A 105,833-nucleotide genomic window follows, 5' to 3' on the forward strand; every position below is an offset into this window, starting at 1 on the left:
CTAGGTAGGAAGGTGATAATAATCAGTGAAATTGAGGAGCTATCTAGCAAATTAAGGAAAATTGAGGGACGCGCAAGTTGTTCAGTGATAGTCTATATAACTGACGTAATTTGAAAAATTATGGAAAAGGACCAGTTTCTCTGACTTTTTCCAGCTTTCTATAATGGCTGCGCGGGCTCAACTGAGTCTGTCGCCGGTCGCGTCCGGTCGATCGCCGTCATAACGTATTGCAATCGGATTATAATCACACCGTTGAAGCGAAAGTTACACAAAAACGCCCTGAAAATTCCATTCGCCCATTTAAAAAAAACCTAGAAGGTAGGTGTTCATTTTTACTAAAAGGGTAACACTTAAAACTTAAAAAAAAAAAAAAAAAACGTCATATGTCAGTTGTCAGTGATAATTATAACCTTTGTAATGTAAACTTCACTTTTAATTTTTCACCTTGAGGAATACACGTTTATGTTTAAAGATTTGCACGAGAATTTTATTCTAATTCCAAGTTCCATCATATCTAAACATATTTCGGTCCTTCGAGCCGGATCTGATCCAGCGATTTGATAATTAATTGGAACTAAGGATTTTACAAGAGGATAAAGGATTCCACGTGATGCTGATGGACCCGGCACCCGCACCCGCACGGTGAAGTTAATCCATGGAACACTAAGATATTCGTTTCTCATACATTAATCACCTTTCAGACACATCAGTTTCCCAGAATGACGGACAAAGAAGAAAAGGAATTGATCAAAAAACGAGCGAGTTACAAGGGACGCCTAACTGCCTTTTCCAACTACCTTAACAGCCTATGTGACTCATTAAACCAGTACCAGAGTAATGAATTGCAATTGCGACTAGGTAAGGTAGAAATTATTTACCAACATTATGATGAAATTCAAACCAAGTTGGAATGTTTAGTAGATGATATGACAATTCAATTATAAGAAAGAAATGAATTTGAAACGTTGTACTTTTCTTTAATGTCTAAAGCGCAACAGAGACTAAGTGACTATTCAAAACATAATGATAATAATAGTGATCATAATTCTTCTTGTTCTTCTTATACAAAGAAGCATCACCTGGTTAAGTTTCCAACTATTCCATTACCTAAGTTTAGCGGTATTCATGAGAATTGGTTGGAATTTCATGATAGCTTTGTTAGCCTTATTCATACTGATGACAGTATAGATAATATTAATAAATTTCATTACTTAAAAGGGTGTTTAGAAGGGACAGCATCACTTCTAATACAATCAGTTCCACTTTCAGCCGACAACTATTCTGTTGCTTGGAGTCTACTTTGCAAACGATTTGACAACAAGCAAATATTAATTCAAAACCATGTTGCGGCCCTGTTTGACATTGAGTCTATTAGTAAAGAGTCATCACATGCATTAAAATTTCTCATTGATCAGGTTACTAAAAACTTAAAGGCTTTGGAGTCATTAGGTCAGCCAGTCGACAACTGGGATACCTTATTAATTTATATGTTGACTCACAAGTTAGATTCAAAGACATTCCGTGAATGGGAGGAATATAAAGGTCGGCTGGATAAGAATCTGCCTATTACATTAGAAATGTTTACTGAATTTATTCTTAATCGTGCAAATTTGTGTCAACAGTTAGAATTGTTGTGTAACCAACATTTGTCTATGAAACAAAGTCATAAAAATAATAAAATTATGAATAGTAATGCCAAAGTTAATAAAAGTATAGTATGTGCTTCACTTTCGTCGAGTGATTCATCCCCAACTGGTTCACCCTCAAAGTTGTGCCCGAAATGTACAGGAAACCACTTGTTATCAAGTTGTCCTCAATTTTTGGATCTAAGTGTGGATAAACGATTAAAGTTATTACCCAGCTATAAAGTCTGTTTTAACTGTTTTTCTCCCACTCATTTTTCAAATCGGTGCCATAAAAAACGCGGTTGTACCTTTTGTCCTGGTAAACATAATTTTTTGATTCATAGAACAGCAAAGCGAGATTCCAACACTCCTGTTGAAACACAATCCCCACATGGTGAGTCAAATACTAGCGTTGCGTTATCAGCTTGCATCCCTTCACATCAACATGATGTACTACTGTCTACTGCTTTAATAAAAGTGTATGATGCACATAATCGTGAGCACACTGTGCGTGTTGTATTGGACAGTGGGAGCACATCTTGTCTAATGACAAGTAAGCTATGCAATAAGTTGAATTTACCACGCTTTCAAATAAGTAGATCTGTACTCGGAATTAATAATGCCACTTCACATGTTAGTGAATCGTGCCGAGTACCTATTAAATCATTAATAGATAACTTTAAAAGTTGTGTTCATTGTTTTGTGTTACCGTCGCTTACGGATCAAACTCCTAGTGCTTGTGTTAACATTTTGGAATTAAATATTCCAAGTGAAATTAAATTAGCTGATCCTACGTTTCACACACCGTCTGAAATTGATATGATTATTGGTGCTGATATTTATTGGGACATTTTAGGTTCTCAAAAAATTATTCTTGGTCCAGGTAAGCCGGTGTTGTGGGAAACTAGGTTAGGTGGGATTGTAGCTGGTCCGATCAATAGCAGCTTCATGTCACACCATGTGTTACCTTCAATTAAATGTAATTTTAGTACAACTGTTTCTTCTAAGGCTCATGGATTATGTAATGATGATCTCCAAACGACTTTAATGCGTTTTTGGCAACTAGAAGAGGTTAGCCGTAAGTCATCATTCTCCGAAGAGGAACAGGCGTGTGAGGAACATTTTGTTAAGAATACAACACGATTACCAGATGGTAAATTTTGTGTGAGGTTGCCTTTAAAACAATCTTCTAATGTTTTAGGTGATTCATTGCAGCGTGCAAAACGTTGTCTTTTTTTTCTAGAAAAGAAATTTAATAAGGATACCTTGTATTCCCAACGGTATCGTGAATTTATGTCTGAGTATTTAAAATTAGGTCACATGTCGGAGTGCGATAATCATTTACGAAATTTGGGATATTTTATCCCACACTTTGGGGTCGTGCGCGAAAGTAGCTCAACTACAAAGTTGCGTGTGGTTTATAATGCCAGCAGCGGTTCCAAAGATAAAAATTTATCTCTAAATAATATACTTATGGTCGGCCCTACTATTCAGGATGACTTATTATCTATCCTATTGCGTTTTCGATTTCATAGGTTCATTTTGGCCGGTGATGTTGAAAAGATGTATCGAAACGTCATAGTTCATCCAGATGACCGGCATCTGCAGCAGATTCTCTGGCGTGATGACCCGTCACAACCGGTGAAGTGTTATCAACTCAACACGGTTACATACGGTACGGCTAGTGCTCCCTTTCTCGCAACTAGGTGCTTAAAACAAATAGGCCAAGATTGTAAAAATAAAAAGATGAGCGAGATAATCATTCATGATTTCTACGTGGATGATTTGTTAACCGGTGCAGACACTATCGAGGAGGTTTTAGATATTAAAAATAATGTAAATAGTGAGCTAGCCTCCGCTTGTATGCCACTACGAAAATGGAAATCAAATAACACACTATTAATGTCTGATGAATTAAATCAGTCTTCAGTTGACTTAAACATTGGCTCTTTGGAATGTAATAAAACCTTAGGTTTATACTGGGATAATTTAGTTGATAATTTATTATTTAAAATTACTAGTAATATTCCTACTGAGATTACTAAAAGATCCATACTTTCTGTTATTTCACAAATTTTTGACCCTTTGGGATTACTTGCTCCCTGCATAATAACATTGAAAATTATGTTGCAGAAGCTATGGCTTCATAAGTTGTTATGGGATGAGAAATTGCCACATGATTTATTTAAGGCTTGGGCAGAGATAGCAAAAAGTTTATCTATTCTAAACGATTTGCGTATACCTCGTTGTGTCGTTTGTAATGATTTCGAGCACATCGATTTACATATTTTTTCAGACGCTTCTCAACTCGCCTACGGTAGCTGCGTATATGTTAGAAGCACAAACGCTCACGGTGAAATTTTCTCTAGCTTACTGATAGCCAAAAGCAGAGTGAGCCCCCTCAAACCTACCACCATTCCACGACTCGAACTGTGCGGTGCGTTAACCAGCGTGCGATTATACGAAAAGGTGGCGAAATCACTGCGGATTCAAGTACGGTATACATATTTTTGGACAGATTCGACGATAGTGTTAAGCTGGCTTAAGATGTTGCCAATTAAACTGCAACCATTTGTTAGGAATCGTGTCGCAGAAATTCGCGAAATTTCCGGTAATGCTACTTGGCGGTATGTACCGACTGATTCAAATCCAGCTGATCTAATATCGCGTGGTACAAACCCAGACTCAATGGAGGTTTGTACTTTATGGTGGTCTGGCCCAGAATTCTTAAGGCATGATGAAAATCATTGGCCAATGAATCTCGCATGTACTGATGAAAGTTTACTTCCTGAAACCAGAGAAATTATACTGCATGTTGATGCTCAACCCGATAAATGCGTAATTGATATAAGTCGTTTTTCAAACTTGTTCCGCTTAAATCGTGTCGTTGCTTACTGTCTTAGATTTATTAATAAGTGTAAGAAACATAAAATCAGAGAAGGTTTTTTAACTACTAGTGAACTGCAAGACGCTATGAATTTAATCATTAAAATTTCTCAAAAGGAGTCATTTATTGAATATAATTTATTGTTAAACAATAAAAATTTACCGAAGAATACCCTTTAAATAAATTAAATGTTTTTATGGATAAAAACCTATTGATGCGCGTGGGTGGTCGCTTAAAGAATTCCAGTTTTTCTTATGATAAAAAATACCCAATCATCTTACAGTCCACACATAATTTTACAAAGGTATTATTTAATTTTGAGCATAAGAGACTAATGCATGCAGGGCCGCAACTTTTGTTGGCATCCATTCGCGAACATTATTGGCCGATAGGCGGTCGTAATTTGGCTAAAGCATGCTACCGAAATTGCATCCGATGCACTCGTATGCGAGGCAAAGTAGGTGCTCCTCTAATGGGTAACCTGCCTTCAAAACGGTTGCAGCCTGGTGGGTTTCCTTTTGAAAACTCCGTAGGTGTCGACTATGCTGGGCCAATTTTGTCTGCTAGTCGTCAAGGTAGAGGATGTAGGTTAGTAAAGGTGTATGTAGTTATTTTCGTTTGTTTTGCCACCAAAGCAGTACATATCGAATTAGTGGGAGACTTAACCAGTAATAATTTTATCGCTGCGCTTAAGAGACAAATTAGTCGCCGCGGAAAAATGAAAACTTTATTTTCTGATAACGGAACGTCCATGGTAGGTGCATTTAATGAAATAAGTAAATTTATAAAAAGCAATTGCAATTCATTGTCTGAGACTGTAGCTAATGAGGGCATCAATTTTCGTTTCATTCCTGCATATGCTCCTCACTTCGGTGGTCTCTGGGAGGCTGGTGTTAAGTCTGTCAAATTTCATTTGCAACGAGTGTTGGGAAATTGTAATCTGACATATGAAGAACTCTACACTGTGTTGGTACAAATCGAATCTATCCTCAACTCGCGCCCGCTTACTCCACTATCTACAGAACCTGATGATCTCATGCCACTGACGCCTGGTCATTTTCTTATTGGTCGACCACTGACGGCACTCCCAGCTCCTGACCATACTGAAAGTTCGGTATCTTATTTAACGCGATTCCAAAGAATAGAACAGCTTCGCCAGCACTTCTGGACTCGTTGGAGCAAAGAATACATCGCTGAGTTACAACAACGAGGCAAATGGAGGTCTAACCGAGAAGTTTTTAAGGTGGGCAGTCTCGTAATAATCAAAGAAGACCATTTACCACCTCTAAAATGGAAATTAGGCCGCGTGGTTGCTGTTTACCCCGGCACAGATGGCATTAACAGAGTGGCGGATATAAAAACGTCAACTGGAGTTGTTCGTCGAGCTTTCAGCAAGATTTGTCCATTGATAAACGAAGAAGAGTCTGGTTGAAAGGCAAGCTTCCAACGTGCGGGGGCATGTTCATTTTTACTAAAAGGGTAACACTTAAAACTTAAAAAAAAAAAAATAAACGTCATATGTCAGTTGTCAGTGATAATTATAACCTTTGTAATGTAAACTTCACTTTTAATTTTTCACCTTGAGGAATACACGTTTATGTTTAAAGATTTGCACGAGAATTTTATTCTAATTCCAAGTTCCATCATATCTAAACAGTAGGTAGGAAGGTGTTAATAATCAGTGAAATTGAGGAGCTATCTAGCAAATTAAGGAAAAGTCAGGGACGCGCAAGTTGTTCAGTGATAGTCTATTTAACTGAAGTCATTTGGAAAAATATGGAATAGGACGAGTTTCTCTGACTTTTTAGCTTTGTTTAATGGCTGCGCGGGCTCATCTGAGTCTGTCGCCGGTCGCGTCCGGTCGATCGCCGTCATAACGTATTGCAATCGAATTATAATCACACCGTTGAAGCGAAAGTTACACAAAAACGACCTGCAAATTCCATTCGCCCATTTCAAAAAAATCTAGAAGGTAGGTAGGAAGGTGTTATTAATCAGTGAAATTGAGGAGCTATCTAGCAAACTAAGGAAAAGTCAGGGACGCGCAAGTTGTTTAGTGATAATCTATGTAACTGAAATCATTTGGAATATTATGGAATAGGACGAGTTTCTTTGACTTTAACCAGCTTTCCATAATGGCAGCGCGGGCTCATTTGAGTCTGTCGCCGGTCGCGTCCGGTCGATCGCCGTCATAACGTATTGCAATCGGATTATAATCACACTGCTGAAGCGAAAGTTGCACAATAATGTCCTAATTACCTGCAATTACGACCGAAGCTTGGTCAAAAGCCAGGGAAGCTCAAGGTGTCCAATCATATAGTTGGTGAATATACTTAGTGAAATTAAGAAGCCACTTGGTATGGTAATTCTGAACAGACTTTCATAGAGACTGAGAGATTCACGACAATAGCCCAACATGCGCGAATCGAACCATAGACCCGACTTCGAACCCGGCCCTTTTTAAACTTCGACGCAAAAATAGGGGTGTTACAAGTTTGACGTGTCCGTTTATCTGTCTGTGCCAGCTTCCGAGCGGATGAAGCGTGAATTTAGTTTGTTTTGTATGAAAAGTGACTTATGTGCGAGTGTTCTTAGACATGTTTGATGAAAATAGGTTGACCACCAATACGAGCCACTTGGTGAGTGGCTCGTATCGGTGTGAGTGTCGGCCGCAGGCTCGACAGTCGACAGTGACCCCGCTCGCGCAGCCTCGCCAGAGTACCGTAATATGTCCGCAGTAGCTTGCCGGTGCCGCTCTCCGGTTCATATGATGTATGATCATATATTAGCTTATGTCACGCAACATTACGCACAAATAATACTTACGAAATAATATATTATTTATTTACAAAGACTAACTACCTTCATCTAGGTATTAATATTATAGTATACGAGTAACTATATAAAAGGATATCCAATTGATAAAATACTATACGCACTACTAGTGCGATCTCTTTTAAACAATAGGTTAGCAACGGAGGAAGGATTATCAAAAGTTTAATGCCAAAACTGTATTGTGTAAATAAGAGATAATAAGAATTTGGCTGGTGGGAGGCTTTGGCCGTGGCTAGTTACCACCCTACCGGCAAAGACGTACCGCCAAGCGATTTAGCGTTCCGGTATGATGTCGTGTAGAAACCGAAAGGAGTGTGGATTTTCATCCTCCTCCTAACAAGTTAGCCCGTTTCCATCTTAGACTGCATCATCATATACCATCAGGTGAGATTATAGTCAAGGGCTAACGTGTAAAGAATAAAAAAAAAGATGAAATGCGGTCGTCCGAAAGTATTAGTAGATAAAAGTATCATACCTTATCTACATACGATTAGGTACCTGGGTGTATAAAATTTAAATTTTTGATAGATGCCTTTCTTGCCGAAATCCTTACATTCATGTCTTTCGAAAAACAGCGTTTATTTAAAACCAATAATAATAGCGTCAAACCAGCATTTAAGTTAACAAGAAATTATGAAGTGCGGCGATATCGCCGCAATTATTTGGTAAGCATGAATGCTAGCTTCTCTAATACGCAGCACATAGTAACTCAATGGGTATAGCAAGTAATGTAATGTAAGTAAGTTACTATGTAATGATCCAGTTGGCTAAACTAGTTTTACTCGTTATAGAGACAGATAGGTCAGTGCTCGTAACATCTCCTTAGCCTTGATACTAATATTCCCATTTGTTTCACTACAGGTGTTATAGTTAAATAGGTACATTATTATTTTCCAAATTATAATTTTTTAACCAAGATTTTGAGTAACTTTATTAGTTTTCTTCTTCAAGGAGATGAATAAAATATAATTGATCCACCGTTTTTAGTCGTCATATTTAATACTAGCGGACGCCCGCGACTTCGTTCGCCCTTAGACCTCTTTAATCCAACCTTTACAGTAGTATCGCTGTAAAAATGAAGTAACTACTCTCGTTTTCCAAACTTTTCCCTTCACTGCTCTGCTCCTATTGATCGTAGCGTAATGAAAATTATACTATAACCTGTCCAGGAGTATGAAGAATTGTTGTACCAAGTTTCGTTAAAATCCGTAGAGTAGTTTTTGTTTCTATAATGAACATACAGACAGACAAACATTTTACTGATTGCATCTTTAGCATCAGTATCGATCACTAATCACCCGCGGGGATACTTATTTTGGAAATATATTTCATGTACAGAATTGACCTGTCTACAGATTTATTTCATGTAGGTATAGATTAAATGACGTCTCCTGAAATAACCATGCATAGTTGTAATAGAATCTTAAAAGATAGATATATAAATAGTAGGTACTACCTACTTAGGTATTGATATAATCATCTATATATATAAGTTGCAAGAGTAAAATGTTAATAAAATAGAAAAAAAAACACAAGACCCAATAAAACAATTTATTCTTTCCTTTACCATAAACCAAACAGTTTAATTCATTTTCAGTGGGCAAATCGTCGCAATAACTTTTTTTTTTTAATTTCCACGAAATATGTGATCCTTACCGCTAGCACCCGCGCGATTCAGTCAGATTTTTCATGAAATAATAATACATTAATGTCAAATGTCATCTGTCATTTAAAAGAAAAAATATCACATTTAATAGATAAAAAATATTTGTGCCTATTAAATTATATAATTAAATTAAAATTGTATATTACAATTATTATTGTAATCAAATCTTTGAGTGAAATTGCAGTTTTTGTGTGGAATCTTGTTTTTAAAGGAAGTCGATAGATTCGTAATTCGTTTCGAAACCTAAACATAAAATTACAACGCTCGGTATTTTAATGTTTTCACGGTTTTCACACTTTTATTCCTATCGAAACACACAGCATACATTTTTTTAAATAAATATGTTTTTTTATAATATATTTATTTAGAAGGAAGACAATATCATGCGAAGAAACAGTAAATCATGGCTTTAAAATGAAATTGGAAACTTAAAAATATGTCAACATTGTAAAAAATATTATATTTAGTTTGGCAACATTAAGCCTAAATAAGTCTACGTATAATTTACTATTTACTAATTACATCAAAACCTCAAAATTCAAATAATCTTAAGTAAATTTTTTTTTGTGCAATAGAAATTAAATTACCTAAAAAGATGAGGTGTTTTCCTACACCTAATAGTTTTAGGTAATTTTCTTTTTAAAAAATACAAGCGCTTTTTAAGTGTTATTCAGATGTTTATTTTGCGAGATTTTGAAATTGAACCTACCCAATATTGTCAAAAATATGGGTTTACCCCAAAAAGTTAATTAGTAAATTATAGGTAACTCAGCATAATAACACATAAATTACAATTTATTTAATTTGTCAATACAATAAAGGTTTGTTGCTCCAGTTTTCTAACAACTAATAATACGCTCATAGGAAAAGGTTTTTAGCCAATGAGATGTTATCACCTCTAGAGTACCACAAAAGCTTTTCAACCATCACCATCATCTCACTGGTATCCGCTATCAAATGATAGACCCAAAAACTCGGGATGTAAAAACCACACAGATATAACATAGAAACAATCACCGTATACTTATAAAAACCTAAAGTTTATGACTAGTCAAACTTAAAAACTTAAATTAATACAATTCTACCCGAACTTTGGTCGTTGTGCCATTTTTTTTTAAATTTACAAGGATTTTTCTATTTTTTTTTATGTTCATTTTTATATATTTTTTTCGTCTAAGGAAAAACGTCGCAGATGTTGTCGGTGTCAGTAGATGAAAAATATGCGACCTGGAAAAGGAAAATATAAATTCAATCGGTTTGTAATTTGTATGCAAGATTAGCGGAAACTAATTAAATTTTTCACAAAGCCCGCGAGAACCATGAATTTTTCTGGGATAAAAGTAGCCTACACGTTGCTATATGTATAGATTCCTCTATCTTCCAGTGAAAGTCCCATCGAATACGGTTCAGACGCTCCAAAAAATTAGTCCGGACAAACAGAAAAACAGACAGACAGACATTTTTTTTTTAATTTTAAATACCTATAAGCACATGAGAAAGCACCATTATCTTGAAATCACAGACAGACAGATCAATTTTACTTATATGTATTGATGATGACGATGATAGGGATAGCATTCCATCAGCCAGTATACATGTAAGCCAGTGGCGTAGCGAGATGGGGCAAAGGGGCAATTGCCCCGGGTGGCATAGGGAAAGGGGTGGCATGGGCCACGATTTTGTTGAGCAGGAAGATCTAAACTCTATATCTCTAAGGAGAGAAGGTGGTCTGACTCTATAGTGCTTGATAATATACAAAATAGTCCCCATAGCTCAACGGTAAAGCGGTTGGAATCATCACCGAGGGGTGGTGATTCCATCCCCGCCCCATTGGTCTATTGTCGTACCCACTCCTAATATATTTTTCCCGACTAGTTGGAGGGGAATGAGAATAGTGGTCATATAAAAAGATATGGCAAATATTCTTTAAAAAAATAAATGTTACTGAGTATACGAGTAAAGGCATAAATCAAGAAATAAGTTCAAAGAAAAACATGTCTGCCTCGTTGGTAAGACTATGTGATTTCGGATCACAAGGTCCTGGGTCCGAATCCCGCCAACCCGTATGGCAGCATTGTGGGTCCAACCTCCATATCCTTGCAGTGGGCCGTGAAAATAAGTTGATAATGACATACAAATTGTTTGAAAACACTTACGTATGTTATATCTAATTAGTTTTCTTAGCATCCTTAGTCTCCTCCTTGGGCTGCCCCTTGCCCATCAGCTTGGCCAGCGAGTCCCAAATGCCGCCCATGAACAGCGCACAGAACAGATTCTCGAAAGGCACGAACGGGTCGTGGATGCCCAGCAGGATGGAAGACAACTGGAAATTAAGCAAACCCTCAGCAATGGCACGTGCCCCTAACTTGCTACATACATCTGGAGTCCACTGCAGGACATAGGCCATTTGTAGGGACTTCCAAACATCACGATCCTGAGCCGCCTGCATCCTGCGAATACCTGCGGCTCGCTTGATGTCGTCAGTCCACCTGGTGGAGTGTCAACCAAAATTGCGATTTCTAATGCGGGGTCGCCATTCCAGCACCTTGGGACCCCAACGTCCATCGGCTCTTCGAACTATGTACCCCGTCCATTGCCATTACAGCTTCGCGATTCGTTTGAGCTATGACTTTGGTTCTTCTGCGGATCTCCTCATTTCTGATTCGATCACGCAGAGATACTCCTAGCAGTGCTCGTTCCATCGCCCGCTGTGTGACTCTGAGCCTTCTGATGAGGCCCATAGTTAGTGAATAATATAATATACATCTAATGAAGATCTCTAAGGAATAATTTACCTTAAAGTAGACGAAGAAGATGACAATGCCGAAGTAGACGAGCGCATGCGGCGCGGAGATGATATCGGTCTTCTTGTCCAGCACGAAGATCACGGACGCCACCAGCGACGCCTTCGTGTAGCTGGAGAGCATAAATTAAAATATTTAAAAAATGTCTATATGGTTCACACTGTAAGTAGGTATGGTACAATGATTAAGAAACGTAACTTCAAGTGAACCTGAAAACTCCAAGTCAACTAAATTTTGCCCACCGGTGGTGCGACAATTTTGTCATCTAAATTATATTCAACGCCAAATTCCGTCCAATCTTCGTTCAATTTAATTTTAGATAAAATTGTAACATTATTGAGTTAATTTTTCATATAGTAGGTAGTTAGTTACCTAGTACAATTATTATGGGAGTCTTTTTTTAGCCTAGATAATATTTTAAGGCCTGTGCACACCACGTTTTATAAACACGCCGTCGTCGCCCGTTTGTAGCGATACAGTCGCGATACGCACGCGAGACAGACGCAGCCTGTATAGTGTAAACCTTTGCACATCTGTATAAATTCTAACACGCATTTGAATCGATACAGCGACGTACCCCTTCTATGTCGATACAAACGCGATGTTAACGCGCGTGTGTATCGATACAAACTGTCCTGTAGGATAAAAGCGCGCCGTCACCGCACGTTTTATAAAATTCATTTGCCTACTTCCTTTTTGTGACTGTGGCATCCCAATGCTCCCTAACTTTCTCTTCTTCCTTTCTCCCTTTGAGAACCGATGCATAAACTAACCCGTAACAAGAAAACGCGGCGGTTTTGTAACTTACTATAGTATTATGATAATAAATAAATAAATAAATAAAAAAGGCTTTTTTTATAGTATTATGATATGAGTTAGATAACTAGTTAAACTTGTACCTACCTGTCTTTCTATTGACCAACTGCAATACATTAATGGTTGAATGAACATTCAGGGCGCACAGTTTATTTTTATTGTAGAGTAAAAAACGCTATGAGTACCCAGACTGGCGACAAAAGGTAAGTAATATAGGTACCTATTTTGTATTTAGGTAAACGTGAAACTTTGAACATAGGTAACGTTCTCTAATACAAAATGCTGAGTAATAGATCACTTGGCATTTTGTAAGTCGCGTAGAACTTCTAGGCTAGACGAGTTAGACTTTCGACCATAGAGTTTTGAGACAGGTAACGATTAAGAAAGAAAGAAAGAGAGAAAGAAGGATGTACCTAGATTTTTTTATCTCTATTTTCAGAATGACTATTTAGGACAATCTGTGTCCTAAATATGATTGATTTAAAAGATGTTTCTGTTACCGTTAAGCACTGTAGCGTTTCGGTATGAATCCGTATGAATCTGTCAAAGGAATATACTTGTAGGTAGCTACCTCTTTCAAGTTAACCCGCTTCATCCTGAGACTGCATTGTCACTTCAGGTGAGATCGCAGCCAAGTCAATAAAAAGGAGCGCTTTTTGATCTATTTTTCAAAGGTCATGTTGTATTTTTGCTGAGCTTTGGCCATTTTCTGGGTTATGCCCAAGTCATGCCACACGTCGCAGGGTATTGTTCTGAGAGAATATATTGGAGATATTGTGATGTGTGTCACAATATTGGACTAAAGGCATTTTTCTTTTTTCTTCTTTCTTACAAACATAAAAAACACGCGTCCATTTATTTGAAGTCCGTTAAAAATATATAGATAAACAACGCTACGACGACACAACGTAACGCGTCTACGCACTAATGGAGCAGAAGTCTAAGATGATAAAGAAGATGTGGTACTCACAAGCTGGGCTGCATAGTTTCCATGGCGGTGGGTGTCCACGCGCCGCGAATGAGTCGCTCTAGCAGCTTGGTGAACCCGGCGCCGTTACCTTTCAGCGTACCTGGAAACATTTGAAAAATATCTTCAGTTTTGTGTTTTAATGCGGCTAGTTGCCTCGACTGGAGACAGAAGAGGGCAGGCTATAGGCGTATAAAGCGGGTGGGCCGGGTGGTCCGGGCCCACCCTAGATTGGTTCAGTGCCAACTCTAGAATTCTGGGCTACCGATTTGAAATTCTATGATGGACGCCAAAATACAAAATATACAAAGAAAAATCAATAAAATCAGTCGACCCGTTTCAAAAGCCAACGTCCACAATCATTGTAAACGACATTTCTATAATGATTCTCAATTTTGTTCAGCGGTATGTCAGGGGCTGGCCTCATAAGGTGGGCCTGGGCCAACTTCTAGGTAATAGTCCTAGATACGCCAATAGGGCTGGTTAATTTTTAACCGACTTCCAAAAAGGAGGAGGTTCTACGTTCGGCTGTATGTATGTTTTTTTTTTTTGCGCGAAGAATCAGCCTGGCGATCCAACGCAGAAATGTAGCCACTATATATATAGTCATTATGATAAGTTAGCTTAAGTTCTTTCCCAATTTAATAAGAGATTCTATTTTATATGGTAAAATTATGGCCCTGGTTATAGAAGTGAAGAGATGACAAGCGTGTTAGCGCGTGAAACTGGAGGAATGTGAGCAAAACAGAAACGGATGTGTAAATTACATATTTCATTTTTTATAAATAATACAAATCTTTTAAATATGCCCAATATTCCAGTTACCTTACAGCTATTCGGATTATTATTAAGATTACTTTCGAAGTTTGATTATTAGGATGATAACAATACATTCCTATTCCTGTGTACCTATTCCATGTTAAAGTTCCTGCTGACCACTATCTGTATCACTGATGATGACCATGACTATATTATAATCGTTGTGATAGAGCTTGGCGGCTAGATGACCCACTAGATCTTCTTCATGGCAGAGGCACCTTTACTTCATCTTCACATGGTCTAAAGGTCCAGATCTCTTATGTGCAAGTATGTCAGTCTATTGACTCACCGATTATGACCGTAATGATTGATATAAGCGTGCCAGCGTGCATTTTTCTAGCGTGCGAGACTCTGTTGTACACCTTCTTGGAACAGTAGATCACTTTCATGGCAAAGTCTATCACCTTGACAGACAAGAACTGGACCTAAAGCTTATGACCTCTTACATAGGTATGAGTAACTATTGAGACTCACCGATGATGACCATGATGATATAAGCGTTGGGGTAGAGCTTGGCGGCGTGCGAGACTCCATCGTACACTTTCTTGGCGCGGTAGATTTCTTTCATGGCAGCGGCTACCACCTTGACTGGCAAGAACTTGGCCACTTTATACCCCACGTCGAACGGCGTGTAAAATACCACGTACCTGGAAATATGATTTTAAAAAATAAAAATCCTTTTCCACGTTTTAATATTTGTGCTGAATTCATCAGATAGCATTTACTTATTTGTACATAAGTGAGACGTTTCCGAAGAAAGGACGCATCTAAAAGACTAACTCTGCCTGAGTCTAGAGGATTAGAAGAATATGGGGAGACGGAAGACTCTCAAAGTGTTCGATACCTGGGTCGGGATTCTCCTTCCTCCGCAAAATCATCAGTAAAAATTCTCAGCGGAGTAAGGTTTGTTACTGTTAGATAAACCTCCGTGGCAATAGAAGCGTGTCAAGCTTCCGGTTTCGGTCATTATTATTAACACCCGATCCAATATACTGTTTTACAATATCACCTATTATCGTCATCGTCCTCATCATCAAGCGATGGACGTCCAGTGCTAGACATAAGCCTCTGGCATGGACTTCCAAACACCAAGGTCTGGAGCCGCTAGCATCGAGCGGCTCCCTGTAACCCGCTTGCTGTCGTCGGTTCACCTAGTGGGGGTCAACCACACTGCACTTTCGAGCTCATTGAGACCTCTACGTCCATCGGCTCTATGAGCTGTGTCCCGCTAATTGTCACTTTAGCTTCGCGATGCGCTCAGCTATGTCGGTGACTTTAGTTATTTTGTACCCTAAGCGCGCCAACTCTCATTAGAGCAGTATGGTATGTCTTAAGTCCAAATCTACTATCCTTTAGGAAAGGACAACCTATAAGGAGGGAGAAATAGTTCAAATAGACATTGTTGATGAGTCGTAGCACCGGTTTGGGCTAACACATCACTTCGGTTTCGCAAATGAAAAAAAATGGTTTCATTAACTTACCATGAAGAAGAAGCGAAGCTGAAGTGGCAATGGGCGGGACACATAGTCCGAAGAGCCGATGGACGTTGGGGTCCCAAAGTGAAGAAATGGCGACACTAGTAAGCGCAGTGTTAGCCGACCCCCCACCAGGTGGACTGACGACATCAAGCGAGTCGTAGGGATTCGCTGGATGCAGGTGGCTCGGTATCGTGATGTTTGGAAGTCCCTACAAAAGGCTTATTTCTTGCAGTGGACGTCCATCGGGTGATATGATGATGATGATGAACTTACCATGTGACAGTGCCTATAACTAACTGCGGTGTGTTCTTCAGCGGCGCGAGTATGGGCTCCCCCAGCAGGCCGTTGGCGACCATCCCGCCCGCGAATATCACCAGCATCGTCGACAACCAGCATGACAGCGGGTGTTTCCTCGAGAACGCTTGTGCGCCTGTAAGTTAACATACGAGTAAGTAAACTATTAGTAGATAAGTAGCCGTGATAGCCCAATGGATATACCTATACCTTTATACCTCTGCCTCCGATTCTGGAGGGTGTGGGTTCGAATCCGGTCCGGGGCATGCACCTCCAACTTTTGAATTGTGTGCATTTTAAGAAATTAAATATCACGTGTCTCAATCGGTGAAGGAAATCGTAAGGAAACCTGCATACCAGAGCATTATCTTAATTCTCTGCGTGTGTGAAGTCTGCCAATCCGCATTGGGCCAGCGTGGTGGACTATTGTCTTTACCCCTCTCATTCTGAGAGGAGACTCGAGCTCAGCTGTGAGCCGAATATGGGTTGATGACGACGAAGTAAACTATGGATCAATGATATAACAGTATATTTTTTAAAATACACTAATTATGCATACTAATACTTTAAATGCGAAAGTTGTATGTCTGTCTATCTAGCGTCTGATACTTTTCCACTCAACCACTGAATCGATTTGGTTGAAATTTGGTAGGTATTGAGATAAATTGGACCCTGAAGCAGAACGTAGACTACTTTTCATTCCGGAAAATCAATGCAATCTTTATGACGTCTCGGACATAAGCTGCGGTTGTCGTCGCTACACGCAGATCATACTTAAAGTTGAGGTACAAGATGAGGCTACTGCGCGTGGGAGGGTGCCGCGCGGGGTGATTGCCCCCCCCCCCCCCCCCCACGTTACCGCTGATATCTAAAATATTCCGAAAAGTCTAGATTGCATCCGACTATATATACACCAGCTGAACAATAAACTTCCAATCGATAACACACATTTACCTATTTTGCCTTAAATACTTGCTATGCACGGCAAACTGTCATGCGTTATCAACATTTGATGATAAAGGTTTCTGTATTCTGAGGATAAAAGTAGGTACCTACTAACATTATAACCCTAAGCCCGCCAACCCACATTGGAGCAGTGGAGTGGTTCTAAGCTCCAAATCCTAAGGTTCTAACTTCTAAGTATAAGGATTGGAGGCGGCCCTGCTGTAGGCCAATGAAATAATGATGATGACTAATTAGGTTATTAATAGTGGCATATTGGTGGAGAACACTCCAAGATGCTATAATTTATCTCTATACTAAAATAGACAAACTGAATTCAGCATTAGTATGGACTTTCGAACCGCCCACAAATCTGTTCGCATGAAATTCTGTTGTTTACAAAACTTAAGACTTAGGAACCTTGCACACTACGTGGCCACGACTACGACCAGTGGCCACAACGACCAGTTTAACTGAAGAAACCATATGAACATCGCGCACTTGGCAATGGTCAATTGACAGTAGATCGTCGGCACGACTGTTCGTTGCTAATGCTAAGCTACTTACGTATAGTTTACCGTATGAGCGTTCGCGTCCAGTCGTGGATTAACCAGTAAGCTATTTAAACATTGATAAGGGCATTCCGTTTAGATGGACACCAGAGACAAACGAGAAAAAAAAACGTGCACCGAAAGTATAAGTTTTTTTATTCAAACGTTCTTTTATATTAATTACTAGCCGACGCCCGCGACTTCGTCCGCGTTAAACTCGATGTAAACTTTCAACTAACCCTATGCTACCCTTACCCTGTCCCTACCCTACCCCTACCCTACTCCTACCTACACATAGGAGAAGATTGCTTAGGACATCAAGTTTCCTTAATCCGGCATTGTAACGCATTCGTTCTGTGATAGCGATGTCTGTGTCTGTGATGAGACCCGGCAAACATCTGGGCCATATCTATTAATCTGTGATCTGGGCATCCCACAACTTAGCAGTTGTGGGTTCTGTGTTTCCAGACTCGTATCTATAATAATTTCATCACCTACAAGGCAAGAGTGAATAGGCATCTTCTAGGCAAGCGCTTCAACTCGCTTCGCTTTTTATCCGGCGTGATTGAGTCAAGCGCATGCCTATACATATTTAACATGTAAAAAAAAACTGAAACTTGGTTGCTTTACGTCCGGTCGTGGTAGTGGCCGCAAATCTGGCTGCAGACAAAAGACAGCCAACGACCAACGGTCATGGTCATGAGTCATGACCACATAGTGAGCGAGATCCCTTATTTTTATAAAATCAATTTATTCTACTTCGTATCGTGAATTTGTTAAGAGTAGGTATATACCTGTAGATACTCATCAAACCATAGTCTTAAGGCGATAAAAAAAACCCTAATAAAAATAATACAAGGTTTGCTTTCAATCTAATTAGGTAACTGCCCTAAAAATAAAGTTTAAACAGCAGTTTTAATTTTGTGAAGATCACGGATCGAAATTTAGAATCAATAACGACATGCAAATATTTTTACTATGCCATTACGGTTTCCCTTGTACGTTTCTAACAATGGCATCCCCATTTGAATTTGTAAAGAAAAAAATAGCAATTGAAAAAACAGACGTAGAAATAGATTTATAATTTCGTCCCATTGCAATGTGGCTCGTTGGTCTAGGGGTATGATTCTCGCTTCGGGTGCGAGAGGTCCCGGGTTCAAATCCCGGACGAGCCCGAGGAAACCTTTTTTTGTATAAAAACCCATATGAAAACTTCGTCGTGGAATTTATATATGCTCAAAAAAAAAAAATTTAAACTTTATAGTACAGTCGATTTGTTTGACCTATTTTTTTAGATATACGCGCCATCTAGCTCTACATTTCTAAATCGCGGTGCGGCGATTTAGCCGCTCCCGAGATCTCATCCCGAGTTGCAGCTTCCATGTAGCATAACCTCTAATTGGAATTATTTACATGTCTATTTAGTAAATATTTGTTTATGTAAGCTTGCAATCACATTGGACCACGTCAGAGGCGATAAAAATAATGCAACGGGGACGACAGATAATGTTTCACATGACTATCGATATGAAACAAATATTTATACGTATTTCACTATGAAAATAAAGAGTTACTTTGTTTTATTAAGTACTGTAACAGAAATATAAAACGTCCTGAATTACTGATACTAAAAACAATCTCGTTGTATCTGCTACGAAAGATCTATTTATATCTCTATCGGTGGCTTTATTTTTGTACATTAAATTCAGGACGATTTTAACCATTTCCGCTATGGAACTTTTAATGGTTTATAAAACGATTTATGAGCGTTTAATTGGCGGGTTTTATTTGAATTATGGTCTATATATTACTTACCAGCTCCTAAATCCTCCCGCACCGCCAAAGCGCATAATAATGAATGCGCTATGTCGAAGTATGGATACATTTTCAGCTTTATGACCTGGTTGGCCAGGTCTAAAAAGGCTTCGGGATCCATGGTGGTAGATTATTGTTTAACTTACTAATAAATAATATATTTCTTAACTTAACACCGACGATAAAATGTCACGGTGACGTAGCCGCGACCGACCGCGGGTAAAGTAGCCGCGAGACTAGCGGCTGGCGCAGCTATTGGCTATACGATGCGGAAGTGAACGTAGATTGGCTTATTTTTTTTATCATTTTGGTTGCCATTCCACGCTACGGATTGGAATCTTGATAGCTGATGGTAATAGACAGATGTCACATTTCTTTTTTTTTTCTAAATGTAATTTAAATTAGGTTCAGCAATTTCATCACTCGCATTCAAGTTTCCGTAGTGTAGCGGTTATCACGTGTGCTTCACACGCACAAGGTCCCCGGTTCGATCCCGGGCGGAAACAGTATCTTTTTCGTTTTTTTTTTTATTTTTTACTTTAATGCTTTTGAAATATTTGTAGAAATCTAGTTTTAAAAGTATCCAAAAAATACATTAAGTTTTGTAAATTGTACAAAACGAAAGAACTTGTACAAAACGAAAAAACTTGTACATGCGAAAGAAACTTACATTTTCGCGCCTAAACTGTTGATCCAATTTTGATGAATTTTCGTACAGAATATGATTGAACCTTGAAGAGCACCTTTAATTGAAAAAAAAAGGTAAAGGACAAGTAAGGTTGTCAATAAAAAAACAGTTCACGGTTAATTAAATAAATATATTTAGCTTAGCAAAGGTAAATTCATCACTTCAAAAAAAACATTAATAAAAAACGCCTTACACAGTATGTTACGTATAAAAGATTAAAAAACATTACGTTAATTCGAGAAAAAGCATGATTTAGGAACAATTTCAATAGTTTTCTCGTTCAGTCTTTGTTCATCAGTTGTTACACAGCCAAAACTTTGGAATTATACTCGTGGAGCGTTTACAATATCATTGAAACAAGGATTAGACTCCGCGCCACGAAAGAAGTCCCGCGACTAACACCTGAACTAAAATTGACAGCGTCATAGACAGATGACAGTAAGACCGCCATTACCAAATGACAATGTGCGCCATAATGACATTAGTGCCGCGTCTAAGGGACTTGTTACGTGGCGCAGAGTATACGTTTACCGTAAGCGTTGCATTGGATAGTTTTACACCAAATAGCCCTGCAGGGTTATTATGTATCTCTGTGTACCATTCCAATAATGAGACACTACAATGTTTTTCATCATATTATTTTCGTTTGTGCAATCATCTGACTTCGTATTTTTAAGGTAATGACATGAAATAAGTAGGTATCTACATTTTATGTAAAGTGGCAGTAATAACGAAGTAGCAGTAGCAAGTAATAAGACTATTTCAACAAAAAAACAAATTTCGTCGAAATCATGTTAGATGTCAGTAAAACAAAATAATCACTGCCATTTGATGTAAAATGACGTAGTCAAGATCATTTCGTTGAAATAACTACGAGTACTTAAGATGATCACAATTACGAAAATAAGTTGTTCTAGTGACTTATTGTTTAAATGGAATAATCCTACATTAGGCCTAAGATACGCGCACCAAGACATATCTAAAGACAATAGAAAGACAAATGTAGACCAATAGCGGCGGATTCGATACTATCGCTCTTTCGTTGCTTTAAGACGAAAGAGAGCGGTATTTTAACTCGGTCGCAATTGGTCGACAACAATGTCTTTTTTTCTCATCGTCGTTTATGTTGACGTTAGGCTTACAGTAGATGTAAAACGGAAAAATCTATAAATTATATTATAATTTAAAAGACCTATTAAAACCCTACAAAACAAAAAAAGAATTTTCAAAATCGGTCCATAATTGACGGAATTATCGCTGGACATGCATAAAAAAAAAACATACATACAGCCGAACGTAGAACCTCCTCCTTTTTGGAAGTCGGTTAAAAAGAGATTAGAAACCAAAATATGTTATTTTAGAAAAAAAAAGAAAACCAGCATAACACAAACTAATTTTCTTTGGTATGTCTGTTTGTCTCAGAAACTACTCAACAGTTTTTTGAAAAATAGATTTTTACACGCGAGCCACTGGTATTTATTTATCTGACCTTTTTAAAGTATTTAATATATCCTTAATGTAGAATAATTTATTTGTGTAAAATCATCCAAATTCCACAACTATTGTTATGAGACGCTATTAACCCATCAACATTTTTCTTTTCTTTCACTAAACTTCACAAAAAGAACGTCATATGACATTGAACATAATGCACTAACCCATCAAAATAAGGAAATAATATAAAAAATTTAATTTAAAAATTAGCTTCATTAGTGTTTTCTTAAAACTATTTATTTACGGACGAAACTTATGTAAAAATATTACAAAATATTCTTATCAACTAGTTAAAAGTTATGTTGGTCAGAAGCAATGTGTTATTCTTATATAGCACCACGTAACTGACCCATTACCCACTTGGACATAAAAGGTCCAGACTTCGATTCCCGCCCGGTGAGACTTAGGACGATATAGTTTACAATATCATTGAACCAAGGACGATATAGTACTTAATTTGTACATTTAGCTTAGTTTGTACATTGGAAGGAAATGGGAATGTTGGTTATGTTCGAAACTATATAAATATATAAATTAACCACAGTAAAAAAAGCCAACCAACTGTGGTTATGTTGCATTATGGTTAGGCTTAATTTAATTATGTATTGAGAATAATTAATAAATAGGTAAAATGAAATAATATTCTATAAAAAATTATGCATAATTTCATATACCAAGAGAGTGTAGACATTTTTCGAGGGGTGTTTATTTTAAAATAATTTAAATATCAAAATTATTCTTTAAACTGTACTACCTAATTCAATATATAAATTTTGGATTCTCCAAAAACTACACATATGAAAATAATTGTTTGACATATCAAACGCTCCTTGAAAATTCTCATCTCATTTTAGAACACTTGGAACTTCATTTTTACCCAAACACCACAAACACCAAAAAAAATATTATGATTACAAATCTAAATGTCATAATCATTGTGAGCAAAAATGGTATCTGATTACAACTTCATACGACTATTAGATACTTAAAGAATAATATAAATAAAATATTGAGGCTCCCTGCTCTTTATGAATATAAATCTTAGTATTTTTTTGTCCTTAAGACGAATGTTATTAAAACATTATAAATAGATGTACCTAGGAGCATTGGACAAACATTCAGCTGATATGATACAGATTTATATTACACACAGGCTGTGTAATATAAATCTGGATAAATAAGTAACTTCATAATAAGAATCTTCTAAAAGATAATATACTCACGAACGTACATAAGCGGAAACTAAAGAATTATTTTTTGGGACAGCCTGTGTAGCGTCGTAGCATCGGTTCACTCACACATTTACGATATTTATTTAACTACCCTATAAAGATTATTCTTGGTATTTCTTCTCTTTTGTTTGTTAATAATTTTTGTTCTCAAATATTGTATTATGTAATAATAACCAGTCTACAGTAAAACCAACTGTGGTTTGTGTTGCACTATGGTTAGGCTTAATTGAAATGTGTTTTTTTGTTGAATAATAAATAAATAAATAAAGTATATCGTCGGTACAAGTTTCGTGTAAATGTGTTTCTACCCTTACTTTCTTACTTACTAGATACCTTTAAAAGCATTAGGAACTCAGTATTTATAAATAGCTGCCAAGCAAACATAGATAAAAATAAATGTATATAAATATAACTCTTTGAAAACACATTACTAAAGTAATATACTTATTAGAATTTACGCCATAATGAAAAACACAGTTGCACAAATCTAATCTTTTAAATAGATTGATAATTTATCAGGCAAAATATTTTTGCTAAATATATACCCACCTGTATTATCAGTTAAATCGGTTAGCAAAATCTATTATGTACAAATATACTTCTCATCAAAAAAATCGAAACAGTCCGCAAGTACTGTTCAGGCAGACTGTTTCGATTTTTTTGATGAGAAATACATTTTTATGTCAGTTATTTGATTTGTTACTTAACCAAATATTCGTTGAACAAATAATTAATTATTTGAGTAATTTACGAATGTCAACTCTATAATTCCACATTAAATGTCAGAAAACTATGTTGTATTTTAACAATTGACGTAATTCCTGAAAAGGCTCACCCATCATAACAACTACCTCTGCCCGCACTCGAGACTCTAGAATAGGGTAGTTGACTCATATAAAATTCAATTTAAACATTAATTTTATCATAATAAGGGTCTAAAATATACCGATTAATTAAGTTATAACTTATCATAAAACTTTAATGTATTTTTAAAAATTTTCTGAATGTCAAAAACGCTGTTATCCATTTTGTGACGTCACGATGTTACTAGATGTCACTAAAGACATAAACGTCTAAGACGCCCAATTTTTTGCTTTTGTTTTTTTGTTCACTTGACGTCATAACACAGGCAGATAAAATATAGACCATCATGGCTGATAGCGTATTGGCTTGTATTATAAAAATAAATTAAAATTAAAATTGTTATGTATTCAAAACAACATGATATTTTTTTTAAATATAGAAGCGCTATAATGAACATTTCAAGACCTTTTAAAAAAGTGTCAACTAGCTTATTCTAGTCTAGATCCAAGTATCCAACGGTGACTGGTCTCCGTAGTTTGGAGTGAAACAGCCATTTCTACTGCTTTGTTATTAACATTTCTATGGAAGGCCCTTATTAATAGTAGATTATTAAATTTATAGCTTCTTATGGTTATTCTTAAAAGTTATAAAAATATCCAGCCATATATGTAAACATCTGTGTGTAACATATATAGGTACGCTTAAATAATAATTAATGTATAAATAAAAATTTAAAACATTTTAAAACCTTACAAACTATTATATATTTTGTTAATATAATTAGATTTTTATATAATGTACCCCAAGTTTTTCTTCAATTATTATTTTATGTGGACATATTACCTGAAAATAATCATAATACACTTAAATAAATACGTTAGAGTAAAATGCCTAATAACATACTTGTTTTATGAAAAACGAGTTTTAAACCGTTAAATATATTTTTAATTTACGTATTGTTTAACAAAACCTTTTATTTAAACCCATGGACGTGGATAAAGCGAAAGTACATATAAACATTTTTCTGATCGCCTCATTGTTCTAGTAGAAAGTCTATGCAACTTATCATATCATGATCATCAGGTTAAATCAAATTCAATGACAATGACTAATATTAAACTACGTAACTACCAAAAAAACTACTACTTAAAAAAAATACCTGTCCGTCGCTGTAAGATCTCCTGCCATACGTCCATTCGCTAAAAATAAGAAACAAAGAAACATTTATAAAAATATTTTGTAACTACAATCTAATAAAATAGTATGAACAAACAAATTTTAAGAAATTAAATATCACGTGTCTCAAACGGTGAAGGAAAAACATCGTGAGGAAACCTGCATACCAGAGAATTTTCTTAATTCTCTGCGTGTGTGAAGTCTGCCAATCCGCATTGGGCCAGCGTGGTGGACTATTGGCGTAACCCCTCTCATTCTGAGAGGAGACTCGAGCTCAGCAGTGAGCCGAATATGGGTTGATAATGATGATAATGATGAAACAAACAAGTTCTGCAAGATCTAAGTTCTAGTTTATATTTAGATGACATCTTCTAGGACATTCTTACATTGTGGTTGTGTGTGAATGAATGTAAGAAGTAATTTTCAGCAAGTTCCGTAGTTTTTCACAAATCCCTCGTGAACCAGGGATTTTTCTGGGATAAAAAGTAGCCTATGTGTTAGTCCAGAGTAAAATCTATTTACATTCCAAATTTCAGTCAAATCCGTTCAGTACCTGCCATTTTATCGTATGCAAGTCTACTTACGAATTTTATAATCGCTATATCCTAAGTCACTTCTATGGCAGCCAATCTCATTTTGTATAAAATCCAACGAAGCTTCTTTAGTATTACTGTCTATTTCTTGTTTATTATTTCTTATCCTCGTCATCGACGCATTTGATTGGTCGCTGTCAATTGTTTTATCTGTTGTTATATTATTTTTCTTAGGGGAAGTTTCTCCGTGGGATTGTTTCAATGATTTGTGTTGATTAGCTTGCGTTTTTGTATCCACTGCCTCCTGGTCTGATTCTGTGTTGTAGTCTGATCGGTCACTCCGTCCGCTTGTTATGTTTGTCAACTGTAAAGACGTACAGTAATGAATGAGAAATTACGAATTACGAATATGTTACGAGAAAAGGGCCTTTTCCGGCCCAGGCCTAACTGAAGCAGCCGCCGATTTACTTTTGTCTAAAAAAATCTTGATACTTCTACTTTATTAATGAAATCATTACTTAATAGTTTACTACAATGATTTACGATTTTTTTAATTTATGATTAATTTGTCTACAACGGGGATAAGCGGAGATCGTTGACCATACAGCCTGGGTTTTACGATATTTTTGAGGACTTAAGATTGGTTTGTTTATTCGTTTTCTTGTTTGTTAAGCTTGTTGGTAACAGAAAAAAATTAATACGAAAAAAAATACAGCTTCAAATGTTACTTAGCCGCTTTGGTACACCAGCGAACATATTGCCCTAAAAAAACGAAAAAAAAAATGTAATTTTCTTCAAGAATACTTTTATTAAGCCAATTATTTAACAAGATCCTTATTTATACACCATATTATCATGTCCATATACTTTTATACGAGGGTATACCTGGGTTTGCAGGGCCGACGTTGTATGCCCGGTGGCCATTCTCCTTTACCATATTACAATGGCCATCAAATTACATAATTCTCAGTTATGTGTGACAGTTTATTTTTTATTATATTTATTTATATACTTTATTTGTACACCACACTACAAAGAAACAAATAAGCGATATATTTTTATAGCGATCTCTTCCAGGCAATCGTAAGTTTAGGAAAATGTTAAGAGTGAAATACTGCATACAGTTTCGTATATAATTAAGAATCTTTATGATATCAGCAAATACTGACATATTTACCGTACAGTAACGCGAAAGAAACACATCACCAAATTTCATCTTCTATTTAATACCCCTTTAAAATTGTCCACACCCTCTTGGTATATGATTTTGATTATGCACATTTTTCATTAATTTTAGTTTTTTAGTGTATTCAACCATTGCCTCGTTGGTACATTAGTTACTTTTAGTGGTTAGGGTTAGCCTGATACGAAAGCACGTTTTGGACCACTAGGTCCTCGGTTCGAATCCTGAGTTGGGGCTATATGAGATACCTACTGAGTTTTTTATCTTCCAAGAAATTTTCAATTAAAAGTCTCTTCAAAAGTATATGTACGATACTAGCCAACCAGCCCCTGTACTCCAGTGGCACGTCGATTCTCTTTCTATGATCGCCGACGCTTCGAAAACTAGAAAAATGTATAGCTACAGGGACAGTAAACTCACAGTGTAGCTGGAAGACTCGTCCGAGTCCACGTCAACGTCCACCATCATCTTCTCTATGAGCCGCTCCATGCTCGTCTCGCTGGTGGACGCGACTGTGTTAGCCGCTGGGCGCGACCGCTTGCGTTTCACTATCTAGAAAGAAACAAATAAAAACAATAATGGTGAGCAATTGTTAACACAATTATACTAATCCATCCATAATTATTATTAATATACTAGCAGACGCCCGCGACTTCGTCCGGAGCTTGGCTCGCTTGGCTGAAGTGATTCCAGCACCAAACGGAATAACTAACTTTAATGGCCAAGCCCGGTAAAGGCCCAGGAAAGAAGAAGAAGAACAATCAACTTTTTCTTGTTCTTCTTCTTCTTGTCAACGGACGCGAGGTGTTGGTAAGTATTTGTTAATACTTACCAACACCTGCAGATGGGTGTCCCAGGACTATCAACCTGTGAAGAGATGTTGCTTAATACATACCAACACCTCTTCTCCGTTGATAAGCTAAGCTAAGCACATGGTGAACTCGAAGAGTATCTGTAGGTAAGTGTACCAGGACTACCGACTTGTGAAGAGGTGTAGCTAAATACTTACCAACACCTCGCCTCCGTTGATAAGTTGCGACTGTCTGTAGGTGAGTGTACCAGGACTACTGACTTATGAAGAGGTGTTACTATGTACTTGCCAACACCTCGCTAAAATAAAAATAGAGGACGGAACGACTCTCGAAGGGCGTCTCCTATGAGACTCGGACCTCGGCTTAGAGGGCCATTCGAGAGGGGATGAATGTGACCTGAGTGAATCACCCTAAAATCGTGAGTTAGAAAACCAACGTCCGGGTGACGTTAGATATCGGGGACCTCGTCTTCGCCGGCAAAGACGCTGTGCAGCTTGTGATTGTGTAGCCTGGGAAGCATTGTCGATCGTCATGATGACATGTCTGGATCGTAAAGGACATTTTGGGACAATACGGAAGAACATGGGGAACTCGAAGAGCGTCTGCAAATAGGTGGACCAGGACTACCAACTTGTGAAGAGATGTTGCTAAATACTTACGAACACCTCGTCTCCGTTGATAAGTTGCGTATTGTTGTTCCCGTAGTGCTGTCTCCGGAAGCACATGGTGAACTCGAAGAGCGTCTGCAGGTGGGTGTACCAGGACTCGCGCACGCCGCGGTTGGGGTCGGTGCGCGCTCGCATCATCCTGTTGCCCTGGTACTTCAGTGTTCGCAGGTAGCGCCGCTTGCCTTGTATATATGTTACCTATGACAACAAAAAAGCTAGTAAAAGTCTTTTTATTTTCATGAAATAATAATAACGTCGATGACGCATGCTACGCCTACAGGAGTCATTCGCCGTCATACATCGCACTGCGAGACATTCGGTGGGAACCATTAGGTGGGATCGTTAGGTGGTAGCTAAGAACTACACTGAATTAGGGTGAAAAGAAGGCATAGAGACCCTTCTTTACACCCTAATTAAGCATAGGTCTTAGCTCTAAATCCCGTCTATATGTTGATGATTTTACTTCAATTTCAACTATCATAGATCTTGATACTCACAACATCAGCCGATCTCAAAGGTGGTTTGCCGAGGGCGAGGTTCACCAGTGATATGGACTCCCTCGAGAGCCGCAGCAGTATGAGCAGAGGGAAGAATAACAACCACGGCAACGGCCGGATCAGCTCGGGCTGTGGACGTTCATCTTGGTCCACTGGAAAAAACACATATAACCTAAAATTGACTCTGTAAAGTCGGTTTACGGACGACAATTTAACGTGATAACGTGCATATAAGAAAAAAATTATCCATCATATTTCTACATAGTTTCGCGGTAGCTCGCCGCGCGCTCAGCTCCATTCTGTGCCTCCTGCGCTAACTGCTCGTAACAGAACACAACATACGCGGCGGCGGCACAGCCCAGCGCGCGCTCTTCTCGACGATCCACAGCGCGCGGTCCATGTACCGCAGCGCCGACTGCCCCGCGCGGTAGCTCGCCGCGCGCTCAGCTCCATTCTGTGCCTCCTGCGCTAACTGCTCGTAACAGAACACAACATACGCGGCGGCGGCACAGCCCAGCGCGCGCTCTTCTCGACGATCCACAGCGCGCGGTCCATGTACCGCAGCGCCGACTGCCCCGCGCGGTAGCTCGCCTCGCGCTCAGCTCCATTCTGTGCCTCCTGCGCTAACTGCTCGTAACAGAACACAACATACGCGGCGGCGGCACAGCCCAGCGCGCGCTCTTCTCGACGATCCACAGCGCGCGGTCCATGTACCGCAGCGCCGACTGCCCCGCGCGGTAGCTCGCCGCGCGCTCAGCTCCATTCTGTGCCTCCTGCGCTAACTGCTCGTAACAGAACACAACATACGCGGCGGCGGCACAGCCCAGCGCGCGCTCTTCTCGACGATCCACAGCGCGCGGTCCATGTACCGCAGCGCCGACTGCCCCGCGCGGTAGCTCGCCGCGCGCTCAGCTCCATTCTGTGCCTCCTGCGCTAACTGCTCGTAACAGAACACAACATACGCGGCGGCGGCACAGCCCAGCGCGCGCTCTTCTCGACGATCCACAGCGCGCGGTCCATGTACCGCAGCGCCGACTGCCCCGCGCGGTAGCTCGCCGCGCGCTCAGCTCCATTCTGCAATGCCTCCTTCGCTAACAGCACCAGTTCCATGCCTGAAACTAAGACGATCTACGTTATCTTATATACTTACTAACATAGTAAACCAAAAGGGGTAGTTTTTCCTTAGGGCACTAGAATTGCGATCACGACATAAGAATATATTTACACATATTTTTAATTTAATGACATGTCGGCGCGACGGGTCATTAGATCGGTGTGTCGTCATGGGCCGAGTGCGAGGTGTTCCGTGAGTTGGGTGGGGAGGGAACTCTCAGGCTAATTCAGTTGAGCACTTAACCCTACTACCTGCAGTCGCAAGAGATCCGCTCGTGGTTGACTCCCTGCCAAACGATAGTTTATCCTGGTTTCCATTTGATAGTGTCAGTAGTGTCCTAAATCAATATTGTAGTTAGAGGGTATAACTGTAGTAGTAAGTCTAGAAACCATTCTGATAGTGATTGATAGTGTTACTTTGTGTACTTTGCTATTCCTGACGTAAAGCGTAGAATCTAGCCGAGACATGCCACGATGATCGATATCCCGATATCTTAGCCCGTGAGTATTAGTATTTTCCGATATCAGTGCGTGGGATTCAGAATCTTTTCCAGATTTAGTTTTTCCGTCTAGTCCGTCACAGATAAAAATAATATTATTGTAATTTACGTTTCGTACCCAACTCCAAGAAATTGTTGTTATACTGTAGAATATTCTATTTTCTTGTAAACATCAGATAAAATACTTTTATAAGGTACTTACCTACTTATTTACGGGTATACAAATCTGTTATTACAAATTAGTAAAATAATACCTATGGATATTAAGTCTCCAGTCTAGACATATATGATAAATGTCTAATTACTTTATAAGGTCTAATGCATGACCAGACACGTAAGGTCGCGACTTCGTATATTGGACGGGCTATCAGTTTTATACAGAAACTAAATATATAAATAATTATGTCGATATATACATAACGAATAACTGGAACCAAACTAATTGAAGTTATGATCCACACCTGCAGAAAGAAATACAATCTGAACAATCTTAAGCCATGCCATACAAAATACAAGTCAAAATTCATTTATTTCAATCAGGCTTAGTTTACAAGCACTTTCGAAACGTCAGGTATATAATATCTTAATTAAATATATATAACTCAAAAGTGACTGACTGACTGACATAGTGATCTATTAACGCACAGCCCAAACCACTGGACGGATCGAGCTGAAATTTGGCATGCAGGTAGATGTTATGTCGTCGGCTAAGAAATAATTTTGATCAATTCTACTCCCAAGGTAATAAAATAGAGAAAGGAAACTTTGTCAATTTTGCGGCGATTTGGCTGAAATTTAAAGTGAAAATAGATTTTACGCTGGACTAACACATAGGCTACTTTTCATCCCGGAAAATCCATGGGTCCCGCGGGATTTGTGAAAAACTGAATTCAACGCGGACGAAGTCGCGGGCGCCCGCTAGTTATTAGATAATGGTGATAATAATTGGTCAAAAAATTTAAATTAAAGTTTCGAGGGTCCAAAGCGCCATGATTTGAGAAGAGCTCACAACAAACTCAGTCAGGGTTTATTTCTTTCTTTAACATGGATCAAGATGCCCCAAACATTCCCCTTTCAGACATTATAAATCAGCCAAGGTGTCGGCCACCGTCTTCTTAACCGTAAGCTATGACTAAATGAACCTATAACTGTCTTTAAATTTGGTTTACTTCGGATTGCGTGAACAAGCCCATAATTAAGGACCCATTATTAGTTTAATACAAATTGCTGTTTACCTATTTCAGTATATTATGTTATGGAAATCACGTTAATTAAAATTCTTAAACCTAACCTGGTTTAAGGCAATATTATAAAAAGTGATAAGAGAGTCGTGATAGCCCAGTGGACATGACCTCTGCCTCCGATTCCGGAGGGTGTGCGTTCGAATCCGGTCTGAGGCATGCACCTCCAACTTTTCAGTTGTGTGCATTTGAAGAAATTAAATATCACGTGTCTCAAAAGGAAAAACATCGTGAGGTAACCTGCATAAAAGAAAATTTTCTAAATTCTCTGTGTGTGTAAAGTCGATGATGAAGTGAAAAAATTGATGATGATAATGATGATGATGATGATGATGATGATGATGTTGATGATGATGATGATAATGATGATGATGAACGAAAGTTAAATGATTGATATTTAAGAAAATTTCGTAATTGAACATTGTAGAATCAACAACTCCTGTGGATGCTCCGTTGTGAACAGTACGATTTTTTATTGGTGCTGGAAGACGTTACTTCGTCGATTTGTCGCAGAGAAGAGCAAAATAAATCACTATTCTATTTTAAAAACAAAATTCACCTACATGATCAATATCTCAATCATACCAAATGAACATATAAACAATATTTACTAATTAATAACGTTTATCTTAGTTACAACTTAAGTACCTACTCTCCGGAATCAATAAAAGTTCGATATTTGTTAATATAATTTGGAGATAAGTTGTGTCACCTTCCCAATAAAATAATTCATATTATAAAAGCGAGCACTTGAATTTGTCGGTCTTTCGCGGAAAACATCAAAATAAATCAACTATTCACTGTTTAAAACGACATTCACATACAGAATCAATACAACAATCATTCATTTAAATATATTTTACTACTTAAGCAATTTTTACAATAACATTTATCTTAATTAACTTAGGTATACTCACGAGAATCAATAAACAGTTCCAAGGCGAGATATTTGTCAATATAATTTGGTGATAAAAAGTGTCACCTTTCCAATAAAATAATTCGTGTTACGTAAGTAACTTAAAGGCCCAAAAGCCGCATATATTTAATATTTAACTCGACAAAAAGAAAACACGCCCGATAACAACGCATTTCTCCCAGCCACGCTGATATGGTCTCGGGGACGAAGTAAACACGTCTCCTTCATGCCGTATTATGTGATAACTACTAATAATAAATCGGTTTATACGTTTGTTACTCAATATAATTCTTCTTAATCAAAAAAACATTTATTTCAAGTATAGGCTTAGTTCAATTAAATTTTTTAAGGCTTTCATTTGTGCCAACTGGACACGGCTAATCTCGCCAGTGTAGAGTAGTAGAAGGAGATTGTTCGGTGTAGGCCAGACTTAAGATCGTAGCTCATTAGAGCCACCCGGGATCCGACCCATACCGCCACCTTTTGAGTGATTAATATTCTTCGTTTGGATTTGTATGGGCATGCGCTCACTACATCAACTCCATACCATTACCGGATCGCCTCGCCGCGAGGTGTCCACGCGCGGACTGCGAATGGACCACTCAATGATAGCTCGTTCACACACGTGCTCACCTAGGGCCAAACGCTAGTAGACTACTCGGAAATTGGTTGGTTCATTGGTGACAACGCGGGGTCCACCCATGGTCCACATGTCGACTACAAGCGGACGCCTAGCGACGAGGCGGTGCGGGTCGAGTGGTTCTAATAAGCTACGACTTAGCTTTAGTTTACACACTTTTGAAACGTCAAGTTTGACTATTTGTAGAGACAAGAACCCTATAAAATTGATTACATAAAATAATTAATTATTCTACTTCTTATATGAGAGCAGATCTGATTGCCTCCAAGCATCAAGCATCAAGCAAGCAAGGCTGAATATTTACTTTTTTAAATGTATTTAAAAAAAAACTGCTATACACATTCTGATATAGTTTTCACTAATAGAAAACCCGATGAGTTAAGTCACTATTGTTACATGGACACATTTACTTAATTAATGTTTACCTTTATCCATCCAACAAGGGATACTAATGCTAAAAAATAATTACTCATAAGAGATGAATCAAGAAAGTCACATTACTTTTTTACGTGATTTTTTTAACTCTTTAAATCCAATCTACATATTATTTAGATCACATGAAACTAAAACAAAGACACTTGAAGGGTATTGTATTTACTTATCATTCCTTGATAAAAAATTTATTTTTTACATTATTTCTTTAACAATAGCTAGTTATTGTTTCTTGTATTAAAGGCAAAGTCCAACAAACATAAATATCAATTGTGAAATATACTTGTAGATAGTTGTAATCACTTATATACAATAATTAGTCAATTATATGTATTGTATAATTTAATAAGCTTTTAATAGTTAATCACTTGGAAATGTTTGTTAATTAGTCCTGCATTTTGTCGCTATTGTAATTGTTTCTCTTTGCTTAAAAGTTTTACTATCTAATACAGAAAATTAGATAAAATCGAATATGAAGAGGCACATAACTCTCATAACTTTATTCAGAAACCTCACTTCCAAGTTTTAAAACTCTATGATTTGTTCTTCTTTCTTCTGGGCCGTTTCCGCACTTAGCCATGTGATTGGCCATTGTGCGTGGGTTTGGAACTCTATGGTTTCATAATCTACTATTAATTCCAAAGTTCAATAATTTTAATTTTATTTTATATTTAGATTCATAAACTAAATGCATAGAAACATTGTGCATTCAATTTCAAGTAAAACCAAGCGCATAGCATATAGAAAGCAATTATAAACAGTGTCAAAGGGCATAGGTTACTGCAATCATAGCCAGATATCAAGACAGCTACGACAAATATGCATAATTATTTAATGAATATCATACAAAATGTAATTTGTTTGTTTGTTTAATGATTTTATTTCTTAATTTGATTTAGTTGATAATGTAAGTTATGAATTAAGTAATCTAAGAGTATTTCATCAGCCTATGGTTTATACATTACATGATGCAGGTTTACATTAACATAGGAATGACAAAATTAGTTGTGAGGAATACCAAAGTCACTGACATAGCCCAGCAAGTTGTGAAGTTGAAGTGGCATTGATGAGGATGATGACGATGATGACGATTATCATGTTAATGAGTATCATAAGCTTGTGGATTTTAAGGGTACTTAAGCGTGACAATGTTTGACTCTTCAGAGATCAGTAATAAATAAGTAACTTGTTAGACAGAAACTAGTATGTAATAAGATTATTTAGTATACACAGCCACAAAATAAAAAAGTTCTGGATCCACATTACCATTGTCCCTGAGGAACATGAGCTATTTTTATCTGTGTATTCCCGCAAGAATAGGAAATGGATGAAACTGTGTGGTTTTGGTTAAAACAGAATAAAATATGTTAATAATTCAATAAAATAATGAGTGATTAATAACATATGGCAGACTTCGCATTCATTTAATTCTATATTCTTGACAATATGATATGGTTTATAGTCCTCTGGCATACCAATGAAAGGCTTAGTTGTAAAATATTTTTAGTGGCAATAATTTCATTGTAAAATAAAATTATAGGTGTGATAAATTTTTGTAAATGTTGCTTTGATAACAATAAGGTAGTTGACATAGAATAAATTTAATATAAACAATATTAATTTAGTGTAGTACATGGAATAAGGGTTCGAAATATATCAATATTAATTAATAAAATTTAAAAGATTTCTTATAAAACTTCATTTTATTTTTTTAAATTTTCTAAATGTCAAAAACGCAGTCGTCCATTTTGTGACGTCACAATGTTACTTGATGTACTAAACGTCAAACTAAAATGTTAACTAATATTTTTGTCAAAATATTTAGGGTGTGCATGTGCCTTATAATCTAAGTTATAGAAAAACTCTAAGCTCCAAGCTCCTTCTATATGGATGGAGGCTCTGTGGCCATTCAAATATGTTGATGAAGATTCGTCATTATCATTTCTCCTCTCACAATGAGAGGGGTTAGGCCAATAGTCCACCATGCGGGCCCGATGTGGCTTTTCAGACTTCACACACACAGAGAATGCAGATTTCCTCACAATGTTTTACCTTCACCGTTTAATACACGTGATATTTAATTTCTTAAATTGCACACAACTGAAAAGTTGGAGGTGCATGCCCCAGACCGGATTCGAACCCACACCCACCGGATCCGCAGGCAGAGGTCATATCCACAGGGCTATCATGGCTCTGATGAAGATCACCTATAAGTTATAGCAAGCTACTGTTGTAATTACACCATTTATGACTCCAGAATGGCTAAGTGGACCTGGATGAAATTTACATCAGAGATGCTAGGTAGATACAGAAATAGATTTAAATAAAAGTCTTAAATAGGTATTTATTAAGTAAAGATGAGTACATAGAGATGAATACAAATTGCTATTGTGAAAGTTTTATGTGATGTTTTCACAAGGGAAAGCTTACGAGATGTTTCATGAATATTAGCAGCTTATATTTTAATATTAAAGAACGCCAGTGAAAATATATAAGCAATAAATTGTGTATATAATAAATATATAAAATGTTTATAACTTTTTAAACTCAAAAGTTAAAACTTACTTCATACGCCAATAGCATTAACCACTCAATAACACAAGTCCCAATTGCTTAGTTATATGCCTGTTTTTAAAAATCCAATCGATCAATTCATTAAAAAAATAATCAACGAAAGTATATTTTGTCAGATTCAAGAAATAAAAATTAAAAAATGTAAGAAATGAATGAATGAACTCAACATGAAGAAAATGGTAAATGACAGAATCACAGACACAGACTAGAAATAGAATGTAAGACAAAATCCTGAAGAACAGACAGATAAAAATGCTTAAATTATCTATGATCACAGATTAATAGATAATAAAATCATGATGGAACATGAGTATATTTTACTCAATTTGCTCAATGCATTGCCCAAAGATTATTAAGTGTATTATTCGATTGCCGAAACCCGAAACATTGATGCTCACCTATTTTTATCCATAATTATGCTGGTACTTGTACCGACTCGTAAATCTATGAATGCTCCTTATATTATGCTCACCAAAGAGTTTAATAATACATAATATTAACCTATTTATTACTCTTTGATGCTCACTGAAAAAAAATTGTACATATTGTTCTCAGTGTGACCATATGTGGCAGTTTCCTGCCATTGTGGCAGGATTGTTCTCTTATTTTAGCGTGCGGCATGATCGGTCAACGTTTCAGAGATTTGGCAGGTTTTGGCAGTTTTGCGATGTAGGAAATGAACTTCCAAATTCCTTTATGGCAACTGAAAATGTTTGGCCCTGTGTAGCGTAGCCATCGCCAGTTGGATATACATAGTTCATAGTAGGTACATCTATAATTTAAGTAGTTCCATGTAACATTTAACACCTAATTATTTTAGCTCGTTTGCTACAAAACATTTGTTTGCTCAGACAGTTATACAACAAACCATGAAAAATAAAGTTATTCGAACTTTATTAAAATTGTTTAACCATTTTTAATGTAAAATGAACCGTAATTTTTTATGGAGTGGTCCGATTTTGATAATTCTTTTTTAATAGAAAGGGTGAAAAATCTTCCGAAAATGGTGCCATACTTATATATTTCATATAAAAAACAATTTCAACTCTAAGAGTAGGAATACAAGGGATGATTGATTGTTTGCCCATTAGTTTTAATCTAAACCCAGCATAACTTTTTATTGAGTTGTCCGATTTTGACAATACTTCTTTTGTTAGGAAGAGTTTATTTTGAATTTGAAAAAGCGATTCCAACCCTAAGGGTTGAAAAAAACAAGGGACGTTTGATTGTCTACACAATAATTTTACTATTGGCACTGCCTTTAAAGTGATCAGTAGTTAGAAAATATTATAATGTTTTCTTTACTTATTAGTTTTCGGCATAGGTTTGTGTTTTTGAAGTCGATAGTATTTTATTTCATAATTATTTATTATATATAGCATACCTAAATCGACACTATCAATAAACAATATAAATCATTTTGACTTCACTCCAAAAGGTGTCTGATCTATACTAATCTATTCTAATGTAAGAAAGCTGAAGAGTTAGATTGTTTGTTTGATTGAACGCACTAATCACAGGAACTACTGTTCCAATTTGAAAAATACTTTCAGTGATAGATAGCTCATTTATCAAGGAAGGCTATAGGCTATATTATATTTTCAAAAAAAATAGAGTTCCTTCCGGAAACTCCAATAATGTAACAAAAGTTTTGTTTACATGGCGTGCGCTGCAAAAACTATTGATGTTAGAATAAAATCATTATTTTAGTCAAACATCAATAGTTTTTGCAGCTACTAAAACATTGCAGAACACATCATTTTCTACAAAAAGTATCGCGACAGCTTATATCAATCCTTTAAATGTTAGCAGATATAATACCATTTGTACTTTAATAAATTATTTGAATAATATACTAAGTTTTACGTCATTATTTACACAACTAAACTTAATTCCTTATCAAAATTAATTACTTAATAATCAAGAAGATATTATAGAGATAAGATTTGCCTAGGGTAAGGGTAGGGGTAGGCTTAAGTTATCAACTTATCACTTCTGCCTCCCTTTTTTATGGTAGGTTTATTTATAACATTACCTTCCATTCTGGAGGGCGTAGGTTCGAATCCGGTCCATGGCATTTACCTCGAACTTTTCAGTTATGTACATTTTCAGAAATTAAATATCACGTGTCTTAAACGGGGAAGGAAAAACATCGTGAGGAAACCTGCATGTGAGAATTTTCTTAATTCTCTGGGTGTGTGAAGTTTGCCAATCTATATTGCCAACGTAGTCGACTATGGGCCTAACCCCTCTCAATATGAGGGGAGACTCGTGCTCAGCAGTGAGCCCAATATGGGGTGATAAAGATAATGATGACGAGACGTTGGGTTTTTAACCTTAGGTTTATTTTTAATACCTAGTTGAAAATCCGTGTTCTTTTAAAATACGTAGTTTATTTATATTGTAAGTTAACAAAATATAAGTTTATAAAAATTATGGTACTTCAAATAATTTTTTTGTTGTAAAATTCTAATAACAAGTATATTTTCTTACTTATACTTATGTTAAATAAGGTTAAAAGTATTTTTTATTGCGCTAAACTGAGTTTTTGCGCTCAACGCTAAAGCGGTTTTTTGGCATTTTTACTCGAGTAAATGGCAGGTTTTTTAAAAAATTGTGGCAGGAATCAGGATAGGTAAATAATAAATTAAAGATGGTCACACTGACTGTTCTGTTCTACTCTGTGGATATTAAACATTTTTGTTCCAAGTCCAACTTCCAAGTTCAATAATTTTTCAGATTTTATTGTAAAATATAAAATACATCAATGCCCTTAAAAAATGTTATGCGTTTCTGTAACAATCGCAACACATTTTCATAAATAAATAATAGTATTATATTTCTTTGTTCAGTACGTAATGCGTTGTGCTTGTGCGGAACAAGAATGACAAGAGTAGTGCTCTAAAAAATGTATAGTTCTAATCGATGTTGGTGATGGAATCTTACGAGGACTCAAATTGCCCTTCGATGAGCGACAGTCTCTCATTATACGATCGATATATGCGGAGTTTTAACCTCGTCAATTTCGACCACCGCGTAAGTGAACCGTGCAACAAATCCGACAGCTCGAATAGCGGAGGCAACATTGACTTGTCTACTATTATACAATCCACTATAGAGAAGCACAATGATAATGAGACAGATTTCAAAGCGAGCAGCCCTTTAAATCCATCCGTGGACAACGTAGATAAAATTCTAGATCAAGATTTAGTTAAAATCGAATCACCTTGTACTTCCCTCGCAGCATCTCTGTCTGAGACATCGTTCGGGGCGAATCACTGTTTGAACGACAAATCGGAAACCATCCCAGTGTCCTCCGAGGAATCCAAATCCGAAGGTTTTCGAACAGTCTTTATAACCTCTACAATGGAGAATAGTAATAACGCAGTCGACAGTGTACCGATGTTTCGTGACGTAAAACAAACGGAAAACGTTTTCAAACTTCCAATAAGAGAACTATCATTCAATGGTACCATAATTAAACATGTGCAAAAATTGAAACCGATAGTAGATCCTATCACAGCACTAAGCAGTGCTAATGGCCTCAATTTAAATGAAGAAGTAGACTCAGAAGATACATCAACACCAGGTGTACTCCATTTGCAAAGCAATAATGAAAAGAGTTCACAGATTATGAGTAATATAGAAGTTGTAGGTACTAATGGCTTTACCTTAAACTTACATGACATAGGAAATAGCATACCAGTGAGAGATGATTTTAATTCGCAAAGCGATAGTAACGAAAAGAGTGCAGTGGAATCTGTGAGTAACATTAAAGTCACAGAGAGTAATGACGAGCATGAAGAGGAAAATTCTTCTAAAGATGGAAACTCCAAGTGGAATTTAGAGCAGAGTTACTCCTCCCTTGAAGCGTCTTTTGACAGTGGTGTGCGTTCTCCAGATATGTTCTCTGAGGACGATGATGCTGAGCCTTGTGTGGCTGAGCAACCTTTCTGGTGTTTCCTCAAAGACTATGAAGCGTATGATAAACGAAAAGTTAGGAAAATTGAGGTACATATTTGGTATATCTGATACTTTAATACATAGTAAAAATCTCTGTTTTTCTTTATAGTAGATGTAGAGCATTTTTTATCATATTAAAATTTTTTGTTTTCAAGTACACACTACATTATTTATTCAGTGGCGTGCATAAGGTTTTTAACTAGGGTACAATAAGTAAAATATTGATAATTTCTTTTCCGGCGTACTCTGTGGTCCAACATATGTTTGTATTGAGTCTGTAGGATAGGCAGTGCATTTTACATCTATGAACTGCGCGCCACTGCATCAATGGTTTTGTCAACAGAGTCAGAGTTGGTATAAGAATGTTTAAAGGTACCTATTATAAAAAATCATCAAATAAATATATTAGGTTTAAAATATAAAATTTTGCTTTCAATGATTTTAAAATTACATTTACAACACAATTTAAAAATTACATTAGCCATTTAATACCATTAGGTATTAGTTTTATGTACACATCCTAGCCCTAAGTGGCTAAATATTGATTTTTATTTGCAGGAAACATTACAAGGAGTATTACCACCACCTTCAGTTACAACCCTAAAGACAGATGTCACACAGATGCTCAAAAAATACTACTGTTTTCTCCCAGCATTTAATGGAGAAGAAAATGTTACCATAGAGGATAACTCTATGACACCAACCAAGAAGGTTTCATTCATAACCAGACCATCTGGACCAATGATTTCAGATGATTTCCAAGAAATAGCTGATGAGGCATCTGTAGGAATTTTAAATAAGATATTTGATAAGGAAACTATGAAGACTGAATCAGAAGCAAATACTAGTTTAAATGATAAGAGTATTCAATTAAAATTGGGTACAGAGGTAGAAGCTGTCAAGACTGGGTGGCCTGACGTTTTGAAATGCAAGTTTCATGATGTTTAGTAAGTCATTTTTCTTTTTATATTATATTTTTATTTATTTATTTAAGCCTTTACAATCTAAATTACATAATATTTATTACAGTTAAATTTATTACAGTTAAATTTCATCCCACTGCTGGGCAAAGGCCTCCCCCTTCCTCTTCCATTGTGTCCTTTCCATTGCTGATCGGGTCCAGTATGTCCCTTCAAAGGCAATCAGATCGTCTTTCCATCTACTAATTGGTCTGCCTCTTTTTCTTTTTTCCTCCCTTGGGCACCACGATGTTGTTATGCTACTCCGCTATAATATACTTTATATTATAACTTTACCATAATATTGTACAGTACAAATAATAATATTTATCTTAATCTAGAATCCAGAAACTGACAATCAGAATAATTTAAATTTTTGGAGTACAATAAAGTGTATTTTATTTCATATTATATAATTTTCATTTAAATACATTAACAACTGTACTACATAATAAATTATTATGAAACACATGATTTAACATTGGAGTAAGCCCAACAAGTTTTGAACGTATACAAGGCTCTTAGTCATGAGTTGGTTCTTGCAACACAGTACAATCAATCCAAACTTCAATGTGGCAGTTCGCGCGGCCACTCAACGTCAGAGTAAGCCCAACAAGTTTGGAACCCATACGGGGCCCTTAGTCATGAGCTGGTTCTTGCAACACAGTACAATCCAAACTGCGATGCGGCGGTGCGCGCGGCCACTCAACGTCAGAGTAAGCCCAACTAGTTTCCAACTCATACTGGACCCTTAGTCATGAGCTGGTTCTTGCAACGCAGTACAATTCAAACTGCGATGTGGCGGTGCGCGCGTTCACTCAACGTCGGAGTAAGCCCATATAGTTTAAAACCCATACGGGGCCCTTAGTCATGAGCTGGTTCTTGCAACGCAGTACAATCCAAACTGCGATGTGGCGGTGCGCGCGTTCACTCAACGTCGGAGTAAGCCCATATAGTTTAAAACCCATACGGGGCCCTTAGTCATGAGCTGGTTCTTGCAATGCAGTACAATCCAAACTGCGATGCGGCGGCGATGGATGCAGCTAGTCCGGCATACTCCGACCTTATATCACGTGATTTTTAGCCGTGTTTAATATGATATATTTTTTTTAATTTAATATGAATAACACTCACAATAGTTTATAGTTTAAATTCTATAAAACTTAACTACACATTAACTTATTAGGAAACACAGCCAAACATATATGTGTAATACAATGTTTGATTATGCCCAACTAGTTTCAGATTCATGTGGGGCCCTTGCCTACATTATAAGAGCCCCATATGAATCTTAAAAATAGACTTTGACGGCCTCCGTGGCGCAGTGGTATGCGCGGTGGATTTACAAAACGGAGGTCCTGGGTTCGATCCCCGGCTGGGCAGATTGAGATTTTCTTAATTTGTTCAGGTCTGGCTGGTGGAAGGCTTCGGCCGTGGCTAGTTACCACCCTACCGGCAAAGACGTACCGCCAAGCGATTTAGCGTTCCGGTACGAGGCCGTGTAGAAACCGAAAGGGGTATGGATTTTCATCCTCCTCCGAACAAGTTAGCCCGCTTCCATCTTAGACTGCATCATCACTTACCATCAAGTGAGATTGTAGTCAAGGGCTAACTTGTAAAGAATAAAAAAAAAAAAAAAAAAAAAAGACTCATAGTTACATTTTTCCTTATTTTCTGTAATCCCTTCAATACAATATTGCACCTTCATAAAATTTGCTAAAGAAACATATACATTGTGCAGTTGTTTTGAATACAATTAGCTAAGTTAGCAGTATATTATATTTCATTGACTTATTTTTATTTAATTGATACTTTAACTTGTCTTTCATTGAGTGATAAATTTGATGTTTGCACAGTTTTTGTATAGATAATCTTTTCTTGGAAAACTATTTGACTTTGTTATAATAAGGTTTTGTTGGGATATATCTTTCTTTTATGTAAAATATTATATCTTGAAAATGGAGGGTGGGGGTAGGGGGTCAAAAATAATTTATGACCTATCTAATATATATTACTTTTTTAATTGTGTTGTAAACTTTTTTTCTTTTATTTCATCATTATCTACCCATATTTGGCGCACTGCTGAGCTCGAGTCTCCTCTCAGAATGAATGGGGTTAGGCCAATATCCACGCTGGCCCAATGCGGATAGGCAGACTTCAAACACACAGAAAATTAAGAAAATTCTCTAGTGTGCAGATGTTTTCCTTCACCGATTGAGACACGTGATATTTAATTTCTTAAAATGCACACAACTGATAAGTTGGAGGTGCGTACCCCAGTCTTTCTTCTTCCATTTCTTTTATTTACAACTACTAATTTTTAGTAATATTTTAAAGAGGTAAAATTTGTGGTATAGTAGGGGGTAATCTCTGGATCTACCATACCAATTTTGAAAATTCTTTTACCACTAGAAAGCCACATCATTTGTGTTTTACACTATATTTTATCCCCATATTCTCACAGGAACGGGAACTACGTGGGGTGTTGGCTAGTAATATATAGGTAATAATACTTGGGAAGACACTGGCCCCTAAGATATAGGGGCCCCTATATATATAGTTTAAGAGCTGGGATACCATTGTTATCAAGCAATTTAAGTTTTTAACCCCTGACACAAAAAGAGTTATAAGTTTGATGTGTCTGTCCGTCTGTCAGTCTATCTGTGGAACCATAGCTCCCAAACGGACAAAGCAAATACAACGTAGAGTATTTTGTACAAAAGGTGATTTATGTGAGTGTTCTTAGACATGTTTGATGAAAATCGGTTGAGATGTTTGTTCTGGGGGTTGAAAGTGGGGATGAATAACAGAATGCCTGCAAATATACTTGAGTGGGGTTTCAAATGAAAGTGAATTAAAAGAGAATATTGATGAATTGATTGAGAGTGTATTTAATAATTTCATGAACTTCAGTGGATTTTCATAATTTTCAATTTTATGTTATTACAATTAATATTTCTAATTTGTTATTTCTACTTATTTGCAGTTACAACAGAAACTGTTACTCAGAGAAGTATGAGCTCCTGATCCAGCGCTATGGAGAGAGGTTTGTTGGAGCCGAGACAGACACCAGTGTGAATATCTACTCTGGAGGACTACAGTCCCCAAGCAGTGCTAGCAAGCGAAAAGCACTGAGGTTGAAGTAAGTTTTATGAATTCTAAGCCTTTCTGGATGATTAGCTGATAACTTTCTTAAGAGGATATTATTATTTTTTATATGCGCCTTGGTCAGAGAGAAGCCCAAAACAAACTCAACCAATATTTTTTTTGCTTATAACCATTTTACAATATTCTATTGAACCTGGTACCTACTCATAAAGTGCACTTCATTTCCAGGCTTTTTTAATTGTTTGTATAATCCTCTTCATTTCTTAGTTACCAATAGGTTCGACGTTTAGTACATAAACGGTGTTAGTGACGTCAAAAAATGGACGACAGCGTTTTTGACGTTTAGAAAATTTTAAAAAATATGTGATATTTAAATTAAGTTTTAAGAAATCCTTAACTTTTATTAACTGATATCGATATATTTGGGACCTTATTCCATGTACTGCACGAAATTAATATTTGTTTATATTAAATTTAATATGAGTCAACTACCCTATTGTTCTGAGAGCAAGATACAATGAAGAATGTTTACTTTTAGTAATAAGGCCGCCTTTGCATGCTAAGTTTAATTTATCTTTTTATTGTTTTAATTTATAATTGTATTTTTGTGTTCAATAAAGTATTTCTTCTTCTTCTTCTTCTTCTTAAGAATGAAATATTGTTTAAGGATGGCTCAAGTGAAGTCGCCCGGTCGGAGGCTCTCTCACCTGGCGCGTCGGCGACAGGCTTTCTGTAGCGCTGCCACCATCAATGAGAAAGCACAGACCAGCAACTCCAAAATGGTGCTGATTGATAAAAAGTAAGCAATATTTTGATTTTTAGTTAATTGAATATGACACGGCTAAAACTCTCGTAAAATAAGGTCGGAGTATGCACGACTAGTTTCGAACCCATAAGGGGCCCTTACTCATGAGCTGAAACTAGTCGGGCATACTCCGACTAACGATTTAAAAACTAAAAACATGTACTAACAAAGAAAATTTCGTAGTTTCTTCCCGCACAGAAAGGTGATCAACTCGGCCGAACGAAGAAGCCCTAGAACAAAACGGTCCCCAGGCAAGAAAACACCCACACGCAAGACACCAGGGAAGAAAACACCAGGCAAGACACCAAAAGGCCAAACCGGATCAAGCAAGAAGAAAGCTATGAGACGTTTACTCATGGACGATACAATTACAAGGTCCCAGCCTAGAGAGTCCCTGAAAAGAGCACTTTTTGTTAGTCCAGAACACAAGAAGATTGTTCCGGCAAATCCTTCATTTTCACAACAAGCCTTAAAATCAAAACGGGCCTTATTTAGTTCACCAGTGCGACAGGCTGAGACTAAAAGTCTAGATGGGACTTCCAGTGACCAGTTTTTGAAGAGGAAACGTGATTTTGACGATGAAGACAGCAATGGTCGGAGTAAAATTGCCAAGAGTTTGTCGTTTGGTGGTGAGAATGTTGGGACTTCGCAACCCCTTTTCCCTCGACGTGCATCCGAATTGTTGACTACGAAGAATATGGCTGAATTGAACGAGATTCATAAGAAGGTAAGAATTTGATTATTAAGGGATTTTTATTATTTATTGATTAGATTCAGATTAAATACAACTACTAGACGCCGACGACATTGTCTGCTTGGAGAGCAATGTTAAACTTTTCTATAAATCTTCCTCTTATGCTCGCTATGACGATAATCGTCTTAAATAATACGTTACTTAGTTAAAAAGATCCAAGGGTACTTTGTTAAGATAAATATATATTTACAAAATTTATTTCTCTATAACATAAGATACGTAATAAATACGTATACATACTAGGTAGATTGACAGATACGTAAATACGTAAAAAGATTGAGTTTTATTACAAACAAAATTGTTTTTGATAGACAAAAGCGGCTTTTTCATGTTATATTTCGTTAACTTTGGTCTATGTCTTAAATATTACTTACGGAGTAAGTAGCTTTATCTGTCTGAAAACTGAAGAGTTACCTTTTAGTGGTAGTTATCTTTTCGTATGTCTGTCATAGATCAGTAACATCAATAAACGAGCATGTGTGTTAATATTTTTTGAATTTGGCTATGTTAGAAGTCTCTTTGAAGGACAGAATCTGGAACGAGGAAATCCGTAAGAGAACGAAATTAATGGACCTAAAAATCCACAAGATTTTTAGGGATTAGCAAACTGAAGTGGCAGCGGGACATATTTGTCGCAGAACAGGTGGCCGCAGTAGATACCAGTAAGCACTGTGTAGGACTCTCTCCAGCTAGATGGTCCGATGACATTAAGAAGGTAGTGGGAAATGGTTGGATGAGGAAGGCAGAAGAACGTGCGTGGTGGCGCGCTCTCGGAATGGCTCTATGTCCAGCAGTGGACGTATGATGATGAACTATTATTGTATTTTAATTTATTTAGTTAATGTTTGATTATATTTTATTTTTAACTCTCGCAGAAGTTATGCTGGGCCGTGACGGAGGCGCTCCGCCTGCACGGCTGGCGCATGTCGTCGCCCGGGTTCAGGGAGAAGGCGTCCGGGCTGGCGCGCCTCACCCGCAAGCTGCTCACGCTGCCGCCGCACGCCGCCAAGCTGGCCGCGCCCAAGCTCTCCACCTCGGACACCTTGTTCAAGTGAGCTATCATCATCATCAGCCTAGGCACCGCTCCCCTGCACGGCTGGCGCATGTCGTCGCCCGGGTTCAGGGAGAAGGCGTCCGGGCTGGCGCGCCTCACCCGCAAGCTGCTCACGCTGCCGCCGCACGCCGCCAAGCTGGCCGCGCCCAAGCTCTCCACCTCGGACACCTTGTTCAAGTGAGCTATCATCATCATCAGCCTAGGCACCGCTCCCCTGCACGGCTGGCGCATGTCGTCGCCCGGGTTCAGGGAGAAGCTCAGACTAAATACATAAGGACTAGTATCGCACTCAAATTCACGAACAAAATTTTCTGCCATTTTCTAAGGAAAACGAGCTTAGATTTCATACATATCTTATACTAAACTAGAGGTTTTTGGTTTGTTTTTTACACCATTTAACTATACAAAAAGGTATTTTTACGGAGGTTTTTAACTGACGGACACGATTGTAAACTATGAAACATCGATTCTATAGAGACAGTGTTTATAATCGCATAAGATCGTTGATCATATACTTGACAGAAAAATAATGCCTTGCGAGGCAGGTCTTTATCTATTTAGTCTGAGGGGAAAAGGCGTCCGGGCTGGCGCGCCTGATAATTATAAGTCAACAAGGAACCCTTATAGTTTAATCATGTCTGACTGTCCATCCATCCAACAAGGTTTATTGTTTTTGGAATTTTAGAGTGTAGTATTATTGATTGGAAAGGTCTGTGTGTGAGAAAAAAAATTGTGGGTGTTACAACACCTATTAAAGGAAAGGAATCCATTTTTGCATTATTAAGGTTAAAAGAACCCTGCACTCGTGACCCAACACACACTTGGCCAGTGCTTTATTTATTATACAAATAATTTTCTTTCTTTCTTTCATATCACGTCTCGCTCCCGTAGGAGTGGACAGAGACTCTTCCTTCCAGTTGCTATGATCTTGTATATCTCCCTTCAATTCTCACCAATCCTTAGATACGAGGTCATCGGTTTAGGGTATGTTTAAGAATATCGTGGATTTGATCCAGGAAAGGTCTCCTTAGCTTTATAGAGACGAATATCTGAGCAATCCATTGATTCACTATGCTGGTGCCGGGTCTTTCACGTGGCAGAGAGAAAACTCCGAGCAGAAGCCTGGACTTGTGACAGATTTAGGTATAAGGAATTCCTTGATGATCGTATAACACTCCCTGTTCCGCACGTGTTGTTCTCCCTGGATAACCAAGATTAACAACTTTCTGAAAATTGAATGCGGGACTTTTTGTAGATAAGGGGGGGGGGGCATCACTCGCGCGCGCGCCTCTCTCGCTCTTACGCCTCATGTATTCTGTAGAGAGAAAGAGAGAACACGCCGCGCGCAACGCGTATAGATGCAGCGCTATTGTGTGCGCGCGTAGATGTTGTGTATGTGTGTGTCGTGTGGTAGAAAATGCGGGACATGCGGGACGCATCCAACGTTTTACGGCACTATTTTACTAATTATTTCAAAGCGGGATTACATCTAGCATTACGGGACAGTCCCACAGAATACGAGACGGTTGGCCGCCTTAGCCGATCCTACTCAACTACGTTTTTAATTCCGAACCATCAATTTTATTTTGTTGTTCTTCCAGACTCGCCCGTCAATACGTGTTCGCTATCATCCAAGGGCGCACCGTCGAAGAGTGCTTCCAAGACGAACAGATCAAACTTTCCACGGAATCCAACAAACTGTCTGGATACATAACAGCTACAGCATATCAGCAAATGAAAGCCAAGCAAGCACCGTGCACGTTGACCTCCCAAGTCAAAGAGAACACATGCAACGAGGGGCCATCCAAATTGGAACAACCTAGAAGTACATCGAAGAACATATTGCAAGACAAAATGGTGAATATTGACACCAATTCGAATAGCAGCGGATTCGGGGCAATGGATAAAATTGGTGTTTTCAAATCTAACTCCATGCCTTCGTTCGAAGAAGCTGCCAAAATGAGGGCGAGGAGACAGATCAGTTTTGATAATGTGGACTTTCCTAAAAGGTGATGATATGTGATTACTTAAGTGATTGTATAGGATAGAAACAGTGGCGCGCACTCGGCTTTTAACTAGTAGTACGAGATCCGGTGTAATAAATATATACCCTCATCTGTTATTTAATTGGGATAAGAAATAAATGATAGAAAATATTCACATTGACACATTGTCTATTTAAATTGCGGTTGAACAGTGTTAAATGATTATTTTTTTTTATTTATTCTCCATGATTTTTATTTATTTAATCTCCTACCCTTCAATGGACCTTTCTTGACGAGTAATGTTAAATTAAAATAAACAAATTTAAAAAAACAAATTAAAAATGAGGGTATAAATCACTATTCACTTCACACCTAATAATTATTATAATTCAATTGTTCTTAAATTAATGAAAATAAATTTGAATAATAAGCTTAGAACAATTAGATATGGTTTATATATTTTATATAACATTTTATAAACAAACCATACATAAATTAAAAGAGTTGCCAATACCAATACCATACAGAAAGGCTGTAGTATAGTTAATAGAATACACACAAAAGAATTGAAAAAGTAAAGGTTGCCTGCTTTCACACTGCAACTGTGGGGTTGGCAGATATAAAAGGTTAAGTAATGTTATTTATATACCCTCATCAATTATTTAGCCGTCTAATATCTCAAATGAAAGCTTATTTTATGAGTAATTTAACTGTATTAGGTTGCCTTTTATCAATTATATGGTTTACTAGATTTTGTATGGCAACCAATTTGCAATGTGTCTCTGTACATTATCATTTATTTCATAGCACTAATGAATAACAGATGAGGGTATATATTTCTAACGCCGGATCTTAGACTATAGGGTATGCATAATATAAATTGTACAAAATGGAATATTTCTCCTTAAATACAGGTTCATATTTTTGCATCTAAATGTATATAAAGTGCACGCCATTGGATAGAAAGTCTCCATAGGGTTAATTGTGAAATTTGACTATTTTTTATAAGTTAATACGAAGCACTTATGTCATTTAGGTTGTTGACTTGACTACATTTTAATTTGTTTTTTATGACACTTTCAGGAAAAAAAGTCAATATTATCTTTAGGCGGCGCAATTATTACCAGCTTTAGTGTTCTCTTTTACCCGCCAAGAGATAGATAGAGACGACACGATGGCGGCACTTATGATTGGTTCCGTTTTTGGCCACGCGCTAACTTATCTTGCGCGCGCTCTATGATACATTATCGATGGTAGTGTTTTTAAGTTTGAGATACCAAAATCAGTTGCATTTGGTATCTAAAGATGAAGCAATAAAGTCTACATTTCATTGCACATACTCGTACTTGTTTTTAATATAATGATCATTGTTGTAATTTGTGATTAGTGAGTTATTTATTCCAATAATTCAATACTTCTTCGTACATATTCGGCGGTTAGATAGATTTCTGTGGATTTTAGAGATTGTCTTAATTAGCCTAAATAGGATATTAACAAAATTTTGTCTGGATCAAATGGTTGAGCTTTGTGGTTAAAACTGAAGCAAAAAGTCAAAGTTAGGACTACTCTTCATATATATGGAATATGAAAGAATTTTATGCTTCTTTTTAACCGACTTCAAAAAAGGAGGAGGTTCTCAATTCGTCTGTATGTTATACAATTGACAAGATTAAGGATTTCGTTACATTGTGTGGGGAATTTGACAAAAAACCCATCAGACAACTTATCAGAAGGTAGTGAAACCGACCCTTAATGTATTTGGTAGCTGCAACTAAGATTTTTTTTTATTTTTAGAAAGCAGAACTTAACAAATTCAGGTACAACCATTGACCTCTTATAATAAAAGAACGCACAATAATGTAGAAAATTTCACTTAAAAACTGGCCAATTTTGCTTTGACAGTTTTAGAATTATTGGGTAAAGAAAATTATACCTAAAGGCCTTTAAATATAGTCCAATATTTAATAAAATCCCAAATTCAGAGCAAAGTCAACCTTATGGATTGAGTTTAAGAATGAATTTGCAAATGCGACTACTTGAATTGAGTGCCAAGAAGTTGTTTGACACTCATTGAGTGGGGACGTTTTGGTCTCTGATTGTGCATCCACTTTTTAATAGGAGATCTATTCGTAAGTCCTGTAAATTAATCCATAGCAAAATATAAGGAGTATCAATAAATTCATATGAATTTGTTGTTTGGTGATACTTCAATTTAAGCATATTGGTTTAAAAATTAGTTACACAATATTTGGAATCACCCTTGTCTAGTTTAAATTAAATAATTCATGGATACGACTAATAAGTGCTTCCTAAAGATGTGTTTTTACTGTAGACAGCAATCGTATACAGCAATATTTTTTCCTGATTGATATTGTTTGTAATTCGGTAAGTGACCAACGCGTCGGCAAATATTGTAGCGATTAATTATTATTGAAATATAAACGTCCTAAAACGAATGTTTATGCTAGCATTGGTATATTTGTACATATAATGATATTCACTTGCTTCGCTACGTCGAAGCTCACGCTTAGTTTAGTATTTTAGTCGAGTACGAACGATTTAAATCCTAAAATTGTTCGTACTCGACTAAAATACTAAAGTAGTCCGGACTAGGCCTTAAGGCTGGCGCATATGTGGCGAATCGTGGAAATAGCGGGCGAAATATTCTACAAACACATTAGGAGATTCTATGATGCGCAAATCTAATCAAAAATCATAAAATCTAAAAAAATAATCAAAAATAGAAATAACAATCTTAATATATAAATTCGAAAGGAAAAAAAATGGGCAGGGAGGTAGTTTATAGTTAGTAGGTATCCATTAAGAACGGATTTTGCGATAGGGCCGGATTGAAGAGGTCTAAGGGCGGACGAAGTTGTGGGTGTTGCGCTAGTATTATATAATTGATCCAATGTGTGCGAGCTATGCCATCAATGTCAGTAATACTTGTAGTTTGAATAGTTTGTCTACGTTTAGAAGTCTGTTTGGCTTTGCATGTAGAGGTGGTAAGAGAAAGAGTTTGACAATAGAAAATTGTCAATTACAATCCCGGAATAGGATGACTTTACTATTTTAAACCGACTTCAAAAAAGGAGGGGGTTCTCAATTCGACGTGTATGTTTTTTTTTTTATGTTTGTTACTTCATAACTTCGTCATTTATTAATCAATTTTGAAAATCCTTTTTTTGTTTGAAAGAGTATATTTCCTGATTGGTCCCATTTAATTTTCATGAAAATTGGTTTAGTAATTTTGTGTTACAATCAAAATAACTGAAATACGTTTTTGAAGTCGGTTCAATTTTTATGTTAAAAAGATTATTCATATTACTAGCAAGCTTAGCAAGAAAGAGATTATTAAAAAATAATTATTAAATCTTACTAAAGGAATTCAAATAAAAATTAATTGAATATTTGTGGGCTACAGCTCGTAAATTAATATTAAAAATGCACCACGCGGCGACTCGCTCTATATGCGCCGACCCTTACTGTTAAATTATTTATAATTATAGTTTTATTTTGTTGTTTTACAACTTAACATTAATTTTAATCGTAGATGTGATGACGATTGGTCGTTTTTATTATTTCTTGTATTGTCTGTTTGTATTGCTTAATAACTAATAAGTCGGCGAAAGTTGATTTTAAAACTCAAATAAGCCTTGCTTAAAATTTTCTAGTGAATTAATTTTACGACTGAAATATCTTTATTTTTAGTAGAAAATAGTTTTGTGTTGACGACTATGTTTTATTATTATTTATGGCAACACTTTATTATTAAACCGTAATAATCCAAATAATAATATATTTGTGGATTATCAAAATTAAACCATTTTTTTACACATTGTACATAAATGAAAATATTTTACTGTGTCAATGCTATAATTATTCTAACATATAAACATTTTGAAAGAAAAACATTGAAAGTGTTATTGAGAGCAAAAGTTAAAAGTTAGAAATATGATACCTACTATATCTTTCTTGATTCAATCTATCTTTTGGAGAAAAAGGAAGAATAGTCGCTCAGTAGTTTCTGAGACTAGCCCGAACAAACAAACTCAGCGTTGCAGTAAATCTAAACTCTAATTCATAACATGTAGATATTCATTGATATGGCAACCCTAGCAGAGATGCTGGAAAGAAATGTAAACAAAAGTAATATATTTTGAGAAAAAAAAATGTTTTTAAATTAAACTAATAAGGTGGCAACACTGGAGCTGCTATAATGTATTGTCCTTTTCATGAAAAAAGTCCTCCAGACGCAGCGCTAATATCTTAATGGCGCTGTTAATTTTAATTCAGGTTTTAGCCGCGGGACTTCTTTCATGAAAAGGACTCTAATACGTTATCTTTTTAGTTCTAGGATAAAATATGCTGTGCAAAGTTAGATGTAAAGTGTGACTCGACTAAGTAACTTTTTGATAAAATGTGTTACTATCGCTGAGTTTGATCTCAGATCAGATGTTTTCGTATTTAAGGGAATAATAAATTTTTTTTTCGCCAAATACTGAAAGGCTGTTTATTTTCAGTAGCTTATTACAGTCAGATTGACGAGTGCTTTTTACGCCAAATCGAATGGTATTTTCTTACAAATATACATTGTATTGTATCCAATGACAGCTTGAGCCTAATTTTTAGTGACGATTGAAAGAAGTCTGCGAAAAAATTACTCGTGAATCAGACTTGTGTCTAAATTAAAGAGGTAAAGATTGTGGGTTTGTGATTTTGAAAATACTTTTAGCACTAGTAAACCACATTATTTGTGAGTCATGACTATACATATTTATTCGTAAGGAAACCTGCTTAACTGAGAATTTTCTTAATTCCCGTGTGTGAAGTCTGCCAATCCGCACTGGGCCATCGTAGTGGACTATTGGCCTAACTCCTCTCATTCTGAGAGGAGACTCGTGCTCAATAGTAAGCCGAACCGAAAATGAACAAAAAATTCTGAAGATCATAAACAATGGAGACTGAATATGCCATAAAAGTACGCGGTGGATTTACAAGACGGTTCTGGGTTCAAACCCCGGCCGAGGTTTTCTTTATTGGTCCAGGTCCGACTGGTGGGAGGCTTCGGCCGTGGTTAGTTACCACCCTACCGACAAAGACGTACCGCCAAGCAATTTAGCGTCCCGGTACGATGTCGTGTAGAAACCGAAAATAGTGTGGATTTCATCCTACTCCTATCAAGTTAGCCCGCTTTCATCTTAGATTGCATCATCAATTACCATCAGGTGATATTGTAGTCAAGGGTTAAAATGTAGAGAATTAAAAAAAAATAGCTATTAGTCCGCTGACGTATACTGTGATGATACGAATCACTATTCAGAACATAATTTCTACGCAGAGGATTTCCCGATCGTTAATCAGATAACTGATAAGATATAGGTAATGTAGTCATTAAAAATCTAATTGCATTGTTTGTGTCGCCGGTGTCCGATTAAAAGTGGCGTTTTTTATTAAAAAAACAAAAACGTAGAAAAATGGGTATATGTGAAAGCAAGCAGTATCCTGGCTTGACCCAAGATGTCTTGGAAGATTACACCTCCCTAACTTATTTGAGTAAAGGAGAGGTTTTATAGTAAGTAGCTAAGAGTTTATTTACAGTTGATGATTACATTTTTTAAAAAGTTTAAAGTTAACTGGTTAAGGCCTCTTCTCTATCTATTTATAAGACGCTTATATTAGCTTCACTTGTAACTGTGTATTTAAGAATTAATTTCAGGTGACTTAAATCCAATATGGCGGACGTCGTAGATGACGGACAGGCTATTCAAAAATTCAAAATTCATTTATTTCAAGTAGGCTCAGTTTACAAGCACTTTTGACATGTCAGTTGACTATTTGTAAAGATTCTACCACCGGTTCGGAAGGCAGGTTTTGCTGAGAAGATACCGGCAAGAAACTCAACCGTTGCTCTTTTGAAAAAGTCATACAGTATTATAATTTACAATTGATAACAATTAAATTACAATTTCTTATAGTTTTATTTCCTGTGTGAAGGTGGAAGCTGATCCAATGGCCTCCAAGCACCTTTGTCGTTAAGGAACTCATCAATAGTGTAGTAATCTCGACTAAGTAAATGTTTATTAACACATTGCTTAAAGTTGTGCATTGGCAAGTCCATCACAGTCTTGGGGATCTTGTTATAGAAGAGTACACCCAAACCCACAAAAGATTTTTTAACTCTTTGAAGACGATATGCAGAAATAACTAACTTATGCCCGTGTCTAGTAAGACGTGGGTTTAAATCTCCTTTTCGTTTGTACAAATTATATATTGTATTTGAAATGCACACCCATGATATGGGTATCAAGCAAGTTTGTAGTTTTTTAAACTAAATAATCATGAAAATTAATTTACTTACTTTTATTTTGTATCTTATGTCAATAATTTGGTTACCATATATTTTAGATTCAGTTATACTGTTTGCCTAAAACAATGTTTAATTTCAGTTTAATGAAAAAATTCTATTCAATAGACCCGGACAAGATCGAGAAGGATTACAATCATCGGTTTAAAAAAGATGTAATAATCAATAAGTTCCATGTTTTAAAGGTGAGTCATTACCTACTCTATTTAATATTTACCTTTTTTTATTCAATTTCATGTAAGCCCTTCACTACGATCATCCGATGTTAAGTGGTGATGCAGTCTAAGATAAGTACAAGTTCTTATTTCTTCTTGGAGATAAAATCAGTCACCACACCGATGACCATACGTTTTACCTATACCTACATCTGACATTTTCTACGCGACATAGTATCGGAACGCTAAATCGCTTGGCGGTTCATCTTTGCCTGTTAGAAGTAGTAGCTTACTAGAGCTCTAACTTTACCCATGTTTACCCTACCCACCCATATTCAAAGTATTGGGTAACCTTTGTTGATCGGGGTATGAGTAGGTAGTATCACAGAAAACATATGTAGGAGAAAGGTGTAGGTACATAATAATCCCTGGAGATAAAATGATCACAAGGTTTTATGTAGACCTATCACCTAGAAACTGAGTAGGTATTTGCCGATTTGCGACATGATGGACAGATGAGAAAAGCTTTTAGGCAATATATAGTGTGATTTCTTGTAAGGAAAATTAATTCAACTACCTATATTTTATTTGTAGAACAACCCTTTCCAAGATCGCTTGTTCCGCGTATTCTCATCTTAAAAGGACAACTGTTTTTCCTTCGAAGATCTCTTGGACCTGTGCTCCGCCATGAGCCCCGAATGTCCGCCGGACGTTAAAGCCGCTTGGGCTTTTCAAGTTTTCGGTAAGATAAAAGATTTATCTAGGTAGGTATTTGATTTTATGACGTCACTGAACATCGTGCGTTAAAATAAGCCGTCACCTCGCGCGCGGCTCGTCTATAGTCTGGCAAGTTCGTTGATGACACTCCCATGATATGCGGGGCAATTTATGTACTTACTTGTTGTGACAATTCCAACTGAATTTCGTGTAAGAAAGAAAAGATCACACATCAAAGTAAGACATCAGGTAGCAAGACATCGAGTGGATTTTCATCCCTATGTTGTAAATGTCCCCGTATACAAAACGCTTTGCGTCTTCCATTCTTATACGCACGGGTAGGGTTTGGAATACCCCCTTCCCAAGTATTTCCTGAATCTTATTCACCTAGACGCCTTCTAGCCAAGCGTGTCCCATCTTATACTGTATCTACACTTACCATCAGGTTATACCATGGTCTAACGCGAGTTATACGCATAAAAAAGGTCAATATCTTATAGCACGACCCAGGACTACGTGGTCCAAAAACAGATAGGATAACTACTGGACCAACTCAACCAAGGCAGCATTGGCGTATCTAGAATTATTTTCTAGGGTAGGCCTGGCCCCCGACATCAAGTCTATTATTAGTATCTAGAATTCCATATCGGTAGCGCAGAATCCTAGGGTGGACCCCGGTCCATTCTAGAATGACCCCCCCCCTTCCATATGCAAGGCAGTCACCTACCTACTTATTACATTCGTTTTATTTCAGATATAGATGAAGACAACCAAATATCAACGGCAGATATCAGCTCTATTTTGGACCGCTTGACCTGGGACCCCAACAACCGGACTAATTATATAGATAAAGAATCTAAAATGAAAATTGCTGACGTGGTATGTATTTATTTTTAACGAATATTTGCCATATCTTTTAAATATGACCATTATTCCATTCCCCTCCAACTAGTGGGAAATAATGTATTGGAGTGGGTAGGACAATAGTGGGGCGGAGACCGAACCACCACCCCTCGGTGACGAGTCCGACCACTAAATTATATATACATTAGAAGTAAGCTAATAGTAAATAATTTTGTAAAAGTAACAGGGTATCTGCGATCATTACTTTTGGAGTTACAGGGATTTAAAGGGTCAGATTTGCGGCGCTGCCGCGGATCCCTGAAAACGCCCCATACAAAATGGTACCTTAGATATATTCAAACTTAGATAACATCCCCATTCCTTGACCAATAGGAAGTTACATTATCAGCGATTAACATAGGCTACATTTTATCCCCGTATTACCCCGTAGTAGGAACTTCATAACATGTAGCTAACTTATTGTTTCTTACGAATTAACTTTTTCGCTTTTACAGATACTAAAGGAAGTAAACTTAGACAGAAGCGGCAGTATTGGCGTGAGCGAATTCAAATTAATAATCACAAGGATACCGGAGTTTGCTACTGCATTTTATTTTAGACTGTAATCTTTTGAATGTTTTCTGAAATAAATAAAACAATACATATTTCAAAAACAACAGTTTATTTTAATGATCTGAGGGCTTATGCTGAAAAATTTTTGACAGAGCGATTTTCGCGCTATCGGCTACGCCAGCTAGGTACATACATATTGATAAAATTATGCAATGGCCTAATCTATATTAATATTATAAAGCTGAAGAGTTTGTTTGTTTGATTGAACGCGTTAATCTCAGGAACTACTGGTCCGATTTGAAAAATTCTTTCAGTGTTAGATAGCCTATTTATCGAGGAAGGCTATAGGCTATATTTTATTTCCGTATTCCTACGGGAACGGGAACCACGCGGGTGAAACCGCGCGGCGTCAGCTAGTGCTAAATATTTCTGCAGCAGATACTTGGTGGTGGTGTTTTATAAACAATAGTGTTGTCCTTGAACACGGTCTATTATTATTTAGCTTTAAGCAGTTTCTGTTGTTTGTTAGGCAGCGTAGACACCGTCACGCTGCCAGTCGTGTTAGTGATTTTGTGCAATAATGTTTTGTGTTGTAATTATTGTTTATCATAAATTGTTTAGTGTGGGCATGGAGAACATGTCGAGCAGGTAAAGTAAGTGTTCTGAAAGGATCCTTTAAACCTACTCCCAAGGTCAAAAGTCTTGCTCGAGATGTTTCCTCTACCACAAAAGAACGTTACAATCACTGTCGCTGCTTCCACATCACAATTTATTGGTTTTAGTTGAAGTACGAACTCTTGATTTTATATTATCTGAGTCTTAGTTTAGCTACAATACTTTGCAAATTATTTATTACTAGTGGATTCTATCTGACGAAAGCTTTACAAGCAGCTTTATTGTATCGGCCCGCGAGGGTGCGGTCAGGCAGGGCAGGTATACCGCTGGTGCGGGTACCGGCTACTGGCAACACCACTGGCTGTTTATATTTCACGTGGAACATCGGGAAGGATAGATATGTCCTGAAACAGAACCAGATTCGTTCTTTTCTTTGAAATCTAGCAAAAGAAAGTAGACTGAAATAGCCCGCCAAATTAAAAAAAATCCTACTAATTAAAAACAAAACAACAAGTTAACAAGTTTTCATAATTTGTTTAATTTTTTTTTGTTTGTGAATATATTTTTTTTACAGGTATTAACTAAGTTACCTATAAAATAAGTATTAAACTCAGTTAATTGAGCACTATAATTTTCAGAATTTACTCCGATTTTTTTTTTTGATTTGCCGGGCGATTCTTTACCCCGCCTCCCGAGTGGAGCAGTTAGGGGTGCTACAACCAAAAGCTAGTATGTTCCAGGTACTTAATACTGTGTAGTAACTTACGGAGTCATTTCAGGAGGGCATTGGTAGGCGTATTCCGGATCTTTGAAATACAGCAAAGGGTGGTAGGCTTTTGGATAACCCCTGTAGTAATTTCTGTGTCGTTGACAAGCCTGGACACATTACATAGGTACATATAACCCTGACCATCTATACTAATATTAAAAAGCTGAAGAGTTTGTTTGTTTGTTTCATTGAACGCGCTAATCTCAGGAACTACTGGTCCGATTTGTAAAATTCTTTCAGTGTTAGATAGCCCATTTATCGAGGAAGGTTATAGGCTACATTACCCCCGTATTCCTACGGGAACCACGCGGGTGAAACCGCGCGGTGTTAGCTAGTATAAAATATAAAGCAAACAAGGCAACAAAGCGCTAATTTTATTATGGAAAATTCTCTGAATGAGTGAATATTTCAATTTGACATGTCCAACTTTCGACAAACAAGCGGACATGGTAAATCAATGTTTTACTTACCTCGTAAAATGTTTCAATTTCTTCTTGTCTTCCACTATCGACAAAATAAATGTCCATTTTATTAAAAATCCACGATTTAACGGCCTTGACAGTGTAAATAATTTTGAATTTTGGTTATTTGCCGCCAACCCGCCACCGCCGCCCCCTTGATAATCACAGATTAATGAATTGTATATAAGGAATCTGTGTCCACCACCTTGGCAGATTGCTAACCTCAGACCTCAGACCAATTCATCTGAGTTAATAGGAAAATAAGTTTGGAATCGCAGACAGAAAAAAAGGGAAATCTTGTGGTATAAGACCTGGGTATGCTGGTTTTTCTCTCGATGTTTTTCTTTCACCGTTTCAGATACGTGATATTTATTTTCATAGAATGCACACAACTGAAAAGTTGTGTGTGTGTGTCCCCGGACAGGATTCGAACCCACACCCTCCGAAAACGGAGGCAGATATCATTTCCACTGGGCTATCACGGTTCTGTATCTACTATTTTATAGCAATATTAAATTATATTAATAGATTTATAACAAAATAGGTTACTTAAACATAGTTTTCGTTTTTCCGTTTAAATTAAATGATTAGAACATAAATACTCTTATATCTTAAATAATTATCTAAATTATTTTTTAATATTAATATTATGTATATTATCGGATTAAATAAAATAAGATTTTATTTTTCTGTTTAGGCTCAGAGGAGCGAAAAGATTTTTCATCTTGCTGACGTTTTGACACACCACAGAGTAATTAATTTATTCTGTGTCTGTGGAGAAAAATTAGAAACGTCAAAACAATATTTTCTCAGTTTTGTTTCACCAAATAATAATTTTCTTATTGAAATTCTGATTAAACCAACGAAGTAACATTTTAACCATATTTGAGTGTACAAGTGCAATCGTGTGAAAATAAGCACAATTAAAATATAATTTGATAACTAGTTCATCACTCTTTGTTATTTTTGGTAAACTATTTTTGGCCGCTCTAGTTTCGGTGCAGAAACGAAGACCAGATTGGATTATATTTTCTCGTCCAGGACATAATGTCTTCCTGCAAGGTGAGCTAGCTGTTTAATTGCGTATCGTCCAACGATAATTAGCAGTGACACTAATGTGTGCACACCACATCACACTGACTATGACCATAAAAGTCTCATATTTACATACCTATTGGCAACATACAGGATAAATTATCAAATTGTAGCTGTTTCTAGTGTTCAGTGCCTTTGTATGCTGATTAAATTGTAAGAATGCAATTAAAAAGCAGGTTTTAAATAGTACATGTTTTGTAGGGCTTCAATGCACTTGTTATTATTCTATTTATATTAATGTGTATTCCTTAATCTATCAACACTTTTGTTAAACTGTAACAAGGCTGTGTGTGTACATTAGAGGCAGATATGTTGACTAATTAGCTTCAACAATTGCTAAATAGTTAAGTATTATTAGTTAAGTTAGACCTTGTGTTTATTTGACAGTATATTAAACATCTGGGGGCAATTAAAACAAATATATAGGGTTTGCTTTCTAAAAATGATTTCTTTTGGTTCTAATTAAAAACCAAATATCACATCTGGTTGTTAATAGTGATATAACAATAGGATCCTACTAATAATCTAAACGCGAAAGTTTGTATGGATGTATCTTTGTTTGGATGTTTGTTACTTTTTAACACCACTACTATTGAAGCGATTTGAAATTTGGAATGGAAATAGATTTTACTAAGACATGGGCCACTTTTCATCCCAAAAAAATCTATGGATTCCTGAGATATGTGAAAAACCTGACAATTTTGATGGTATGACCGTTTTTTACTCTTTCACGCCTCAGCTACTGAACCAAATCACCTGAAATTTGAAGTAGAGGTAGATTATACTCTAGATTAACATATAGGCTACTTTTCATCGCGGAAAAATCCAGAGTACCCATGGGATTTGTGAAAAACTGAGTTCAAATGCCCTAATATTGTAGCCCTGACTCTACATTTTGGTTGTGGGTTCCATTCCTGCCTGTTTGACTATCATAATCCCCACTGTTAGTCAGTCAGACTCAAGAGAGGCACTTTTATTCTGTTCACTCTTTTACAGGAATGGTTTATAAATAAAGAGAAGATTTTCATTTTTTTTTTATATTTTTGGCCATCTTAAATAACAAAATAACTATTATCTATATTTATAAAAGCGTAAGGTCACTCATCATGGAATATTGATAATTGCTTGAAGCACCAAGATGAAATTTGGCAGAAAAACTGTTTATTGAGATGAATATCTTAGCGATTCACCGTGCAGGTGCAGGGTCCATCGCATGGCAGAGAGGAAAACTCCGAGCAGAGTCCTGGACTTGTGACTAATGAATGTAGGGTTTAGGAATTCTGTGACAATCAATTAAATCTCATCTTCTCTTCTTGTGTGGTTCTCCCTGCCTAGCCAAATTTGGTAAGATCCTATTACAGCAGCTTTGGATACCCGTTCTAATATAGAACTTGCTGCTGTTCTATGGAGGCCAAGGTCTTTAAGCAAGTTATAAAGAGAATTTGCTTGTAATTCTCTCGCATCTACTTCTACAACAAACAGACTAACCACATAGCCATTTTTAGTTAGTTTATTTGTTAGGTCATAATATTTATTCCCTTTTATACTGTGGACATCGACTAAGAATGGATTTAGCAACATGGCCAGGATAAGGAGCTCTAAGGGCGAAGAAAATAGCAGGCGTCCACTAGTAATAAAATAAAATAGTACAGTTTCCTATATTTACATAGGTTTAGTTCATGCCAAACAGCCTATTGATACAGTAAACTCTCTCCACAAATCAAATTAAGTAAGAGACGTGACAGGACATAATAGTAGATATTAAAAAAAAAAATTCTTCACAGATAAAGTCATGAGAGTCTGCTATTAATAATTAAAATAAGGAACCCAGATATATATAATTTAGTTTCCGTTTACTAAATTGTTAACTCTCAGTAATTCAGGTAGTCACAATTAATAAGAACTTGTCAATATACTAACAGTTGATAACAATATTAATGATTACTATTATCTACTGCATCTTAATCTATGACTCACACACCACATGTATTGAATTACATAAACATTGGCAGTGATATTAGTTATTACTCAGAATGGTCAATATTTGTCATGTTTGTGTTCTACTAGTAATAGCTACTACTAGTTGGAGGAGGTTCTCAGTTCAAGTTTTTTTTTTTCTAGCATTGAATTTGGTTTTTATGCAATTTTGTTATGATGGTCTAACTTACTTATTTTTTGATAATGTAGCGCATTGGTCAATAAATGGTTAGAACAGATTCAATACTTTTATTTAATTATTTGTTACAAACAAACAAAAACTCTTTCCTTTTTATGATAGTATTATAGATGACTTGTAGATGATATAGACTTATTTTGTCTGCTATGTAATATACTTTTATGATTCATCAACTTTTACAATTTGCTTGACTTGCAATGACTGGTTTTTGTGCCAATCTAACTTTATTATTATCAGTGAAATTTATACCTATGACTCAAACAAAAGGGTATTGTCCTGTAAATGCTTCAATGGCAGACAACCATTGATAGGCGTGGCTCATTTATTTGCAATACTGTAACTTGATAAAGTAGGGTGACCATATCTACCTCATAAATGTGAATCTTTTGTTGGATCAATATTTGTTACTCAATTAATCAAGAATGGCTCTATGAATCTATCACCATTATTTATCTATCACCATTACCAATCCATATGCGGCTCACTGCTGAGCTCGAACTCCTGTCAGAATGGGAGAGGTTACGCCAATAATCCACCACGCTGGCCGACTCTAGTATGTAGGTTTCATGATGTTTTTCCTTCACGGTTTGAGACACGTGATATTTAATTTCTTAAAATGCACACAATTGAAAAGTTGGAGGAGCATCTGAGGCATAGGCACTGGGCTATTACTTATCTATATTTTTTTACCACTAGGATGCCACATTATTTGTGAGTGTCATTATTTATTTATTCCTGTATTCTTATGGGAACAGGAAATACTCGAAAATGCGGGGCTTTAAATGTATAATAAAAGAAACAGTTCAGTTGTTTGTAATGTTCAAGTGATCCTTAACGAAGTGATGTTTAACAGTATGTGGAATTTATATCATTAATTTATATGTAATTCAATATTTAATAGTCACCATTGTGCACTTACAATGACTGAGGTGACCAAGCGATCCTAAAAATGTGGATGTAATAAATCCTAAAAATATTTTTAAATTTTTATTTTGAAATGTATCTATTAAATATAATTTGTTAAGATATTATTTATTTAAAAATATAGTTATCAATAATACAAACAGAGACTTACGAGTACTACTAAAGTATTCCAAGTAAATGCTTTACTGCTAAAAAAATAAATTTCTAATTTACCAGACCATGGAATTCACGATCTCTGATGCGTAATTGTGAGCGCATTGCTTTGAAACTGAAAGGAATTTCGTTTGTTACCCAACTAGACTTTTCTTATTAAAATGATTTTGACTTACATCAAAAAATCAGGTTCTGTATATACAGGGTGTCCCGTAACTAATGGATAAAACGCAAAAGGAACATCACCTAATTATTTAAAATTAATTTTATAAAATCCTTAGGGTCGCCAAGTTATATTTTTTTTTTCCAAATTTTTCTATCTTGTATCAGTTTTTTCAATGCCATATTTTAATTATTATTTTAAGAAAATGATTTTTGTACAACATTACAGATTAAATGATTATGATTTGTATTATGATACTATTTTTATAAATATTGTTTTATTTGCTTTGAGTGCAATTTTTCTTTTATTAAGATGGCCTTATTTAAGAAACCTGTCCTGTAAAAAAATTTATGTAACTGAAGTGTACTAACATTTCAAAAACTAAAACTATTAGATAATTAGGTGGCGTATCTACCATTTGCTTTTTATCCATTCATAACGGGACATTCTGTATATGGGTTAAATACGAAACTTCCTTTTCCGACATTGATTAGTAAAAGAAATATCGGGCCCCTTTAAACATTCCTAGACACGCGATTCGTTGCACCCCAATGATAAATTAAATCGAGTTGTCATGGTATTGTTAATGGAACTATAGTAGTGATCATTATCAGACGTTGACAGAACTATATTTATTAACTATTGATAAATTTATGTTTCGAATTTTTCTTGACTCTAATATAAGCACTTCAAGCCAAGCCAGTACAGACCAATACCATTAATATCTCATAGATAATGTTACAGTGTTAAACACTATAAACCCAACAACCTGTGTTGGAGTAAAGTGGTGAGTTAATGTTCCAAATCCTCAAATTTTATATGAGAGGAGACTGCTTTATATATTGAGCTATTAAAAATTAGCTGATGATGGTAATAATGAGAACAAGACCTATCAAAAATTAATTATTGTATAATGGAAAAAAATGTGTAAAATAATAGTGTTACAATGATTGTCTATTTTCATGTTATTTTTAACCGACTTCCAAAAAAGAGGAGGTTCTACGTTCGGCTGTATGTATGTTTTTTTTTTTTTTTTTTTTTTTTTTTTTATGTATGTCCAGCGATAATTCCGTCATTTGTGGACCGATTTTGAAAATTCTTTTTTTGTTTTGAAGGGTTTGATTCCAGGGTGGTCCCATTTTTTTCATGTCAGGATCTGATGATGGCATCCTGGAGAAATCGAGGGAAACTTTCGAAAATCGTAGGGACGGCTAGTGCGTTTGTTAATGTTTCCATAAGGTATCTTAAACCACTACAATTTTATGAAGGTCTGGAGTTGGTCTGATGATGAAGCCGAAAAACAGACGATGGAACTCGTCAACGATTTACAGCAGGTACCTTTTGTTTGGGCTAGATTTATTTGTATTGATGAGAACTTTCCACCTAGATGGGTTGTGACCGTATTGAGGGTCTGATGATGAAGACGAAGGAGAGTTAAGGGAACTCCTCGACGGTTCACAGTAGCTACCTTTGTTGGGACTTTATGAATTTGTATTGCTGAGAACTTTCCACCTAGATGGGTTGTGACTGAATTAAGGGTCTGGTATTGAAGACGAAGGACAATGAAGAGAACTTCTCGAAGGTTATTAGTATCAGTTTTGGTTACACTCAGTAGGTGTGCTAACACTAAAAATTAAAAAATAAAAATTTTAATAAAAAAATTCAACCGACTTCCAACTCAAAAATTAGCCTAAGCTAAAAAGCAAAAAATAACATCTTACCTATGTGCTACCTTCTGATCAGTTTGAAGGCGGTGCCAATCCAGTGTCATTTTAATTAAAGCCGTTTCTGGAAGAACCACAGAAAATTTGAAATTTAAACGGCTTAAATTAAAACATCACTGGCTTGGCACCGCCTCCAAACTGATCAGAAAGTAGCACATAGGTAAGATGTTATTTTTTGCTTTTTAGCTTAGGCTAATTTTTGAGTTGGAAGTCGGTTGAATTTTTTTATTAAAATTTTGCTTAAAATGCTCATTTTAATTCCCCTCTTTCCAACAAACACTAACTAACAAAATAGGTGGAGAAGATAAGACCATGATCCCTGGGTTGCTATATTATCTCACATATCATAAGCTGAGGTGATTCCCCTATTCTATAGGAGAGAAGGAGTCTGGCACCCTACAAACATCATCATCATCATATCAGCTGTTGGACATCCACTGCCGGACATATGCCTTTTGTTGTTTTTTGACTTCCAAACACCACGATCCTGAGGCGCCTGCGTCCAGCTAATTCCTGCAACTCGCTTGTTGTCGTCTAATGCGAGGTCGCTATTCCAGCGCCTCGGGACCCCAACGTCTATCGGGTCTTCAAACTATGTGCCACTTTAGTTTCGCTTGAGCTGTCAGTGACTTTGGTTCTTTTGCGGATCTCCTCATTTCTGATTCCATGACGCAGATACTCCGATTATAACTCATTCTCACTTAGGAGCCCCATAGTTAGCGACCAAGTCTCGGAATCATAGGTCACTATGGGTCATTAAATAGGCTGATGATGTTCATTTCAGATTAGGATCATAAGAGTATCGCTCGTGTGATGGTCATGAGCTCGTGTGCGATGGGGGACGCGGTGCTGCGCGAGCGGCTGCCGGCGCTGTGGCGGCGCATCGAGGACGCGCACTACAGCTACCTCGAGATCGACGACAGCCCCGAGAAACTGCAGCTGAAGAAGAAACTTGAGGGTAAGTCATACCTCCGTCACGTCATAGACCAATTGTCTAACGATCAATCATGTTTGAAAAACTTGCTTTACGAACTTGACTTTCTCATTGAGCAATATTTTACAAACGCTTCAAATAAAGCCCCAGATGATCAAGTTGTGTGAACGAAAAGTTGCATTGTTATGGGGGTCCCTGACAGGGTAATGAGGTTTGAAACTGCAGCTGAAGAAGAAACTTGATGGTATGTATTTGAAGAGCTTTTTAGAATTCCGTACCCAAAGGGTAAAACGAGACCTTATTATCAAGACTGCTGTCTGTCCGTATTTCACGAGGTTGAGTCTCATGAATCGTGATAGTTAGACAGATGATGTATTTCTGTCGCCATTATAACGACAGAATCCTAATCCCAAAAGAAGTAAGATAGGAGCATGATCCCTGAAAAAGCAGAATATAATAAATATTTCAGTGGTTCCCATACAACAAACGTAATTTTTTCCCGTTTTTTTAAATAATAATCCGGGACCCTTTGTGGGCGAATCTCACTCGAACTTGGCGGGCTAACTGGCGGGCGGTTTCTACACAGCATTGTATCTGAACGCTAAATCTGCCTTCCTTCTGAACCGGTAGGTTAGTACCTTTGCATCACAACAAACAGATAGATGTTTAATCTAATTAGGTATCTGTTCCCCATCAAGAGTCATCGATTGTAAAGTTTTCGATTGAATATTGTAGAGACAACGTCTGAAGATGCGTTTTTCGGAGTGAAATTTCCGGTTTTTGATGGGTCCGAATAACATTGTCGATTGAAGAAATGCTGAACGTTCACATCGATTATGCCTGTAATATTTTATTTGCATCATACCACCCTGGATATTTGTCTATTTTTAATCGTGACCATTGTTTAATTTATGTTCCAGGCTACATCCTAGAGTACCTCACACTAGTCCCACACGAGTGCAAGTTCGGACTGGCGGAAACTGGCAAGGTGTTCCAGCGGACGATCAACGAGCTGTCTGACTACAGCGCGTACCGAGCGGGCATTGGCTGGGCCGCCATCGCTCGGTACGCGGGTAACCTGCTCGTGCAACCTTGGCGGAAGGAGTACCGGGTCATTCGGGTGAGTTGTATTTACTAAATAGTTAACGGGACAAGTTAAGCTGATCGGCTTGATGTTTAATGGAAACCATTGCCTATACCAGAGAAACATTTCTAGCGCTTGACAGTAAGCGACGGGCCTTTGGTGAAACGCGCTTGCCTAGGAGATGCCTATTCACTTTTGACTTGAAGATAATGGGTATCTCCAAGTTTAAAGTGAGTAGGTTGTAGGGAAAACGGAAGTTAGAAGGGTAACTCTGCAGTGAAAGAAGCAGTGAGGTCGGGAACAAAAATCTGCAACGCTTTGTAAGAGCACTCTCCGATATAAATCCTGTAGATTAACCGACAGACGGGTCGATCATGCTCCAACAAATACAACTTCCTACAACCGCCCTAGAGTTTGTCAACCTTAAGTGTTATGCCTTGTCTGTGTTTTACCGGAGCACGCGGCGATGCTGGTTTGTGTCAGAAATTGACGGCTACTTACAGTATGTAGTTGATTTCTTTGACGATAATACTACTATAATAAGTGTCTTTCAATAACAAATGGTCCAAGATTGTAGGAGATGAATGTAAAAGAGTGATATGTAGTGATATGGGTAAACTAGCACGAAGGTAGTAGTAGTTACTCATTACGTTCAGCATAAAATATGCGACATATTGGTCCTGGGATCTTGATTTAATCGGCATCATCGTCAGCCTTTAATTTAATTACCCTCTACACAAGGTGATGAGAAGAAATTGTTCAGTGAGTATCTTAAAGTTGCGTGTCATCTACACTTTAGATTGTAATTGGAGTAATTGACCGACAAGATGAATTTAATAGTGTTCTATTGCATGATTTTCTTGAATGAATTCTTACTAGAAGTTTGTAATCAGGCTTAGTATGGATCCTTCATGCTAAATAAGCTATTTTATCCTTGCTATGTTCAGTGTTGGATTAAAGGAATTTATTGCCCTGCACTAAGCAATCTTACCGTGTGTACCCCTCTATCCTTAAGTGAACTACAAAGAAATTAAAAATAATTGAATTATTTGACACGCATAGATTTTGAAATTGCTTTAACTTTCGTGTGCTCGTTTTTTTGTTTCTTGTTTGGCTCTGGTCCCCTTGAAGGGATGCCCTAAGCGAAGCTTAAATACGAGTAGCTTATAGACTAATCCAGGACTGCCTATGTCACGTTACTATGGGATTTGAGCAAGAGAAGTAAAAAAACATTTTGTTCGGCAGTTATATTCCGGTTTCTACAAGCACGAGGTGGAAGCCAACATGGTGGGCGCGGAGGTCATGCTGCAGGCCATGGGGTACCGCTCCATCGGCTCCGGCCGCCTGTCGCTCGAGGGGCCCGCGTGTCCGGACATGGTGGCCGCCATATCACGAGATGCGCTCATAGCTCACTGCGAATGTCAGGTATACACATATATCTGTAGGCCTAACATGCGACTCACGACATATCAAGACAAATGTACGAATGAGCAGCTGAACCGGAAATATAGCAATATTTCGTCGTGAAGTCAAATCACGAATGAGCGGCCTAACCAGAAATATCGCTCTCACTTTCTTTCCTATCGCAACGAAAGAGATAGCAATATTTCGTCGTGAAGGCAAAATCACGAATGAGCGGTCTAACCAGACTATATCGCCCTCTCTTTCTTCCCTATCGTAACGAAATAGATAGCAATATTTCATCGTGAAGACAAAATCACGAATGAGCGGCTTTACCAGAAATCGCTGTCGCTTTCTTTCCTACCGCAACGAAAGAGATAGTAATAATTCGTCGTGAAGACAAAATCACGAATGAGCGGCCTAACCAGAAATATCGCTCTCGCTTTCTTTCCTATCGCAACGAAAGATGAAGCAATATTTCGTCGTGAAAAAAAAAACGAGTTATACCCATCGTTTATGGTGCAGATAATGGCGCAAATCTGGGAAGCGGTGTGGGGAAATGGCGTGCGAGTGACGTGGGCGGACGTGGCCAGGGACCGCGCCGCGCACGTCCACTCCGTGGCGGCTGCTGCGGCCAGGCTCTCCGGGTACACTGAGGGTAAGGGCACCTACACATAGTGCGTTAGCTGGAATATTGCGGTTAATCGTGCGGTTTGTCGTGCGGTTAGTCGTGCGGTTAGCCGTGCGGTTAGTCGCAATCAAAAATATTTACGTAAATAAATATGTAGTACACGATTGTTTTGATACCGACTTATGCACTATTTCATAATTTACTTTATAACACATTTGCGCGTAAAGTATCTCTTTTTTCACCAATTTCAATATCGTATCTAATTAAGCACATGTGCCGTAATGTAATGTAAAATGCACATTGGTCGTAATGTAATATAAAACCTTTATCATTCGTCTAAAAACGAACAGTGCTTTTTTAAATCTTAGCAAAAAGACCACTTTTCTGACATACAGTTAGAAAAGTGGTCAACATTTTATGAATAAAATTAGCTTTGTGAGATAAAATATAATAAATAAACATTAATTCTTTCATTTTAATTTTTTTGACAATAAATGACAACCATTTATAATTAACAGAAACACAAAAATAATAATTTTCTGTATGAGTAATACTGGTTGTTTTTGGTGCATTTGTCTAAAAAAAAACGCTGGTATGTGCACGCAATCTGTCCTAAAATGACAAGCGTATCAAAATGTCATCATATGGATAGCAGGCAAAGATGCAAATTCATTTTCAGAAAGTGTGTTTCCTCGCACACGTCGAATGACATACGTGCGCTTTGATATTTACAGCCTCTGCTTCCTTATTATAGCTCTCGCCTTCGGCTTGAGATCTGCAATATTGCCTCGGCTGTAATTTTTAACTTACCACACTTATATCATAATGTACTATTATCTAATCTCATGCAGCAACCGAACTTAATAACAAAACTTTTGAGCTAAATAAAACAATTAATTCCCGTCGCGCCAACTCTATTTGTTATATAGCACACCTTTTGACGGACTATGTTTTTTTTTTTTTTATTCTTTACAAGTTAGCCCTTGACTACAATCTCACCTGATGGTAAGTGATGATGCAGTCTAAGATGGAAGCGGGCTAACTTGTTAAGAGGAGGATGAAAATCCACACCCCTTTCGCATGTATGTGTGATATTGACTATTTTTACTAATTTAGAATTTTGGCATCACTGGCAGTACTTTCAAGTAATTAGTTAGTAAGCATCATTGCAACAAATGAGTTTAGTAGTAGTTGCAATATTGCATTTTTTTGTTTATAGCAATTTGTTTTGGGTTTTTTCTAGATGCTGAAATTTACTCTAATGTGCCAGCAACAACAACAGAAACACAACGGAGGCTCATAGAAACCCAATTTCCAGTTAATTCACCGTGCAGCTGCACAGATCAGCCCATAGACGAACCCGTACAACCTGTCATAAACCCATATATGATGAACATGGTCCCGCCACATAACATGTACCCAATGCAACACATGAACCAAGACATACCTGTGACAGTACCGCAGTGTAACCCAGTTCCAATGATGACCCCTTATGGGCCTGTACCGTATTACTACCCCGTTCAAGCCCCATACATGATACCAACTCCAGTATACGCACCAATCAAACACGCAACAAATATACCTGTAAACGGTTACCCTCCTATGCCTCAATATAACAGGTACCCATCAGTACCAACGGGACAGTTGATAGAACTAGACGCGCCATCTGTGTACGAAAATGGCAAATTCGAAAGGCATCCAGAAGAAAGGAGCCACAGACGAAGCAAAGAGACTTTGAAACGACCAAAGTCCGGTTTCAGTGATGTCTCATTACCAAGCTTACCCCGATCCGATACACAGCCAACTCTAAGTAAAGCAAAAGAAGACGGTATGGGGACTTATGAAAGTTGGGACTACGTTTTTAGGAACTTATCGAGTAAGGATCACGATGGTGACAGTAGAAGCGGTTTCTCACAGTCATTGGACAGAGATTCGAGGACATTGGACAGGTTAGAAAAAGAGGAAAGGAGGTCAAAATACCAACCTACTACCCTCGATTTAGAAGATGGACTCCAAGCTTTAAATCTCGACAGGACTTATGATGAAGATATGTATAGGACTGCGAAGGTTAACGAGAATTTGATGAGGCTAAAATTGGAACAGGAGACAAAGAGAGCCAGGCAGATAGCCAAAAAGCAGGCTGATGAAAAGAGGCCGAAGAAAACCATTGAATCAATCGGTAACCCTAAAGCAGATGGTCTAGTCACATTGAAAGTTGCACCGGATAAGGTGAAACTTTTAACGAAGAAAGAGATTAAGGATAGGAAAGATGTAATTAAGCAGCAGAACACGAATGGGTCATTGTCGAATTCAGTGGAGGTAAAAAAGGTGAAGAAGCCAACGAGGTTAGTTGCAGCAGAAGTGGAAAAAAAGAGTAAACCAGTAGAGAATGGAGTGCACAAGACAAATTCAATCTCGCACACTTCGAAAAGCACAGGAGGTAAGCATAAATTAAAAAAAAAAGAAATATATAACAAATCTATACCATTGACCTCTTATAATAAAAGGACGCACATACTACATAATTGTAGAAAATTTCACTTAAAAATGGCTAATTTTGCTTTAAAAAGGACGTTTTTTGGTTACTGTTTGTGCAACCACTTTCTAATAGGAGATTATGATCTATATTTATAATAGAACTGTAACCGGTCAAACTATGTCTATTCTTCTGTCTGTCCGTCCGTCCGTTGGTCAGTTCGTTCGTATCCTTACAGATATTTTAACCAACTTATAAAAAAGGAGGTAGTTCTCAATTCGACGCTTATGTTTGTTTTTTATTAATTTTTATAACTTCGTCACTTATTAAGTCATAACTTCGTCACTTGTTAACCAAATTTTGAAAACTCTTTTTTGTTTGAAAGAGATATATAATATACTTCCCTATAGAGATAGATTGGTCCCATATAATATTTCTGAGGATTGATTTAGTAATACATGTTTGAAGTCAGTTCCATATTTATGTTAAAAAGATCATTTACATTTACCATTTGTTATTTTTTTCAGTGGCAAGCGGACAACAATCCAACTACGATTTAAAAGCTCAACTAGTCGTCTCGCTCGACGAGCCCGATTACATCCGAACGCTGCCGAAGGTGAACGGCGAACGCGAACGCGAACAAACATCAAGTCGTGCGAGCACCGAGCGCCCACTCACTGAAACAGACACGAAAAAGGACAAATGGCAGTGCGGTACGTGCACTTATTTGAATAAAAACTCTTTGGTAGCGTGTGAAATGTGCGGCAAGTCGAAGAGGGGGCCGGAAATCGAACCTCTGACCTCGGGAGGGAGGGAGTGCCCCGCTTGCACGTTGGTCAATAAGAGGGACGCTAGGGCATGTGACGCATGTGGGACTAGCTTGGAACATTGTCCGACGTATATATAATTCTGTAGTCATAATATAAGTTGTATTAGGAACAATTTGTTTTGGGTGGTTTTTGAGAATGCTGAAACTGTCGAGAAGTTTATTACATATATTAGTATTTGCGTAATTTTGTCGGACTTTGCCTGACAATCTGCATAAAATTTGGTGTCATTTCAATCATGTAGAAAATTTCACTTAAAAACTGGCCAATTTTGCTTTGACAGTTTTAGAATTATTGGTAAAGAAAATTATACCTAAAAGCCTTTAAATAATATAGTCCAATATTCAATAAAATCCCAAATTCAGAGCAAATTCAACCTTAACTATTGAGTTTAAGGTTGAATTTGCAAATGAGACTACTTCAATTGAGTGCCAAGAAGTTGTGTTTGGCACTCATTGAGTGGGGACGTTTTTGGTCGCTGATTGTGCATCCACTTTTTAATAAAAGATCTATGGTCGTTTCTCGAAAATTATTAAGCACAGCGAATGTGTAATTGTAAAATAAATAACCTTGAAACTGGTGAAATGTTCTAGTTTGTCGCTACGAAAAGCCAAAACGAAAGGAGAATTAAAGGCCCCATTTTGTTTTTTTATTGCTTGGTAACTCAAAATTACAAACCATTATAAGCTCTTTTAAATAAATGTCATTTTGCTAACATCGTTCTAGTAAAGGTAAAAACTTCGCACAAAATTACGCAAGTATTAGTTATTATTTTCTGTTTTGATAAATTATATCTAAATCTACATAAAAATGGTCAAGGAGATGAAATTCATGCAGTAATACTTACAGTATGGTTTGGGATACATTTTTTTTAGATAATAGGAGATTAAAGGGGCATTATGAGACAGGGGCAGGTTATACGCATAAAATTGTGTTATAATATATTATTTGAATTTTTGGATCTACGAGTATGCTTGAGTTAGTTACTAAAGGTGCACTTACACGGGCAAATAAAATCGCTCGATTCTTTGCAATGTTGGTTAACTATGACGTCACGACATGAAACTATTGACTGCAATGCCTGGAAACACTTCATATTCATAATATATTCATAATTTGTTTATTTGTTGAGAATAAGCAGATTAACAATATAATTATGATTATATAATGATTTATTTATTTTGCTATCATCCGCGAAAATTCGGCGAACCCATGCGACAACGTCACCCAGGTCCGACAAAATACTCTCTACGTACGTTTCACCCCGAAACCGGAGCATCCTCAGGAGATGTTGACTCTACAACGTGCAATTGCAAAGTGTCGATTTCGACCTTTGCTTCGTCTTTTATAGACCAAAAAGTAGGTGGGGCAAGAGGTGGGCGTTGCCAAGATACTCATAATATAAGCGATTTATCTCGCATCGCATTCAAACATTTTTATTAGTGGTGACTTCGATAACTCTATTTGTTCATTTAATAAGGTAATTCCTGACTTATTATGTTTTATTATTTCTAATTGTTCCAAAACGCATAGTCGTAGGCCTTTATTGCAAGTGTGTAAAATGTCATACATATGATTATCTGCCAGCTTATGACCAGTATCTAGGAGATGCTTTGCAAAGTGCGACCTTTGTGGACGGTCATTTCGAACGGCGGATATGTGTTCTTTGTAACGTGTATCAAAACTCCGACCGGTTTGACCAATATATGTTGCATTACATTCAGAACATTGCAATTTATAAACTCCCGATTTATGTTGCTTTTCTAGTTTTGGTAAAGATAAACTAGAAAAGCAACATAAATCGGGAGTTTATAAATTGCAATGTTCTGAATGTAATGCAACATATATTGGTCAAACCGGTCGGAGTTTTGATACACGTTACAAAGAACACATATCCGCCGTTCGAAATGACCGTCCACAAAGGTCGCACTTTGCAAAGCATCTCCTAGATACTGGTCATAAGCTGGCAGATAATCATATGTATGACATTTTACACACTTGCAATAAAGGCCTACGACTATGCGTTTTGGAACAATTAGAAATAATAAAACATAATAAGTCAGGAATTACCTTATTAAATGAACAAATAGAGTTATCGAAGTCACCACTAATAAAAATGTTTGAATGCGATGCGAGATAAATCGCTTATATTATGAGTATCTTGGCAACGCCCACCTCTTGCCCCACCTACTTTTTGGTCTATAAAAGACGAAGCAAAGGTCGAAATCGACACTTTGCAATTGCACGTTGTAGAGTCAACATCTCCTGAGGATGCTCCGGTTTCGGGGTGAAACGTACGTAGAGAGTATTTTGTCGGACCTGGGTGACGTTGTCGCATGGGTTCGCCGAATTTTCGCGGATGATAGCAAAATAAATAAATCATTATATAATCATGATGAACTTCCGCAAAGTAACGCCTGCTTCTATCCAAATATAATTATGCATTCGACCATTTCTAGCAAACAACAATTTATAAAAACACATAGTTAATAAATTAATTGACTAATTAATTAAATATTGACTAAATAATTAATTAATTAACTAATTAATTTGAAATTAATATGGATTAATTTAGAACATCTAGACTTACATCAATGCACTAAGGCGGTAAAATGCCGCTATGCACTATCGCGAAAGCGGGATATGATATGAAGCTCACAGCATAGCAATACGTGTCGACGACATAAAAATATATGGAACAACTATTTTATCGAAATAGGGTAGTTGACTCATATCATATTTAATATAAGCAATATTAACTTCGTATATTACATGGAATATGGGCCCGAAATACATCGATATTTATTTCTTAAAAAAATTAATTTAAAAATCATGTATTTTATTATTTTTCACGAATGTCAGTAAACACTGTCGTCCACTTTGTGACGTCACTATGTTACTTGATGTACTAATGAAAAAAAGTCAAACTAATTAATAACTAATAATTTTGACAAACACTAAACTCTTTGGTTAAGGTTTAGTGTTTACGTGACGCCATGAAACGATAAAATACTAATTAATTAACTAATTAATTAATTAATTAATTGACTAATTAATTAATTAGTCTTATTCCTTGTACTACACGAAATTAATATTGTTTATATTAAAGATATGAGTCACCTACCCTATTGATCTATTTTCCGTGTAAGCGCACCAATAGAGAGACGGAATGCTTCCATACTTGCAGTGGCTTGAGATTATATTATATAGATGACTTCGTGTCTTGCCAAAAGGCTATGTATAAAAAGCATAATAAAATTAAAATATTTGTAGGCCTATTATTATTAATAATATTATCATCGTCGCATAGTATTATCGCGTTTATTTTATACGTGGACGGGCAATAATATATGCTTCAATTAAAAAAATAATTAAATGTACATAATAATAAATATATTAATTAACAAATTGATTATAATTTATTATGAAAATAACAAAGTTATTCGAGAAAATTATGAATTAGTGTCTCAAGATTTCTAACATAAGTTACTTGGCTATGTCATTTACAGAGGACATTCCCAGATAAATTTTAGTTTTTATTTAAAAATTGGTAAAGATTTATACTGTATTGGTAAATAAATGATTGCGACAGAGTCTAGTATCAATGAATAATTGGTTTATTGACGTGACAACGTCTTATGATTCGATGGAGCCGGCAGCACACTCGAAAAAAGATGACGTCATGAGTCGTTCCCTCGCTCTAGGGTTGCCAACCTTTTTACGAGAAATAAAGTATATTCTGGTCTATGAAGATTATTAAACAGTATTTAAGAAAAATTAACATTTTCTTTTAAAAATTCCATTAGTATTTTCTTATGACGTTGTTACGTCCAAACGTCAGTAAACCGACTTTACAGACAACCAATTTTTTTAGCTACGACTATACTTTAAGAAAACAAAATTCGACGACTTACATTCAATTCCTAAATCGCAGTTTCCTAAAGAGACTTTAGAATTGTAAAAGAAAGCAAAATAAAACAATTATTTATTGTTTATAATGGACGTCAGCTTATTAATGCCTCTTTCTGTTCATAACAACACAAAAAGTTAATTTGACAGACAATGTCTCAAAATATTATGTTTTGCCTATATACATCATCATTTTGTGCAATATAGTTTTAAAATTAAAATAAAAAAAACCAACATTTTCGCATTTATAAGCGAAAACCTTATTTATACATATGTATTTTTTTGCATTTGCTCATTCAATTATTTTTTAATAACGCAACTCGGAGTGCCAGATACAGGTTGAATCTATTTATTCTAGTATTTTTAATTTATTATTATTATTTGTAACTCGCTTTTACAGGGTAAGAAAGTAGTATACAAAGATTTTTATATCACGGTTTTGTTTGAAATTGTTTATACAGGTTCTAAAGTGAGGTTAAATATTACATAAAAAAGTATTTATTTTTTACTGTAAATATATAAAAGAACCTAACTGTTTTCCGGCTTTAGAGGTGATTCTCAGAGAATAACTTGTTCGTCATAAATTGTTACATTAATAATGTATAAAAAAAGTAAGCATTGTCTTATTTATCTAATTATAACAAAACAAAAACAATAACATAGAAAACATAGAAAGCAAGTATGTGCAAAGGCGGTCTTATTGCTTATTGAAATATCTACCAGACAACCTTTGGATAAAGGAATTAATGTAATTAAATGCGGGATATTGCAACAAAAAAAAAAAAAGATATAATTGTAAAATTTGTATGGAATACTTTGTTTATACCATAATTCTCCTAATGCTAACAACAAGAAATATCTATTCTATAATAAATGACAACATAAAATATTAGGTCTGTGTAAATAAAATGAATTCCATATGAAGACGGGCTACAGTTAGTTTTATATTATATATTTGCAGAATAAAAAATACACAATTGGTATATAGAATAAACATTTACAAATTTGTTTTTGTTTACATATTCTTATGTGTAAAAAATTGTTATGGTACACATTTATTCGAGAACGGACCATCTTTTTATCTCATTTAGAGTCGTATCCTTAAAAATGTTTGTAATGTAAATTATAAAGGCGCTAAATCGGTTGTAATTGCTGTTTGTTATACGTTGCAGTCATTACAATACTTTTTAACCGACTTCCAAAAAGGAGGAGGTTCTACGTTCGGCTGTATGTATTTTTTTTTTTGTTTTCTTTTTTTATTTTTTTTACTAATTAGTTATTGTAGTGTAAAAAAAAAATAAGAGCCGGTCTCACCACGTCATAAGTATCTGACAGTTTATTCACAAATTTTTGTCTTTGTCATCTATACAAATATAATAAAGAGGTACAGTTTGTGGTATTGTAGGGGGATCTCTGGATCTACGCAACCGATTTTATAAATTCTTATACTACTAGAAGGCCACGTCATTTTTGAATGTCATAGGCTATATTTTATTCCTGTATTCTTACGGGAACGAGAATTAAAGAGTAAGAGAGTAACAAATCTTACGGTTAGCCTATTCGACAATAATCAGATGGTGGTGAAACCGCCTGTTTCTTAAAAAGTTTCTTAGATTGAGAGCCTGTGAGCTTTAAGACTTTCGTGATTCTGTAAAATTTGTGAGCCGTTGCTAAACTACCCTCCTCCCAACTTGTATCAATAACAAGGTTATTAAAAGTTGTTACTATAGTTTGGCAACTTCTATCGTAACACCCCTGAAGGTGCGCGTGGGCCGCGGGGCGTGTAACGATGAATGAAAACCCCACGACTGATGCACCTCACCTTTTTTTATTACTGTTAACTCAAGTAAAAAAGTTCGTCTCATCGAGATGAAGCTACTCACGTAATATTAACTTCATTGTAATCAGTTGTAAGAAATGTTCTACGGATCCCTGACAATTAAGTTTCCTAAGAACCTAGGATTTCAGGTGGTTATAAAGCGACGTTTTTACAACCGGATTAGTACCGAATTTAAACAATTTCACCTCGATACATTATCATTACGGTGTTCGGTTTAATCGCCTTCAAAAATGCTTTAATGTTAGTCAATATAATATAATATATTTAATTAAAATTTTTGTTTTTTATTACTATTACATATTATACATATAAATTATAATAACTGTATGTGTATATAGCTGTTAGAAGTTGTAAATAAAGTAGTAATTTAATATATAGTATTTATACAGAAAGGTAACAATACCACTTATTATAATATATATATATATATATATAGAAAGGAATGTATAATAAACAAATAACTAAACAACTATTAGACGTCATCATCGTTGGTGCATTTGTTATAAAACGTTAAGTAATTTTATTGTCACAATTTACACAGTAAAAAAATGCACTATAAGGGTAGAAACACATTATTAAAACGCTACGCTATGTAAGTGTATCCTATGCCTAAAAACATAAAGCAATCTTATAGTAGTAGGAATGTTTGTATGCGTAAAATGAAGCGAAGTCTGACACAGAAAAAACGCAGTGTTTATGTGAGTGTGTTACTTTAAAACTAGTTTACCAAACATACGTTCGCTTAACAATCTCACGCTGGTAAATAATTTATGAGCATATTTCTACTTTCCTGGCGCTCTTTGACTGACTGCATGCATGGACCTTACCACAACAATCAAGCCCAAACGGTCTTTAGAAAGTATCTTTACCATGGAGCTTGTCTTATAAAGGTGGCTAGGAGGCCTAGCATGAAACAACGACATTTTTGAAGATGTTATGACAAAAGACACTGTCGACCAATAACGACGTAATCGAAAATACTACTTTCACTTTTGTTGATCGTTGCTATGTGATGAAAAAGTAAATATAATACAAATATTTATATAATACAAATATTTTTGATGTCGGTCTTTAATTAAACAAGATAAATACATCGAGTTTGTGCTCATTTGTCTTGACAAACTCTCTGGTGCCACAATGTAGAGGATTTATAAAGTTTTTTTTAATAACAATTTGTTGAAAAATATGTTATAGTTATGCTGGCATTTCAATGAAAATTATATAATATGTGCTCGTAATAAGGTCTCGTTTATATTGACAATGAAATATGAAGGTGCGTTTCTACATTTTATGCGAGCGTCGCGTTTGTCAATGTGTTTCTACCTTAATCCTAATAATAAATAAATCAAAAGAACTAGCAGTTAGAATATAGTTTGGATAAAGCACTGAGGACGTGTATTTTTCTAAAATAAACGTAGATTTTCTGAGAATTTTTTTTAAATGAATGACTATATTTGTGCTTTATATTCAGTTGCCTATGTTTAATTGATATAAAAAAGTTCGTGTGCTTAGTGTTAGTTTTCAAGTAAAAAAAACGTCACATCTACCTTTGGCAGCACACTGATGACAACACACTGTGGCGTGAACAAGGTTTTCCATGAGGGAAAGCATAGAGTAAAAAAAAACGTCACGTTTGTATACTTGAAAACGGCACTAGAGGGTCTGTTTTATTCTGTCAAAAAAGATTATTGTAATAGAAGAAATAAATTACTATTGTTTTAACATTGTTTTTGTTTCATTTTGAAAAATATCCCAACTAAAATATACAGCCACGGTCGAAGCCTCCCACCAGCCAGACCTGGACCATGAAGAAAACTTCAATCGACTCAGCCGGGGATCGAACCCCGGACCTCCGTCTTGCAAATCCACCGCGCATACCACTGCGCCACGGAAGCCGTTAATAGGAAACCATTAGTAGGTGTAATGTATTGTAGGTAGTTCAATAATAATTGTATGCAAGCAACTCAATAAAGTCAGTCTGAGTTCAACCGCCATTGTGTTTTACTTAACAATTACAAGTGGCGCAGTCTATTGGAAATATCGTCGAAAATACTGATTATGTCGTGTGGTAAATTAAATAAAAGTGATTTTTATGATGTAGTGGAGTCGGATTCACATGTACGACTTGTGGAACAATGTATTTGTTTAAAAGTTGGTGCGTTGCGAGCAGCCACGTTTGCGGGACAAGTCGGTGACATGACATACTTATGTGGTCGCGACTCGAGTTTATCAAAGCATTTTGAATGCATTACATACTACAAACACAAAGTCTCTCGGCATCGGCAGTACAGATTTCGACAGCGGCGACGGGTAAAGATTTATAAAGACTTAAGTTCAGGCCCTGTCGCGGAATCTACGCAAAACAACAAGATGGCGGTGGAGCTGGCGTGTGTTAGTACCTGTGGAACGCCGGGCTCATCTGACTCAAGACTCAGGCAAGTGGAATACAGTCTGCATCGCGGGGCAGCTGCAGTTGTATCTGCGGGCAACGCGCGAGTGCGGAAGTCCACTTGCAGGACATGTTACATAGGACTCGGGCAGGGCGAAGACGGACTGAACCGCGCGGCAGCTGTGGTAGGCACCACGGGCAGCGTGCGATTGCAGTTGTCTGCTTGCCTGAGGTGTAACAAAAGACTCCGGCAGGGCGAAGAAGGACTGCATCGCGGCGCAGCTGTGGTGGTTACCACGGGCAAGTGTACGAGTGCAGTGCTCTGTCGAAGGTGTAATAAAGGACTCCGGCGGGGCGAAGAAGGACTGCATCGTAGCGCAGCTGTGGTAGTCACCACGGGCAAGCACGCGAGGGCAGCAGCCTGCTGGTCGGAGGTGTAACCATGAACTCCGGCAGGGCGAAGACAGACTGCATCGCAGCGCAGCTGTGGTGGTCACCACGGGCAAGCGCGCGAGGGCAGTTGTCTGCTTGTCGGAGAAGTGATGGTGTAGATAGTATTGCAAATGTAAAAAGTGAAAAATGTAGTGAAAATAGAAAAAGTGTACCTACTATTGAGCTAATTGAAATTGAATTTAATAAATGTTTTTGTGAATTACAAGACAAGTTAGCCATGTAAAGAGATAATGATGTTGTTAAAATGATGCACCCGAAGCACCATATGTGTTAGTGAAACAAGTAGGTAAATAAGGAAGATCCTTACTTTTAAGGTACAGTGTTAGTAATAATTTATTTGTTTACTTGCTAATTCTAAAAACGACTGTAAGTATAAGTCTATAATACGTAATAGGGTTATACAACATATAAGGAATGCTCATTGCCTACCTGAGAAATTATGTCAATTGAAATTAAAAATTAAATTAAATAATCATAGATAATTTAGAAATTGTGTTTAGAATTAGCAACAAGGATGACTTAATTATGAATAATTATATATTACACTGGCATGGCTGTGAGATGCTAAGCTTAATTTGTTGTGATTCTGTACCTATGAATATGATACTTATTATTGGAAAAACGATGAGAAAGTACCTATAGGTAATATTACTAATGATTGGTTGCTTGGAACCGTTATCCACAGCATGAGCCAACTAGCCTGTGAAGCTATTATTTTGGTTATTAAAATACTAACAAAAATAATTGGTACATGTATGTGCCTATTTGTATAGCCTCTAGCCATGTGTGCAGCATGTGTGCATGTGTGTTGTTATTCATATCAAAGGATAATGATATTTAAAGTAGATAGATATTATAAGGTCACAGTATTTATGTGGTTTTACACAAATACTGACCTAAGTACCATATGAATCTAATCTTTCCCTGGCTCATAGCTAAATAAACCTCAGATCCCGAACAGATAAGATACCAGATCAGATAAGTACCTACTCGTATATTGTTTAGAAATCGATTGAATTGGGCTGTGTGGGATCCATAGGGTTGAGGTACCCATAGTCGGGAAGATTGTTAGATACTTAGGTTGGTACGTTAAAAATGGGAACAAAATAGGCTACTTGGTAGGTGCACGAATAGTTTTATGATGGTTAAATGATGTATAAATGAATAGCTATTTTATGGCTTATTCAACAATATGATATGTATGATATATCAATGTAGATATATATATACGTACAAAATGATTGCAATTATTTTTATAGAAAAGTCAAACGTACATGACATGTGATCTCAAATGTTAAAATAGGGGGTGATATATATGTTCACATGTTTCTAAGTATGTATACTGCATTAATAATCTATATGTGCGTATCATAATTTCATAAGTTGAAGGCATCATACCTACCTAACGTTATATACTTTGGATCACTAGGTATCAACATACATAGGATATGAGGATTATGGAAAATCTTACTGGTTGTAATACTAACTATTTAAATTACTGTAAAGCAGAAAACTTTCAGAATCAGGTTGAAATAGATAAATGTTATAATAGGAAAGTAATCTCTTTGTTATTATGAGACACAGAAATTGGTCAGATGTATTTTTGGGTAGGTATATGTATGTAACTGTTTAAGTGAACAGTAGGGATATATGCGAGTACATATGCATAGGTTGATAGGTGTAGAACCTGGGGATTGTTTGTAATAAAGGATAGGTAATAAATGTGAAAGCAAAAAAAAAATAGTGAGTTTTGTAAAAGATTATGTACTTACCTACCTACCAGCGAGTATGGTATATAAACAAACGTAATGTATGTATATTTATAAAGGAAGGTGTAATGGCTATGTATAAATTGGTTGAGTTGCATGTCAAGGGATGTCAAAGATAAAGTCTAAAACGTTAGAGAAATTAAAGTTTGTATTTAAAACCGGAATTATCAAAATAGTATAAAAGTACCTACATAATATAGATGTTTGATAAATTTAAAAGTAATTCTTAATAAGTATTTTTTATAAATAACTTTATTACTGTTTTCAGTGTAAGATTACAGTTAAGTTAGAAACATATGTGTAGGTACTGAATCGATTTTAATGTTATTTATCAGTTTAATTTATCAATATGTTGATTTAGATTTGGATAGGCAGTGTTTTTAATAGCTTGTGCAGATACAAGTCTAGTGTCAAGTGTAGTAATGGTACTTTTTGTGTGTACATTCATATATGTTATTGACCATTGAGTAATAAAAAAAAAGACAATGTTCCTTTAAATAAGTATTCCAATCGTGTAAATATTGAGATGTAGTTACCTAGTTAGTGCCAACGGTCAAGTAATGTGGGTACTAAATTGCTTTGGTTTCACATTGCTGAATGATTGTGTAAACAATTAATTGGTATAAATAATAATAATATGAAACTATTCAAGTAATGGTGAAATACCATTTAGGTACGCAGTAGTTAGTAGTTACATACATCAGTTCAATAGTAAGATACCTACCTCAATCAGTTCGAACACAGGACTTGGTATCTTAAATTGATAACAAATGAATATCTACACAAAATAATCATAAATCAAATTGGTTAAAAGTCTTGTTCTGGATATATCTTGCGTACCTTTATGTCAATATATTCTAATTATAAGTTGTATGCTGATTTAAGTACCTGCCTGCCTTACCTTACCTACCTTAAGATATATATATATTTTTTTTTTCTTAGAGGGGAAGTGTAATGTATTGTAGGTAGTTCAATAATAATTGTATGCAAGCAACTCAATAAAGTCAGTCTGAGTTCAACCGCCATTGTGTTTTACTTAACAATTACAGTAGGTAGGTACTTTTGTTAAGTGTTATAGTGTGTATTTAGTATTTCATTGGGATTGTGTTTCAATGGCTCTTCGCACTGGAGTATGGAGGCTGGGCCTTTAATCCAAATGTCAACTCAGTTAAGCAGAACAAATTATTTTTATCTTAAAATAACATAAAGTATAGGGCTTAAAACCCAAAATAAAAAAATTTTTGGAACCAGCATTTTTTTTAAAATTAATTAAATAAAATGATTTTTTTTCATTAGCTGACATTATTAGTTAAGAATTTTTATCATGACCACATTGCTTGTAACTCAAACACTGACAGATTGACAGTGTCTTCGCGTAGTAGCGTTCGTTTAAGGCGTTTTTGAAGCAATTTATGGATTTTTCTTATATCGCTTCTCTGTCTACGATTTAATGTTTCTTTTTGACTTGTGTCTTATTGACATTTGACAATGTTACATGACATTGACAGCTTACACCGGATATGAATTCAATTCCAGGTGTTTATATAGGCTGTTTTAAACACTTTTACTGTATTGTCTATGTTTAATTTGTAGACAAGGGAGCGAAACAAAAAAAATATTTATCGAATTAATGCGGCATCCAAAAATTCTGAAAGTTATTTTCTCAACAGCAATTTGTATCTTCTGTCCGTAAAAAATACTATCGACATTATAAATTGTAAATAATAAAGGCCCATTTTGGAACATGTCCTTTACTATGACTAAAAATTTTTGTAAACTAAGTCTAAGTAGATACTTGGAATAAACGAATTTGATGTGGTATGCTAACTTTAACGACCGGCCATGGCCAAACTGCGGTTAAATCGCTATATTGCGGTTTATATAGGTGGTCAATATGAGCTTGCAATAATACAAAGAAGTGCTTAATTACTAAGGTTTTTCCGACTGATTAGTCACGTCTGTGGACAATGTCCGAATGTCATTGATAATGCTATCGATTGTAGATCGTTAGATGTGCCCCGAAGCGTCGATGAAGAACTGTCATTGGTTTCGCAAATACTAACGACTGAAAGTAACAACTCTATCATTATATTCGTGTTGCGGCTTGTGTTTTTAACCGACTTCAAAAAAGGAGGAGGTTCTCAATTCGTCTGTATGTTTTTTTTGTATGTATGTTACCTGATTACTCGAAGACGCCTGAACCGATTTGAACAATAGTTTTTTTGTTTTAAAGGGTGTACTCCTGAGGTGGTTCCATTGCCACCATTTCAGGATCTGATGATGGGATCCTGGAGAAATCGTGGGGAACTTTCAAAAATCGTAGGGGCAACTTAGCGTTTTATATTTTTTCCATTACCCACTTAACACAACAATAGTTTAGCACCGCCTTCAAACTGATCATCGTTAAGAACATAATATGATAGATAGAACTTAGTATGATGTTATTTTTCGCTTTTTAGTTTAGTCAGTATATTTTATGTTTTTGAAGTCGATTGAATTTTTTTATTATTACACTTCCAAAATGATCACGAAGGCATAATTAAGGGATTAAACAAGAAAAAAACAGTAAAATATTTTAAAGTCACAGCATGCGCTTGTTGCATACTAAGTCAAGATGTGCGTGCACGTCTTTAGTAATGATATAACATTGCGCGTTCTTTAATATGGAGTGTCCCATCTAACGATTTATATCGATGGATAATGCTATATAATTCACTTAACTCCTTGAAAATGCTATAAGGAAAACTGCACGTTATTCAACATTCGTTTACTTTATAATATCAATAAGCCTTAATTATTATCTTATGTTAATAGATACAAACACATTATTTAATCGCTAAATTCATCGGAATCTTCGAAATCGCGGCGAAATCCGCGTCCACTACCAAATCCCCTTCTGAATCCACCGTCTCTGAATCCATCCTGTCTTCTGAATCCTCCTTGGCCTCGTCCACGGAATCCGCCAAAACCTCCTTCGCTTCCAAATCCTCGATCACGGAATCCGCCTTCGCTTCCGAAACCACCCAAACTACCTTGACCTCGAAATCCGCCCGAACTTCCTTGACCACTAAATCCGCTTTGGCCACCAAATCCTCCTTGGCTCCCTTGACCACGGAATCCACCTAGGTTGCCTTGACTACCGAATCCTTGACTACCTTGACCGTTGAATCCACCTTGGCTACCGAATCCGGATAATCCATCTAAGGTACCTTGACTACCGAATCCACTTTGGCTACCGAATCCTCCTTGACTACCGAATCCTCCTTGACTACCGAACCCTCCTTGACTACCGAATCCTCCTTGACTACCGAATCCTCCTTGACTACTCAATCCACTTTGGCTACCAAATCCGCCTTGGCTACCAAATCCACCTTGGCTACCAACTCCGCTTTGACCACTGAATCCACTTTGGCTACCAATTCCTCCTTTGCTACCGCTGTCGAAGTCAGAATCGTCGCTGTATCCGCCCAAGCTACCACCAGTCCCATATCCTGCAAATTAAAATTTGTCTAAATGATATCGGTAACTACCTACTTGGTAGTAGCTACCAGGTAACTGCCTTGTTAAACTGTTTTTCAGATAGCATGGGCACGGTGACAGTCGCTTGTATGACGTTCATAATACGTACTATTATCGTGAAACGCGGCAAATTTTCAAGAGTGAAACGAACTGTTACCCGCACCATGCTACATGAAACGAACTGTAGCCCAGTGGTTAGCCTATAGACACGAAAGTCTATAGACTAACCACTGGACTACAGACTGGTAGGGGTTTGGTAGGGGTAGGGATCCTACTCATCCCTTATATGGTAGGGTAGCTGTAGAGTGCGAGTAGGGTAGGGTTTCACGCGGACGAAGTCGCGGGCGTCCGCTAGTATTAATATAAAACTCTGTTAAGCACAATATAAAAGCACTGTTTAACTCAAAAACATTTCGAAATGGATTATGATGATTTAATGACGTAACTGAGGTCAGTATTCTTTTTTTACTTTAGTTTATTGAGAGCTGTTCTCGGATCAAGTCTACAATTAAATCCAAGTTTTCAACTTTAATGATCACCATTAAATCATGGCATAAGTTGCTTGTTTAAGCCTTAATTGAAATAAATGAACTTTGAGTTTACCACAGGCAATCGTTCTACTAGTTACACCACTAGAGTGGTGTAAGTGTGTAAGTAAGTAGTAGGTACACCACTAAGCAAGGTACAGTAGGTATTCAAGTTACTAACCTGGCTTAGCTGCAACAATAGCTACTGCAGCTAATACGACTATCTGAAAATAAAAATGTTCTTCATTAACGTACTTACACATAACATCAATTTGTTATTTAAATTAGTAATTAAAATAATACATAAATTTGGTTTAATTGCTCCTCGATAAGTGCAAAAGCCGGGATTTTTCCGAGATAAAAGTTAAAAGCCTTATAAGCGCGCAGCGCGTCGGTACGACATGGATAAAATTCGAAGCGCAAACGAGACGCAGAATTATGACTTTCACGTGAATGAAAAGCACGGAGCGATTGACGCGCGACGCAAATTTTTCTGACGTGAGCGCCAAATCCATTTATTTCCTAATTGCAAGTAAATTAAACAACATAACGAAAAACAAAATGGCCATGTTCAAGATATATGCCTCATTTTCTATACAAAACAAAAATTTAAGAAAATAAGTTTGCTTTTCCTGAGATTGAAAGCAAAATGTGAGCAAAACATGTATTTTTCAAAAATTTACTATCGAGAAAAGTTTTACAAATTGTGTATTTTGTATAGTCATAACGAAGCTAACACTTTGAAATATCATTTACCCAAATATCAGGCTCCTAACTTTTCCAGAATATGAGATCCAGAACCATTTGTAACCACCAAATTACATATTCCACACTCTTATGTTGATTAATAACCTTCTCTATCTTCAGGTTATCGGGGAAAGTAAAAGTCCCATTGAAATTAGTTCAGCCGTTTAGCCTGGACAAACAGATAAATTTAAATCCCATTAATTTCATTGGTTAATAACCTTATCTATCTTTAGGTTATCGGGAAAGTAAAAGTCCCATAGAAATTAGTTCAGCCGTTTAGCTTGGACAAACAGATAAATTTAAATCCCCCGATTGTCATGAAATTATTAACTATCTACACTGTTGATTAAGTCATCATTATTCTCTTTCAGTGCGCTTTCATTTGAGACCCCACTCGAGTATATTTGCAGACATTCGGTTATTCTTCCCCACTTTCAACCCCCACAACTTTTAAACGGCTCAACCGATTTTCACCAAAGTTGTCTAAAAACACTCGCGCATATGTCACCTTTAATACTAAAAAAAATTAAATTGTAATCGCTTCATCCGTTCGGAAGCTATGGTAGGTACCACAGACAGACTGACAGACATATAGACTTACATGTCAAACTTATAACACCCATAAAGTTTTGTATTTTGGTATCGTTTAAATGACTAATTTGAGAAAACAGTTATATTAAAATCACAATACAGACACTTTAATTTTATTCATAGGCATGTATTGAATAAATTAGTTTTTTAATTATTGTAATCAGCTTTATACCGGCAATAAAAAAAGCCTTGAAGCTCTTGCCGTTTTTTTAAGTTTCTAGTTTTTTAAAAACCTCAGTATACATGTTTTTCTGTATTCTGAGTTAAAATCACGTCACGTTTTATTTTTGAAGCATTAGGAAAATCACAATTCGTTTTCCACTTAAGAGCGCGCAGCGCGTCTGTACGATATGGATAAAATTCGAAGCTCAAACGAGACGCCGAATTATGACTTTCACGTGAGTGAAGAGCACGGAGCGATTGACGCGGGACGCAAATTTTATGACGCCAAAACCATTTTTACCTAATTGCAAGTAAATTAAACAATATAACGAAAAACAAAATGGCCATGTTCAAGATATATACCTAATTTTCTATACAAAACAAAAATTTAAGAAATTAAGTTTGCTTTTCCTGAGATTGAAAGCAAAGTGTGAGCAAAACATGTATTTTTCAAAAAATAAACTATCAAGAAAAGTTTTACAAATTGTGTATTTTGTATAGTCATAACGAAGCTAACACTTTGAAATATAATTTACCCAAATATCAGGCTCCTAACTTTTCCAGAATCTGAGATCCAGAACCATTTGTAACCACCAAATTACATATTGCACACTCTTAATGATATCACTATACCTATCTTTTATTTACTTAGGTATCGTAAAACAGGATTTTCACATGAGATCATTATGGTAATTTAAAATTTTATAGATATTTACATACCGTAATTCTGTACATTTTTATGCTTAAGGCACCGGTCAGTCCGACCTTACGAATTTTCTAGTTATGCCGATTAGAGAATCTTGCGTCTTATTTATATGACATTGGATTGGAATCTTTGCGTGATAACATCCTATGGTCGTTTCGATTTATTCGATAATGCTTATTTATGAGAATTCGTGGTATCGGTATTTTTTTTAATTTATGAATATTATTTTTTGTTTGGGCTTTTTTGTATCAACATAGGCACCTATTTTTTTATAACTTACATTTTTGTGATCATCATATATTTTAAAGCCTACTTCTTTTAGTGGCCAGCAAGTTAATTCACTAACTTTGACGTACAGATTAAAGAGTAATAGGCAGATAGAGCATACGGAACACGACAGGGATGCAGCCATTCCAATTACAAATTCAAAAGCGAATACATTCTCGACGACGACACGAAGCGTCGCATCAGTAATTTTCAATGGTATTCAAAAAAAATAGCGTCTTATGTTTTTATGTTAAAAAACTGTTTACAAAAACTGAAAAAATAAGATGGGGTATTTTTTACAGGTTTTTTAAATATTAGTCTATTATAATATTAGTGGAGTCAAATAATACATAGAACAAGCAAATGCAGGAAGTCCTCAGAAACAGCTCCGATTTTGATGACTTTTTTTTTTAGTCATGTTTTTTTATGTTATTTAAAATCAGAAATGTTTTGGTGCGGGGACGAAATTATTTATATTGTAAAAAAATATCTATGCTATTTATATAAAAAATGATTATAAACACTACCCACTTCAAAAATACAAACGTATGCAGAACTAATAAGCGATAGAAAATATTATAATATTTTATTTTATTTTGCTGATGTCCTTAAGTTTTCCTAAACCGAAGGTTGCCTGGAAGAATTCGCTACCTAGCGATAAGGCCGCCTTTTGTGTGCTGATCTCTTCTTAATATGTTTTTATTTCACTTGTATCTATCAATTTTATGCGGACGCAGTCGAGGGTGACCACTAGTACCTACATAATATTTGCATAGGTAAATGTAGATATTTTAAACTGCTTCCTTGGTGCATTTGTTACCCTTATGTGACTCGAATCACGAAGTCATGGCTTCCTTTCACCCTATAAAATTTAGGTTTTTCTGCCAATAAATTCTCAGTAGTATTTATTTATTTATACTTTATTGCACAAAACAAAACAATAACAAAGAAAACAAAAGAAAACATAGAAAACAAGTATGTGCAAAGGCGGTCTTATTGCCTATAGCAATATCTACCAGACAACCTTTGGATAAAGGAATTAATGTAATTAGATGCGGGATAGTGCAACAAAAATAAAAGAAAAATTATATAATAATAAAAATAGTACATTTATATATACTACATATATTCAAATGTACTATTTATATATATGTAGTATATTATTAATAATTATAAAGAAACTACGAATTACAACTAGACAAGTAATATTAAAATAAACGACTTTTAAATGTTCCCAGTGTCTTTGAATTACGTAGTAGCCCGAAGTTCAGAATTATATTATTTTAGTATTTTATTAATAGCTAGTTGTTTTTATCAACTATATATTTTTGGTATAGTTTATATGGTTTTGGAGTTATTAGAGTTTACTCCTTAAGAATCGATATTTCATATATAGCTTCCAGTATGAAAAAAACATGGGCAATAAAATTCGATGAACGAATGACAGCGTTACGTTTTTGTGCGCAACCTATTCTGCGGACCTTTCACATTTCAGGCGCGAGTATTGAAACGTACATAGTGTATGCTGCGGGGCAACATATATCAATTTAGACAGTCGATCTGGAAGAGTAAACTCCATTCGTGCGTCAGAACTGACGCAAACTTTTTTACACTATTTTGTTTGAATCGCCAATCTTAGGAACTACCGGTCCGAATTGAAAAAATCTTTCAGTGTTAGATAGCCCATTTATCGAGGACGGCTATAGGCTATATTTTATCCCCGTATTCCTACGGGAACAGGAACCGTACCGTTGTTTTTTGTTTGATAAACCTATATCTCAAGATCCTCGCTCTTCCTGCTTCGAATAAAACTGCTATTTTAAAAATCAGGAGTGGATTCTAGGTCTGGGTCTCACAATTACGCCCTAAAACACGTTTTGTCCGTTTCCTTATCAGTCACTAGACTATAGTCTCATTACTAAGAAACTTGAACCCATAATAGTCTTAAGATCCGTATTAGACATGACCTTCACCCATCTGTTTAACGGATGAAAAGTGTTTTGTATAAAATTAAGTACCTACGTTAAAAAATATATTGCCAGTTTAATGATAGTTAATAATAATTTGGCCAGGAAATTTTTAGGCAACCTACTCGCGATATATTTTTTAACTTACTAAGTAAATCTTAATATATACCTGCGAAAGGTCATCACGACATATTGGCAGGTAGGTATAGATAGTGGAGGTCTGCTAAGAACGAAATTTGCGAGAGGGCCGGATTAAAGAGGTCTAAGGGCGAATGAAGTCGTGGGCGTCTGCTAGTTTGGTATAAAACATTTTTCATCAGATCAGATGAGTAAAGAGAATCAGATGGGTGAAGGTCGTTTCTAATTCGGATCTACCACTACAAAGCCACTTGGCTCCACTTTTCATTTGATTAGTTCTCTAGTAGTTGTAAGATAGATTATTTGTTATTGCAGCTAAGTACGTACTTAACTTCGGCAAATAACCAGACCAAAACCTGACGTTTCGGAATGGCTTGTAAACTAAGCCTAATTGAAATAAATGAATATTGACTAAAATAAAAAATAACCTTCTTTGGAATATGATATTTATAGGTTCGTATAAAATAATTACTCGTTAATCACTTAACATAATCTCCTTTATTTCATTCCTTGTTTCGATATCAGTTATTGACGATTTTTTTAATCACATCATCACAATTCAGTAATTCTTATACCTAGATAGATTTATTTCTTATCTATTCATCGAATTCATCTGTCTGTCCACCTTGGCTTCCAAATCCTCCTTGGTTTTGACCTTGTCCTCCCCAACCACCCTGACCTTGATTACCTCCTTGTCCGCCGAATCCTTGTTGGTTTTGACCTTGTCCTCCCCAACCACCCTGGCCTTGATTACCTCCTTGTCCGCCGAATCCTTGTTGGTTTTGACCTTGTCCTCCCCATCCACCCTGACCTCGATTACCTCCTTGTCCGCCAAATCCTTGTTGGTTTTGCCCCTGTCCTCCCCAACCACCCTGGCCAAAACCTTGATTACCACTTTGTCCGCCTTTGTTTCCCTGTCCCCATCCACCTTGGCTTTGTCCTTGATTACCTTCTCCTTCCCATTCTTCACCATCTTCTCCGCCAAATCCTTCTTGGCTACCTTGGCCGCCAAATCCGCCATGACTACCGTGGCTGCCATGTCCGCCCTGTCCTGAGAAATCAACATAATTATAGACATTATTATTTTTTTTTTTTTTTTTTATTCTTTTATCCCTTGTCTACAATCTCACCTGATGGTAAGTGATGATGCAGTCTAAGATGGAAGCGGGCTAACTTGTTAGGAGTAGGATGAAAATCCACACTCTTTTTTCGGTTTCTACACGGCATCGTACCGGAACGCTAAATGGCTTGGCCGGTAGGGTGGTAACTAGCCACGGCCGAAGCCTCCCACCAGCCAGACCTGGACAAATTAAGAAAATCTCAATCTGCCCAGCCGGGGATCGAACCCAGGACCTTCGTTTTGTAAATCCACCGCTCATACCACTGCGCCACGAAGGCCGTCAAAATAAAACTAAATTGAAGATTATAATAAAAATCTTATCTCCGTTACTTTGAACCATAAGGGGGAATTATATTTGTCTGACGACACAATTAATTCCACCTAAAGCCGGATTTATATTTGTCTGACGTGTCGTGTCGTAACGCATCAGAACAGAATTGTTATCTATTTTCTCCCTGCTTTTTAAGATTGGTTACCATTTGATTTTTTCTTAGTTTAATCGAGATTAACAACTATTAATGGGTTTACACTATGTACGCTACTTCTATCTGTTAGTCCCAAAATACATGCAACCTCGCCATTCTCCTTTCTAGCTTTTATAAAATGACGAAGGTCCGGCTGTGACTTGCTCTCTGTCTATACCATGGTCATACGAAAATCTATTAAATTTGTGATCATTTTGTCTTTGTAGGTTGTGACCACAATGGAGAAAGCTATGTGTTGAGTCTTAGATATATTTTTTTAAATTTAATTTTTGATAAATAATTTTCTGTTTACTTACCAAATCCGCTTTGGCTACCGCCGCCGCCGCTCCCGTAACCTGAGAAAATATTTTTTTCTATTAAAACAAAATGAAGATAAAAATTAATTAAGAATACAAAGAAACAAACCGGCATTCCGGGTCAATAAAGCTTTTTCTTATTAAAGTAAATACAAAAAACTATGTACGGTCCTCTCTCCGGGGAGCCCTGTAGAGCCCTGGAGAGGTGTGTTTTTGGCTGGTGGCTTCGGCCGTGGCTACTTACCACCCTACTGGCTGAATGTGGAGCTTTATCCTCTTTCTAACAAGTTAGCCCGCTTTCATCTTATGGCAGCTGTACACACTCGACGAGACACCCCGAGACCGGCCGAGAGCGAGTATGTACATGGTGCTCTCGTCTCGTCTCGCACTCTCGTTCTCGCCTCGGTGTGTCTCGGCCGCTTGTCGGTTTTTTGCGCCCGAGTCAAAGGGTCTCGTGAAGTCTCGCGAGGAAAACGAGAACGAGCATGTACACACTCGTTTATTCAGTTGCCCGCTGACAGTGGTTATGAGTAGACGTGTTTCGCTATGTGGTCTAACGAGCGCGAATTAGAATTTTTGGAGTGTTATCAAGGAGAAGCCGTTTTATGGAACTCAAAAGATGTAAAACACAAGGATAAACAAACTATCCATGACGCTTGGGTGCGAATAAGTGAACAAATGGAAACTCCTGTAGCTGAATTAAAAAAGAAACGGGACTCACTTATGGCTACCTATCGTGGCCATAAAAGAAAGGTTATTGCATCTATTCAGTCGGGAGCTGCAGCTGACTCTGTATATAAACCGATATGGTTCGCATACGAGTTAATGGACTCATTCCTAAATTATATAGTTAGAGTAAACGTTTAAAAAATTATAGTAGCTCGCGGCACAGAGACAAATAGCAGCAGCAGTTTCTACGTCCATCGTCTCGGGTATTTGCAGTGCAACTGACTAAACGAGGGTGTACAGGGCGTGCTCTCGCCGAGAATCCCTCGGCCGAGACTCTCGGCGAGAGGCTCTCGTCGAGTGTGTACAGCGGCCATTAGACTGCATCATCACTTACCATCAGGTGAGATTGTAGTCAAGGGCTAACTTGTAAAGAATATAAAAAAAGGCAGTAAGTTTACCTGTAATTTGACTTTAAAAAATTACAATGTCACCATTTTTATGGGACCTCATGTTATAGTTACGCCGCTAATGTTAATATTTACTTTTAAACTTCTTTCTCAATAAAAAAAAAATAGAAATGTTTTCTATGTATTAATTGATAGCTTACCTGGCTTGGCCGCCGCGACGGCAATTAAAGCTAACACCAAAATCTGGAAGAAACAAAAAATACGTCACTTAAATAAAATAAAGCATAGACAAATGCATCTTCTCTTTTTTCTCTCTGTGGACACCCGCGACTTCGTCCGCCCTTAAACCTCTTTAATCCAGCCCTATCGCAAAATCCGTTCTTATTGGAAACCTACTAACTATAAACTACCTCCCTGTCAAATTTCAGCTTGGTACATCAAGCGGTTTTTGAGATTTCGTGATAAATGAGCTTTCACATTTATTTATATATTAAGATTCAACGGCCCTGATTTACATCATGCAACTTATTGCAAGATTAACTAAGCTTCGCTTCGCAAATACATGCCTATACTACAGTCTGTCTTGACGAGTACTGTTTACCAACAAACAAATTACAAAATGAGGGTATAAATAATTTGTCATTTCACACTTAATAATAATTAAAATCTAAAAAATTCTTAAATTAATGAAAATAAATTTTATTAATTAGCTTAGAACAATTAGATATGGTTAATATATATTTTATATAACATTTTATAAACAAACCATATATAATTGAAAATAAATAATTTATGGAATGACATGCGTTTTCTACCTTCATTTCTAAATTCTTTGTTGGTAAACAGTATTCATTAAGAAAAGGCTGTAGAATGTAGGCTGTGAATAAAGGCACATCGAGCGACCCCACATTACTGCAGACTTCGAAGAGGCATATTTTTGTTCTAGATTTTGTCTCTTGAATTTTATGAGGCACATTAATTGTTCCTACTGACTAACAAAGAAACAACAAAAAACTAACATAAAAATTTTACTAATTTTCCACTGTAACTTGGTATTTCCCAAGGGTTTCCCTAATATTCTCGTTTCTTAATTTAACAAATAAAAAAATTGACTGTTTTTGAATTTTAGCTAAACAAACTGCAATAATTTTAACTCGACTTCAGTGACATAACAAGTGTTATGTTTTTAGCAGCCTTAATATGAAAGTAACTTTGTATTGTGTGTTTCGTAGTTATTGTCATTGGCGTATCTAGGATTTCCTGGGGTGGGCCTGGCCCCCCACATCAATTCTTAGTATCATAAGAGAATTCCATATAGGTATCCCAGAATCCTAGGGCGGGCACGGCCCACCCGGCCCCCCTCTATTTACGCATAAGGTTATTGTACGTAAGTATAAGATTGAACTGGGTAGCTATATTTTATAGTTGCCTCAAATTGCGAATCACTACATTAAAACAACCTTGTAAATTAAGCCTAATTGAAATATGCTAATTTGATTTGATTTAGTTTGATGTATTAAAATATAATATATTTTATATTTATATTTATGTACTTACCGTAAACTTGTACATATTTACGGCCACAAGCGGTCAGTCTGTCTGTCTAACGAACTGTGTTACAGTTTCCAGCACACGGCCTTTATATGGGTCTGGGTGAGATGCCGGCTTCACATGATCGTGTTCATTCTATATCTTAATAATATTAATACGATTAACGTTGTAGCTAATTCGTTAATTCAGACATTTCTTAAAATGCCGTGCAGAATTTGCGAAGGATTAATCAACCATCTAATTTATGAATAAGCTTCTTTTAATGGCATGTTAAAACACAGCTTCTTTCCTTATTTGAGAGGAGTTAAGAGTAACCAATTAACCATTTGATTGTGTAACGATCACTGTCAGATATTAATAACAAAGGTAATTTGTTTTTTTTTATGTTATTTTATTGTACAAAATACAAAAAGTGTTACATAATTAGGTACATAAATAGTCATCCTCATAAACTTGACGTTTTTGTGAGGACGGCGAGTTCACAATTATGTTAAGTTATTATATAAAATAAACTTACCTGTACACATAAGGGACACAATTTGCCATATTTTATAATGCCTAAGTATGTCCCCTAGCGAAGTGCATCTGCAAACCCTCCCCTCCCGCTCGAGATGCACCCTTTACATATTTTACCAATTTTTTTTTTGGTTAAGTTAATATTGAACAATTTGCTAGTATCCAGTCCTGGCAAATTGTTCAATATTTGTGGCACCATATAGTCTTTGGTGCGCTTACCATAATAATTGTTTTTTTCTGGGCACTATAAATTTTATAATGTTATGAAGCTTGCAGAGTCCGCCGTTGCGAGTCAAACTCTTCTTTGAGGATTGCGACGACTACTTTATTCTGCACCGGCAATATTTTACAGATGATAATAATTGATAGGGATCGATGGTTTGGCATTTTTTATATTCTTTACAAGTTAGCCCTTGACTACAATCTCACCTAATGGTAAGTGATGATGCAGTCTAAGATGGAAACGGGCTAACTTGTTAGGAGGAGGATGAAAATCCACACTCCATTTGGTTTCTACACGACATCATACCGGAACGCTAAATCGCTTGGCGGTACGTCTTTGCCGGTAGGGTGGTAACTAGCTACGGCTGAAGCTCACCCACCAGCCAGACCTGGACCAATTAAGAAAACCTCAATCGGCCCAGCCGGGGATCGAACCCAGGACCTCCGTCTTGTAAATCCACCGCGCATACCACTGCACCTCGAAGGCCGTCAATGGCATGAGCCTTATACTTGGCAACTTCAGCTTAGTACTGCGAATTTCTTGGGAGAATATTATGATACTTAAATATACCTATATCAATACAAAAAAGCACGGACACACAACACATTCCACACACTCCTATCACCACAATAATTTTGTAAAAGGCTCAAAATAATTTGGGGCCCCAGTTTTGATCAACCTCTATTGCTTTCTTACCTACTATTAGCAGGGTTTCCACTTAATTTGATTGGAAAGAGGGAAATTAGTTGTGCTCGAAAATCGCTAAATAAAGATCGTTGTAAAAATTAATTTGGATATTTGTTGCCTATTTTCTATATTTGACCGTAACCCGAATTATTAGATAGTTTCTGTATTTTACACGATCGTGATTATTGCTGGATTATGCAAATTTTTACAATATAACTCAAATAGGCACTAATGGGAAACAGGTTCATTTGTGGTTTTTTCTCACTCATATCATAAGACCTCAAATTAAAAAAAATTAAAACCTCAATTCAAATAAATAGGTAAATGGAGTTTTCGGAGAAGCTTCGCTGTTTATTTGCAGTTGATCGAGAGCGATGTCAGACATATTTAATTTTATGATGGCCAAAAGTTTTTGAGTTCCTACTATAAGCTTAAAAGCTCCTACTTATGTAACTTACTGTAGCCACTTATTATGCCAGTGATGAAGAGGGAGGTAGCAGGTTTCAAGTGTCCAAACTCAGGTTCGAAGTCATCATAATCATATCAGCCGATGCAGTGGACTGCAGGACATAGGCCTTTTGTACGGACTTCCAAACATTAAGCCGCCTGCATCCAGTAAATCCCTGCGACTTGCTTGATGTCAACAGTCCACCTAGTGCGGGGTCGCCATTCCAACGCCTTGGGACGTCCATCGGCTCTTCAAACTACGTGCGCCGCCCATTACCACTTCAGCTTCGCGACTCGGTGAGCTATGACGGTGACTTTGGTTCTTCTGCGGATCTCTTCATTTCTGATTCGATCACGCAGAGACATTTCGAGCGTAGCTCGTTCCTTCGCCCGCTGTGTGACGCTGAGCCTTCTTATAAGGCCAATAGTCAGCGACCAAGTCTTCAAGGGTACAAGGGGCCAAGTATAAAGCGTATAATTTTTGTATTTTCTCCACATAACATGAGAACTTATATAGTAGCCAGTTATTTAACTTCGCGGCAATCATTCGAAAATCACCCTTAAAGATAATTTTTAAATAATTTTAAGCCCTTGACTACAATCTCACCTGATGGTACGTGATGATGCAATGTAAGATGGAAGCGAGCTAGGCGTAGGATGAAAATCCACACCCATTTCGGTTTCTACACGACATCGTCCCGGAATGCTAAATGCCCTCCCTCTTCGGGTCCTTTACTATATTGTAATTTTATACTTCACAGATTTTGGAAGTGATAAAAACTCATGGAGTCATTGTTACTGGGCTATTCTATAGGGTTCCGTAGTCCACAAGGAACCCTTATAGTTTCGCCGGGTTTGTCTGTCCGCGGCCGTTTTAACGCAGAGATTAGTACCTACCTACTCGTAGAAAGCTGTAATTAAAAATGGGTTTGAAGTGCTTATTCTCATTTAATCTACGGAATCCTACAGTGCGCGTTGCCCGACACGCACTTAGCGATTTTTGGTTTTGTTTATTTGACTATAAGTTAGCACTAGGATCTCATGGAGTCTGAGGAAAGTGCACTAACCTACAGAAGTTCATTGAACCGACACTTACTACCGATTTGTGTGTCTCATTCAAAAAGTAACCTTAGGTAATAGTTTCGAAACAGATTTTGATTAAGAAGCATTTCTTTGATTAAAAAATAGGTATTGTTGACTAGTCAACCCGAAAGATGTTGTTCTAGCATAGACTGACGTCCATGTACTCGGATCGTATTTTAAATAGTTTTATTTTTAGAATAACATTTACCTATGTGTGGCTCCTGAAACCGCACTGCAGTGCAAATACGACTAGCTGTATTAGATGACTCCGATGCTCCGCGGTTACACCTGCGTAGTTTCCGTTCCCGTAAGAATACGAAGATAAACATATAGCCTATGATTTTCTAGCAGTTCAAAATCGGTTCAGTAGATCCAGAAATTACCCCCTACAACACCACAAACTTTACCTCTTTATAATATTAGTACTTATTGTTATATTACGATTCGATTATCATTCAATATTGGGTCACTTTCTGTTTATGGAATCCGTGTGGAAATTATCTCTTTTCCGATAAGAGAAGGAACTGAGATCTACTGCTATTTATTTATTTTATTGTTGTTTTTTGGGTTATGCCACACATCGCAGGGTATTATCCTGGCTGACATGGTGTACTGGAGTTATTGTGATGTATGGCGTAATTACGAAATAAACGCATTTTCTTTCTTTCTTCTATTCCAATTTAGGGTTGACTTCGCAGTAGTTACTTTTGAGGTTACTTACAGACCCGCAATGGAGTGACGTAATAGGCTTAAGCTGTTAATGATAGGAACGTCCGGCATTTCGAGGGATAAGGATTATCATCAACTCATCAAGTTCCCAAACACAGGCTGCTACTGAGGTTTTTCTTAAATACTTCGTGCCGTGGTAACCCGGTGGATATGACCTCTGCCTTCGATTCGGAGGGCGTAGGTTCGAATCAGGTCCGGGGCATGCACCGAAAACTTTTCAGTTATGTGCATTTTAAGAAATTAAATATCACGTGTCTCAAACGTTGAAAGAAAAACATCTTGAGGAAACCTGTATACCTGAGATTTTTCTTAATACTCTATGTGTGTGAAGTCTGACTTATTATATCTACTGTGCTTGTACCGACTCGTATTTGGCGTATAGCGTGGTGGACTATTAGCTTAAACCCTCTCATTGTGAAAGGAGACCTGTGCTCAATAGTGAGCCGAATATGGGTTGATAATGATGAATTCACACATCGATCTGGGATGCGAATCCAGGACATTAAGATCCCTAGCCTTAAAGCAACCCACTGAGGGTCTGGATCAAAGAGGCAAAATACCACACTTATGAGTCACACAAGTCATTGTACAATTCAATTAAGATAAAAGGTATACTTATATTAAGAGGAAAAATCCTTTGTTTATTTTTAATTAGTGTTTATTTAAATTTCTTAACTAAAAATGCTCAAGTACAAATATAATGTATTTTATTCCGAGGCAAGTATTTTTGTGGCTCCAGAATTTTCCAAGTTTGATAGTACGAGTTGACAAGTATGTTTTGTGTGATACTACACAGAAAAAATACCGAAATTAATTAATTTTTACATTTTGAGTCGCACCATCCTCCGTACGTCAATACATACATAATAACTAATAACAATTTACATAATTATTATACCAGTTCTACATCTTTAAGGTAGTAACGTATTTGCACGTATCAGGATATATTTGAATTAATTTCTAGCTTAGACCTAAACAAAAACAATAAAATCAATTAATCAATCAATTTATTTCTTTGCAGATTATTTATACAGGTGGTCGGTAGATGTAGATGGTAAATGTATCTTGCCAATTTAAAAAAAAAACAACAATTGGAGGTGGTTTTCTGTAATATGCTTATGACGTTTTCATCACGCGCAAATTCCACTGATTTTTTTACATCTTGAGATTAACTGTCACGTGATTGTGTAGTGGGGTTCACAGTCAAACATCTAGTATATAAAGCCAAACTAAATGAGCAATGTTTATCAACAAACAAATTAAAAATGAAAGTAGTAACTTATTTTGAATGCGTTTGTTGATAAACATACCACATCGAATTTGGCTTTAGTATAGAACATTTTTTTTTGTTATGTCGTGGTTTTTTAAGCTTGCGCTTGACTACAATCATACCTGATGGAAAGCAATGATGAGGTCTAAGATGGAGCACGCTTGCCTAGAAGATGTTTGTTTGCTTGAACACGCTAATCTCAGAAACTACTAGTCCGATTTAAAAAATTCTTTCAGGGTTGGATAGCCCATTTATCGAGAAATGTTACAGGCTATATATTATCCCCGTATTTTTACGGGAACGGGAACCACGCGTGCGAAACCGCGCGGCGTCAGCTAGTTTAATAATAACCGAATCCAAGTCCAAAACCATGGTGGCCGTAGCCTCCATGGCTCTCATAACCATAATGACCGCCGTTTCCATAGCGTTCGTATCCTCCATGGTGATCGGGATAGTGGCCATGATATCCGTAATGATGATCCTCGTGACTATCATACCCAAAGTCAAAATCAGGACCTGAATAAAAAGATGATACATTTACATTATTTAATTACTAAATGTAGATGTTACAGTAAATCTAAGTTATTTGGTGTACCTATAACTTAGATTTACAGATTTCAGAATAATTTTTGTTAACAACAATATAGATTCATTAAGTACTAGCAGACCCGGTCAAGCTTCGCTTTGACTTTTGTGCACTTCTTCCATACCCTTACCTACTCCAACCCTACGTCTACCCTACCTCTACCCTACCCCTACCCTTACCATACCCTACCCCTACCCTACTCTTACCCTACCCCTACCCTATACATATTAAAATTCAAATTATTACGAATTTTTTGTATGGGAGTATAAATTTTTTTTAGTCTTTTTAAATTTTTCTCGCCGTAAAAACCATCCTAGAACTTCAACGAACATTTAAAAAAAAATAGTTGGCCAAATTGGTTCAGGCGTTGTTGAGTTATGCGCTTACCAACACATTTTGCGATTAATTTTTATATTATAGATTTATAAAAACATTACCTACTTCTCTTAATATTAAAGGAGATGGTTCATTTCAGGTCCACTTTATTACCCCGTATCATTAAAATTTTAAAAATACGAGTATTTTATTAAAATCTAAGAATAAATCTAACTAAATAAAAAGAAATAAATAAAATTAAAATCCAAGTTTTCGAGATAAATCAAGATGGCGCCCATAAAGCAACTATTATATATATACATTTGACAGCAAACGTCAAATCGATTATTCCATTGAAAACGTCATCATTCCGCCATTATTACCCTTATAAGTTTTGCATGTCTTGGGAGAGAATGAATATTATTTCGAAAGAATTAGAGTAAATTCGTAGATTTGTATAATCAAAAATAGTTTAAATAAATATTTTGTTTTATTTCCGCCAGGGTACAATGACTGATCCTGGGCTCCACACAATTTAGGACCATCTCCTTTTCGAAAAAAGATACAAAATAAACCCACCTGGCATTGCAGCTACCGCGGCTATTAATGCCAAAAGAAAAATCTGAAATAGAAAACTTTTCTTAATTCAATTAATTTTATAAAGAGGTGAAACTTTTTTTTGTTTGTATGTTACCAATAGGCTCCGAAACTACTCAATCGATTTCAAAAATTTCAAATAAAAAGAAACTACATTATCAAATAGATCAATATTTCATCTCCATATTCCCACTTGTTTCTAGCGAAGTTTTTCTTACGAAGAAGTATATCGACGTCTTCATAAAGTTATTCTTCTTCGTCTTTATATTATAGTTCTTTGACAAATTAGCCCTTTTGACTGCGATCACACCTGATCTTAAGTGATTATGATGTCTAAGATGGAAGTGAGCTCACTTGGAAGAGGTATACAAGTTATGTATTTTGAAAGTTTTAGGACTAGAAATATACATAGGCTATATTTTATCCCGATAATCTCATGGGAACTACTCGAATGAAACCGTGGGCGTTGACTAGTAGGTATAATATGATCCTACTAATATTATAAATGCGAAAGTTTGTATGGATTTTTGTTTCTTTGGATGTTTGTTACTCTTTAACGCCGCTACTACTGAAGCGATTTGGCTGAAATTTGAAATAGATATTACTCTAAATTACCACATAGGCTACTTTTTATCCCGAAAAAATCCACGGTTCCCGCGGGATTTGTGAAAAACTAAATTCCACGCGGAAATATTATAGAATTATAATATTTCCGCTTTGGGTATAATTTATAAATATTACGTTTACGTGTACTAAATCCGTATAATTTATTTATATTGTATAAAAGCTTCCAAAGTAACGTATTTATAAATGTATTGAATTTTAAATTGAATTGGGTGATATTGAATTTGTTTACTTACCGTGAATTTATACATATTGTTTATATTTATAAACACAAGCGGTCAGTCCGTTCTATTCTCGAATTATGGCGCTACAACCCACCTGTGCCTTTTATATGACAGTTGTGTTGTTTGAGGAAATGTCTCTAAATTATTATTTTTTCATTTATTTATATTTTGATGCAACTGCATCAAACGGTTATTAATTCAATTTTTCACGGATTTTTAATTATTTTGTAATCTTCGGTCTTGAAGAATGAGTATCTCAAGATTATGTGGTGTCATGTCACATGTCACATTAAGCTAAAGGTGAAAATGTTGGAAAATCATTTTTATTTGCTGGTGATACTGCCTCCGAGAGGCATAATTCGGTAAGACATTCAAACGTTGGATATTTCGGAATTTCCACTATTTTATAAAAATTTAATACGTATTACGTTTGATAGTCAGGGCGCAAATTTCTTCAAAGTAAAGTGAACTTTCCATAGGTCCACTTTACTCTGAAGAAAAGTGAGGTATAAATCTTAATCCATATTTATGAAATACAAGCGGACGCCCAGTTTTTCGAAAATCTTGCAAAAACCATGCATTTTGTCGGGATGAAAAGTAGCCTATGTGTTAATCCAGGTTTATCTATCTTCGTTTTAAATTTCAGCTAAATCGGTTCAGTAGTTGCAGCTTTAAAGATTAACATACATCCAAACAAACATACATACAAACCTGTGCGCTTATAATAATACTAGCGGACGCCTGAGGCTTCGTTTGCCTGGAATTCAGTTTTTTACAAATCCCGGGAGAACCATGGATTTTAACGGGATGAAAAGTAGCGTATGTGTTAATCCAGAGTAAAATCTATTTCCATTTAAAATTTCAGTTTTTTTCAATTTTAATTTAAAATTTCAGACAAGTGCGAGTAGAACTCGCGTCACGAGGGTTCCAAACGATGTTAATCTCTTTGTTTCGTTAAATATTTATCTATACCTATAATTATTATCACAATAATATGTAGTATAATATTAGTAAGGATTTAACAAAACTTAACATAAGTTAAGTGAATAGGTTTTATAATATGCACAAGTTTTCCTGTAATCTACCTATAAGTATGAGAGACGTGATAGCCCAGTGGATATGACCTCTGCCTCCAATTCCGGAGGGTGTGGGTTCGAATCTGGTCCGGGGCATTCATCTCCAACTTTTCAGTTGTGTGCATTTTAAGAAATTAAATATCACGTGTCTTAAAAGGTGAAGGAAAACATCGTGAGAAAACCTGCACGCCAGAGAATTTCTTAATTCTCTGCGTGTGTGAAGTCTGCCAATCCGCATTGGGCCAGCGTGGTGGAGCCTACCCCTCTCATTCTGAGAGGAGACTCGAGCTCAGCAGTGAGCCGTATATGGCTTGATAACAAACGAACGAACGAACCTATAAGTATATATTTAATTATAAAATATATTTGAGATCATCTTAACTAGCTTTCAATTGATATGTCACACAATGCAGTTTACTTTTTTTTTAATTTTCCATCTTGCCCCCAAAAGTGACTTTCATTTAAAAAAAATTCAGAGTTTTCAAGTTTTCCCGGAATCTTGAAATGGAATGCTAACTTCTGTATTTTTATCAAAATTTTAGGTTTAGTAGTTTCGGAAATAAGGGGGGGAACGGTCAATTTTCGTCGTTTTTTTTAAATAAATTGGGAACTATTTATTTTGAAATTTCAAAAAAAATATTTTCGAGATCCTTTTAACAAGTTATTTCATTTGATGTATCACATGATGCAGTTAGAATTTATTTTTGAGTTACAGAGAGAGCTAACTTCTGTATTTTTTTCAAAATTGTAGGTTTATTAGTAGTTTGGGAGAAAAGAGGAAAAGAGGAGGTGGTTTAATTTTCGTCGTTTTTTTTTAAATAACTTGGAAGTTATTTGTATTAAAATTTAAAAAAAAAATATTTTTGTAATCCTATTAACAAGCTCTTTCATTTGATGTGTCACTTGATGCAGTTGGAATTTTTATTTTTGTTTAATTTTGGCCCCCCCAAAGTTCTGAAACTTTCCCACAATCTTCAAATTTAAATATAGAATGATTTCAAAGAAAGCTAACTTCTGTAGTTTTTCATCATCATCCTAAACCACATATAGGCGAATCAATAGATCATTTACCCTCGACCTTCTCAGAAACAGTTCTGATTTTAATGATTTTTTTTTTGTTCAGTTTGTTTCTTGATATAATTATATTATGTTTAATGATAACGATATCTTAATTACGTAAATACGTTCAGCGGTTTGGAAGATATGAGGTAAGAAAGAATATTACA

At 36.4% G+C, this 105,833-nt stretch overlaps 9 protein-coding genes and 2 non-coding genes across 12 annotated transcripts; 5 read left to right on the forward strand and 6 right to left on the reverse strand.

The window, feature by feature from the left end:
- Window positions 1-8,883: 8,883 nt before the first annotated feature.
- LOC112058012 (trimeric intracellular cation channel type 1B.1) lies at window positions 8,884-19,747 on the reverse strand. The gene is made up of 7 exons (XM_024098669.2): window positions 19,500-19,747; window positions 16,171-16,327; window positions 14,894-15,066; window positions 13,604-13,703; window positions 11,809-11,929; window positions 11,170-11,336; window positions 8,884-10,240 (listed from the first exon to the last, which is right to left on the reverse strand). The coding sequence occupies exons 1-6, from the start codon at window positions 19,618-19,620 to the stop codon at window positions 11,181-11,183; spliced, it is 828 nt and encodes a 275-aa protein (XP_023954437.1). The 5' UTR covers window positions 19,621-19,747; the 3' UTR covers window positions 8,884-10,240; window positions 11,170-11,180.
- Trnap-cgg (transfer RNA proline (anticodon CGG)) lies at window positions 18,788-18,859 on the forward strand. The gene has a single exon. It is a non-coding gene; the product is annotated as a tRNA-Pro (tRNA).
- Window positions 19,748-19,932: 185 nt separating the features above from the next.
- Window positions 19,933-20,005, forward strand: Trnav-cac (transfer RNA valine (anticodon CAC)). Its single transcript has one exon. It is a non-coding gene; the product is annotated as a tRNA-Val (tRNA).
- A 291-nt stretch (window positions 20,006-20,296) lies between these two features.
- On the reverse strand, window positions 20,297-29,696 carry LOC112058013 (uncharacterized). Its single transcript, XM_052887954.1, has 9 exons — window positions 29,549-29,696; window positions 29,239-29,421; window positions 28,929-29,177; window positions 28,587-28,738; window positions 28,081-28,287; window positions 27,030-27,161; window positions 25,478-25,790; window positions 24,877-24,916; window positions 20,297-24,560 (listed from the first exon to the last, which is right to left on the reverse strand). The coding sequence occupies exons 1-9, from the start codon at window positions 29,694-29,696 to the stop codon at window positions 24,557-24,559; spliced, it is 1,428 nt and encodes a 475-aa protein (XP_052743914.1). The 3' UTR covers window positions 20,297-24,556.
- Window positions 29,697-38,674: 8,978 nt separating this feature from the next.
- Window positions 38,675-53,131, forward strand: LOC112058014 (uncharacterized). Of its 2 annotated transcripts, XM_024098672.2 has the most exons (7): window positions 38,675-40,013; window positions 40,524-40,912; window positions 43,911-44,066; window positions 44,700-44,831; window positions 45,021-45,564; window positions 46,467-46,642; window positions 48,247-53,131. In XM_024098672.2, the coding sequence occupies exons 1-7, from the start codon at window positions 38,928-38,930 to the stop codon at window positions 48,656-48,658; spliced, it is 2,895 nt and encodes a 964-aa protein (XP_023954440.2). In that variant the 5' UTR covers window positions 38,675-38,927; the 3' UTR covers window positions 48,659-53,131. The 2 variants fall into 2 exon arrangements, with proteins under 2 accessions (XP_023954440.2, XP_052743615.1); XM_052887655.1 differs by lacking the exon at window positions 48,247-53,131 and having other exon boundaries at window positions 45,036-45,564; window positions 46,467-46,736.
- Window positions 53,132-53,864: 733 nt separating this feature from the next.
- On the forward strand, window positions 53,865-57,363 carry LOC112058033 (calcium and integrin-binding protein 1-like). Its single transcript, XM_052887659.1, is given in 5 exon segments — window positions 53,865-54,205; window positions 55,080-55,182; window positions 55,747-55,894; window positions 56,624-56,748; window positions 57,228-57,363. Coding segments are annotated over 5 exon segments (585 nt in total). The 5' UTR covers window positions 53,865-54,107; the 3' UTR covers window positions 57,339-57,363.
- Window positions 57,364-57,427: 64 nt separating this feature from the next.
- LOC112058015 (uncharacterized) lies at window positions 57,428-59,281 on the reverse strand. The gene is made up of 3 exons (XM_024098673.2): window positions 59,140-59,281; window positions 58,667-58,776; window positions 57,428-58,304 (listed from the first exon to the last, which is right to left on the reverse strand). The coding sequence occupies exons 1-3, from the start codon at window positions 59,194-59,196 to the stop codon at window positions 58,151-58,153; spliced, it is 321 nt and encodes a 106-aa protein (XP_023954441.1). The 5' UTR covers window positions 59,197-59,281; the 3' UTR covers window positions 57,428-58,150.
- A 632-nt stretch (window positions 59,282-59,913) lies between these two features.
- LOC112058016 (uncharacterized) lies at window positions 59,914-74,065 on the forward strand. Its single transcript, XM_024098674.2, has 7 exons — window positions 59,914-60,192; window positions 66,150-66,323; window positions 67,220-67,419; window positions 68,629-68,808; window positions 69,310-69,442; window positions 70,659-71,855; window positions 72,419-74,065. The coding sequence occupies exons 2-7, from the start codon at window positions 66,179-66,181 to the stop codon at window positions 72,796-72,798; spliced, it is 2,235 nt and encodes a 744-aa protein (XP_023954442.2). The 5' UTR covers window positions 59,914-60,192; window positions 66,150-66,178; the 3' UTR covers window positions 72,799-74,065.
- An 11,765-nt stretch (window positions 74,066-85,830) lies between these two features.
- On the reverse strand, window positions 85,831-89,452 carry LOC112058027 (uncharacterized). The gene is made up of 3 exons (XM_024098688.2): window positions 89,345-89,452; window positions 87,306-87,348; window positions 85,831-86,569 (listed from the first exon to the last, which is right to left on the reverse strand). The coding sequence occupies exons 1-3, from the start codon at window positions 89,357-89,359 to the stop codon at window positions 85,908-85,910; spliced, it is 720 nt and encodes a 239-aa protein (XP_023954456.2). The 5' UTR covers window positions 89,360-89,452; the 3' UTR covers window positions 85,831-85,907.
- A 2,729-nt stretch (window positions 89,453-92,181) lies between these two features.
- On the reverse strand, window positions 92,182-96,343 carry LOC112058028 (spidroin-1-like). The gene is made up of 4 exons (XM_052887657.1): window positions 96,237-96,343; window positions 94,880-94,922; window positions 93,604-93,642; window positions 92,182-92,753 (listed from the first exon to the last, which is right to left on the reverse strand). Exons 1-4 carry the CDS (start codon window positions 96,249-96,251, stop codon window positions 92,299-92,301), a joined length of 552 nt encoding a protein of 183 aa, XP_052743617.1. The 5' UTR covers window positions 96,252-96,343; the 3' UTR covers window positions 92,182-92,298.
- A 4,562-nt stretch (window positions 96,344-100,905) lies between these two features.
- LOC112058039 (prismalin-14) lies at window positions 100,906-103,657 on the reverse strand. Its single transcript, XM_024098710.2, has 3 exons — window positions 103,544-103,657; window positions 102,666-102,708; window positions 100,906-101,701 (listed from the first exon to the last, which is right to left on the reverse strand). Exons 1-3 carry the CDS (start codon window positions 103,556-103,558, stop codon window positions 101,526-101,528), a joined length of 234 nt encoding a protein of 77 aa, XP_023954478.2. The 5' UTR covers window positions 103,559-103,657; the 3' UTR covers window positions 100,906-101,525.
- Between the last annotated feature and the right edge of the window lie 2,176 nt (window positions 103,658-105,833).

The sequence above is a fragment of the Bicyclus anynana genome, chromosome 20 (genome assembly GCF_947172395.1).
Source record: "Bicyclus anynana chromosome 20, ilBicAnyn1.1, whole genome shotgun sequence".
NCBI lineage: Eukaryota > Metazoa > Arthropoda > Insecta > Lepidoptera > Nymphalidae > Bicyclus > Bicyclus anynana.

Excerpts from the sequence above, each read along its gene's own strand:
- LOC112058015 (XM_024098673.2), bottom strand. The coding sequence starts at position 59,196 with ATGGACATTTATTTTGTCGATAGTGGAAGACAAGAAGAAATTGAAACA. Across the intron at positions 58,777-59,139 it reads AAATTGAAACATTTTACGAG|GCTTGTCAACGACACAGAAA; the intron begins GTAAGTAAAACA and ends TAATGTGTCCAG. Across the intron at positions 58,305-58,666 it reads TGCCCTCCTGAAATGACTCC|GACATATCTATCCTTCCCGA; the intron begins GTAAGTTACTAC and ends GTTCTGTTTCAG.
- LOC112058014 (XM_024098672.2), top strand. The coding sequence starts at position 38,928 with ATGTTGGTGATGGAATCTTACGAGGACTCAAATTGCCCTTCGATGAGC. Across the intron at positions 40,913-43,910 it reads TGCAAGTTTCATGATGTTTA|TTACAACAGAAACTGTTACT; the intron begins GTAAGTCATTTT and ends ACTTATTTGCAG. Across the intron at positions 45,565-46,466 it reads TGAACGAGATTCATAAGAAG|AAGTTATGCTGGGCCGTGAC; the intron begins GTAAGAATTTGA and ends TAACTCTCGCAG.
- LOC112058012 (XM_024098669.2), bottom strand. The coding sequence starts at position 19,620 with ATGGATCCCGAAGCCTTTTTAGACCTGGCCAACCAGGTCATAAAGCTG. Across the intron at positions 15,067-16,170 it reads GTTATAGGCACTGTCACATG|GTACGTGGTATTTTACACGC; the intron begins GTAAGTTCATCA and ends TCATATTTCCAG. Across the intron at positions 11,337-11,808 it reads TCTTCTTCGTCTACTTTAAG|TTGTCTTCCATCCTGCTGGG; the intron begins GTAAATTATTCC and ends CTTAATTTCCAG.
- LOC112058039 (XM_024098710.2), bottom strand. Across the intron at positions 101,702-102,665 it reads CGCGGTAGCTGCAATGCCAG|GTCCTGATTTTGACTTTGGG; the intron begins GTGGGTTTATTT and ends CTTTTTATTCAG.
- LOC112058027 (XM_024098688.2), bottom strand. Across the intron at positions 86,570-87,305 it reads TATTGTTGCAGCTAAGCCAG|GATATGGGACTGGTGGTAGC; the intron begins GTTAGTAACTTG and ends TTTAATTTGCAG.
- LOC112058016 (XM_024098674.2), top strand. The coding sequence starts at position 66,179 with ATGGTCATGAGCTCGTGTGCGATGGGGGACGCGGTGCTGCGCGAGCGG. Across the intron at positions 66,324-67,219 it reads GCTGAAGAAGAAACTTGAGG|GCTACATCCTAGAGTACCTC; the intron begins GTAAGTCATACC and ends TTTATGTTCCAG. Across the intron at positions 69,443-70,658 it reads GCTCTCCGGGTACACTGAGG|ATGCTGAAATTTACTCTAAT; the intron begins GTAAGGGCACCT and ends GGTTTTTTCTAG.
- LOC112058013 (XM_052887954.1), bottom strand. The coding sequence starts at position 29,696 with ATGGAACTGGTGCTGTTAGCGAAGGAGGCATTGCAGAATGGAGCTGAG. Across the intron at positions 28,739-28,928 it reads CTGGGCTGTGCCGCCGCCGC|TGGACCAAGATGAACGTCCA; the intron begins GTATGTTGTGTT and ends TGTTTTTTCCAG. Across the intron at positions 24,917-25,477 it reads ATATAGCGATTATAAAATTC|CGAATGGACGTATGGCAGGA; the intron begins GTAAGTAGACTT and ends TCTTATTTTTAG.
- LOC112058028 (XM_052887657.1), bottom strand. Across the intron at positions 93,643-94,879 it reads CGTCGCGGCGGCCAAGCCAG|GTTACGGGAGCGGCGGCGGC; the intron begins GTAAGCTATCAA and ends ATATTTTCTCAG. Across the intron at positions 92,754-93,603 it reads CGGTAGCCAAAGCGGATTTG|GACAGGGCGGACATGGCAGC; the intron begins GTAAGTAAACAG and ends TTGATTTCTCAG.